Source organism: Hemicordylus capensis, chromosome 5 (genome assembly GCF_027244095.1).
Source record: "Hemicordylus capensis ecotype Gifberg chromosome 5, rHemCap1.1.pri, whole genome shotgun sequence".
NCBI lineage: Eukaryota > Metazoa > Chordata > Lepidosauria > Squamata > Cordylidae > Hemicordylus > Hemicordylus capensis.
The window spans coordinates 40975240-41097135 of NC_069661.1; the positions used below are offsets into that span (position 1 = coordinate 40975240).

The 121896-nt window shown below is 43.3% G+C and overlaps 1 protein-coding gene across 5 annotated transcripts; it reads left to right on the plus strand.

Moving 5' to 3' along the window:
• The first annotated feature begins 44442 nt into the window (after positions 1-44442).
• UGT8 (UDP glycosyltransferase 8) lies at positions 44443-121600 on the plus strand. 5 transcript variants are annotated; one of them, XM_053257221.1, is made up of 6 exons: positions 44443-44777; positions 93440-94263; positions 115674-115816; positions 116483-116559; positions 118915-119134; positions 119369-121600. In XM_053257221.1, the coding sequence occupies exons 1-6, from the start codon at positions 44582-44584 to the stop codon at positions 119730-119732; spliced, it is 1824 nt and encodes a 607-aa protein (XP_053113196.1). In that variant the 5' UTR covers positions 44443-44581; the 3' UTR covers positions 119733-121600. The 5 variants fall into 5 exon arrangements, with proteins under 5 accessions (XP_053113196.1, XP_053113197.1, XP_053113200.1 ...); XM_053257222.1 differs by lacking the exon at positions 44443-44777 and adding an exon at positions 47004-47979; XM_053257225.1 differs by lacking the exon at positions 44443-44777 and adding an exon at positions 48070-48090.
• The last annotated feature ends 296 nt before the right edge of the window (positions 121601-121896 follow it).

The following is a 121896-nucleotide window of genomic DNA, read 5'->3' on the forward strand; positions in this document are numbered from 1 at the left end:
AACTTTTGTGGACCAGAATCTGCAGCATCACAGGCACCTGATGTATGGGATTGCTGATCCACAACAGCTCATGCTGAAACTAGAAGATAAAACATGGCCTCACAGCAGTTTAAGAAAACGTTTGAAACCCACATGCCTAAAATTTAAACTGGCAAAATCAAAAATTATTTATTTATTAAATTTCTATACAACCTTTCATTAAAATAATCTCAAGATAGTTCACCCAAAAAGTTAAAACAAGACTACAAAAATTACACAATTAAAATATTAACTAGAATATAAAAATACTGATCTGATTAAAAAAGAAAAACAAGCACAATATAACCGTAAAAGATACAGAGCATCACCAATGGAAACAAGCATGTAAAAGCCTGGGTAAAAAAAAAACCCTGCAGGCCTGAAATTGAAACGGGGGAGGGAATAAATCCAACACAGGGTTGGGGAAGCTCTCTTTACCTGAGACCCAGACTTTATATCCCAACACTTTCAAATATACAGGTTCCGTTTTTAACCTTGTCTAATTAGCTGTGTGCAAACTACCACCCCACTCAATCCCCCAAAACCTGAATATGCTATTTATTGCTAAATAAATATGCTATTTTATTGGTGAAGGTGATTAGAAATGCCTGGAAAAGGGGCAGGGGTTGGGGGCAAAGAGAATTCATGGTGGATTAAAGCAAAATTAAACACACACACACACACAGAGACAACAACATCTATAGAAATAGATGAAGACTACACTAAGTCTGAGATATTAAAAGCAGCAATAAGACTAAAAAAATGCACTGAGCTTTACAGTTAAGGTTGCAATCCTATACAGACTTACTAGGGAGAAAATCTAATTGATACTGATGGTACTTACTTCTAAGCAGGCATGCATAGAATGATTTTGCATTATAAAGCCAAATAAATAAATAAATCCTTAAGGATGCAGACTGCAAAAGTGACAATTTTAAATTAATACAGGGGCTTATTATTATTTTTACTGAGAATAGGAGATTTGCTACTTACTGCATGCTGGAATTTCAGGAGAGAGAAAGCTTTCTGTGGGCCACATGCTTTCAGCCACCTGGCCCACGCCTATGCAAACTTGATGGGATGGCCCTTGATGGAACAATGGGCTTATCGGGTGTGGTGTTTCAAGAGAGAGAAAGAACTTGATGGGATGGCTCTTGATGGGACAACATGATGGGGTTATCTGGTGGTGAACTCATCTCCCTTCAGGGACCCTTATTCTTCAGATAAAGAGCCTTGAATTTTAATTTATTCCTTCAAATAAATTTCCTTGAATTTTAAAAGTCTCCCTTTTGCACTTTGAGAGTGGTGAATGGGGAGATGTTAAACTGAGGGGCGAGGGGAGAGACCATGTGTGAATCATTTGCTGTAGTGTGTGGAATTTTTCTAACTGATATTACCTTTGCTGCAAATTGGGGTGCTTTTTTAAAAATAAAAGCTGGTTTTTAAAGGGAGGGGTGGGGTGGGGGTAGATCATCCAAAATCATCACTGAGAGAATCTGGCTGTGGAATGGTTGTAAATATTCCAATAGGGTATTAAAGGACCATTTAACAGCCCTGGAATACATATGTCCCTATCATAACATATGTCCATATTATAACATATGTCCATATCATAACCACCCAGAGTTGTGAGTTTGGGGTGTTATAAATATATGTTTGAATGAATGAATGAATGAATATAAATATCATGAATATAACTGAGCATGTGCAGAGAATACTTTCCTCACCCTTGTGCAATCACAGTTAGGACCCGCTTAAGAAAGCCTATTCGCTCGTTCTCTAATAAGTTGAATGAGGAAATATATATATTTTTCTGCCCTAAATCTACTGTCAAGCAATTTTGTTGTGTGACCCTGTGTTCTAGTTTGATAAGACAGAAAAGCATTTCTTTTCTGGTTCTATTATATCACTTTTCAAATGGGGTGACTAGAATTTAACACTATTCTATGCCAAACCACACATTTATATAAATGCATTATGATGCAACCTGCAAGACTTTTCACCCTCCTCCTCATGTGTGTAGGAGAAGGAGGAGAGAGCCCTTGTCTCATTTGGACTGCTTCATGTTACACTAAACAATTTAGTATCATGTCTGAACTGGGACTTATGAGTGTTACTACGTTGTGTAACAACAACCCTGCAAGGTAGAACGAAAAAGTAGCAACAGTTGAATAATTGTATGCAACTAACGCTAAGTATCCACTTAGCTGACCCTATCCACCCCAGCACTGTACCTCCAATCACTGTCGCTGTTGTATATCTTATGCTTCTTTGTTAGATTGTGAGTCCTTTGGGGACTGGAATCCATCTTATTTATTATTTCTCCGTGTAAACTGCCCTGAACCATTTTTTGGAAGGGCTGTATAGAAATCAAATCATATAACAAGTACAAAAGTTCTGTTGGGGGAAAGGAGAAAATGTCTATGATCCAATTCTTTCCCCCCTTGCCTTATGTGGAAAAATTCATTATTTTAAGACGTGTTTTTTTGTGGTAGCAGCTCGGAAGGAGGTATTGTATGCAGAACATGACAACAAATTTCATAAAGACTAGAGGATCCTAGATTGGAAATCCCATCATTGTAGGGGTTTTATAGGAACTGCACAAGTTATCCCATTGTACTAATTTTGGATGATCTACCCCCACCCCACCCCTCCCTTTAAAAACCAGCTTTTATTTTTAAAAAGCACCCCAATTTGCAGCAAAGGTAATATCAGTTAGAAAAATTCCACACACTACAGCAAATGATTCACACATGGTCTCTCCCCTCGCCCCTCAGTTTAACATCTCCCCATTCACCACTCTCAAAGTGCAAAACGGAGACTTTTAAAATTCAAGGAAATTTATTTGAAGGAATAAATTAAAATTCAAGGCTCTTTATCTGAAGAATAAGGGTCCCTGTAGGGAGATGTGTTCACCACCAGATAACCCCATCATGTTGTCCCATCAAGAGCCATCCCATCAAGTTCTTTCTCTCTCTTGAAACACCACACCCGATAAGCCCATTGTTCCATCAAGGGCCATCCCATCAAGTTTGCATAGGCGTGGGCCAGGTGGCTGAAAGCATGTGGCCCACAGAAAGCTTTCTCTCTCCTGAAATTCCAGCATGCAGTAAGTAGCAAATCTCCTATTCTCAGTAAAAATAATAATAAACCCCTGTATTAATTTAAAATTGTCACTTTTGCAGTCTGCATCCTTAAGGATTTATTTATTTATTTGGCTTTATAATGCAAAATCATTCTATGCATGCCTGCTTAGAAGTAAGTACCATCAGTATCAATTAGATTTTCTCCCTAGTAAGTCTGTATAGGATTGCAACCTTAACTGTAAAGTAGTGATGTGCGGTTCGGTCCGGATCCGGATCGGTTCGTCCCGAACCGGTCCGGATCCGGCGGTTCGATCCCGGACCGAATCGGGCCCTTCTGGGACCGATCCGGACCGAATCCGAGTCGGTTCGGCTCCGAACCGGCTCGGGTTTCCCGAACCGGTTCGGGAGTTCAATTGAGTCTCTGGAGTGTCCCTTTAAAGTTTGAAGTGTGTCCTCCATTTTGTGGCTCATTCCTGAAACTTTTGCTCCTAGCATCCATTTTGTGATGCTATTTTCAGGCATTGTATTGGCTGCGCTATTGATCCTTTGATTGGCCAGAATGAGTCCTTTGGTCTGGTAGGCTGCTTGGCTGTTGCACTGTTGAGAGCTGGCACCCTGTTGGCCGTGGGGGAGTGCAAAGGTGGGGGCTCCCAAAGGAGGGAATTTCAAACCTATATAAACCCAAGCCTCTTCTCTGGAAACTTCTCTTGGCTGCAGTTGTGGGATCATCTCTGAGACCTTGCTTGCTCTTTTGCTGCTGGTGTCTGCTGTGAGTCCCTGCTGACTGTGTGTCACATTAGTGTGTGTCTGTCTCTCTGCTCTCTGTGTGTGTTGTTGTGTGCCACCTTGTCCATCTGCCCTCTGTCTGTCTCTGTCCAAACCTCTTTAATACTTTCCCCTCAACTTTTTCCAACTTTTCCTGTTGTGTGTTTTCTGTTCTCTTCACCCTTTCTCTCTCAACCCTTCTTCCAAAGTTTTGGCTTTCCCTCCTTCCCCCCCCCCCACCCCCCTCTTCTGCATTGCTTTCCTGTTTTTGTGCCTTGCCTGACTTTTGTTCCACTTTTTGAGTTGCATTCAATTATTGCTTCTGTGTAAATTTATATATTTGCTGATTTTGGTTTTTAATTAATAGCTATTGTTATTGCTGGCTGCCTGTCTGAGTTGTGTTTCTGAGGATTTAGTTTATATTATTGCTGCAATTTGATTCCTTGTGTTCTGATTTTGATTGTTAATTTGTTCCCCTCTGGCCCTGCTCCTAGCTTCCCCCCTCCCTCCCTCCCTCCCACCCAGATAAGATTGTTTCCCTCCTGTGCTGCTGCCTGTTGAGCCTTGCATTCTTTGGATTTCTTTGTGGAATTAGGTTCTGGTTTTGGTTTTGCTCCCTGTGTGTGTCACCCACTCCCCCAGTCCCTCCCCCTGGTAGTTGTAAACCCCCCCCCCCCGCCCTGAGACTTTCTGGCTGCCCTTTGGTTTCCTTTTTTTTACTTTGTGTATAGATTGTTTGGATTCAAATTTGATTGTTCCCCTGTGGTCCTGCTCCTAGCTTCCCCCCTCCCTCCCCTCCAGAAACCCACTCCCCCCACTGCCACCTCCTCCTCCACTCCTGCCCTGCCTGCCCCCTCCCACCCAGACTGAGTGTTGTTCCCCATCCTCCCTGGTGCTGCTGCTGCTGCCTGTTGAGTCCTGTCTTAGTTACTTTGGTTTTTTGTGTGAAATCAATTAGCTTCTTTTGGTTCTGGTTTTGCTGTGTGTGTGTCCCATTCCTCCCTGCTGGTTGTTGTTGGTTCCTCTCCCCCCCCCCAGACTTTCTGCCCATTGTTCCCAGGTGTTGTTTTTTTTTTTTACCCCAGGCCCCCTGCCACAGACTAGCCCCCAACCACACACACCCTCTCTGCTCCCCCCACCCCACCTCTTTTCCTCCTTGCCCCCGACTCTCTCCACTCACCCCAGGCCCCCTGCCACACACTAGCCCCAACCACACACACCCTCTCTGCTCCCCCACCCCACCTCTTTTCCTCCTTGCCCCCGACTCTCTCCACTTACCCCAGGCCCCCTGCCACACACTAGCCCCCAACCACACACACCCTCTCTGCTCCCCCCACCCCACCTCTTTTCCTCCTTGCCCCCGACTCTCTCCACTTACCCCAGGCCCCCTGCCACACACTAGCCCCCAACCACACACACCCTCTCTGCTCCCCCCACCCCACCTCTTTTCCTCCTTGCCCCTGACTCTCTCCACTTACCCCAGGCCCCCTACCACACACTAGCCCCCAACCACACACACCCTCTCTGCTCCCCCCACCCCACCTCTTTTTCTCCTTGCCCCCGACTCTCTCCACTTACCCCAGGCCCCCTGCCACACACTAGCCCCAACCACACACACCCTCTCTGCTCCCCCCACCCCACCTCTTTTCCTCCTTGCCCCCGACTCTCTCCACTTACCCCAGGCCCCCTGCCACACACTAGCCCCAACCACACACACCCTCTCTGCTCCCCCCACCCCACCTCTTTTCCTCCTTGCCCCCGACTCTCTCCACTTACCCCAGGCCCCCTGCCACACACTAGCCCCAACCACACACACCCTCTCTGCTCCCCCCACCTCTTTGGACCGCTGCTACTGCTGTGTCCTCCCCCCACACCTGAATCCCCCCTCCCTGCTGCGCTGCGCTTCTCCTCTCTCCTCTTTCTCTCTATCATCTCTCTTTCTCCTCTCTCTCTCTTTCTTTTCTCTCTCTCTCCTCTCTTTCTCTTTGTCCCTGCCCCCCCTCTCTTTTCTCTCTCTCTTAGTCTTTTCTCTCTCTGCTCCCCTTCACTTTCCACCTCCTCTCCCACAGCTGCAGCCACACACAGTAGCCTACCCACCTGGCGGCTGCCATCGGTTTTTTTTTCTTTTTATAGTTTTTGGTTGATTTTGTCTCTGCTTGGGGGTGAGTTGAGCGACACAAACAGTGTTGTCTCCTCACTTCTGCCCCTCCATCGTTGTTGAACTACCCCGGTTGCCTGTGTGCCTCGTGCGGCCGCCCTGCTGTGTCTCAGCCCAGGGTGGCTGGCTGGCGGCGGCGAATCCGTGACCAGCAGTGAGCGGCAGGAGAAGGACCGGAAGAAGAGGGGTTAGTGCGTGTGCGATTGTGCACCTTTTGTTGCCCCTTTCTCTCCCTAGCTGGCGGTTTTAAATAGGGACACCCCTATTCTGAAATGCATTTGGGTGTGGGGAGGAGGGAGGGAACCTTGGAGAGGAGATGTACTGTTGTAAAACTTGTGTCTTCATGCCCATGCCCAGTAAAGAAATTGCTGCTGTGTGTTGCGTTGCATTGCATGCGTCTTGCAGGTGGTTTTTGAACAGGTGCCTTCCAGAGTGCTTCCTTGCCTCTGGGGCAGTCTGAGTGGGGTCCAGGGTTCTGATGCGATGCTGCCACTGCTGGGCCCATGCCATGCCAGAGTGCTTCCTTGCCTCTGGGGCAGTCTGAGTGGGGTCCTGGCTGGTCTCTGATGCTGCCACTACATGCTGGGCCCATGCCATGCCAGAGTGCTTCCTTGCCTCTGGGGCAGTCTGAGTGGGGTCCTGGCTGGGCTCTGATGCTGCCACTACATGCTGGGCCCATGCCATGCCAGAGTGCTTCCTTGCCTCTGGGGCAGTCTGAGTGGGGTCCTGGCTGGGCTCTGATGCTGCCACTACATGCTGGGCCCATGCCATGCCAGAGTGCTTCCTTGCCTCTGGGGCAGTCTGAGTGGGGTCCTGGCTGGGCTCTGATGCTGCCACTACATGCTGGGCCAATACACACGCATGATGATGATCATGATGTTCAATCCATGAGGCTGCCATCAAGTGTTTGCTGCTGCTTGCTTGCCATGGCATTGGGCAGGCAGAGTCACAGAGTGGGTGGGTTCAACCTCTGTGTTGGTGTGACTGGGTTCTGGTTTTGGTTGTGTGCAATTTAGAGTCACTAAATAGGCTGCATTGAGTTTGAACCACCCCCCAGAACCCACACTTTGTGTTCCAGTTCACTAAATAAGGGTTTCCTCCTTTGATCTGCAGGTTCCCAAGCGTTGACTGCATCCCTCCCCCACCCCCGGTAGGTGCTGTGCCCTCCCCCCATCCACTCCCCCCCCCAAAAAAGCTAAAAACTTGCCACCCACACCACAACTACTCCACCCAACTGCCCGTGCCACCCTCCCACACCGGGGTTCCACCCTTTAACCCCCTATTTTTCTAAAAAAAAACCCTCCCAGACCCATCTCCCCAATTGGCTTGGTGGTTGACTCCCAAATTCAAAAAGGACACCCTCCCCCTCACTTCGATTGGCTTCCCCCCCCATATCAAAAAGTCTTCCTTTCCCCCCCATTGGCTTCCTTTTTTCAAAACAAACTTCCCCCCCGCCGCCTCCAAATCAGCTGCCTTTTTTTTGGCCCCTAAGCCCCTCCAAATTATTTTTTTGACCCTGTCTGGCCTTCCTCCTAAAGTCTCCCTCCTTCTGACCTAGCAGCATGTCTGAGCGCCGTGTGGCGGGCAGGGCTCGCTCAAGGCTGGCAGGCAGAGGTGGGAGAGGCCAGGTGCGGGGTGCGCCTGCGGCACGGGGAGGGAGAGGACGCGGGGAGCCTGAGGACACCCCAGTTCTCCCCATTGGAGAATTCTTTGCTCCGGCCCCATCTTTGGTGCGCAGGATTCAGTTCCCCACGCCTGCTGCCGCCAATCGCGGCAGAGGCAGAGGCACTGTTAGGGCTGTGGCGGGTCCCTCCTCGCCGGCGGCACCAGGTGCTGCTGAGCTACCGCCAGTTGTTGAGGTGGAGGAGACTGTGGAGTTGGAAGAGCAGGTAGAGGGCGGTGAGGACCGTGCGGCTGGCAGCGATGCAGCCAGGTTCTCCCTCCCTCTGGGGCCCCTTCCCCCTATCCTTTCGCCGCTCAGTGGGGCCCCCCCTCGTGAAGCCCGACACTCTGGTGGGGAGCGGTCTGGCGAGGTGGTGGAGGAGAGGCCTGCCTCTCCGATGCCAGTTCAGCCGGGCCCTTCCTCCGCTGTGGAGGGCGGAAGGGGCGGGTTGGGTGGCAGCAGTGGGCAGGCAGCGGCGGCCGCCCCCCCCCTAGGACTGCAGCCACCCTGCGAGAAACGGCCTAGGACGGCGCCCAGGGCGCAGGAGGCCAAGGGCAGTGGTGCATGGGTGCATTTTGAGGTTCCTCAAGATGACCCATTCCACGCCCGCTGTGTCCACTGCAGGATGCTTGTCAGCCGTGGAAGGGACCCTGCGCACCTGGGTACGACGCCTATGTGGAGACACCTAGAGCGTCACCACCCAGGTCTCAGGGGACAGGCTGGCAGCGCTAGTGCGCCTTGTGCATCTGCCACTAGGGCGGGCAGCGGCAGTGTGCCAGCCAGCAGGCAGGCTACACTGCCCGTCCAGCGGTGGACGCAGTCCTCGGGCAGCCAGCGTATTGTTCGCGTGGACCATCATCACCTCACCCGCCTCATAGGGGAGATGATTTCCACCGATGACCAGCCGTTTCAGGTGGTCGAGAACAACGGCTTCCGCCGTATTCTCCAATACCTGGCTCCCGAATACGTCATCCCCTCAAGGACGACGTTCAGCCGGAACGTGGTCCCCTCCCTGTACCGCCGGTGCAGGGAGCTCGTGTCGGCCGAGCTGCGTGCAGCTCCGGCCGGGACAAGCGTGCATTTCACGACTGACCTCTGGACCAGTGTCAGTGGGATGCACGCTTCTTTCCTGGCCCTCACTGCCCACTGGTGGGGACCGGAGAGTGAGGGGACCTCCGCGGGCGATGCTTCCGGGTCCGGCGCGGCTCCCGATGCACTACGGCACAGGTGGGCCGTCCTGCACGTGGAGACGATGGACACGAGGCACACCGCGGAGGAGGTGGCGGCCGTACTCGACCGCCAGATAGAGGAGTGGATTGGCGGGTGTCCACACCTCTCCCGCGGCTTCATTGTCACCGACAATGGAGCCAACGTTACCGCCGCTGTCGAGACAGTCATGGACTGTGTGAACATACGGTGTATGGCACACACGCTCCATCTGACCGTCAGGGACGCCCTTGGCCTTAAGGAGCTGAGGGCGTCCCAGGAGAAGGGGGCCCGCCCCATCGCAGGTGCTGTTGCTGCCACGGCCACGCTTGTGGATAAGTCCCGCAAGCTGGCCGCCCACTTCCACCGCAGCGAGAAGTCCAGGAGACTGCTTCGCCAGAAGCAGGATGACCTTGGCCTTCCTCGCCATCTCATCCCTACGGATGTGGAGACGCGGTGGAACTCCACCTTCCTCCTGTTCCAGCGCCTGTTGGAGCAGGAGAGAGCCCTTGTCGCCCTGGCGAGGGACGAGTCCTTGGATGTCTGCGACTTCTCGAACGCAGAGTGGAAGCAGATGTCCGAGGCGGTGTCGGCACTCGAGCCCTTCCAGCTTGCCACGAAGGGCTTGTGTGGCGACACCACTCCCTTGAGCCAGGCGCTGCCCACAGCTGTTGGTCTCGAGAAGCTGATGGGTGGACTCCATATCTCTCTGACCACGCCAGAGGGTCGTGCTCTGGCTGGGAGGCTGAGGTCTGGGGTTGACAAGCGGCTCGTTGATGTGCTGGGAGACAGGGAGGAGTATGTCCTCGCTTGTCTCTGTCACCCAGCCCTCAAGGGCAATGCCGTGAGTGCCGACGACTTGCCCAGGTGGAAGGGCATCCTGGTCGAGAAGGTTAGGGAGGAGGAGGCCGCTAGGGCCCGCAGAGACCAGGGTGTTGGTAGTGGTGCGGGGGCAGCCCTCGCGGCCCAACCCGCACCCAGCAGCAGCATGGGCGGCCAGCCGGCGTCAGCTTCCCCTTCCCCTCCCTCTTCCCAGTCCAGCAGCGCGGCATCCCAGGCGGCGCCATCGCAGCAGCCATTTGCTACCGACTCGAGATCCGCCCAGTGGTTTCAGCGGTTCTGCTATGGCGCCATGCCTGGTATGCGGGAGGCTCGACCTGCCAGGCCCCCCTCCAGTGCTGAGCAATGCGTTGCGCAGTACTTGGAGGAGCCTGTGGAGGGAGACGGCGTGGACTGCGCACAGTTCTGGGCGAGCCGCCGCCAAGTCTGGCCGGACCTGGCGGTGGTGGCTGTGCGCCTCCTCTCCTGCCCCCCAACCAGTGTCCAGAGCGAGCGGGTGTTTTCACGTGCCGGGGACGTGGTGACACCCTCTCGCTCCCGCTTGGACCCTGGTCTGGTGGAGCAGCTGGTCTTCCTTAAGGTGAACCTCCCCTTGTTGGGCTACCCCAAGCTGCAGTTTGAGACGGGCGAGTGATTACCGTGGGTTGCCCCATGGTTGGTCACCTGCCTGGCTCGACCTCTGCTTATCCCTACCCTCCCCCCTTCCACCTCTAGCTGAGCTGACGTGACAGATGCTGAGCCGTGCCAGCCAGTCGCAGCGTGTAGTGTGCCCACACAGAGATGCAGTTGTAGTAGTAGTTGTAGTGCTGCGACTGGCCAGATGTTTACAATGCCCACGCCCACCTAAAAAGAAACCCAATGCTGACCAGCACAGGCCCTTTATCTATCCACCTGTCAGCATTTGGGGACCTGGCGTGGGCACGGCACACCCCCCCAAAGTAGCACAGCCCACGGAGTACTAGACTTAGCGGCAGCGGCGGGTATACGTTCAAAAATGCAGTGTAGATATGTAAATACTGTATGTAAATAAACATGTAAATAATTTTTTCTTTAAAAACCCCATGTCAAAATCAAGCCTCAAAATTATGCAAAAGAAAGAAAAAAAGGTGACAAAGGGAGAACAAAATGATGAATGCCAAATGAATTGATTTTATTGAAAATGTCACCAGAAATCATGTGTGGGGGGCTTGGTTTACATGGAGAAAATGATTGGGTGATTTTTTGAAATGAAACGAATGAATTATTATCATCTTATGTTCATCTTGATTGTGGTCACTGTTGATGTTGGCTGATGGCAAAAAACCCAAAACCATCAGAATAGCAATGAACTGGCTGCCAACACAACATATTGATTGATAACTGTGCAGGGGGGGAATTGGGTCTGTGTGTGTGTGTGTGTGTGGTGCAGGCTCAGTCTGTCTCTTCCTGTTGTGTGTCTGTCTGTCTGTCTGTCTGTGTGAATGGATGCCTAGCACTGTCTCTGTGTGTGGATGCTTTCTGTGTGTAGTGTGGTGTGTGTCTGTCTACATGTTTTTTTCCTCCCCCCTCCAACTCCCTCCATCCTTCCCCTCTCATCCTCTCCCCTTCCTCTTCACCACCTTCCATCCTCCCTCCCTTCCAGCCCACCACCGCCTCAACTGCCCCCAACCCCGGTCTGGCAGATGATGAGAGTCTGGTCTCTCCCACCGAAGCACACACGTGAGCACGTGTGTGCACAAATATGTGGCTGACCAACTCTGAGCCGGACCCTCCCCCCTTCAATCCCCTCTACATCCCTCTCCCCCTCCCCTTTCCTCCCCCCTGCCTCCCAGCCTCCCTCCCTGCCTCCCTCCCCCCTCCTAGCTAGCAGCGCACACATACACACACAAAACACCTGTGGTGGCAAACACCACCAGCACACATGCACTCACACTGGTGCCACCACCTCTGCCTTGGGCCTCTGTGTCCTTGAGCAGATATGTGGTGGTGGACCAGAGAAGCATTTCTTTCCAGCAAGGCAAAAGGCATGCACTCACTGCACACACACACACACACACACACACGAAGAGGTGAAGACGAGAAGAGGCAACTTCTAGAACCAGCAGCAGCAGGTGAGTGTCGTGTAATTGTGTTGCTTCCCAAGGCCACTGCCCATGCTCAATGCTCAGTCTGCTGAAACTAAAGAACTAGCTACAGTCACCCTTCCTCACATGCAGCTCAGCTCAGCTCAGCTGCACAGCACACTGACTAACTAGACACTACAGCTGGTGGTAGAAAAAACAGAAGTCTAGATTCTAGAAGATGTCCTGGTGGATTTTAAACTTTCAAATCTGTGCTAGGATTGCCTCGCCCGCCTCCTCCTCCTCCTCCTCCTCCTCCTGCCTGTAATTGTGCCCTCTCCCCTTGCAGTTGCGCCGTCGTGATGGGTTGGTGATGTGCGTGCGCCGTCTACTTGTTAGCTCTCTCCTCCTCATGTTGGCTGGGCTTGCCAGGCACTGGCTGGCAGCAGCTGTTGGCTGTGTGCTAGGCTCAGGCTGTGGCGCGCGTGACTGGACTGGGAATGTTATTGTAGCGGCAACACTGGCTGTGGTGGTAGCAGTAGTAGCTGTTGTTGTTGCTGGGCTGGTGGCTGCTGGCCTGTGCTGACTCTGCGCACTTGGTCTGGTCTGGTCTGGTCATTGGGATGCAGATGTAGGGTGTGTGTGCATCATCCATGGGGAGCATCAGAGCAGAGCAGAGCAGGTTGGCTGGCTTCTGTCTGTCGGGCCTAGTCAGTGGCAGGCACTGAGTGAGGCGGTGGTTCCTTTGGGCATCACGTCACCCATCATGCGGAGCAGCAGGTCTGCTGCTCTGCTGCTCCGCCTCCTGCTTCTTCTCTGTGTGTGCTGCTCTTGTGCTTAGTGTGCTGCTCCGCTGCTGCTGCTGTGCTGGCAGGCAGCACAGCTGTGGCCTTTTTGTTAGATCAGAGAGTGGGTGTTGTCTCTCTGAGTGTCCTCCTCTTACTTGCTTGGATAGGAGTGGTGGTAGGTAGGCATTAAGATGGACTGACTAGGTGTTACGTGTTAGGGCGCCCAGAGAGAGGCGCCAAAAAGATGGGGTGGCAATTGTTGGGTTGCTCCTAGTATTATTGGTGAATTTCTGAAGAAAAATTTTTTTTCCATTGGCTAGAATGGGGGTTCGGGGCTGCCCCAGACCCGCCTCTGTGGGGTGGCAGCACCCCCAAAGTGGGTCCGGGGCCATGGCAAAAATGCCCTCAGTCCCTCCCAGCAATCCCCGTAGAGATAGGAGTGATGGTTCTGTTGTTTTTCTGAGGTGTTCTGAGTGAGTGTGGATTCTGTGATAGCAAATGAGAGTGGATTCATGGTGTCTCATTGGAAATCTCATAAGCTATCATAGAATCTACACTCAGAATACCTCAGAAAAACAACAGAACCATCACTCCTATCTCTACGGGGATTGCTGGGAGGGACTGAGGGCATTTTTGCCATGGCCCCGGACCCACTTTGGGGGTGCTGCCACCCCACAGAGGTGGGTCTGGGGCAGACCCGAACCCCCATTCTAGCCAATGGAAAAAAAATTTTTCTTCAGAAATTCACCAATAATACTAGGAGCCACCAATTGCCTTGGGATTTTTGGGGTGGAGGACACCCATGGGTGGCTACCACCCACCCCAGCTTTTTTGCCCCTAAGGGCTCCACATTGTGAGTTATGGGCAAAAATTTATTTTTTGAAAAAAATTTGTAAAAAATCAGAGGAAGGTCCAATCGACTTGAAATTTGGGTGGCAGGTAGAACACAATGTCCCCTTCAAAACCAGCCACTTTTTGTGATCCGAACCGGTTCGGTTCGGATCCGAACCGGTTCGAAACCGAACCGGACCGGGGGGGTGGTCTGGCAAAACCAAAACCGAACCACCCCGGTCCGGTCCGGACCCGGTTCGGACCCGAACCGAACCGGGAGAACCGGTTTTATGCACATCCCTACTGTAAAGCTCAGTGCATTTTTTTAGTCTTATTGCTGCTTTTAATATCTCAGACTTAGTGTAGTCTTCATCTATTTCTATAGATGTTGTTGTCTCTGTGTGTGTGTGTGTGTTTAATTTTGCTTTAATCCACCATGAATTCTCTTTGCCCCCAACCCCTGCCCCTTTTCCAGGCATTTCTAATCACCTTCACCAATAAAATAGCATATTTATTTAGCAATAAATAGCATATTCAGGTTTTGGGGGATTGAGTGGGGTGGTAGTTTGCACACAGCTAATTAGACAAGGTTAAAAACGGAACCTGTATATTTGAAAGTGTTGGGATATAAAGTCTGGGTCTCAGGTAAAGAGAGCTTCCCCAACCCTGTGTTGGATTTATTCCCTCCCCCGTTTCAATTTCAGGCCTGCAGGGTTTTTTTTTTTACCCAGGCTTTTACATGCTTGTTTCCATTGGTGATGCTCTGTATCTTTTACGGTTATATTGTGCTTGTTTTTCTTTTTTAATCAGATCAGTATTTTTATATTCTAGTTAATATTTTAATTGTGTAATTTTTGTAGTCTTGTTTTAACTTTTTGGGTGAACTATCTTGAGATTATTTTAATGAAAGGTTGTATAGAAATTTAATAAATAAATAATTTTTGATTTTGCCAGTTTAAATTTTAGGCATGTGGGTTTCAAACGTTTTCTTAAACTGCTGTGAGGCCATGTTTTATCTTCTAGTTTCAGCATGAGCTGTTGTGGATCAGCAATCCCATACATCAGGTGCCTGTGATGCTGCAGATTCTGGTCCACAAAAGTTTTATGATGAATATGTTGGTTTGAAGGAGTGACTAATTCTTTAGGGCAAAAGAGAGAACTCCACAGAGTGGAGCAGAGTCGCCTGCTACATATTGTTTCTCTGTAGAAACAGCCATTTGTAGAAAAAAAAGCCATGTGTTGGTGCATCCATGTCTGCACTACACACAGCTAATTAGACAAGGTTAAAAACTGAACCTGCATATTTGAAAGTGTTGGGATATAAAGTCTGGGGCACGGAATGCTCAGGTAAAGAGAGCTTCCCAGCCCTGTGTTGGATTTATTTTTCATCCCATAGCTTCAATTTCAGGCCTGCAATTTTTATTTTACCCTGGCTTTTATATGTTTGTCTCCATTGCTGCTGCTTTGTATCTTTTACTGTTAGAGTGTGCTTGTTTTTCTTTTTAATCTTTTAATCAGATCTGTATTTTTATATTCTAGTTAATATTTTAATTGTGTAATTTTTGTAATCTTTTTTTAACCTTTGTGTGAACCGCCTTGAGATTGGTTTTAATGAAAGGTGGTATAGAAAATGTAACAAATAAATAATTTTTCATTTTGCTAGTTTAAAATTTTTAGGCGTGTGGGTTTCAGATGTTTTCCCCAAACTGTTGAGGGGCCATGTTTTATCTTCTAGTTTCAGCATGAGCTGTTGTGGATCAGCAATCCCATACATCAGATGCCTGTGATGCTGCAGATTCTGGTCCACAAAAGTTTTATGATGAATATGTTGATTTATTCATCATTTAGCAACCACATTTGAAGGAGTGACTGATTCTTTAGGGCAAAAGAGAGAACTCCACAGAGTGGAGCAGAGTCGCCTGCTACATATTGTTTCTCTGTAGAAACAACCATTTGCAGAAAAAAAAGCCATGTGCTAGTCCGCCTGCCCCACGGCTGTACTATAGCTTCCTATTCTGGAGGAGCAGAGTTTTAGGGTGATGTTCTGTGACTGTTAGGTATGCTAAGCCATACCTGCACACCGCTCCCTTGGGGGGGGGGTTACAGTAAGTGATAGTTATCCGCACCTTGAGGAAATAACGGGTTTATTTTAATGGAAAATTACTACTTTACACTGAGCATTTAGCAACCACATTGAAATTGTTACTTTGTTTTTTCAGATGTGAGCACAATCTACCCATGGGCTTGGACAACCCTAAACTATGATATGGAAATGTGCCTTCTCAAGTACATACACTACTGTGTCTGACACTCTATGTAGAATATCATATTCTTTATACTTTACAACTCTGTATTCATTTGTGTTCTTTATGTTGTATGTGTAACTTTACATGAAACTTTGCCCTTTGTGTTACTCATTCATTACTTTCTCCAGTGAGTGTGGCGTCAGAAAAGACATATAATAACTCTGACTGCCCTGTGTTCAAGAGCTAGCTTGTTCTTTTGCCTGGTTCTTAAGTATTTTTACAAGGTCTCTAGCTCTGCATCCAAGTGAACAGGTTCTAGTTTTAAAAGCCGTGTGTAGAACATAGATTTCTAAAATGTGTGTTCCACCAACGTTTGAAAACCCAAGGTTTTTAAGATGACTTTTAGGAAGTTATTAATAAATAGAATTTTTCCACATGCGCAATGGATAGCGTAGGGTATTTGTACAAAAACACAACCCATGGTTGTGTGTTCGTGTCTCACCTGGGGGGCACTAGTTTTAAAACATTCAGAATAAATAAATAAATAACTTGGTGTTTTTAGCAACCCTTTAAAAAATGCATACTTTTAAAGAGGGTGTAGTTTTGATAGTTGACTTTCAATTCGAAACTTTAAAAATTGTGGTTTTAGTCTGGTCTTTTAACTTGTTTAGTTTAATTTGTTTAACTTTATGAGACTTATTTTACATTGTAGCTGTTTTATTAATGTTCTTGTTTGCCTGCGGCTTCCGCCAACTCTTCTGGCGGCTGTTTGGGGCTTCTCCGATGCAGTCCCTGGACTTGCTCCCTGTTGAAATAAGAGCCTCTAATACACCCCGAGCAGTAGAGTACTGCCGGGGTGGGGGTATACTGTACATATCTTAATAAAATAAATTACAACCACCTTGTCGGGGGGGAGTAGTGCAGGGGTGGGGGTATACACATCTTAATAAATAAATTACAACAACCTTGTGGGGCGGGCTGTCGTATAGTTTTCTAACTTTATCATGTTCTTGTTTTTAGAACTGGCTGATGAGGAGCCAGGCAATGCTGACGCTTCACCAAAGCTGATGGTGTGTGGGAAAGACCTTGATGAATGGCTGTGGGTGATGGCTAGTTTTCTTTATGTCCTTAACAATGTTGCTGTGCAGATTTTTGAACAAGACAGAAGACAGAAGATTACCAGAAGACCGTCCTGAAACTCTAGAATGATCTGTCTGAGGCCTTCAAGTTTCAGAAATTAACAAAAAATGAGTACATGTATTCCTGTGCCACCACACATTGGGAGGGGAGGGGTGGGGTGGGGACATGCACACGCGTAGGGGCCCAAAAGCAGAGGGAACACATTTAGCAACCAGCCAGGAGGGCATAGGAATGCTTCTGATTCTTCAGATGAATTTGAACCATCCGAGGAGTCAGCTAGTGGCCCCGGTCCTCAGAATGCTTTTACTGAACAGTGTGAAACCCAGAATGGGTCCTCTCTAAGTGAGGCTTCTGATGTTGGCCCGAATGCCACCCCCAAAGAGCGGGCTACCCACAGCGGAGCTTCTCGAGGAGGCTTGGCGTTCGATGTTGGACCTGCAGCGGGTTCCCAACAGTTCTCTTCTGAAGAAGCAGCAGGCATTTCTGAAGAACACCCACCCCTGTTCGGGGGCGGGGGGTTATCTGTTTTAACAGTACACACATACACACCCGCTATGTGGGCAGCGTATCCCAACCGGCCCCAGTCCCCAGGAAGATCCCGGGGGCCTTGCTAATTGGGTAGTAAAGACCCCAACCTGTGTTCTTGCTAGCTTTACAGGTGAGGGTAATGTAAAGTTACCTGTCACCCTTTTATAACGGTTCCAGGGATGCGGGGGTGGGGGTGGTCACCGTCCACCTGCAGATGGCCTGTTACCCACCTAATTATAAGTTGCAGGCATCATTTTGAATTCAGTAACATGCACTCCTCTGTCTCTCAACTTTACTACTCCAGGATCTGCAGTTTGTGTGGCTATGGTGGGGGTCCAGCTTTTGCTGGGAGCTTTTCTCTTTTCGTTTCCTTTTCCTCATCTTCTAAAATTTCACTAGCAAATCTTAGTAACACTCAGAAATCTAGAAAAGCCTGTTGCGAGCTTCCTCAGCTCTCCTCTCGAGAGGGTGGTTTAAAAAATAATAATGATATTTTAACTGAAATTACACCTTGGATAATTTCAAACCTACCCTGTCTGAAATGGGTCTTTAATACAGAAATACTTGTTTTTAATTTTTAAGAAATCTGACATTCTTGCCTTCTATTTATGAGCCAACCTAACAGGTATAGCTTAGAAACCAGGCAAGTCCAAAATATTTAAGTAGCTGCACCTCTCTCTATAGTCCTTAATTATTCTAAGGGTTTGTGTGTGTGTGTGTGTGTGTGTGTTTTGCTGTTGGCAGGTTATTTTGTTGTTTTTTAAAACTTTGGTGACTGTAGTAGTATTGAAAGGAGAGATCTTCAGCATAAATTCTCTCTCAGGGCTGTGATCTATATGCCTTAATTTTTCAAAACTGATAAAGTAAATGTTGCATAGAATTGCAGCTGGGGTTGATAGAAAACAATGATTTTTTTTTTAAATCAGATTTTAAAATTTAAATTGGATTTTTCCCCTTAAACCTATTTATTTATTTAAAGAACATAGGTCAAAGATATCATGAACAAGAGTATTAATAATAACTCCTAATTATATTCTGTGAACTTGTTGGTCCATTCACACATTATGTTCAACAATTGTACAATGAGTGTATGCACAGGTACAAATCTGTGCACATGTACAGTCATTCATATGTTACACAGGTACAGCATTATACTTCCTATCTGTACCATGCACTTGAAGGGCCTGTATCCCTGTTTGAATTTTAAAATGAACCCAGGTACAGTAATTCACACCAACTTGTGTACACCTCCACAGAACAGTGTCTGAATCGGGATAAAGAAGGCCTAGGAGATCAGGGGAGGTTGGAATAGATCTGGGCAAGCAACAGGAACACGGAGGAAACCTTTTCCAAGTGTATCCTCCATTTTAGAAGGGAAACACCTATCAGGGTTGCACGCTTAAAAGAGACCTCACTTGGGAGTATTTTAATCAAGTTTCTGTACATGTGGGTAAGTCAGGCATGTGTGCAAAAATGCAAAGAGTGCAACAAAGAAATGCAAGGTCTGGTTGCCCGAATGAAACAGCATTATGATCTCTGAATACGTATTACATCTCTCAATACGTACTAAGGTTATATTAGACAACAAGAATTTTACTTTTACTAGGAAATGGTGTTTTAAATTGAGATTTAAATCATTAAAACTAAGTTCTGTGAAGTGATTTAAATCATAGCAGCCCCGATTGCAACCATTCTATACAGTTTCTAACTCAAAGCCTTAATGAACCCATAAGGGCTTACTCCCAGGTAACCCTTGTGTGCTTAGCTTTGCAACCAAAGGATATATATCCCAGAAATGTTTTGTGTGTGTGTGTGTGAGTTTCTTGCTTTCTCTCATTTTAACTGTCTTTCTGAAAGTCTAGAATATATTCCAAGCAGTGACACAGTTTACTCTGCATATCCTTTAATTATTTACAGAGTATCTGGGAAATGTCAAATTCTCCATTGATTTTTAAAACTTATGTAATGGTGATGCTATAATGCATAGCAGAGAATTAGACAGGCACTTCTGTTTAGTTTTCCAAGTACACCTCCACATAGTATTTGGGTATTTCATGAGCCCCCACATACTGACATTTGTAGTTTTCCAGCATTTTTTTGGTCTGGCTAAGTCCACTGCTAAATAGTTTTTGAAAGATTAAAAGATTAACGAGCTTGACTTATATTTTTCAGCTGATATTATGGTAAAGTTATCTCAAAGATAGGTGTCAGATGCTTGGACAGGGCGGTGCAATTTCAGTGTTTGCCCTAGGCGCTATTTTCCCTAGATACGCCTCTGTTCACAGGTTTAATTGTATACCATAAGTCACTTGAAGGTGACATCCAGATTATGCAGAATGTGCAGTTGTACAAAATGAACTGGCTGTGATTTTCAAGCAAACAGAATCAAAAAATACAATCAGAGTTTTGCAGTTTACTGGTATTGAAATACCAATTCATCATCATGGTTTCATTCCTGATCACAAACAGTAAATGGCAATTTGGTAAACTTACCAAAATGGTGCATTTCTACAATTTAAATAAATGTTGATTTGCCTCTCAAGTGTAAGCATTCCAAAGTAACTTAAGAATATCCTATCAAAGCAGCTGGGTAAGCTTCGTTTAGAATGCTAGATCCTGTTTTGGCCACCCACTTTCAATATACTGTAAATGCATTGATAATTGAACATAAGAACAGCCCTGTTGGATCAGGGAAGGAGGATACAAACAGATAGGTATTATATGGTTCTTTGGTCAAACAGAACCTTGAGCTAATTTATCAAATGCATGAACTAAAAGAAAAACATATTGCACAATCACATGATAAAATAAAAAGGAATTTTTTCTTATAAGTCCCCCCCATATTGCTCTAGGAATATGGAATCTGCATACCACTGTACCATGTGGCAGTCAGTGGCAATTCAACAGTTTTGCTAGAGCAGAAAGTTCTCAGGTCCTGACTGGTCCCACCTAGCTAGATGGTCCATTGGTTCCTTCCAGGAAAGAAAGGATATAAAGGCTTTCTGTCTAGGGTCAGACTTTGTCTCAGTCCAAAGTTTGTTTCAGTCCTGTTTAGGGGTGTGCACGGAACTGTTCTCAGTGGTTTGGTTTGAATTCAAGCCAAATTCAAACTGAACCACTAGTCTGCGAACTGGCTCATTAGAACCAACCGGCAGTTCAGTTCATGAGGTCGAACCGAATACGACCCAGTCCGGGGGGCTGTGCTTGTAAAGGAGAATCTGGTGAGGATTCACCTTTATAGGAAAGGGGATTCGTAGCTCTAAAGGAGTTCAAAGGGTGGGCAGTGGTGCAGTGACAGCAGCTCCTGTACGGCAGCCCCTCTAGGCACCGCCAGCACTTCCCCCCAGCAGTGTGAGCCGGCAGCAGCCCAGCCTCCTTAGCAATGACAGTACTTGGGTAAAATTTGGTCAGTGACCAACTAATAACAATTAGATTTTACGGACAACCCTTTAATATGACAGCTTTTCAAGTCTGTGTCCCAATGACTAATGCAGAAGAAGAGGAAATTGGTGAGATTTATGCTCAAGTTCAGTCTGAAATTGACAGAACATGCAAGCAAGATGTGTTGCTGATAACTGGAGACTGGAACGCCAAAACTGGAAATGGTAAAGAGGAAAACATGGTCAGACTATATGGCCAAGGAAACAGAAATGAAGCAGGAGAATGACTTATAAGTCCCTGCCAATTCAATGATCTCTTCATTGCTAACACATTCTTCAAACAACCAAAGCAGCACGTATACACATGGACATCACCAGATGGAGTACACAGAAATCAAATTGATTACAGTATTGGTGCAAGGAGGTGGAAGAGCTCAGTTAGAACAGCAAAGACATGGCCAGGGCCAATTGTGGAACAGTTCATAAACTGCTCATGTGCAAGCTCCAAGTCAAGCTAAAGCAGAAACACAAACTATACAGTTTCCACAATATTATCTTGAGAATGTACCCACCATTTTCAAGGAGAACATCAGGAATTGCTTTGAAGTTCTGAACTTCATTGATAGGGAACTGGAGGAACTGTGAGATGAAATCAGTGAAGTTGTTAAAGATGAATGTGAAAAGGGAATGCCAAAGACCAATAAACAGAAGAAAGCAAAATGGATGTCAAAACAGACAGTGGAAATTGCCAAGAAGAAGAGAGAAGCCAAAATTAAGAAAGAAAAAGACCTCATGGAAGAACTTAATAGGGGATTTCAGAAAGCTAGAGGAGACAAGGAGCAGTACTACTACAACATCTGTAAAGACCTTGAGGGTGGAAATAGACATGGAAAAACAAGACAAGTTTTCCAAAAGAACTCTGAACTCAGAAGGAGGTTCCAACCTCGAGTTGGTATGTTAAAGGACGCCAAAGGACAGATAGTAACTGATTCAGAGAAGATCAAACAGAGATGGAAGGAGTATACTGAAAATCTGTACAGCAGAGAAGTCAACATCCAAGATACTCTAGAACAGGGGTGCGGAACCTTGGCCCTCCAGCTGTTTTTGAACTACAACTCCCACCATCCCCAGGCTGGGGATGATGGGAGTTGTAGTTCAAAAACAGCTGGAGGGCCAAGGTTCCCCACCGCTGCTCTAGAAGATAACCCCTACCTGCAAAAACCTCTAGTACATGAAGATGAAGTCAGATCAGTACTCTGGTCATTACCAAGTCGGAAGGCTACAGGAATTGATGGAATAACTATAGAAATACGGCAGGCAATAAAAGAAGAATCAGTCAGGGCTCTTACCAAACTATGCAAGCAAATTTGGAGAATGACACAGAGGCCAACAGATTGGAAGATTTCAGTATATATACCAATACCAAAGATAGGAACGTAACATCATACAATATTCTTAATTTCACATGCTAGCAAAATAATGCTCAAGATCAACCAATGTTGATAGTAACTGATAGTAAATGCCTAAAAAGGCATTTCCCTTTCCACCCTACATGGAAAGGGAAATGCTGGATGTCCAAACTGGTTTCAGAAAAGGCTGCGGAACAAGAGACATCATTGCTGATGCATGCTGGATAATTGAGGAAGCCAAAGAATACCAAAAAGAAGTCAATATGTATTTTATTGACTACAGAAAAATCTTTGATTGCATCGACCATGTCAAGTTGTGGAATATCCTTTGGAAAATGGGTATCCCAAAACATCTCATTGTTCTCATGAGAAACCTGCACACAGAACAGGAAGCCACCACAGTCCAGACAGAACATGGTGAAACAGACTGGTTCCAGATAAGCAAAGGAGTAAGACAAGGCTGCCTACTTTCTCGTTATTTATTCAATTTATATGCTGAACATATACTGAGAGAAGCTGGATTGGAAGACAATGAGCATCGTTTTAAAGTTGGAGGAAGAAACATCAATAACCTGTGCTATGCTGATGACACTACTCTGATAGCTGAGAATGTGGATGATCTGCAAGTTCTAGTAGTGAAAGGAGCACAGTGAAAAAATGGGACTATGGCTAAATGTAAAGAAGACTATACTAATGACAATGGGTGAAGCAACCACCCTCAGAACTGATAATGAAGACATTGAAGTGGTGGATAGGTTCTGCCTTTAGGATCAACCGTCAACAGTAAAGGACCCAGCAGTCAAGAAATATGCCGCAGACTAGCACTTGGTAGGACTGCAATGAAGGCCTTGGTGAGTATATTTAGATGCCATTATGTGTTTATACCTACAAAGATTATAATCATTTAGACAATGGTTTTTCCTGTGACATTATATGGATGCGAAAGCTGGACTTTGAAGAAGCAAGATAGAAAAAGTATTGACGCTTTTGAACTTTGTTGCTGGAGAAGATGTTTTGAGGATACCATGGACAGCCAAGAAAACAAACAAATGGATCACAGAATAAATCAATCCAGAATTTTCACTTGAGGCACAAATGACCAGGCTCAAATTATCATACTTTGGACACATTATGTGAAGACCCAGCTCCCTTGAGAAGTCTCTAATGCTGGGAAAAGTTGAAGGAAAAAGAAAAGGACAATCAGCAGCAAGGTGGATAGACTAGATTATGACAGCAATGAATGCACCACTGAGAGACCTAAAAGAACAAGGTGAAGACAGATCCTCCTTGAGAATATCTATCTGTCTGGTCACTAAGAGTCAACACCAATTGAGGGCACTTAATCAATCATCAGAAAGAGTGGACAGAGATAAATTTTTCTCTCTCACACACAACACTAGAACCAGGGGTCATCCCATGAAAATGAAGGCCGGGAAATTTAGGACCAACAAAACAAAGTACTTTTTCACACAACACATAATTAATCTATGGTACTCTCTGCCAATGGATATGGTGGTGGCCATTAGCTTGGATGGCTTTAAAGGGGGCTTGGACAAATTAATGGAGGACAGGTCTATCAATGGCTACTAGACTGGTGGCTGTAGGCCGCCTCCAGCCTCAGAGGCAAGATGCCTCTAAATAGCAGTTGCAGGGGAGCAACAGCAAAAGAGAGGGCATGCCTGTGGGCTTCCCGGAGGCATCTGGTGGGCCATTGTGTGAAACATGATGCTGAACTGGCTGGGCCTGATCCAGCAGGGCTGTTCTTATGCCCATATTCATCCTGAGCCTTGGTAACATACAGGTTGAAATATTGCAGTGTAATCTGAACGAGACTGCCTTTTGAAGATGGTTCAGAAGCTTCAATTGGTTTAGAATTGAACCCTGCCACAAGGATGCCTATGGATGCTAGTTGCTACACAAGTGTCACACCTATCCTACAGCAGCTTCACAGGCTGCCAGTTTGCTTCTGGGCCAGATTCAAGGTTTTGACCATCACTTTGGACCTATATTGAAAAAGCCCTCTTTTGAAATCACCAGTATTAGAAACTGGCTTGTAGTTGTTAACCTCCCCTATGGACAGCTCTGTGAGACAAGTTGATCTGACAGCTGTCAGAGATAGAAGTGGAACTCAGGGAGGTGGTGCTCAGGCTCTACCTCCCTGCCTGAAGAATAGAAGTCAGAAAGAGGCATCCTTATGGCCTGGAGTCTGGCACTTCTCCTCCTCCTCTACCAAATCCTGCCTAGCTCAGGGTTTCTTAACCTTGGGCCCCCAGATGTTATTGGACTACAACTCCCATCATCCTCAGCCACAAAGGCCATGTCTGGGGATGATGGGAGTTGTAGTCCAACAACATCTGGGGGCCCAAGGTTAAGAAACCCTGGCATAACTTATTGCCAGCGCTGATTTGTAAGTATTAGGGGGTGCAATGCTGTGTGAGGACTGGCTCTTCAGGGGGTTCAAGTTTTGCGGAAGCCGCTTTGAGGGGCTCAGGCTCCAAGGGTGATGTTCTGGGGGCACTCAAAGTAAAGAGCTCTCTTGGGCTCTGGTCCAGTGTTGGGGCCTAGGGCTGTGTCCAGTGCTGATCTTGCCTCCTCAGGGTCAGAATCAGTCACTATGCAGGGTGGGGGAGTCATGATAGCTGCCTCACATCAAGACAGACCACTGGTCAACCTAACTGAATCTATCCTGACAGCAGCAGGTCTCCAAGGTTTCAAGCGGGACCTGCCTGGCCAAGAACGGAACCTAGACCTTCTGTGTGCAAAGCATGTACTCTTGCACTGAGTTATAGCCCCTCCCCTTTCATGCATAATAATCAACTAGGGTCAAACAAAATGTGATGTTAAACATGTCATTATCTAGTTTCCGTGGTTGGGGCAGATAATAAAAGCAGCAGTCCAGGGTGTGTGTGTGTGTACTAGAAAGTGAGCTTCTACCTTTAAGAGGAGAAACCTTTCTGACTCAACATGGGGAGTGAGCAGGTCTAGCCCATCCACTAGGCGAACTAAGCAGTTGCCAAGCAGGGAGGGGTGCCATTGACCTGGGTCATATGCAACACGTGCAGGCACCCTTACAGGTGGACAGGCACACTCCCATCGCCCGAGAAGGTGGGTGACTGAGCAGGTACTCCCCATCACCTGCCTGATGGGAGGTGCCTGCCTGTATAGGCAGAAGGGGCAGGGGGTGCCTGAATGGGCTGGGGGCGCCAATGTCAGGCTTCACTTGAGTTGCCAACGATCCTTGGGCTGACCCTAGGAATGAGGCCTAGAAAACAAAGGAACTGAAACTGGTTGGAATAGATGATTCTGCAGTTTGTTCAATAATGTTATGTTAGTATTTGAAGTAACTGAAGGAGTCCAAGCAGAAGGCGAGAGTTGAGAATGGCAAAGTATTTCACTCCATCCCCAGGGATTGATGAAAGCCGATTCTGACATGGAAGATCCTTTAAATGCTTCTGCATGTTGATGGCTTCATGTGGCTGCTTCATGTGGCAGCTGTAATATGACAGCCACTGAGCATTGATCACCTGGTGGATCCCCATGCCAATTTTCATGGAGATGAGCAGCTCTCACACATTATACCTCCTACAGAACCACTGCTGTGCAGAAGCATTTCCAGTGGATAACACTATAGGAATTAGGCCTAAGAAGGGTTGCTGCAGGTGTGTAGGAAGCTACTGGGGAGTTCAGTAGTTCCCTTGCTGTAACAGCTACTTCATTTGCCACTGGAAGTCAGAAATTGGATATAGATCCTCCCATGCTGAGATCAACACCTGTGCAGGAATCCTATTCATCAGTGAAGCCCAATGAGTGGGTGGCCAACCTAATCAGAAATAATTACAGTCTATCCCCATTATCTGAGAGAGTTCCATTCCACGAGGCGGGAGGCACAGATGGCAAATCTGCAGATAATGGGGTGTCAGTGTCAATTGGGGGGTTAAGTTCCTGGATTATTAAAAAATTACCCCAAATAACCCCAAAATGAGAAAACAAGCCAAATAAATTGCCCTACAGTTCTCCACTATCCTTCAGAAGTCCAAGGATGCCTCCTATGAGTCAAAAGGTCACCAGAATATGGCCAAAAATCATGGGGTTTTTCCCATTTTTTTAAAAAAGAGAGAGCCATAAAATGGCTCCCAAACTCAAAATGGAGACCGGAAATGACCTCCAAGGTCATTTCCAGCTACCCCCAATCCACAGATACATGTTTAACCCTTTTTTGCCAATTTTATTTCACAAATAACAAGGTCACATGTCAATCAATCAATCAATCATGTTTATTTACGGTCATAGACCAAAATTTAAAACCTACATAATAATACACATGATATAGTAATAATATATACATAATATAATCAGGTCACATGTCCATTACCCGACTGCGGATACGCGAAATCACGGATGATGAGTCCGCAATTAATGAGGTTCTCCTATATTGCACATTAAAGACCATAAGGCTATGGTGATGTCTGAAATAGCCTAAGCAAATAAATGACCTGAGGAGCAAGCAGGTCAAGAAACACAGGATAATATGATAAATTATTCTTGCTGTGCTCTGTAACTTCAGTATATGCCATAGCTCAAAGTTCTCCCATCACTGCAATTTGATTAGTCACTGAAGTCTGTGACCGCCCCCAAATTTTGTCATAGTAGGATTTTAAAATTCATTGTGCTGAGGACATTTTCACATACAAAAGTGAATCGATGGGATGGTTGCTGTTTTGTGTTTTTACACCGACCACAGTAACACAGATGTAAAACCTGCAATGGCTAGAATGCACTTTCTGTTTAAGTATGGCTCTCTCCACCTTTCTATCCCACATCAAGAACATAAGCACACTTTTCATGAGAGTATGCTGTGAAAATACATAGCATGAGAGAATGGCTAAAAAGTACCCCTAGCCCTGTGTGCAAAGATTCTCTACAGGCAACTTCACTTGCTACAGATAATGGCCACCACAGGGATGCTATAATCTTATGTTGACCATACAGCAAACCACTGTGCTCTTTGTATTGCTTCATGTGGCAGCTGTAATATGACAGCCACTGAGCATTGATCACCTGGTGGATCCCCATGCCAATTTTCATGGAGATGAGCATGGAGAATTCAAGATGGCGGATGCATAAACTTTGGAGGCGCTCTTGGTGCTCTAAGGGTATGATTCTCACTTTGGCTGTGAGAGGGCTTGGGTTCAAATTCCATATAAACACTTGCGAGTAGGGAGGAGAGGGCTGTACCTTTTCTAAAAATGGAGGAAGGGGACAACAGCAAGAAAAGGCTATTGAGCTTAAGCCATGCTTGGGGGCATCTGGTTGGTCAATGTGGAAACAGTTACATAAGAACAGCCCTGCTGGATCAGGCCCAAAGCCTATCTGGTCCAGCAACCTGTTTCATTGGCCCACCAGATACCTATGAGAAGCCCACAGGCAAGAGGTGAGGGCATGCCCTCTCTCTTGCTGGTGTTTCCCTGCAACTGGTATTGAGAGGCATCTTGCCTCTGAGACAGGAGGTGGCCTATAGCCACCAGACTAGTAGCCTGGTGCTAGTTGCTGGATTAGATGGGTCTTTGTTTTAACCAGCAGGGTTCTCATGGTACCAACGCATGGTTTGAACTCTACCACATTGCTTGTTTCCAGGCCAACACAAAACATTCCAGGTGGTGAGTTTGCATGACCAGGAAACAACATTTGTTGATACAAATAACATATGTCCTGATCAGTAGTGTATCAGTGTAACCAGGACTAGAGGCAAGGTTTACTGTAGCAACACCTATAGTAAATTAATGCTCATGGGTTTGAGCAAGCACTCTGCCATGTGGTTAACAAACAATTAACAGTTGATTAGGTCTGGTAAAACAGGAAAACTTGCATCTCATAAGGGAATGGTACATAGCAACTTGGTTCAAAATGACATACAGTAACTCAAATATTTAAGTAGCCTTCAAATAAGATTAAGTATATTTAACTGACTGGTGGCCAGTTTAGCAATGGAATTGCATAGGATTAGGTTCCTCTCAATTTATGCCTGTATTTTTAGCCTACTTATGAGATCACCCGGCTTTCTGTGTGTGTGTTCATGTGTCCGTCCGTGTCCCCCCCACCCCATCAACTTTGCAACGCCTAGACCAATATGAACCAAACTAGGTACAGTTGTAGGGACACATAGAGACACCTCAATGGCATAATTTGTGATGATGTCATCCACCCCAATACAAGATGGGGGATGTGTGAACTTTTGAGGCGCAAGTGGGCTAACTTGTGAACCTCCTAACCAATTTGAACTAAATTTGCTACAGCTATGTATCCCTATGGGACACATAGGGATGCTCAAATGGTGTGGTGTATGATGATGTCAACCACTCCAATTCAAGATGGCAGACGCATGAACATCTGAGGTGTAAGCCGGCTAATTTGTGGACTGTCTAACTTATTTGAACCAAATTGGGTACAGTTGCAGTGAGTGACACACAGGAACACCTCAGTGGCATAGTTTGTGATGATGTCATCCTCACTGATTCAAGATGGTGGCCGCGTGAACATCTGAGGTGCAAGTGGGCTAATTTGTGGACTGTCTAACCCATTTAAACCAAATTAGATACAATTGCAGTGAGTGACACATAGGGTCACCTCAGTGGTGTAGTTTGTGAGGATGTAATCCACAGCAATTCAAGATGGCGGACACGTAAACTTTGGAGGTGTAAGTGGGATAACATGTGAACCACCTAACCAATCTGAACCAAATTTGCTACAGCTGAAGGGACACATAGGGACACCTCAACGGCGTAGATTGTGATGATGTCATCCAACCCAGTTCAAGATGGTGGACATGTAAACATTTGAGGCACAAGTGCACTAACCTGAGGACTGTCTAATCGATTTGAACTGAATTTGAGTGACACATGGGGACACCTCAATGGTGTAATTTGTAATGATGTCATCCACCCCAGTCCAAGATGGCGGACACATGAACATTTGAAGCACTAGAGATCTAACTTGTAGACCTCAATCTGAACCAAATTTAGCCCAGTTGTAGAGATATTAAAAGGAAAGTAGGCTGATTAGTTCTTACTAGACCAACTTGTTCTTCTTCCTTTCCTCCCCTGCCCCCTGGAAATTCACATGTAATGTGGAACCGTAGATCCCTCTGCCCCCACTCTCCTGTCTAAATTTGGACGATCAGGAGAGCAGCCTCTCTGCAGTCAACAAGAGAACCATGGGACCTGGCTGTGCAGGCTACCTTTTAGACAAAAGGACAGCCCGCACAGCCAATTATGTCAGATTGAGGGAGGAGCTTCCTCCTTCAACTCTGGTCCCATGGAGCCAAAACTGTGGTGCCAGTGTTCAGATGTAATGATGGCACCACAAAACTGGAGTTAAGGGTGGTGAAACTCCACTCTTACCAAAGATTCAGAGTGGAGTTCAGGGAGGGAAACCACAGGTCCAATTTCACCATTTGCCAAATTCGGACATGCAGCTTCAGAAACTGGAGGTGAAAGGACCATCTCCCCCTCCCTCCCCCTCCCCCTTATACCTCCCCTCAGAGAGGCAGCTACTACAGCGGTGACAGTGGCGGATGATACTACTACTACTACGGATATTTATATAATGCCTTTCAACAAAAGTTCCCAAAGTGGTTTAAATATACATACATACATACATACATACATGAAATGGATTCCTGTCCCCAAAGGGCTGATAATCTTTTTTATTATTTATAGAGGAGCAACCCAGGTTTAAATTTGCTTAATTAAACATAGTTTGCCACATAAAGCGGTTTTAAGCATTCTTCATAAGGCGACTGCATTGTACAAAGTGGCCCACAGAGTTTGAAAATACTTCATCATATCTATTGCCACATGACACAGGAGATAGGTAGCAATTTACACCCAGGAGGTTATCTTAGGTGAACAATTTATCTCCTCAACAAATAAGCAAAATATCAACCTCTTTGTGTATGAATAAGGGATAACACATTTTTATTATGGTTATTTGCTGGGTGTACACCAATTGTACAAAAGAAAAATAACATAGGCCCTGCCCACAGGCTTACAAGGGCAAAGGTAGACATGACAGTGGCAGATCTACTGAGAGCTATTTCAGACACTATTTCTTCCCACCAAAAACTGGCCCACTTGCCAGGAGAAAAAGGGGGACATACTGAGCACACACATGTCCTGATGACATCTTTCCTGGATGTCCTGACATCCTCCTAGTGCTTAGGACCGAGTTACCTGGGAGAGCACCTTTTCTGCATGATCTCCACCACACATTAAGATCATCAACAGAGGTCTGTCTCCATTTACCACCAGCTTGTTTGGTGGTGACTCAGGAACAGACCTTCTCTATAGTCACTCCTGGGCTGTGGAATGCATTCCCTATAGGCATTTGTGGCTTAACATCTTTATCAGCCTCTAAAAGAACCCTTAAGACAGGGCTTAAAAGAGCCCTTAACCAGGCTTTTAGTAATCTATGGATGTTTTAAATTTTTATTGTTGTTTGATAGTTTGTTTTATTTTGTTTTTATTGTGTTTATTTTTGTAAACCACCTAGAGCCTTTGGAATCAGGCAGTATATACATTAAGTAAATAAAATACTAAATAAATAAATAAATAAAATAGTGTAGTCCTTTACCATATGAAGTTAGATTCAGATAGACGTCAGGACATTTGCGCTCTCTGTGCATCCCTCTTATTAAGTGCCTGAGACTGTTCAGTGGGAGGAGCATTATTTATTTTTACATTTATATTCTGCTCGTCCCTCAAAGAGCCTAGAAAGCAGGCTACTTGGTTATGTTTATCCTCACAACAACCCTGTGAAATAAGTTAGGCTGAGAGATAAGTGGCCAGCCCAGAGTCACCCAGTGAGTTGTTTCCGTGCACTTAAACACAGATCTTCTCTAATAATATAGAAATGGGGGGTGAATGTGTCCAGTTTTTAACAGCAAAAGGGAATCGCTGAGGACACTTGTTAGCAACCTCTATATTAACCCTGGCAGGTTTTAGCAATAACATTGTCACATGGCTAACAAAGAGGTGACTTAATATGGTGGGTAAAGCAGAGGAACTTATCGCTTATAGCCACCTTCACTATAGCACATAATAACTGAAAATGAAATAATTCAGATATTTAACTAGGCTTCTGTGGTGACCAGTTGTAGCAATTGTCCCTCCCTTACCCTAAAAAGTGAACTGGAAGTGAACCCTGTCCTGACTGACAGGCTAGGGAACAGCCAATCAGCACATGGTGGGCGGGAACCAGAGGGCCTAGTGGCAGGAGGAGAAGCATGTCTTTGTTCTCAGGAGGAGGTAGGAGTGGGTTGAGAGAGGATGGATGGAAGGCTTAGTGGGGTGCAGCGATGGAGCTTTTGCTGCCTTATGGTCAAAAGCTAGCCTGAAGAATTCTCTCTTTGAAGGACATCTGCAGATCCTTGAGAGACAGGATTGCAAGAAGCTTGGAATTTCTCCTGGAGTTTGGGGTGAGTTTCAAGGGGGAAGGAAGCCCGGGCTTCTGGGCTTCTGAAGGGATTAGTGAGGGAACAGTTAGCTCGCGTTAAATTTCTTTCTTTTTGTGCTATGCAAATCCTTACAAATGGTTTATTGTGTTTTTATTTGTAGCATAACAAATTAAGAGAAACTAAGCTTGTGCCCTTTCCTTCCAACGAGGGCATTGCAAAAGTCTCTGTAAACTCTCAAGGAGGCTTTTTGTATTTTCTTGCATTTTTTGTTCTATGCAACTGGGTAACCATGATTTTTTAAGTGTGCCGCCCCAATATCTTCTGAGGGTGCTTTTTGAAGTATTCTTGTAGCTAGTGAGTGTTCCTTTTTCCTGTAACTAAAAGCTGAGGAAGCCTCAGACTGAAGCAGGCTGTATTTTGAATAAAGTTTTCTCTTTTTATTCTTTGTATTTTACCTGCCTCTGAGTGGATTTTTAACTCAGGGAAAAGGGGTTTTTACTCTGGTACAAACACATCTCAAGTTTGATTGCTCAGCAACTCACTCTACCCAGTGTGCTCATCATGTGTAGGCTGCACATGGGAGGGATTTTGGACTTTTCCCATAGAAAAGGTAAGCAGGGTCTCCCTGGACATTCACCCAACCCCGGTGGGTGGGGACCCTGTAATAATTAGGGTGTGGTGGCAGCAAACCAGCTACTGAGGAAGCAGCTTAAGTTTTTTAAAAGGAATAGCCTTTGTTGAGTAAACATGGAGGGAATGATTCAGAATTTCTCCCCCCCCCCCGCCACCCTGTGGGCTTGATCTGAGACAAAGGCTGGACTTCAATCTACTACACCAGTTCAGCAGGGATATTCTTTCTAGAGTTGCCACATCCATCGGGGGAAATTAGGAACAAAAGAAGCTGCCATATACTGAGTCAGACCAAAGGTCCATTTTGCTCAGTATTGTCTACACAGACTGGCAGCGGCTTCTCTAAGGTTGCAGCCCTTCTCCAAGGTTGTAACTCTCAGCCCTATCTTGGAGATGCAAGGAAAGGAACTTGGAACCTAGATGCTCTTCCCAGAGTGGCTCCATCCCCTAAGGGGAATATCTTACAGTGTTCACACTTCTAGTCTCCCTTTCATATGCAACCAGGGCAGACCCTGCTTAGCTAAGGGGACAATTCATGCTTACTACCACAGGACCAGCCCTCTTCCCATTCTCGGGCACAGTCATCAAAAGAGAGTGTGCGCATTTTTAAACCCTCCTTTTTTGACTGGGATTGGAAAGAGTGATCAGCATTGAAGCTTGGTGGCCATTTTGCACATTTCCTCATATAGCAGTGTGTACAAGAAAGGGTTAGGAGCATTTCACCTCAGTAAACACAATCAAATAATGTGAAATAAATATGACAACAGTAATACAAAACAGTTGATGAATGAAAGAAACCTGGGAGCTTTCCAGATCACACACTACAACAGTGTCACTACTGTCCATTAAGTGTGCTTCCATACTGCATGTGTTTCCACATAACAGTCCCTGTGCTGTCAGCAAGGTGCCATTCATATTTCAGATACCTTCTTTTGGATTTTATCCTTGCGTTTTAGTCCTACAACGTTGCATGTGCATCACAAACAAATAGCTGTATTTCCCCATTGCAGGAGGATTGTGCAAGCTATTTACATTTTCAAAACGATCCTGCCAAGCCAAAGCACTTTACTGCTGAACAGAGCGTAATCTGGAGAGCACCCTGTATTAAGTGATTGCTTCACTTAATAACAGTTTATAAAATGTTATTATAAACATTTTAAAATACCATTGGTTTAGAATGTTTTTATTTCTTCTTCTATATTTGTTGTCCCCTATTGCTGCCTTCAACATATTTTTTGATTCATGGCCGCTTAAAAAGGCAGCAAATTCTGAACAGAGTTAGCTGAAGTTCAGCCTCACCTGCATTCCTTCCTGCTACTCTACACAGAAGATACCACTGGTTGGTTAAGAGGCGCCATTACAAGACTGCAGGCACTTATTGATGTGCATGGAACCAGTTTTCCCAATTCGATTCAAGTCTGGACTGAATTCGAACTGCCCCTGGCATCTCAGGCTCGATCGAGCTGGGGCCATTTCCAGTCCAGGCATTGACCCAGGCAGAAAGATTTACTTGTAAGGGGAATCCAGTGAGGTCAGCGGTAGTATTTACCATTTAAAATAAGGCGGTGAGGGGGATGGCAGTGGCGGTGGGCAGGGCTCCACCAACCCCATCTCCCGTTGGCCTCCCAAATGACAGGCTGGGCAGGCTGCAGCCTGGTTCTGGCCTCTGTGCACATGCAGAGGCCATTAGAGTGTCTTCTGTTTGTGCACAGCTGCCATTTGCATCACTACTATTTGTGTGGTGATACAAATGGTGTCTTACGCATGAACAGAAGTCACTCTAATGACCTCTGGGCATATGCAGAGGTCCAAACCAGTCCGAAGCCTGCCCAGCCTGTCATTTGGGAGGCTGGTGGAGGTTCGAGGAACCCCCACAGCTGCCTCCGCTGCAACCACCTCCACTGTCCCCACTGCCTTATTTTTAAAGGTTAAAAACTACCTTCTCTCCCCCCCACCCCCACACCACATTACATTACTCACCGGAATCCCCTTTACAAGTATGCCCTTCAAGCCCCTCAAGCTGGCTCACAAGCTTGCTCTTCAAGTCGAGCCTGGCTCAACTTGAGCTTGGACCAGCTTAACTTTTTGTGGGGTCAGTCTGGCTCGAGCCCGAGCCTTTGAGCCGAGCCAACTTGATGTTGAGTCCAGCTCGATTCGAGCCAGCTCTGACACCCCTACAGGCATTGTATCAGGCTGGGTATTCTAAAGAGATGTGGGAACTTCAACCACGTCACAGAAAAGGGGGCTCTTTCTATCCATATAGTTCACAGCTAAACCCAGAGGCCCTACCACGCTCCCATTTCATATCCAGGACAAAACCTTTCCTACAGCCTGGACAGGATGTCTGCTTCCTGGACTGTCCAAGCAATCTTGTTTCTGTTTCATGCTTTTTCTGTTTCATGCTCTTGTTTCTGTTTCATGCTCTTGCTCATGAAACCTTATATTCCCATTAAGTTTACTGAGTTATCCTTATACATGATTACAGCGGCTAGGATTCTACAGGTATATGCTACTAACTGGCACTCTTCAGTGATTCCATCTTTAGACGACTGGTTTTTAAAATTATGGGATTATGCTTCTTTCTCCAAGGTTACTGCTTATATGAACAGTGTCTCAATAGAGTCATTCATGCTTGTTTGGAAACCTTTTATAAATTTTAATACTCGACAAGGCCATCATTTGTTCCCAATATCTGGTTTCGATTTGTAATCTGTCTTGTATACCTATCGTAATTATGTTTGCATTAAGACCAGCTGGTGGAAGTAATATTATCTTTTTTTTCTTTTAGTACTTTCTGCTTTGTTTTAAATGTTTTCTTGTTCTTGATCTCTGAATCACTTTAAAGGTCTTACCTTATTCTGTGTTTAAAGAGATGCAATCATGCTTTGTTCTTTTACTATAATAAATAAATAAAAATGGGGGGGGGGATGGCTCAGGGTGGTTTACCCAGAGAAATAACAAATAAATAAATTGGATCTTTTAGAAGTTTCCTCTTCTGAGGTCCAACACATTTGTGTTGGACTTCCTTGGCAGGGCTGCACTCGCATATAAGCTAAATTGAATCACACTATGATCATTATTCCCCAGGATTCTCCAATTCTGACATCTCACACCAGGTCCGGGGAGAAACTCAGGATTAATCCCAAGGTTGCCTTCTCTCCGGTTGGTTCTGCAACCAACTGTTCTAAGGCACAGTCATATAACATGTCTAGAAATTTTGCCTTTCTGTTAATACCCAAATGTGCATTTGCCCAGTCTAGGCGAGGATCGTTGAAGTCACCCATTATTACAGCTCTGTCTCTGTCACCTCTCTGATTGCTTCTCCAACTCCAGGCCACTCTCAGCATTTCGATCTGGAGCACGTCACTAGTAAAACATTTCCTTTCTGTCTTCATATTGTCACCGATAATGATTCTGTGGAAGACTCTGGTCTTCCTAGGTTTTCTAGCTTGTTGAATTCTGTCCCTTCTTTAATATACAGTGCTACTTCACCCGCAATCCTCCCCTCTCTGACTTTCTGTAGAGTCTGTATCCAGGAATAACCGTGTCCTGCTGGTTCTCACCATTCCACCATGTTTCCATTATGCCCACTATATCTATGTTTTCTTTAGCAACCAAGCACTCCAGCTCACCCATTTGGGCTTGGAGGCTTCTGGCATTCTATATAGAGGCATCTATATATTTATTTTATTTTATTTTATTTTTTATTTTGCATTTATATACCGCTTTTCAGGTGAAGCCTCACTATATAGGCACCTAAATACCGAGTCTCTTACCTGGCGTTGGCATGTGCTTACTGTCACTTGACCTTTTTGACCAACCATCATGTTTCCATCTGCTCTCATTCTGTTTCTACTCTATTTCTTCTGGTTTATCTGAAACGTTTACACCCTCACACCTTAGGGGATTTTTCTTGCTGAAAAAGATACCACCCAGTTCCTGTTGGCAATCCCCCAGGCATAATTTTAAAAACTGCTCTGCAATTGTTTTGATTTTATGCACCAGCAGTCTGGTTCTATCTTGGTTCAAGTGGAGCCCATCGCTTTTGTACAGGTTTGTACAACTGTAAAAGCCTCCCACCCCTGCTAACAGGTTAATGATTCAAGAATTATAACCAGAAGGAGCTAATTAGCGATGCTTTGATACCTTCTGAGGCTGGTTTTAAGCAATCCCAGACTCTCCCACAGTTCTAATAGTCTGATGTATAATAGATGCATAGGCGTACACATGTACAACTTAATAAGTAATTCTATTTTGGATGCAGGGGCCCACCCATCTAAAGCCAAAAGATGGAACTCAACCTGAGCAGATCATTTTGTCAGATCTAGGACAATAAACCAGTACCTTAAAAGGTTTTTGTTTACCTTTCTCCTGGACATAAGAATGTGGAATGTTGGTAGAATGAGACAGATGGGCAATTCTAGGGGCAACAGTATAGAGTTGATGGGAGCAAAGCCTGGTTCTTGTTCAAGGTGACCTTGAAGATGTCTCTTGAAAAAAGCACACTGAATTTTCTCTGCAGTTCTATTGAAATCACTCAGTTGTGCTAGTAGAACTTCTTCAAAGTTCAATTCTAATTCTAAAAAGTTCTAAACAATTCTAACAATTCTAAAAAGTTCAGTGTTCACCATTGCTGTGTTGGTAGCCAGAAAATTGGAGGGAACACATTGGTTTTAAAAACCTAACTGCTCTTTATTGATACACAGGACCTGCAGAATCCTAACAGTTCCCCAAATCTACAGGAGCTGCAGAGGAACAAAAAGCACAACTAAACAATAGGGATATGCAAATCGATTTGGGTACAAAACAATTTGTACCCAAATTTGGCTGATTCAGGTGATTTGTAGACAGAAAAAATCACCCCTGTGCTCAATTGCCCAGAATCGGGTACAAAACTAATCACCCCAGATTTGGATGCAAAAAAATCGGAGATTTGGACCTTGTGGGTTGGGTTCCCCTAGGGGTGGAAGCTAACACCCAAATTTCAAAGAAATTAGGCAAAGGGGTGATTTGTAAAAAAAAAAATTGAAGTTGGCGTGTCTTTAAGCTTTCCCCCATAGGATATAATGGGGATTTCAGCAGCCTTATAGCTCCACATGGGGGGCACCAGGATGACCCAGAGTGGGTTGTGGTGGGTGGCAGTGCCCAGTGGGTGCAAGGAATCTATCACCCATATTTCAAAGAAACTGGGCAAAGGGGTGATTTTAAAAAGATTTTAGATAAACTCTATGCATTCTGTGCAATTCTATGCATTTTCCCTTTCAGTTTTATTTCTACCAAACTCCTCATTTTAGAGAAGTTTCCTCTTCTGAAATTCAGAGTGTCTATGTATCATACTTCGGACACATTATGTGAAAACCCAGCTCCCTTGAGAAGTCCATAATGCTGGGAGAAGTTGAAGGAAAGAGAAGAAGAGGACGGCCAGCAGGAAGATGGATGGACTCGATTAAGACAGCAATGAATGCACCACTGAGAGACCTAAAAGGCCAAGTTGAAGACAGATCATCCTGGAGAGAATCTATGTATGTGGTCGCTAAGAGTTGACACCGGCTTGATGGCACTTAATCAATCACAATGGAGGGGAAGGCATGACAACAGGCAAGGGTGAAGGCCCTTCTGTGGTTTGGGGTTTCCAACTGTGACAGGTACACAAAGGGGAAGGCAAAATATCTGTGTCTTTCTAAGAACAGGAAGGTTGGAGCCCTGCCTAGGTTGGCCTGGCACTCAGTCTCCATTAACCTCTGTTTGATTACTACTATCACTTGGTCACAGTCCATAGCAAGTGTGGGCGGGGTCCATAGCAAGTGTGGGCGGGGGAGAAGCCCAGGAACGACAGTTTAGTCCAAACACCCTGTTTTCAGGAAGATTGAAAATTGCCCCACAGGGTCAAAGGGGCCAGGCCCCAATGGTTGAGGGATAATTAAGCCAGAGGTCAAGAATGCTCATCCACACTCTGGCCTCAACCTTTATCATACCCATTTCCAAGCGCAGGGCAGCATTTGAGACACAACGTAGGACTTGGAGAGCTGCTCTTAAAAATTTGGACTGAACCCACTCCAGTGAGGCAAAATTGGAAGGGGCCCTCTGATTGGGCACGATAGGAGAGTTGTGCCAATGGCTTGGCCTCAAATAATTTGAGCACTGCAGGAACATATTGGCCACCTCTAGTCCGTAGGGATTTTATAATGGCAGTGGACCTCCTCTGAGTGGTGAGGGCAGCATGGTTACAGGGGGCCTTTTTTGAGCCAGAGGCATGTAGGACACCCCCAGATGTTTGAAACAAGCGACCTGTCCGACCATGCAGCTGTCTCTCCTCACATTTATGCTGAATTTGATTACACTATGGTCACTGTTCTCTAAAGGTTCCAAGACACTGACATCTCGCACCAGGTCCTGAGCACCACTCAGGATTAAGTCCAAGGTTGCCTTCTCTCTGGCTGGTTCCATGCAGAGGCGTAACTAGGGAAAACGGCACCCGGGGCAAGCACTGAAATGGCGCCCCCCCGCCCCCCCCAACATACTACATTATACTTAGGTTTTTTCTCACAAGCGCCCGCCGCGGCCAAGCCAGGCCACTGACTGGCTGCCAGGTGGCAGCAAAGCAATGGGGGGGGGGCAGGCAGCACAGAAGGGACCGCTTGTGGGGAAGGGGGCACCGACGCGCTCCCTTGAGTGCTGCAGCGCTGCTGCACTGAGCAGGAAACATTTGTATTAACAAAAAATTAAAAAAAAAAAAATTAAAAATTGGTCATGGTGGCGCCCCCCCCCACGTGACCAGAAAAGATGGCGCCCGGGGCACGTGCCCCCCCGCCCCCCTATAGTTACGCCTCTGGTTCCATGACAAACAGTTGTAGGGCACAGTCATTCAGCATGTCTAGAAATGTGGCCTCTTTTTCTTTACTTGACTGTGAATTTACCCAGTCTATGTAATTGAAGTCACCCATTATTACAGCTCTGTCTCTCTTTGACGCCTCCCTGATTTCCTTCTGCAACTCCCAGTCACTGAGGCGAGTTTCACGATCAATGAGACTCACTGAAAGGAGGTCTGTGGGGAGAGCGTGCTTAGTCCACTCTCAGAGGCGTAACTAGGGAAAACGGCGCCCGGGGCAAGCACTGAAATGGCGCCCCCCGCCCCCCCAACATACTACATTATACTTAGGTTTTTCCTCACAAGCGCCCGCCGCCGCCAAGCCAGGCCACTGACTGGCTGCCAGGCGCCAGCAAAGCAATGGGGGGGGGGCGCAGGCGGCACGGAAGGGACTGCTCGTGGAGAAGGGGGCACCGATGCGCTCCCTTGACTGCTGCAGCGCTGCTACACTGAGCAGGAAACATTTGTATTAACAAAAAAATTTTTTTAAAAATTAAAAAATATATTTTTTGTCATGGCGGCGCCCCCCACGTGACAAGAAAAGATGGCGCCCGGGGCACGTGCCCCCCTGCCCCCCCTATAGTTACGCCTCTGCCTCTCTTGTCACCATTGTGAAACTTACAAATTCCTCCGGCTCGTTCTCACATACAGTACTTTAGCAGCTAGTCTGAAGAAGCCTGGAGAAATTGGCAAATCTTTCTAGACACTCTTCTGTTGCTTCTTGTTTTCCTCCTGAACATTTGGAAGTATCAGGAATATTGGCATCCAGAAGCAGAGGTGACTTCAGCTTCACTCACTCTAGACTTAGCTAGATGTATTTTTGTTAAGGTTAGTTGTTGTTGTTGCAGAAGATAAAGCACATAGCGATGGTAGCACCCCACCTCCACTTTCATTTCCAAGAATTATTTTTTTTTAAGAGGGGGGATGCATAGGTGCAGAGAGACAGCAGCCTAACAAAATTTCCCAACTAACTGTACCAATGAAGCAGAGAAGCAGCAATTTTTGGCATCCTCATCTTCCTCTGGAAACCTTCTGTGCCACCCCAAAATACTGTATGTCTCTGAGAGTCATGCAAATTTATTGATTGATTGATTACATTCCATCAAGTTGGTGTCAGCTCTTAGCGACCACATAGATAGATTCTCTCCAGGATGATCTGTCTTCAACTTGGCCTTTAAGTTCTCTCAGTGGTGCATTCATTGCTGTTGTAATCCAGTCCATCCACCTTGCTGCTGGTCATACTCTTCTTTTTCCTTCAACTTTCCCCAGCATTATGGACTTCTCAAGGGAGCTGGGTTTTCGTATAATGTGTCTGAAATATGAGCCTGGTCATTGGTGCCTCGAGTGAAGTAAATTCTGGATTGATAAGTTCTATGATCCATTTGTTTGTATTCCTGGCTGTCCATCGTATCCTCAAAAGTCCTCTCCAGCACAAAAGTTCAAAAGCGTCAATGCTTTTTCTACCTTGCTTCTTCAAAGAGCAGCTTTTGCTTCCATAGAGTGTCACAGGAAAAACCACTGTCTGAACAATTATAATCTTTGTAGGTATAGACACGTCACAGCATCTAAATATCCTTTCCAAGACCTTCATTACAACACTACCAAGTGCGGCATATTTCTTGACTGCTGGATCCTTTACTGTTGATGGTCGATCCTAAAAGGCAGGAGCTATCCACAGGAGCTATCCAATGTCTTCATGATCATTGTCTTCATGATCTTCCTGTTGTCATTAGTTTAGTCCTCTTTACATTTAGTCGTAGTCCCATTTTTTCACTGTGTTCCTTGACTTTCATTACTAGAGCTTGCAGATCATCCTCATTCTCAGCTATTAGAGTGGTGTCGTCAGTGTAGTGCAGGTTATTGATGTTTATTTCTCCAACTTTAAAACCATGCTAATCTTCTTCCAATCCAGCTCCTCTCAGTATATGTTCAGGATATAAATTGCATAAATAAAGAGAAAGTAGGCAGCCTTGTCTTACTCCTTTGCCGATCTGGAACCAGTCTGTTTCACCATGTTCCGTTTGGACTGTGGCAGCTTCCTGTCCTGTGTATAGGTTTCTCATGAGAACAATGAGATATTCTAGGACTCCCATTTTCCTAAGGATATTCCACAACTTGACATGGTCGACACAATCAAAGGCTTTTCTGTAGCCAATAAAACACATATTGGCTTATTTGGGGTATTATTTGGCTTTCTCAATTATCCAGTGTGCATCAGCAATGATGTCTCTTGTTCCTCAGCCTTTTCTGAAACCAGCTTAAACATCCGGCATTTCCCTTTCCACATAGGGCTCTAATCTGTATTGGATGATCCTGGGCATTATTTTGCTAGCATGTGAAATTAATTATATTGTGTGATGGTTTGCGCAATCTGTTAGGTCTCCTTTCATTGGTATGTGTATGTAGACTGACCTCTTCCAATCTGCTGGCCACTGTGTTGTTCTCCAAATTTGCTGGCATAGTTTGGTTAGGACTGTTTCTTCTTCTGTTGCCTGCCATATTTCTGTAGCTATTCCATCAATTCCTGTAACCCTCCAACTTGGCAATGACTGGAGTGCTGATCTAACTTCATCTTCCCATACTAAAAGTTCTTGCAAGTAAGGAATATCTTCTGGAATATCTCGGATGTTGACATCCCTGCTGTATAGATTTTCGGTATACTACTTCCATCTCATGTGGTTTTCTTGGTAAAATACAGGACTGGTTTACCATTGTCTTCTCCTTCACAGTATGAAATGACGCCTTTGTCATTTTCACTGAAGTGATTGTCCTCCTCCAGCACCTTCCTGTATCACTGCTATGCAATATAAGTGCCTGTTTGCTTTAGCTGGGCAGCTGTGATGACCTTCGCACTTTGGGTGACCCTACTGGGAGTATACCTTCTGGCGTACTTCGCTCATCTCTCCCAGGAACTACCCCCCGCCACGATGAGGCAGCATAGCAGGACTGGGCACGGGCATGCATATATATATGTGTGTGTGTGTGTCCCATAAGGGTCGGCCAAAATTACCGCTTCCATGCTGCCCCAGTGCAGTTATTTGGGAAGTTCTGTTAGGCTGGTCTCTCACTGGTGCATTCTTGTTCTGTATGTCAGCCTGGGTATTTTAATTCTTAATTCTGACATAATTGGGAATGTGATGCCCCTACACCTCCTTAATTTACTGCTGCAGTGATAGTAGCAGGAAGCAAAGGACAGAGAGGTCTTCCGCTCTAGCTCTTTAATTTCCCCAAGTCCCTGATGCCTGGGACTTGGCAAGGATGAAGAGAGTGAGTGAGTTATTTAATGTACTATGAGAGCAGCCACTAAGTAAATGAGCTAGCAAACCTTTTTACCTGGCTGCTGCAGTAGTGACAATGGCAGGGAGCAAGAAGAGGGATCTCTTTCTTCCTCCTCCCCACCCCGCCTATATTTCTCAGGTACTTGGTACTGTTGTCATAACTGAGTGAGTGAAAGAGAAACCCTCCCTTCCTCCCGCAACAGCTAGGTAATGGTTGGAGGGAGAAGTTCTTCTCCAGCTCAGATTGCAGCCCAAGCCAGAAAAGTGGTAGGAGTGAGGGTGGGGATGGTGCCTAGTTCAGAAACTGAATACAGATATGCTCCACAAGCATCAGATTTGTGTGCCGGTCCCAGCACAGCAACCCTCCAGTGGTTGTTACTGTTGTTTATATTTCCTTTTTTTTTGGTGAGCCTTTTGTGACAATCTTATTTATTATGCCTCACCAAGTGTGAAGGACATAGCAGATAGAAACAGATTAGATTTCTACTCCCAAATGTTTTAATAGCATGCACAACTAATAACACACATACATACCACTCTCATCATCATGTATATTTTGTACCCACATACAAAGAGTGAGAATTAGCCTTTACTATACAATCATGGCATTAACTTTTCCCTCTGCACAGAGAAGCTCCTTTCCTTTAGTGCACCAATTACCTGATTAATTTGCTATGAGAGGTTAGGACATGCTATGTCCAGTATTTTGTTGGAGTCAGTAGGGACAGATTTGAAATTTGTTTAGTGATGCTAGGGTAGGAATGGTCTACATTACCAACTGATCTTATCAACCTTACTTCCGTTGTAATATCGGGGGTATGCTGCATCTGATAATTTTTGGGGGGTGGGGGAAGGCTCAGTATGAGATATATAGCAGATCTGTGATATCTGCACGTAAAAAACAGATTGATTGGGCAAGATCTATGTAAATAAATAGTTTGCGGAGAACAATTTTCACACAGGACACTGAAAACACTTCTGAATTCTAATTGTGTACATGTACTCAGAACACAACTTTATAATCAGACATGCATTCCAGCCCAAATCACATTACAAATAAGAGAAATAAGAATACCATTTTGGATGTCAACACTGGAAACTCTGTGTTTATTGGACATGGTTCCACCTTCTCTCACTCTCTGGACACCGTAAAGGTGAAATCTAGCTACACCTAGAGAGATACACGACGGTACTGCATCATGCAGTACCGTGCATCTTTTGCTCATGCTGCTGATACACCAAGATACTTTGCTGTACACGCTTCCGTGAATGAACTAAGATTTAAGTGTTATTTCCTGTCTACATGGGCGTAACGATAGGGGGGGCAGTGGGGGCACGTGCCCCAGGCGCCACTTGCTGGGGGGGCGCCAAAAAGTGCCCGCCAATCCCCAAAAATTTATTGGGGAAAAAAATTTTTTTTGCCGCCGAAAATTTTTTTTTTTGCCGCCGCCGCCGCCGCCACACAGACCGACCGAGCGGCCAATTGTCCGCACCAGAGAAACCCGGCAGGCGGCAGCCACGAGCAGCAGGAATGGGGGAAAGGGAGGGCGCCGGGCGGCGCCGGGCGGCTCTGTGCGGCTGGATGGGGGTTGGGCGGCTCTGTACGGCTGGATGGGGGTTGTTCGCCTTCCCGCCGTCTCCCTCTGCCTTCCCTCTCACCCTGCCCACCGTTCCCGCCCTCCCGTTCGCAGCAGCAGAAGGTGGAAGGAAGCCCACGCCCACCAGTGCCGCACTTTCCGATCACCATTTTAGAGGCAAGGGGGTCGGTCCTCGCTGTCCTCGCCCGCACCTCCTTCTTCAGGAGTCCCCCCACGCAAAGCCAAGCGAAGCCTGCAAGTAAGTGCGTGCAGGCTGTGGCTTCGTAAGTGCAGCTAGGAATGACTGTGGCAAGAGAAAGCTCAGCTGTTTCTGGCAACATAAAGCAATGATTCACACTGAAAGGCGACAAGTTTATGTATAAAAATAATATGCAATGACCCTATTGTTTACAATTCTATATCCACACGTTGCATATCCTCAAGGGAAAGCTCGGGTGGTTGTCAAGGCAACCCAGTCACTCCCTGCTCTGCTTCCCACGATTCCTTCCTTGAGTCTGCTTGCATTTGAATGGACTCACGTGGACTGTCCCGAGATAATTAGAAAACAATCCCGCACTGTTTGAACGTTTCTCAGACCACGAGGTGCTGTTGCTGCTCCCTCTGAGCTTGCTATACGCCACGCCAGCGGATTGGCAAGATAGTGGAATGGGGCTGCAGCAATGGTGACTCAGCCGACTCCACATCTCCCCACACAACCACAACGCTTCCTAGCGTGGATGATCTCGCAGGGCTCACCCACCCCCACCCCACCGTCCTCCCTCCCACCGGCCACCAGAAGCTCTTGGAACAAGCCCTGGAAGGAGAGCCTGCCCCAGCGCCTGAACTGGACTGCCTGCCCCCATTGGAGTCCCCCAGGTTTGGTTTTGCTTAAGGTTTTCAACTGGATCAAGTTTCTTAGGACGGGGTTTCTTTTGGTACTTTTGTTGTTGTTGTTGTTTGTTTTTGGAAGCCTAAGGCAGTAATTGGGTTGAGCATATATACATTTCTGGCAGGGTTTCTATACTTCTAAGCTGTGCGCATGGGCGTAACGATAGGGGGGGCAGGGGGGGCACGTGCCCCAGGCGCCACTTGCTGGGGGGGCGCCAAAAAGTGCCCGCCAATCCCCGAAAATTTATTGGGGGGGGGGAATTTTTTGCCGCCGAATTTTTTTTTTTTTTTTTTGCCGCCGCCGCCACACAGACCGACCGAGCGGCCAATTGTCCGCACCAGAGAAACCCGGCAGGCGGCAGCCACGAGCAGCAGGAATGGGGGAAAGGGAGGGCGCCGGGCGGCTCTGTGCGGCTGGATGGGGGTTGGGCGGCTCTGTACGGCTGGATGGGGGTTGTTCGCCTTCCCGCCGTCTCCCTCTGCCTTCCCTCTCACCCTGCCCACCGTTCCCGCCCTCCCGTTCGCAGCAGCAGAAGGTGGAAGGAAGCCCACGCCCACCAGTGCCGCACTTTCCGATCACCATTTTAGAGGCAAGGGGGTCGGTCCTCGCTGTCCTCGCCCGCACCTCCTTCTTCAGGAGTCCCCCCACGCAAAGCCAAGCGAAGCCTGCAAGTAAGTGCGTGCAGGCTGTGGCTTCGTAAGTGCAGCTAGGAATGACTGTGGCAAGAGAAAGCTCAGCTGTTTCTGGCAACATAAAGCAATGATTCACACTGAAAGGCGACAAGTTTATGTATAAAAATAATATGCAATGACCCTATTGTTTACAATTCTATATCCACACGTTGCATATCCTCAAGGGAAAGCTCGGGTGGTTGTCAAGGCAACCCAGTCACTCCCTGCTCTGCTTCCCACGACTCCTTCCTTGAGTCTGCTTGCATTTGAATGGACTCACGTGGACTGTCCCGAGATAATTAGAAAACAATCCCGCACTGTTTGAACGTTTCTCAGACCACGAGGTGCTGTTGCTGCTCCCTCTGAGCTTGCTATACGCCACGCCAGCGGATTGGCAAGATAGTGGAATGGGGCTGCAGCAATGGTGACTCAGCCGACTCCACATCTCCCCACACAACCACAACGCTTCCTAGCGTGGATGATCTCCCATTTTTCATATGGTAGCTTCATCTAGGCTTAGGTGTTGCCAAGCTTGTTTCTGGCAGTGCTCATAGCTGAATTGTACAGACCAGACAAAAACCCAACAGAATAAGTTTTCCCAATACTCTATATTCCCATACACGGAAAAGCAGCAACTCTAGAATTCCTGCATGCCATCTAGCTGTTACAACAACTGTGCCAGAAAAAAGGTGGCAAACTTCAGGTCCCTGAAAACATCATGTGAGGTGATTTATCCATTCCCTACTGTGCATTTGTGATAAAGGAGAAAGCAGGAGGGATGAAATAACCTTTTGGTTCTGAGAAGCTGGAAAAAACAAGAATAGGACAGAAAAGGAAACCAATGGTATACAATTCTGTGATAATTTATGGTTTCACTATGAACTCCTCTGTTCTTGTACTAGAACAGTATATTTTCTATAAAAATATAGATGCTTTTCAGCATCTTCCTATAGCACTGCTGCCCAATATTTCTACTTTTTCTGTTATAAAGTTGGGAGAGGAAGCTATTCTTTCCCCATTTTTTATGTGCAGTTTAGCATGGGGGTGGGGAGTGGAAATATCCTATAAAGCCTAAAAGGGATTTTGATCACATCTTTTAAGTGGAGAGATGTTTAGGAAGTTTTGATTGCTGGTTCCTCAGCTGTATCTATAACCTTTAAAGATTGTAAATCCAGCATTTTTCATAACATAAAACTTCAGTTTACATGGCCTGTTAAATGCTGCAGAATGAGTGAATAAAATTTGTCAGCAACGATCATCTGCTGATAGTAAATGCTGAGCCCAAGCTTGGTTAGTCATGTAAACATAAGGGTTTATCTTGTAACTAGTAACTACCCTTAGATGCTGTCGCACTCCTCCTGTGGGGCCACATGATATAACTGTGCTTGGCTGGATAGAGGCGTAACGATGGGGGGGGGGCACGCGGGGGGGGGCGCCATTTCAGTGCTTGCCCCGGGCGCCGTTTTCCCTAGCTACGCCTCTGCCTGTCTAGGTAATGTCCCGAGGACAATCGGACTAAGCCCCTACTCCCCGCGCCTCCCCCGGATTTTTGCAGTCCAAGCCGATAAATCTCTCCAAGGATGGGGTGCCCCCTTGGCGCTAGTCCGCGCCATCCAGATCCTCCGGCGTCTGTCCTTTCTCTCGAGTCCTGCTCCTCACTTACAACAACTCGCTTCGCGCAAAGGACACCTCCTCCTCCTCCTCCTCCCGCTGCTGCTGCTGCGTGAGAGGGGGGCGTCTCTCTGTAAATGGCCAGGCTGCTCGGAGGGAGGGAGGCTCCGTCCCGCCCGCTGGGAGGTGGGGACACGGAGGTTGCCCCATGGAGAGATTCTTGCTGTGTTGGGAGCCTGGACAGGGCGTGCCGTCGGAAGGTGTTCGCTGGCTACTGAAAACAGCCTTAGGCGAGGGAGAAGAAAGGATAAAAGATCGCCTCCCGTAGAGATCTGGAAGCCGCCGCCGCCGCCGCCTGACCTTCGCTTCTCTCTCTAGGGACCGTTTGGTGCTGCTGCAGGAGCAGCAGCGTGTGGCGGTGGGAAGTGTGCCTCAAGGACCTCAATGTCATTAGCGGTCCACGTGCACAGCTGATGTCGAGGGCCCAGCTCTGAAGCCCGGGGACGGCCAGCAGGAGGACAAGGGGAAAGAGGCCGAGGAAAGTGATGACAAGTTAAGAAAGCCTTGAGTTGGAGCCCTCTTCCTTCCTCTTCCCCCCTGCCCCAAGCCCGAAGGCAGCAGCAGAGTCCCGCAGCAGGTGCAGAGGAACAAGACGGAGAGGAAGCAGAGGGAGGCGGCAGCCGCAGCGGGTTTGAAAAAAAGAAAGAAAAGAAAGAAAGAACGAACACACCCACACACCCACACACCCACACCACAAAACCCAGAAGAAAAGCCCCTTTAATTTTAAGAGGACGGGGTGGAAATATCGCTGCGGGAGGGAGGAAGAAACGAAACGAAACAAAACAGCGGGGGGAGGAAGAAATTCTAGCTCGAGAGAGAAAGCCAAGGGAGCAATTCCTGAAGCGAGGTAAGGAAGAGGGAGTGAGGCTTGTCTGCTGCCTCTTGACCCTCTGAGTCAGCAGCTCTGTGTGTGTGTGTGCGAGAGAGAGAGAACCGCAGACGGAAGGGGATTCTGAAGGTGAAAATATGGGCGCTGAGGAGATGCGGGCAGGTGGGAAAGTTGGCCGAGGGATGTGCGGGTGCGAAGTGGGGGGCGTGTGTACATGCGCGCGCGGTCAGGCATGCCGGAGAGAGGAGGGGCGGCGGCGGCAGCAGCAGCAGCAGCAGCGACTCGGCAGGGGCTTGGTTACTGGGTGTGAAAATCAGGTGGGGGAAAGGGGAGCAGACAAAACCCAACCCTGAACGGTGCGGAGCTCAGGAAGGATGGCGGGAGGGCGGGCAGGTGATGCCGACTGGCCGGCGAGGAGGAGAAGCGCACCTCCCCTTTGTGCTGGCGGCGGGGCCACCCTGGCCCCGCAGGAGTGTGCGTGTCGTTGAGTGAGCGCCCAGACCTCCAAATCCTAGTGCCCCCCCCGCCCCAACTGGCTCCGCCGCGAGTGGAGTGGCTTGGCCCCACGCCACCGGCGAGGAGCTGGGAGGAGGTAGCCTCCGTGGTGAAGGGATATGTGTTGGGCAGCGCTTGCCTTCTCTCTCTCTCTCCACGCCCCCCCTTCCCTTCCCTTCCGAGGCGTTCTCTTTTCTCACCCCCGGAGTTCGATGCCCTGAAGGGGGCAGGCGCGAGGCGGGTGTCTCCTGAGGGCGGGGAAGCCAAGCGCGGGAGAACCCCGGCCGGGAAGCGAGCGAGAGCGAGGGAGCTGGTGTGATGAACCGGGTTGGGGTTGGCGGTGGGGGCTTCTTCCCCCTGAGGAAAGCCGGCGTGGGGCTTGGAGGGATGTCTGAAAAGGCAGGGCCTTTCGTAAGAAGAACAACGGGGTTGTAAAGAAGGAGGGAAGTTACATGCAAGCGTGGGGGGATTGTGTTGGGTGAGTCGCGTTCCATGATGGGAGGGGAGGGAGGGAGAGAAGGTAGCCTCTCGAGCGGAAGAAGGAAATGGCGAGGCAGGGAGCTCCGCGTGTGGAGGTATATAGTGTTCGTGGGGAGTGAAGGAATCTTCAAGCCCCTGGAGAAAGGGGTGACAGAAAAGGGCATTTCTTGGGGAGGACGAGAGACGGTATTTGTAGATGGAAGGTTCCTAGAAAGAAATGGGGCGTTTTTAACAACTTCAGGCCATTGCCAGGAGGAAATAAGAGTCCTGGTTTGTGCTCCAAGGGGAATTCCTTTTTCTTAGGTCCCAATGAGGGTTAATAGACCAACAATGTTTTCTAATCCAACATGGCTATCACCCTTTTTTGCATGTTTTCTTTCTAGTAGGACAGTAGTTGTAAGACCTGGGGGCCAGTGGCAGCCCCCATCAACTCTTAAGTGAGGCTTTCTAATTGTTTATTGGGCCTTTGAGAGCCTTTGGCCAAAGCGGAATACCCGTGGCACCTTGCAGAGGTGTCCCTTCCCACCATGCGGTTCTTTGCTTTGTCCAACATTGGTGCCCCTCTTCCTTTTAAAGGAAATGGTGCCCTCTTGAGCCCTTGCTTCTTCTTGGAAGCTTGGCACTGAGTGCTGGGAAGTGTAACTCTAACCCTTCCCAACACTTTCCCCATAGAGCTCTTAGGAAAGGACTTGGCTCTGTCTCTCTGAAAGCACCTTACCAGCACTGAGAAAAGCACAGTACCATGCAGAGGTCAGCACAGTAGGAAATGGCCCTCACAGTGAAGGGTTGTTTTTTGGTTTTGCCAAAGTGGCCCTGCTTGAAAAGTAGCAAAGTTCACTGTAGCAAAGACACCTAGGGCCTCTGGAATTTGTGATAGGTGATGACTAGAACAAGAACCAAAGAAAGCATCCCCAGGCAGAGAAGGGGCTTGTATGGAAGTGGGATCAGTAATTCTGAAGTAAGGCAGAACAAGGTGGAGTGATTGCAAAAGGAGGCCCAGTATTGCTGTAAGAAGTTGAAAGTGTTTGGATGGGGAGTTACAGATCAATTGCATTGGAAGGGGACACACACAGATATGGTGGTGAATTACATGGTTTTCCTGAACAGACTAAGAAAAATGGAATTCAAAATGTATCTGAAAACATTAAATGCTGTGAACTCAAATATCTATTGTCTGTCTGAGCATACTCTGCTTGTAAAAAGTATGCTTCTTAATGTGACAAACAGTGCTGTGCCCCTAGACAAAACACTGATGGAAGTATCTAAATTTTGAAAAAGAACAGGAAATGACAATATTAATTCAGGAGAGATGCTATCTAGTTCCATACTACACCAGAGAGTAGTAAGGCCTCGTGCTTTAGGAAGAACAAAATTCCAGGTACAGTTTGACTTTGCTGATTATCTTTTGCTGCACCACTGCAGTAAGTGCCTTCTCTCCATCTGTTTCTTTCCAGTGCTATCGTTTCTTCCTGTATGAGAGCTAGGAGACTAAACTAAATGACAAAAATGCCTTTCATACGAGTTACATTTTCTGCTTTTTTGTCACTGTTTTAAAACCAATGTGGTGTGGAGAGAGATTAGGGTGATTTTGTGATTGTGAAACGGAAAGTGAAATATTCAAACTTGGTTGAATATTCTTACCTGGCGTAAAAACTGAATCTCAGTAGTCAAATACTTAAGTAGAATATGAGCATTTAGCAGTTAAATTAATTTAAACCAGGGGTTCTCAAACGTAGGCTCCCAAATGTTGCTGAACTACAACTCCCATTATCCTCAGCCACAATGGCCAAAGTCTGAAGAATGATGGGAACTGTAGTCCTAAAACATCTAGGGATCCAAGTTTGAGAACGCTTTATTTAAACAATGTAGTCTTATTAGAATAGGTTTGTGCCTTTTACCCAGAAGCAAATCAAGTTCAGCCTGAGCCTCACTGGATGAATAAAGAGGATTATATAAACTTCTTCACAGACTTGCTTCTAGTAATTGTTGCTAGAAATTATTAGATTATAATTTAAAATAAAATATTTGAATGCATATTGATTTTTCAGAGTAGGGGTCATATTCCCAGTAGTATAATTTCTTGTATTTTTAAATATAATGACCCTGATCCAGCTGTTCACAGAAGTGGGTCTTTCTGCATGTATTACATGCTGGATCAGGAATCATGAGTGTAAATTGGATTTGCATAAAGATCACATCAGAGTATGAATGTTTGTATTAATTTATGATGGTCAAGGACTGAAATAAATATTTGATTTGAGTGTGAATGTTGTCTCTGTACTGGATTGTTCTCAGTGGAATATGCATTTAGATGTGGCCCCTATCTGCATTCTGGAACAACTAGATAAGCACAAATACTCTTTTAAAGCATGGCTAAAGCTAGATCCGGGCAATTCCAAACAAGATCAGAAACATCCTGATCCAGCTGTAGTTGGTTTTTAAAAAGGCTATTTATATATAATTAGTTGTGCCAGAATGTGAACAAGGATAGGAACATAGGAAGCTGCCTTACCGCATCTGTTCCATCTAGCTCATCTGTACTGACAGACAGGCAGCACCTCTCCAAGGTTTCAGGAGTATTTTCCAGCCCTACTTGGACTTGCCAACGATTGTACCAGAGATCTTCTGCATGCACATATGATCTACCACTGAGTTACGACCCCATCCTTAAATGATTTCAGTGCACATTCAAGAGTGTTATGATGGAAAAAATTATTTGGACAGACAACATTCTGGTGTGTATTTAGATTCACATTTTAATTAACTTATTACTTAATTGATGCCAGTAATGCACTAAAACATATTTGAATATTAACATTTGACCCGCATTCTTCATAGATATCAAATTTTGTAAATAACCACTTTCAGAAGGGAAGTCACATTGGTCTACTGCAAGAAAAACAATCTTGTGGTCCTTTAAAAACTAACAGATAAATTGTGGCAAAAGGTTTCATAGACCACTTACATAAGAACAGCCCTGCTGGATCAGGCTCAAGGCCCATCTAGTCCAGCATCCTGTTTCACACAGTGGCCCACCAGATTCCTCTGGGGAGCCCACAGGCAAGAGGTATTTGTATGCCCTCTCTCCTGCTGTTGTTCCTCTGCAACTGGTATTGAGAGGCATTGTGCCTCTGAGGCTGGAGATGGCCCACAGCCATCAGACTAGTAGCAATTGATAGACCTGTCGTCCACTTCCTCAAATGCATGAAGTGTTATTCTCAGTTGGCTGATTAATAAAGGTAAAGTTGTGCTGTTGAGTCGATGTTGACTCCTGGCGACCACAGAGGCATGTGGTTTTCTTCAGTAGAATACAGGAGGGGTTTACTATTGCCATCTACTGTGCAGTATGAGATGATGCCTTTCAGAATCTTCCTATATCACTGCTGCCTGATATAGGTGTTTCATACCAGCAAGGATCTGAACCAGCAGTCTCTTGCTCCCTAGGCATATGGGGATATTAAAAAGAAAGAAAAGGTCATGAAATGCAAGCAATATACTCCTCCTTTAGGTGTTATGTGCGCTGTGCACAGTTACAATGCCCACAAGATTGTCTGCAGAGACAAATATACTCGGAGAAACCCCCCCCCAATGACTGAGAACACTGAGGGACAAGCGGACAAACACTGCTTCCAACATGGACAACACAAATACCAGACAGTGATTCACCAGGTAACAAAGTCAGCAGTGCTCCTTTTTCTAAGCTAACTGATCATTTTGCTCTTTTTTGTTCATTAAAATTCAATCATTCCCTGTATTGGTCTACAGAAGGTACTTTTAAGTGTTTACTTTCCATCAACAGGTGGAAGTGTCCAAGAATGGGTTAGTTTCTCTAGGAGAGTCATATATGCGTGCATCTTTTGCAGCTCACATAAATCAGATACATTTCCATTCATATATGTACAACAGTATTATGGGCAATAGTTATCACACCACTTAAGGTAGTTTCATGTCAAAGTAGCACTGCAGGTAGTAGGCACTAATACACTGTGGTGTAGCAATAGCAATAGCACTTACATTTATATACCGCTCTATAGCTGGAAGCTCTCTAAGCGGTTTACAATGATTTAGCATATTGCCCCCCAACATTCTGGGTACTCAGAGTGTATGTATTTATTTATATCTATGTAAACCACTTTGGGAACTTTTTGTTGAAAGGCAGTATATAAATATTCATCGTATTCATATCTGTAAGATGTGTCACTGAAGAACACATGGGCATGGGCCAAGTGGCTTTCCAGTGTGTTCCTGTTGGTGGTGTTACATACCTGAAGAGTCTGTGACGATTCTATGTAAAGCTTAAATGTATATAAAATAAACACCGTTAATAGGTAGATTTTAATATTACTAATTACTGCTATTGTGAATGATGGCTGTGCTTATCTCATCTTTATTATCTGAAATGGTGCTCCTGCAGTAAGGGTAGCAGTGGGTCAGTAGGTGACAAGTGAGAGCAAAAAGGAGGTTTGAGCTAGATCGTAGAAGTGGAGGAAGGGCAGAAGTGTAGAATGGAAAGAAGGTTTGAGGCATTCTGAGTTCCTGCCTTCATCTTCATATGAAATGGAGGTTGGGAGAAGCCAGGTAGGATGTAGAGAAGTTGGGAATGTTAGAAGTCATTAAGCGGGGATGGAAGGCACCTAGCCTTTTTGCTGCTGGTTATAGTGATTCATGTTTTAGTGATTAAAAATCCAGGCAGTGTGTTCCCCAACTTCTGTGAGCTGCGGCACATTCAGAGCACAGGCTTAGTCGTATTTGGTGTTAAGACGTGTGCAAAATATTTCCAAGAAATATCTCTAGTTTAGCAATAAACTAGACTTAACTAAACTAAAAACTTAACTTAACTTAACTAAAAACTCCTACAAATGTTTCACTTTAGCGGAATCTTCAGAAGTTGCTTGAAAATTTGCATTAGGCAAAATCCAGTAGCCACTTAGAACTATGCAGTCAGATTTCATTAAACTCATAAAATGTGTCTTGAAACTTGTACAGACACTTTGCTTGAACAGCACCCTCTAAATTCATCTTGTATTTCATTTTAGGCAAACATCTGCACAGAGGTTGAAAAACCCTTTCTATTTTGCTAGGTATTCTTAAACAGTTATTAATTTGCTGAGAACATTGGGTACCTTTGTTGAATTTTGTTTTAGTTTGATTGTTTGATTAAGTGATGTCAAGTTGGTTCTGACTATTAGCAACCACATAGATCATTCTGGAGAGAATCTATCTATCTTCAGCTTGGCCTTTTAGGTCTCTCAGTGGTGCATTCATTGCTGTTGTAATCAAGTCCATCCACCATGCTGCTGGTCGTCGTCGTCTTCTTTTTCTTTTAACTTTCCCCAGCATTATGGACTTCTCAAGGGAGCTGGGAATTCATATATTCAAAGTATGATAGTTTGAGCCTGGTCATTTGTGCCTCAAGTGAAAATTCTGGATTGATTAGTTCTATGATCCATTTGTTTGTTTTCCTGGCTGTTCACGGTATCCTTAAAAGTCTTCTCCAACACTAAAGTTCAAAAGCGTCAATTCTTTTTCTTTTCTGCTTCTTCAGTCCAGCTTTCGCTGGACTGTCCATAGAGCACCATGGGGAAAACCGTTGTTCGAATGATTCTAATCTTTGTAGGTATAGACACGTCATGCATCAAAATATCCTTTCCAAGGCCTTTTAGTTTAATTTGATATTAAAATATTGACTTGATTATAGGGATGAGCCTGAAGTGTTCCGGTGCCTCTTTGGAGAGGTGCTGAAACGTTTTGGCGCAGGGCATGGGGTTCTCTTAGGAGTGGGCAGGTTCTAACTGCCCGTCCTCCAAGTCCCTGTCGGCCCGCTGCAGTGCTATTGTGACCGAAAGATTAACATTTAACAATGATAGTGGATTCTTAGTTCATTCATCATTTTGCACCAAAAATGATGAATGAACATCTTTGTTCGTTCATTCATCATATTTGGTGTAAATTGATGAATGACTAGAGAATCCACTATCAACAAAATAGTGGATTTTTAACAACAAAACCCAGTACCTTGTGGTTTGGGGAGTGGTTGGCACCCCATGTGCACTACACCATAACCCACTCTGGGCCACCCTGGTGCCCCCCATGTGGAGTTATGGGGCTGCTGAGAGTCCCATTATTCCCCATGGGGAAAAGCTTAAAGACACACAATTCACCCGTTTGCACAATTTCTTTGAAATTTGGGTGGTAGCTTCCACCCATTGGCCACTACCACCCAACCCACTTTGGCCACTCTGGCCACAAAATGGAGGTCCAAATCTCCAAATTTTGGGGGGTCTGAATCTGGGCAATTTGTTTTGTACCCGAATCTGGGCAATTGAGCACAGGGGCAATAAACAGGTGTCATTGCTTATGCGGTGAATCCTCATCCCGCTGTTATTCGAACAGGTTTTGCGGGGTTTTGTAGTGCTTCAAAAACCTGCAAGTCTGTTTGACAGAGGTGATGATGGGACAAAAAGTGTGTGTGTGTGTGTGTGTGTGTGTGTGTGTGTGTGTAGGAATGCTCACTCACTCACTTACTGATGCCTCTGCCCATGTCTTCATAGACATTGTCCATAGAAGCTGTAGCTCACTGGCAGAGCACATGCCTTGTGCGAACAAGATCTTGGTTTCAATTCCTGGCTTCAAGCAGCAGGGCTGGGTATGACCTCTGCTGCAGACCTTAGAGAGCCACTTGAAGTCAGACTAGACCCTATTGGAGTAGATGGACCAATGTTCTGACTCAGTTTAAGATTCTAATGGATTGATCATTCAAATATATGTTGTGCTAAAATTTTGGGATTCAGGAAATCTGTTGCTTTCCTATACTAACACTCAAAGGCAAAATGTTTAGTTTACATGGTCACTTTTTAGTTTAGTTTTACAGACCACTCTACACCAGCTGTTCAGTCCATCATAGACTGCATTTTCTCTCTGCCATTCCCACATAATTGGCATGTTCAAAGGGGAAAATAATAGCGAGTGTGGGTGCATATCTCATTGACTTTAAGGAAATACAAAGCAATCACATAGCTTAGAACTGAGAATAAAACACAATGATGATTAGGTGAAAAGCCAGCTTTGAAAAGATGCTGAAGTAAGAGGGGTATGGCATCCTGCTATGTGCAGTAGAATAGAAAAATGGCATGGCACCTGTCCATATGCAATAGCAAAGCATTTGAATTGTCAGAAGGTTGAGAAGCATTTCCTTTATTACTTAAACATCTTTGGGCAGGTTCAGAAATAACATGGAACCACAATTAATTTTATCTGGTTAGTTTTACTGTTTGAACTTGTGCCACTTCACTAACAATGGTTTATTTCAGCATCTAATCAAGCGCTGTACCCAGGGTCTCAAGTAGGTTTGTCAACCTGGCTTGTTCTAACCGTAGTTAAGCAGCATTGCTTCTGAATTCACTGCTCATTTTAATCTTGGTTTGTTTGGCTCCACCCTTGCAGGGCAGCCACTGAGAGAGGTGCTAGCCCAGAGCAATCACAAAACAATACAATAGAGGTATCCAGATCGGGCCGATCTGGATACCTCTATTGTGGTAGAGTTTAATGTCCAGAAACTCCCCTTGCATGGTTAGATTGGATCACTTTCAATTTGTGACTCTTGATGATGTGGACAAGTTTCTTGAAGTATTATGGCTTGTCTCCTTGACACTTATCCAACATGGTTTATATCTTCTGGTAGGGACGCTATTGGAGATGGCCTTGTTAATATCATAAATGCATCTCTGAGAAGGAGGGCAGGATGCCCCTTTGTCTAAAGGAGGCAATTCTAAGACCACCTTTGAAGAAGCCTGCATTAGATTCCTCAAAACAATTATAAGCTAATATCTAACCATCCTTGTTTGGGCAAGGTGTTTGAGATGATGGTGGCCTCTCAGCTACAGACAATCTTGGAGGAGGACGATTATCTGGAACCATTTCAAATTGGCTTTTTGGCAGGCTGTGGGTAGGAGACTGCCTTGGTTGGCCTGATAGATGATCTTCAATTGGGAATCGACCGAGGGAGTGTGATTCTTCTGATACTTTTGGATGTCTTGACAGCTTTCAGTTCTGTTGACCATGGTATCCTTCTGGATCATCTGTGGGGGTTGAGTGGGAACCACTGTTTTTTCAGTGGATCTGCTACTATTTCTTGGGGAGATTCCAGATGATGTCACTTGGAGACTCCTCCTCCTCCTCCTCTAAATAGGAAGTTTTGTATGGCAACCCACAAGGCTCCATACGGTCTCCTGTGCTTTTTAACATTTACATAAAGCCACTGGGGGAGATCATCAGGAGATTTGGTGTAGAGTATTAACAGTACACTGATGATACTCAAATCTACGTCTCGATGCCATCTTCAAAAGGGAATGGCATAACTTCCCTAAGTGCCTGCCTACCTGTGGTGATGGGCTGAATGAGGGAGAACAAATTGAGACTGAATCCAAGCAAGATGGAGGTACTTATTAATTATTGTAATTCAGGAGATGGGTTAGAGCTGTCTGTTCTGGAAGGAGTCACACTCCCGCGGAAGAAGCGGGTATGTAGTCTGGGAATACTTCTTGACCCAGGCTTCTCTCTGGTTTCTCAGGTGGAGGCTGTGGTCAGAGGTGCTTTTTATCAGCTTAGGCTGATATGCCAGCCATGGCCATTTTTGGAAGAGAATGACCTAAAAACAGTGGGACATATGCTGGTGATCTCTAGATTTGACTACTATAATGCACAGTAGTGGGGCTGCATTTGTTCATTGCCTGGAAACTGCAGTTGGTACCAAATAGGGCAGTCAGGTTGGTCTCTAGGGCAATCTGAAGAGACAATATAACTCCTATTTTAAAAGCATTACACTGGCTACCCATATGTATTCATTTCATTCATTCATTCATACATTCAGTTTATATACTGTCCTTCCGGAAGTTGCTTAATTTTATACTTTAAAATAAAAAACACAGAATAAAACAATTACAATCAAACATTTAAGCCAAATTAAATCTCATTAAAATTAAGGAAGAAACCTCAATAACCTGCGCTACGCTGATGACACGCGCTATGCTGATACCTGAGAATGAGGATGACCTGAAAGCTCTAGTAATGAAAGTCAAGGATCACAGTGAAATAAACCAGGACTACGACTAAATGTAAAGAAGACTAAACTAATGACACCGGGTACAGCAACCAGCCTCAGAATTGATAATGAAGACATTGAGGTGGTGGATAGCTTCTGCCTTTTAGGATCGACCATCAACAGTAAAGGATCCAGCAATCAAGAAATATGCCGCAGACTAGCACTTGGTAGTGTTGCAATGAAGGCTTTGGAAAAGATGTTTAGATACCATGACATGTCTATACCTACAAAGATTTGAATTGTTCGGACAATGTTTTTTCCTGTGACACTCTATGGATGTGGAAAGCTGGACTTTGAAGAAGCAAGATAGAAGTATTGACGCTTTTGAACTTTGTTGCTGGAGAAGACTTTTGAGGATACCATGGACAGCCAGGAAAACAAACAAATGGATCATAGAACAAATCAATCCAGGATTTCCACTTGAGGCACAAATGACCAGGCTCAAACTATAATACTTCAGACACATTGTGTGAAGACCCAGCTCCCTTGACAAGTCCATAATGCTGGGAAAAGTTGAAGGAAAGAGAAGAAGACTACCAGCAGCAAGGTGGATGGACTGGATTACAACAGCAATGAATGTACCACTGAGAGACCTTAAAGGCCAAGTTGAAGACAGATCACCTTGGAGAGAATCTATCTATGTGGTCGCTAAGAGTTGACACTGACTTTACGGCAATCAATCAATCAAAATTAAGGTTAAAACTAGATATAATTAAAAGCCAGGCTGAAGAGATGGATCCTGAAGGCCTCCAAGTAATAAGTTTCCAGCCAAAAAATAAAGTGCTGGTGATTCCCTATAACACTTGGACCCAGGGTCCAAGACATTTTACAAACCAATTCAATATATCACAGCTGCATTAAAATACTATTTCCAGTTCAAAAATATCTCCTATACAGACCCTGTTATACTATGGAAGTCTCTAAAGCACTAAGCAGAAATGCTTTTATACAAGAGATTTCCTGCTTAAAGAAGAAAAAAGATAAAAATTTTGAACAGATCAGACCAAACAATTAGAAACATAGGAAGCTGCCATATACTGAGTCAGACCATTGGTCTATCTAGCTCAGTATTGTCTTCACAGACTGGCTGCGGCTTCTCCAAGGTTGCAGGCAGGAATCTCTCTCAGCCCTATCTTGGAGAAGCCAGGGAGGGAACTTGGAACCTTCTGCTCTTCCGAGAGCGGTTCCATCGCTTAAGGGGAGTATCTTATAGTGCTCACACTTCTAGTCTCCTTTTCATATGCAACCAAGGCAGACCCTGCTTAGCTAAAGGGACTATGATCTAAAATAACTTATATAAAATTGAAGGCAGTTAGAAACCTGTGCTAGAATTGAAAAATATCTATGGTTTTTGAGGAAAAAGATGTTTGAGATGTTTCATAAACCATAGTTACAATAAATGTGGTTCTGTGTGACATCTGAACCTGCACTTTATGTTCAGGGATCCACAGATCTCACTAGTCAACCATTATTTCTGTTTTGCTGATAACACCATCCTGGAGGATATTAAATCAAACATGAGAACTTTGAGGCTTTGGGGAAATATCTGGGAAGATAATCTGTAGTTTTGGCCATGTTATTTTTAATTATCATTATTTGAGTTTTTAAGAAAAAGGAAAAAATGGAAGTACAGATTTAAAGTGAACACAATTTACCTGCTCCTTGTTGTGTCCTTATCCACTGCTGAATAATCATGAGGTGGGATCACACTGTCACTATTACTGAATCCACTAATTTCATTTACTTATGTTTTTTCAGGCAGGAGGGGGACTGTGCCTTTATCTTAGCTGAAGGTTTTACAAAGTTTTTGGTGTTCAACATCAGGAAGGTTGTACATTGTGGTTTGAGTAAGCTCTTCTCTATAGTGTCTAATCAATCAATCATCCATCAATCAATATCTTTGTTACAGTACTTGATCAAATCCCATGCATTATATACAAGGTTGGCATATAATGCAGTTGGTACAGTCTGTCAGATATCACAGTTGCATTTAGGTCCTACAGGGATGTAAACTTCCTAAACGATACGGAGAGCTGGTCTTGTGGTAGCAAGCATGACTTGTCCCCATAGCTAAGCAGGGTCTTCCCTGGTTGCATATGAATGGGAGACTAGAAGTGTGAGCACTGCAAGATATTCCCCTCAGGGGATGAAGCCGCTCTGGGAAGAGCAGGAGGTTTCAAGTTCCCTCCCTGGCTTCTTCAAGATAGGGCTGAGAAAGATTCCTGCCTGCAACCTTGGAGAAGCTGCTGCCAGTCTGTGAAGACAATACTGAGCTAGATAGACCAATGGTCTGACTCAGTATATGGCAGTTTCCTTTGTTCCTATGTTCCATTGCTTGACGGATCTTGTATGCAATGGCACAAAATTTGGCAACCCAAGAAGTAACAAATACAGTCTTATTTGCAAGATAAGACATTAAAAAATTACATAAAACACCTAATCCATTGGTCTTCCCTGAAGGTTCTCTAGAAGAGGTAAAATCAGTTTGCTGTGTGGAGTGCTGTAAAAAATTGCGATGAAGTAAACTTGAGCCAAATTATCAACTTCGTCTGATCCACAGGAACACTTGCTCAGGTGATAGTGTCTTGTTGTATCTCCCCTCCAACTAAGCTGATGGAAAAACATTATAACAGGCTAAGGTGAAGACTCTCTGATGTGTTGGACATGTCAGTTATAAAGATAGCTTGCTGGAGCTAAAATTGAGGTGACCCACAAGTTCTTAATACAGTTAGGGAGTTTGCTTCTCTCTTCTTATGATTTGATATCTAAAATACGTTCTATAATTCTTTTGGCTTGATCAAACCCCACAGCAACTAGGGATTCAGAAGAGGGTCCAACAGCCTGGAGTTTCCCCATTAACTTGGGTAACCACTTAGAGTGGGTCTGATCCTCCAGAGCTGGGGGGCCAATCTACTTAGCTGAAATTTTAGCTTTAGCCAATATTTAAAGACTGCCAACCACACTCTCGTCTCCACCTTATTCACCCCAGCCTTAAGGCTGAGTTGGATTCATCTTTTGGCATTTGAAGAACTGTTCTTAGAAATTTTGTTTTGACAACCTCTGTGGGGGTAAAGTTCAAATATGGACCCAGTTGAGCTCCAAAGAGCAGCTGGGCCATTTACTTGGTTGGAACAGCTTAAAAGATGCTGGGACAAACTGCCCCTGCTTTGGAGCGATAGAACCTTGAAATCACAGTAGCACTTCGCTGTGCTCTTTGTGTTATATTCTAAGTGTGCTCCCCCGTGTCCACCCCCTCCCCCAAAGCATGAAACACCACTCCCAAGTACTTGAAACACTTAACCTGTTCAATCATGTTGCTACTGATTCTCCATCTGAGATTTGGGTCTCTTGGCGAAGACCATTACTTTAGTTTTTTGGTAGTTAATTAGCAAACGGTCTTCTAAACAGAACTGGGAAATTGCCTTTAGTGCTCTCCTAAGGCTGATGGGTGTCAAAGATAAAATCACTGCCTGGCAGAAAAGAAGTGTCTTCAATAAGGATTTAAAGAAGGTCACCCTGCGAAGATCTCACAGGGCGGGAGAGGTGGTCCTGAAGGTTAACAGGTGCTAAGCCCTGAAGGGTTTTTAAGGTGAGAAGCAGCACTTTGAATTGGACCTGGAATCAGATATGTAACCAGTGCAGCGACTACAAAAGAGGTATCACACTATCATATCTTCTAGCGCCCATAAGCAGGAGAGCTGCCGTATTCTGGACCAACTGAAGCTTCTGGGTCGTTTTCAAAAGCTACCCCAGGTAGAGCACATTAAAGTAATTCAAATGAGAGATGAGGGCATGACTTAACGTTGCTAGGGTCTGACGGTCGAGATAGGGCCGCAACTGGCAGACCAGCCAAAGCTGGGTAAAGGAACCGCTGGCCACGGCCTTCACCTGCATCTTGATCAGGAGCTGTGGGTCCAAGAGGACCCCCAAGTTGCCAGTCCTGTCCCGCCCTGTGAGATCTTCTCAGGTTGCCCTTCTTTTAGTCCCTGGTCTCAGAGAGGTCCATAGTCCTAGGGCCTATGGAAGGGCTTTTTCTGTTGCTGCCCCCCACTCTGGAACTCTCCTCCCCCGCACAGATTCAGTCTGCCGCCTCCTTCCTTTCAGTCTTTAAATCCTTATTGAGCGAGACAAAACCCAGCAGTATTACTGATCTTATCCCTAGATTGATGAGTTAGTTGACGACAAACCCTCATCCCAATTTGGAGGACAGCATTGAAAATGTGCATATAATTCAAGGTCATTGCACCTATCCTAGCATTTAAGCCTCCACCCAGAACTACATGAAATGAGGGTAAAAGATTTAACAAGTAACTAACATAATTTTCAAACTCCTGCCAGAGAGTCTTGTTTTGAGGGTACAACCATAATGGAGGCAAATATGTATTTGTAAGAAGAAAGTGGGTTTGATTCATTATTAGATGAACTGCCACAGCCCAGCTCTGAAAAGGGGGAAGCTTCTCAATTCTCACATGTAAGTTGGTGGAGATTAAAACTGCTACACCTCCCTGGGGTCTACCCTTCCTGTCACTTGGGAGGGCAGGGAGTGAATTAGAATGATATGTTACATGCTCCAACCACCAGGTCTCCCGTAAAAAAAATTATATTAAATTTGGTTAAATAGTTTACAAAAAAATATCAGCACTTTTTGGTTTTAAGTCCTGCTATGTCCCAGGAGACCAGGGAGATCTTATTGGGGCCCGATGATTGCCAGACAGGAGTGCCAGATATCAGATCAGCTGCTTGAGTTACAGGTGTTCCCGACTTAGAAGTTTCATGGATTAAAATATCCTCAGCATGAGTCTGTGAATCCTGTACCAAGGGCTGTCTCCCATTATTTCCTATTTCACAGCGGTGTCTTCCATTATTTTCTCTATCACATTATTTCCTATTACCACAGATTGTAAGTCTCTGGGATTATATGAACTCATCTGCCCCGAGTGCTGGTCACATTTTCAGTTCTGGAAAAATCCATCAAATGGTTGTCTGCATCCTCACACCAAGCTTTGGCCACTTGAACAATATCTTCAGCTGTCAGGTTGGACACGATTGGCTCTAGGTTCATATCCAGGGACTCATTCTCCTCTTTAGGAAGAGGTGAGACAGAATGGATTGACAGTTCCTCCAGGGCCGTTAAGAACGCCTCATCTACCTGCATCCTGGCGCACTCCTGGCTGGGGCTGCTTGGCTTCTTGGGGGAGCTAACCTTAGTTAACTGCCTTCCAGGGTAGACCTCAGCAGCTGTTGAATTTACTGTAGTTTTAAGGGAGAGAAGAGTTTTTCAGCTCTTTTATGCGATCATTGAAGCTCTGTTCTAATTGTGGTGGATTCAAGGAAGGGTTAACTTCCATAGCTTCCAGAGGCTCAGGCTTTCTGTGCTTATCAGGCAGATATGACTTGTTTCCTTTCACTGCTCATCCAAGGAGATTGTCGTAGGAACCTTATCTTGCACACCAGTTAAACTCTCCCCATCTCTTTTAAAAGGTTAACATCTGCACGTAGTAAAGGGTTAAATAGGTTGCTCAGAAAAGACACGGAGCACATAGATCTCAAAGTTCCCAAGCAGGGGTCTTAACTTAAATAGCATGGAAGGGATTGCGGATTGTGAAAAACAGAGAAGGATCCTCTTCAGACCAGAGACATTTGGGAGCCAGTCTATGGCAACAAGGTCTACAGGTGAAACTCGGAAAATTAGAATATCGTGCTAAAGTCAATTAATTTCAGTAATGCAAATTAAAAGGTGAAACTGATATATGAGACAGACGCATTACATGCAAAGCGAGATAAGTCAAGCCTTAATTTGTTATAATTGTGATGATCATGGCGTACAGCTCATGAAAACCCCAAATCCACAATCTCAGAAAATTAGAATATTACATGGAACCAAGAAGACAAGGATTGAAGAATAGAACAATATCGGACCTCTGAAAAGTATACAGTGTACTGTGCTTGATTGGCCAGCAAACTCGCCTGACCTGACCCCATAGAGAATCTATGGGGCATTGCCAAGAGAAGGATGAGAGACATGAGACCAAACAATGCAGAATTGCTGAAGGCCGCTAATGAAGCATCCTGGTCTTCCATAATACCTCATCAGTGCCACAGGCTGATAGCATCCATGCCACGCCGCATTGAGGCAGTAATTGCTGCAAAAGGGGCCCAAACCAAGTACTAAATAAATATGTATGCTTATACTTTTCAGAGGTCCAATATTGTTCTATTCTTCAATCCTTGTCTTATTGGTTCCATGTAATATTCTAATTTTCTGAGATTGTGGATTTGGGGTTTTCATGAGCTGTACGCCATGATCATCACAATTATAACAAATTAAGGCTTGACTTATCTCACTTTGCATGTAATGCATCTGTCTCATATATCAGTTTCACCTTTTAATTTGCATTACTGAAATTAATGGACTTTTGCACGATATTCTAATTTTCCGAGTTTCACCTGTATATATCTTGATTGGCATTGGAGAAGTTGAGATAGAGAGGGAACCACAGCATGATGTGTATGCCATCTGTCGTGGTTCATCCAAGGTGGAGTACCTGCCTTGGCTTCAAAACCTGTGAGGGAGCATTCACAGTACCTCCCCCTCCTCCTGAACGGGCTTCCGATTTATGTCCGGCTATGCAGGGTTTACTGCAGCCAATCCCCTCCTTCTGAGCTTTATTTTCACAATTTGTTCTCATCTGCCCATAACTTCCAATACATTCATCAAAAGCCGGTTTTAGTTTATCAGCTTTACAGGAAACTGCTTCAGTTTTCCTCAGCAGTAAATCTGAAGTCTTAGCTTTCAGAAAAGAACATTCTGCAAGGGGAAGGTATCCTGGCATCTTCGGTATCGGCAGTTTTAAGCCCCAGGTCATGCTGCTGAAATTTCCAGTAATTTTCTCAGAAGTATACTTACCCAAATCTGATAAAACAGAGTCTGTTAGTGGTACTTCTGTCTCCAAGGCTGCAAAGCTGTTTTCCACAGGAATATTAATAATTATCCTCTCGGTTTCAATCGTAGATAATAGTTCATCTATTATGCGTTGTTTTGATGCTTTCTCAGTGGTGTGATGCTGATTGAATTTGTTTTTCTTTGGGTTCGGTGGACTTGCTACTTGCTTGCATTTTTTGTTAGTCATCTCTTTTTCAAACAGCTCTCCTACAACCACAGTGTTATTTAGCACCATAAGAAAAAAGGAGGAACGGAGTAGGGTTGTGCGGGTTTTTTTTCCTGTTTTGTTTTTGGCCCGAATCCGAAATACCCCTGTTTTGTTCTTTGTTCGAAACCAGCCAATCTGAAACACCCCAATTTTGTTCTTTGTTCAAAATTGCAAAATCTGAATCTGAAACGTTTTGGATTTTAAAAAATGGCCCCAGGGAAAAACTAGTGGGGGGGGGGGGGGTTAGTGCCCAATGGGTGGAAACTACCACCCAAATTTCAGAGGAATTGGGCAAAGGGCTGGGTTTTGGTGAATTTTTGGATTATAGGATTTTTCCCTTAGGGAAGAATTGAGGTTTTAGCAAAAGTATAGCTTCATGTTGGGGGGAAGGGGTGGCCCAGAGCAGAGTAGGGTGGGTGGTAGTGCCCAGTGGGGGCAAGGAATCTGCCAGAATTATTTCAAAAGAATTGGACAGAAGGCTGATTTTTAAAGATGTAATGGAGTTTGCGTGTCTGTAAAGTTCTTGCCCATAGGGAAAGATGGACCTCCATAATTCCTGCCCCATAACTGCACTTGGGGGGCACTAAGGTGGCCCAGAGCGAGTGGCAACATAGGGTGCCGACGACAACATAGGGTGCCAACCGCCCCCATGGGTTGCTAACCCATGGGGTACTGGGTTCTGTTGTTTCTGAGATGTTTTGAGTGCAGATTCAGATTCTCTGGTAGCATATGAGAGTGGATTCATGGTTTGTCATTGAAAATCTCATATGCTACCAGAGAATCTACACTCAGAACACCTCAGAAACAACAGAACCCAGCACCCCATGGGTTAGCAACCCATGGGGGTGGTTGGCACCCTGTGTGCACTACACCACCACTCACTCCCGGCCACGCCAGTGCCCCCCAGGTGGAGTTATGGGTCTGCTGATACCTCCATTATTCCCGGGTGGGGGGGAACCTTAAAGAAGTGTAAACTTTCAATAATTCCTAAGAAATCAGCCCTTTGCCCTATTCCTTTGGAATCTGGGTTGTGGCAGGCACCCCATGGGGCACTGCCACTCAGCCCACTGTTTTGCCCCTCAGGCACCCTTTCTGCCCCAAATCTGCCCCAAAGACATTTCAACTTCAGAAATTCTTTAAAAATCAGCCCTTTTCCCAATTGCTTTGGAATCTGGGTGGCAGCAGGCACCCATTGGGGCACTACCACCTGAACCACTCTTCTGTCTCTAAAGCCCCCTTTCTGCCCCCAATCCACCCCAAATAACATCAACATCACACATCAACAACAGCAGAGCTTTGGAAAAAATCAGGCAGATTTCCAGAGGTCATGCATATCCGCATCTCCCCCGCCTGAAATGCAATTGATCTACACACAACAGTGTGAAACAACAACAATGAAATGCACACTGCCCCACTGGCCAATGAGGGTAAAATTTACCCTTAAATTTGCTTAAAAGGAATAAGGAGGCAATTGCCAGCAGATCAGCCCATGCTTTCGCTGGCCAATCTGCGGGCTGGAAGGGCTGGAAATTCAAACAGATGTCAAAACGAAAAATGGAGACTGAAGTAGAAAGACTTTCTGCGATTGCAAAATGGAGTTCCGAAACATACGAAACAACAAAACATTTTGTATCCAAAACAGGGACGTTTTGTTTTGGCTACAAAATTTACTGTTTTGAGCATTGGGTGTTTTGTTTTGGATACAAAACAGCCAAAATGGCCTGTTTTGTTCACAAAACGTTTTGTATCCGAAATGAAATGCATATCCCTAGAACGGAGCAATCATCCCACATAGGTCTGCAGAAGCATTCCAGGAAACTTAAAATAGAACTAGGAAAACTGGATGCACTAATCAACTAAGCATATCATGAGCCATAAACATTTATAAATGAAAACTGTGCCGTATCCCTAAATTTAAAAAGGGAAGCCTCAGAAGTTCTCCAAAAATCTGTTACTCCATTGCCATGTTGGCTCCTCCCAAATCTGTCTAACCATATTTCTTTTTTTAAAACACCTGTAAATTAAGTAATTCAAGAACGTTTGGTTTAAATTAGAGTTAAACTGCTTTACATTTTAACCCGTACTCTAAAAAGAATGGAAATGGCAAGTTAAGGTGTCCATCTTAGCTTCTGTGCTGTATAAGCTGTAAATACTTTGTACAGTCTGGTATATGATGATGGTTTTAGAAATGAGGCTCCATGCATCCACACTTGGCCCCCACACTTTGCCTTGATCAAAGATGAATCAGACAGAAATTAATCAGGGGCATTAATAGGAAGTGATTAGGGAAACTGCACTTGTTAAATGTCTGCCTGGATGTATCCCTTGCAAGCAAAGTGTGGGTGCATAACCTTTTGCTGAGCTAAGGCCAATCCCAGTGAGAACCACTTAATTTTAACTTAATGAAATTCTCCTTCAATATGAAAAGTTTGGTTTTTACTCTTAGTGTCAAGATTTGGGAAGACTGTGACAAGAAAATAGCTTGTAATCAGACCAGGAAAGCTGTTAATGGCATCGAGTGGGGATTTGATAAAGCTGGTCAAATCTCATGCATATTGAGGTCTTTGGCAGCCTGTCCCTTGTGTCCAGTTATGGGGAAGTTAATATAATTTCAGTTTAATATTCTAGTATTCCCATCCCAAGCATACCTCACAGTTCCAGGGTATCTCCAATTGGGGAGCAGTGTTATTTCCCTACAGCTTCTGGTAAGTAAAGAGCATAGGAGTTGCAATGCTGGATCAGACCAAAGTCTGTCTAATCCAGCATTCCATCTAACAGTGGCCTGGTAGGTACCTATGAAAGGTTGCACATTGGGCATGATAGTGATGGCTGTCTCCTATTGCTTGACCATCTATTGCATTGCCTCTTAAGAGGTTCAATTTAGCTATTATAGCTAAAAGCCAATGATAGGTTTATCTTCCATTCATTTGCCTGGTCTTATAGATAGATAGCCTCTATCTATCCTATCTATCTATCACCACACCATTTTAGTAAGCTTAATTATTTAAACTTATGTTGTCTCACAAAGCAGGTTTGTAAATGGTAACTTGCCTGCTTATCTGTGGTAACCTTTCCAGGCAACTAGAAGGAAGTTTTATAGAAGCTGGATCTTCTTATTTATTAAATATATAAATTATTAACATGGATATTAGCAGACAGGCTAGTAAAAAATGTTCACAGGCTAGTGACTTTTATGCATGTATTTTCAAGGCTTAATATTTGCTTTTTGCATCCTGCATCTACTGCCAATAAGTTAAATGAGCCCAAATTCTAATATGAGAGAGGGGTACTCCTGGCCCGGCCCCACTCTCCATATTCATAATTCTATATACGTTTTCCGTATCACTCCTCATCACCTCTTTTTGACCCAAAAAGCCCCAATATATTTAGCCTTTTCTTACAGGAAAGTTGCTCTAAATGCTCAATCATTTCAGATGTCCTTTTAAATATATTTCCAGCTTTATGATATTATTTAATGTTTAGACCAGAACTAAATATGGTGGCCGACATGATGCGCAGTGTTATGCCCCATAATGCTGCACCCCATCATTATGGAGCTGCTGTGGACTCCCTAACTCCCAACAGAGCTCTGGATGAGCAGTTGCTTAAGGAGAGCTATGGAAGTAGTGCCATTTTCCCCATTGTTGTGATATTGTGGGGAAATTGTGTAGCGCTGCTTGTGCCACTGCTCATTCAGAACACCTTCAGGGCTGCTTAGTAATCACAGCAGCCTTGGGGCACAGTGTTATGGAGGCATAACACTGTGTATCATGTGGACCATTATTTTAATGTGTCCATACAATACATTTATATAATCGCATTATGGCACTTACTAGTTTATTTACAGACAGTTTCCAAATTACAGGAAGAAGCCACAAGGTGCTCCCATGAAGCTACAGGAAAACCCTAATCAGCTGCAAAATTTTGTCATGTTCATGTAGTAACTATCAGACATGCTTGCACCACTTTGGTTTCCAGACTGCTAAAGTTCTTATGATTATTGCCAGTTTCATTCTTGTCTGCCCTTGGATAACATGAAAGATTTAATATAATTTCTATTGTCTTGGATCATGAGCCATCCCAAACTGTTACAGTCAGTTTGGATACTAGACGGAGCCTGACGTTGGATGAAGGGAAGTAGGGGGAGAACCAGCTGTAACTGGGATCTTTCACAACAGATGGAGAAGCAAAACACAGATGGTCTATTGAATGCAAGGAACTATTTGTTGCTTGACAAAATCTGGATTTCACCTGTTATAAAGTGCATAAAACAAAATCCAGGGATCTATGTCCCAAAATCACACAAGATCAGGTCATTTCTATCTCAAAATAAAACATAAATTCAATATATTAAATATACCAGGTCAGTATCAGAGTTCACTTTCCTATTACCAAGGCCTGTTTTCTTATCACTCACTCACACACTGAATAATCCTTCACCAAGGTTCAAGAAATGTTGGCTCTGTTCACCAGCTAGACAAAAATTTTATTCAGTGAGCTATGTTGATACATTACTCATCAGGATTTTTTTCACTCATCCAGCATCATTTTTCACTTGTCACAAATAAGTAGACAAGTGGATTTCCTGAGCCCTGTCCTTCACTTGCCCCAGACCGTGACAAACTTTCTTTGGCTCTAGGAGTGAGCCCAAATATTTAGGAGCAAGACTACTCTCTGCTGTGTGGGGAGAAGTAGATTCACTACTCACTCCAAGCAAAGCCCTCTGCTGCATGGAGGTGGGTATGAAATCCCACTTGGCTCGCAAGCAAAGTGAGAGTGGGTTCTTTTCTTTTCCTGGTTGTGTTGTCTAGTTCAGGCAGGTGATGGACTGACACAAACTGGAGGAGGGATATGCAACCTGCCCAGGAGTTTTGCTTGCACAGAATTTTGCTTGCACAGTTCTCTTCCCTGATCATCAGTTAATTGCCTGTCTGCATCAGACAGATATGACAAAGAGGAGGAAACAATCCACCCCTGCTCCACATCATCTGTCGGTTGCCTGTCGGAGCCAGACAGATGCAATCAGGAGTAGGAAGCAATGTGCGAAGATTTGTTCTGCTCTTGTCTGTCTGCCTCAGGCAGGTGATGGACCAATGCAACCAGGAGGTGGACAGGGCACCTGCCCCTGCTTTCATTGTTCACTCCTGGTCACATTGGTCCACCCACTAGTTCAGGCTTAAAGTGCCAAGTGTGTTGGTGAGTTGGCATCTGGGAATTTTGAGCCTTGGTTTACCCACTAAAGGTAACTTTCACTACACTACAATGTTGCTCAGACACTGAGTAAAAGTCAGAGTCCATACTTGGAGAGCTCAATGTTGGGAACATAGAAAGCTGCCTTCTACCAAGTCAGACCCATCTAGCTTAGTATTGTTTACACAGACTGGCAGCGGCTTCTCCAAGGTTACAGGCAGGAGTCTCTCTCAGCCCTATATTGGAAATGCCAGGGAGGGGACTTGGAACCTATGGCATGCAAGCATGCAGGTGCTCTTCCCAGAGTGGTCCCATCACCTAAGGCAGGGATGTCAAACTGTGGCCCTTCTGCAGATGTTGGCCTACAACTCCCATCATCCTTGGCTACTGGCCATTGTTATTGGGGATGTTGGGAGTTGTAGGCCAACAACAGCTGGAGGGCTACAGTTTGACACCCCTGCCCTAAGGGGAATATTTTACAGTGCCCACAGACAGAAATTGCTTTAATGTGGATTGGAAGCCATCCACCAATGTTCAGGGGGCTAGGCCTGTTAGGAGGAGGGATAGTTGAGTATGGCCAGTAGTTGAGTATGGACAGCCAGATTCTGGTCTTCACTTTCACCAGGTCTGCTTCTAATTGCAGACCGGTCTTAAAGAGACAATGGGGGATTTGCAGTACTTCTCATAGAAATTTGGATTGGACGAACTCTAGGGGGCAAAGTTGAAAAAAAGGCTTAGCTGGGCACCATATAGAAATTGTGCCTTTGACTTAGCTTCAGATAACTTAAGGGCTTTGGATACGTATTGGCTCTGTTTTGATCGTAAGCATTTTAGGAAGGCAGTGGCGCTTCTCTGGACATTTTGGGCAACATAGTTGCCATGGGCTTTCCTAGTCCCAGAAGTGTGGAAGACCACTCCCAGGTATTTGAAGCATGAGACTTGGTTTATATGGTTCCCGTGAAATGCTTGACTAACAAGCAGAATGTTGCCGGTTCGAATCCCCGCTGGTACTATATCGGGCATCAGCGATACAGGAAGATGCTGAAAGGCATCATCTCATACTGCATGGGAGGAGGCAATGGTAAACCCCTCCTGTATTCTACCAAAGAAAACCACAGGGCTCTGTGGGCGCCAGAAGTTGAAATTGATTTGACGGCACACTTTACCTTTGGAGCCAGTGTGGTATAGTGGTTAGCGTGTTAGACTAAGACCGGGGAGACCCGAGTTCAAATCCCATTCATCCATGAAACTCACGGGGTGACTCTGGGCCAGTCACTTTTCTCTCACCCTAACCTACTTCACAGGGTTGTTGTGAGGATAAAAATAAGCATGAGGACTCTTCTCAGAGGAAGAGTGGGATACAGATGTTAAAACAATTAAAAATAAAATAAATACGCCAGGAGTGTGTCCTTGGTCTCTTAGTGAAGACCATGATTTTGGTTTTATGGTAATTGATTTCCAGTAGGTCTTCATTGCAGTATTTGCAAAGTTTGTTGTACAAGAAGTGAAACTCCCTCAGCTCTCAGGACCACAATTCTCCACCATCTTATTCAATCAGTTTTTCAGTGGAAATTTCCTTGTCAGATTAATATTTATTTTCCTATTTCCCAGTTCAGTACTTGTAATGTATTTTCAAGGAATGCATTTCTAACAAAAAAAACACCTGTCTTGCCTCATAATGTCCTCAGACTAAACCTTTCCTCTCAGTACTGTTTGTCAGAGCCAAATCTTCTCTTCATCCAATCCAAAGACCGCCTTTCTTCAGAGGAAGAGCACATTTGGACAAATCCCTGATCTTTATTTTTACATGTTGATAATTTGTAACATGTTATAAATGCAAAGGAGGACAGGGCTGTGGTACCTTTAATTGTTATACAGCAGAATGTAGCTTTTCTCACACCTGCACCACAAGATGCACCTGCTGAAATTTCCTCTTTTTAAAAACCATTAAAGGAATAGAAATCCTTGCATCTGGTCACCCTACCTGAGCAATTTCTAAGCAGAGAGGAAGCCACTACATATAAAATGTCTTTTTAAAAATTTGATTTTTTCCACTCATCAGGCATCATTTTTCACTCATCACAACCAAATAGACTAGTGGATTTCCTGAGCCTTGCTGGTGAAATATGCAGCCTTTAAGAAGTGTCTTAAGGGGGAAGCCATTAAAGTTTCCTGATTTTGATATATTTTTCTTTGAGGTTCCAATTGTGTAATTAAAAAACAACAACCAGTCATTTGTGATAGAAGAATTCTTTATTTCTGCAATAATAGTTCTAGATCAAACTAGATGTATTTTTAATGCAGAAATCCAAATCTTTTCCCATTGGAACTATTTATAGTTACCCTTCAGAAAATAAGATCATGTTTTCACAAATATACTGTAACTTGAAAAATATTAAATTTATCATTTCATTCATTATTTTACTAGTTTGTACAGAATCGTACTGAAGAGTTAATAGTTTTTTTGTTTTCATTAAGATTGAAACAGACTTTAAACACAAGCCTTACTAGCCTATAATGTGTAAGTTTGTCCATCTTAGTTACATTGCATTGTAAATACAAAGAATGTACATTGTAAATCCTTTGATAACAATTGTTTTAAACTGGCAGGTTCATCTGATAGCTGACATAAGAAGTTATTGAAAGATGAACTGTTGTTTGTTTCTCCAGTAACCTATTTGAGTCAGGAGTTGTGTTAACCAGCGTGCCCTCCGGTCCTCTAGAGGGAGATAGAACACACGTGCCTTTTATCTGACACTTTCCTGCATTTTAATGACACCTTGTTAGTCTCCCCAAGATGGAGATATGTAATATATAAGGGCTGAGACAGGCCTTGATTTCTCTAAGGCCTAAGGTGGTCTGTCTACTCATGTATGTCTCTGCTCCTCTGGAATTTCAGCACATGCTAATTGTTTACAGTTCCTTCAGCATTTCTGGTTGTATATTTGCTGACAGGGTATTAGATGTCCTTCTGTCTCCCTCTGCCCTACCAGATATTCTCTCAGAGGAATTTGATGCTGCTGCTTTATAGCACTTAGCAGGTAAAATATAGTTTTACTCACCTGTGCTTGCTCTTCCTCCTTCAGATTATGCTTCTGATCTTTTAAGAATGTTGGCTGGTATTGAACTGAATTGAAGTCTGTGATCGATTTGACAGGTGGCTGAAATGCGTTGAAGGCAGCAATAAAAGCTAAATCTTATATTTATAAATATGTTGTGAGAAATGGGTGAATTTTTGAATTGAAGTTTTTTGGAGTGTGTGTGTGGGGGAATTGGGAGTGGTCTCCTAGTTCTATAAAAGTTTTGCTTGTGTCCAGTTGTACAGATCTTTCTGAAATCATGTGTGAGTAGCCACATTTAAGAATAACCTCTGATTTCTTCAGAGGAATCCTATTTATGAAGAAATGTCAGAAAAATAGGGTTTAAAAAAAAAGACAGTGCTATGGCAATTTAAAGATTAACTGCTTTATTGTGAGCTTTAATAATCAATTCTTCATCAAATGCATGGTAGATGGGAATATGCCATCTTTTTATGATGAGTTTGCAGGAGCACAAAACATACAAGGTCAGAGGACAAAACAAACAGGAACACCAACCACAAATGAGAAAATGTTGCCTGTTAACTTTTAGATGGGCCGGAATATTTGTCATTCTCATTGATTGGTAGTTAAAGTACTTTCCCCAGAAGAATCAACTTTCTTCATTAAACCTTTCCTTCTACTTCTAAATACTGCCACATAATCTGATTTTATGTACTTGCCGCTACCTGGTTCTCATGAACAACTGGTTGTAGGAGCTTTCCCCATCCTTTAGAAATAGTAGCTTTACACTGCAAACATGCATCAAATATTTTGTGTTTGTTATTGCTTTCATTTATTCCATTTGTTGAATTTCCTTAGAGCTGCAAAGAAGCATTTTGATAACAAAGCAGAGATTTAGTGGTGTATCATAATCTTTTCCCTATCACTGTTCTCCAAGATAGTTCTTTGTCCTGATATCAGGTCATTGCTTGAGAGAATCATATCAGAATGGAATTTAATCATGTCAAGTTACATTTAAACACCTTGTGATTTGCCTATTGCAATTATCCTTTAGTGCTATTGACTTTCTGACATGGATATTCCAAATAATGTGTTTAAACATGAAAAGAATTAGAATAAATTGGCATGACTGAGTCTGAACATTGTTTTATTGCTCTGGTAGTTTGGCCTTGGTTGGGCAACATTCCTTTTGAAGTAATTTCATTTTGAAGCAATTTATTCTAAATTGGGGTCTGTAGAAATTAACCTTGCATAAAACATGTGGCATTGAGTTTTCTCTCTATTTAACACCTACCACATCACTTCATAATGCTGTGGCTGAACATGGCTTTTTATTGCTTTTTAAATTTTATTATCTGAGCAATCCTGTATTAAATTACTCACTCTAGTTGAGGTGGAACTTTCTTTCATGTCTATCATGTCGTAATTAAGAATTTTATTTGTTAATTTTCTATAAGTTACATAGCTTAGTATATGTACAAAATGTATATATTTTGAAATAGCACGTTGCTGTATGTTATTCAGAGACAGGCTTGCTAATAGATACTGCATTGCTTCTGACTTTGGTTCTCATCATGGAGGGTGACCTTCAGTGTTAGTACTAGCACAAATGTATTCACTGATTTATTGTTGACTCTCTGCACTTGGATAAACTGGACTGCCTCCCAGTACCTTTGTTGTTCCAGTCCTAGGCTTATTTTGTGCAATGAAAGCATAGCAAGTTTGTGTGGTGAAGAGATATGCAATGTGTGGAAACTGCATCTGACCTCCAAGGTTGTATCACTAGATTACACTGGTTTATAGACTACTGTGAGCATAACTCTGTAATATAAGTTCTGGTTTTCTCAGCAATTACTACGGTGATTTTATTCTATCAGTAGACTTCTTTCTTCACTATTTTGTGTATATTAAGTATTTTACATAGTTACTAGGAACTGGGAAGAGCACAGAAGCAAGAGAAAAACTTGAAAGAACAAACATTTCTAAAGTAGAAGCTGTTAACTTTTAATTTCAATATATTCATATTTTTATTTCACAAGAAGATCTTTTGAAATTGTGAATTCTCAGTTACAGCAAAATAAACCTAAGTATGATGATATTGGTTGTAGGAGTATTTGTGAAAATATGTGATTCTTTTCAAATATTTTGCATTTGGTCAGGAGCTGGCTGTCAAGACCACAAATACTTCAACCTGTAAAACCAAATTCTGCAAGTGAGGCCTCGATCAAACTGAGTGGAATTCTTCATCAGTCACAATGAAAGACATATTCACACTATAGAAAGATCATAGTCTAGTACAAATTCAGATATTTTTGGATGCCTGACAAAAGCCATATTTAGCCTGTATGTGAGGGTGAGTGGGTCAGGATTGCATCCACTGATCCTTGACCTCAGTTTATTCCTCTGTATACAACCCATGTGTGTTGTAGAAGTTGTAAGCAAAATAGATTGATTTGGTGAAGATCCAATAATGTGCTCAGGTTGAGGGGCAGTGAGTGTGAGCCCACCCAGCACCCACCCTCACATATTCCGTAGTAATTCCAAAGGATTATGCTTCCAACATAATATCTTCTGCTCTGATCTTCCAGATGCTATCATAAATAGTTCTTCCACTTTAGAAGATATGCCCAAGAATAACAGTTGAAAACAAAGAGAATGGCCTAAGGCAGGGCTTCTCAACGTGTGGGTCCCCAGATGTAATTGGACTTCAACTCCCATAATCCCCAGCCCCAGTGGCCTTTGGTTGGGAATTATGGGAGTTGAAGTCCAATTACATCCGGGGACCCACACATTGAGAAACCCTGGCCTAAGGAGATGTCAAGTTCTAAGACTACGTTAAATTCTGGCTGTTCAGTATCTTTTCAACATAAAATGTCAAAATTCTTATGATTAGGCTGCTACTTTTCTAATTTATAATAGCCAGTATCCAGACTAATCTTCCACAGATGTGCTAGAGCCAAGGAACAGTATTCTGCAATCCCTTGTTTCTTCTACAGCCACTTGTGCCTCTCAAAAATAAGTCCCTATGATTTGGCAGACCCTCAGAGAGAACTTCCCCCACTCCCAGCCCGATGTAGTGGAATAACCTGGTGCTTTGGCACAATATTAATCTGGATGTTCGTGAGTGTACTTGTATTCGATATTGCTGTTTCAGAAATGCATGAATCTTAACTTTTACCTCATGAAAGTTCTATGTAACTTAGAATTCTTTTACTACTTGAAACTGGTCCTTTATTTATTTATTTATTTATTTATTTATTTATTTATTTATTTAGATTTATATACTTCCCTTCCAAAGTGACTCAGGGCGGTTGTTTGTTTGTTTATTTTATGACCCATGGTCAGCTTACAAATCAATTACAGATAATAAAATACAGAAAATCCTGCAAAAGGTTAACAATTGCTAGAAAGTAATAAAACATCAATCACATACAGTACCAATCAGAAACTTAACTAGCAATTGCTAACAATAAAAGTATGAATATAAAGACTAAAAGTTCAAGGAGAACATACACATGAAATAAAATACTGACGTAACCACATAAAATTGAGCAAAACTTCGCCACCTTATATGTAACAGGTGGAAAATGACCTGCCAGAAGATAATAAAAACAAAAATCTTCTGAGCATCCTAAAAAAGGTGCCAGACAGGGAGATGTCAGGGAGCATCTTAGCTCTCTGTAAAATGGGCGGTGGAACAATACATGTTGGATGAATTTAATCTCCTCATAGCCACGAGGGCAGATTCTGTCTTCCCTAGGTATTCTCTTTATTCTCCCCGCAAGAACAGCCAACGGGAGCATAACATACCTTGCTCTAAGAAAAGCCCTCAGATAGCGCAGGTTCTCTAAGACAGGGATCCTCAACGTTGGCCCCCCAGATGTTCTTGGACTTCAACTCCCATTATCCCCAGCCAGAGGCCACTGGGCCTGGGGATTATGGGAGTTGAAGTCCAAGAACATCTGGGGGCCCAACGTTGAGGATCTCTGCTCTAAGGTATATACAAATAAGTAGTGGGACCCCTAACAGCAATACATAAACCCAACCTCCTTCTTGAGCATTCAGGGATCATAGAGAACTCGTGTTGCTTTTCAGTGTCCAGGATTCTCTGCTTCAAGGCCAGTAGAGCTTGATTATGGCTCAGCAAAACCAGATAATCCATGGAAAATCCCAGTGAAAGAATTTTAGCATGAATTGCCTGGGCCCATGAAGACTGAAAACCATCAGTCAAAATCGCCGAGATCCATCCTTGAGAAAAAAAAGTTTATCCTAAGGCAAAAGGCTAGGATCAGCATCCAAGCTCTGGCCTCAATTCTCAGAACACCCAGTTCAACTCTCAGCATCACAGAAGAAGCACATCTGGGTGCTCTCAGGATTGCCCTAAGAAATTTATTTTGTACAGCTTTCAGGGGTTTGTAAACTGCTCAGGGCGGTTTACAGCAAGGTAAAAACAATTAAAACCAGTTAACAGAACCAAAACTATAAAAAACAGAATAAAACCAATTAAACAATTCAACAGCTAAAAAAATCCGGGAAAACCAGGGCAACCATTAAAAAAAAAAATTTTAAAACACATTTTCAATCATTTAAAACACTGAAAGGCTAGGGCAAACAGATAGGTTTTAAGGGCTCTCCTGAAGGACAATAATGATCTTGAATTATGGATTTCTCCCGGGAGTGCATTCCACAGCCTAGGAGCAGCTGCAGAGAAGGCCTGCTTCTGAGTTGCCACCAGACGAACCGGTGGTAACTGGAGATGTACCTCCTCAGATGACCTTAACATGCGGTGGGGATCATGCAGAAGAAGGCGCTCTCTAAGATAACTCGAACCTAAGCTGTTCAGAGCTTTAAAGGGAATAACTTGCACTTTGTTTTTTGCCCGGAAACTTAGCGGTAGCCAGTGTAACTGTTTCAAACCAGGCATAATATGGTCTCTTTGGGTTGCCCCAGAGACCAATTTGGCTGCCACATTTTGAACTAACTGAAGTTTCCAGAATATGTACAAAGGCAGCCCCACGTAGAGCTCATTGCAATAGTCAAGCACCTGTTATCACACCTGTTATTTAACACCTGGTATCTGACCTATTTAATATACTTTGAGGGCAAATCTAGCAACAGCAGTATCTTTCATGTAGATTTCTTCCTGAGATCATAAAGGCCCTTGAACATCATAAGTGACAAATTTGTCTAGTCATTTTTTCCTTTTTCTGACCTAATTGCATAAATGAAACCTTTTGGCTGGAATTGTTCAGAAATGGCTTTTCTCATTTCAAACCTCCTCATTCTAACTGAAAGTCTAATACAAACAAGGGATTGTATTGACTTGAGGGAATGTGATAATTTAGTGGACTGCTGTGTCAAACAGGTGTCTTTCTGGAGATATATAAAGCCTAAGAGCCTTACATGGCAAGCAGAAAGTAAAGTAAAAGGATACTAGAGAAAGGAAACAGTTGGTGGTGGGAGGGGGAGTAGTACCTGTAACTTTGTGTGTCTGATAGGTTGATTTTGCTTCTGGGATATTTGTGTAGCATACGCTTTGCTGATTGACCATGATGCAGAATCTCTGTAATCTTAGGTGACTAATTAGTTGCTTGCTAGTTCAGAGGGGACAGTTGTACTAATTAAGCCGTTGCATGATGAAAATCCTGATCTGATGTGCTTTTTCTTATGTGCGGCAAGTAACTCAAAATCTCCTGGTAACATGATGAAAACAACCAAAGCTGTAATACAGATAGCTGAATCTCTGGCAGTAAAATGCTGCTGATTGGTATGAAGGGTCTCTCTTGATTCGTGGCTTTTCTTTTTGCTGAAGAGACTTTAAAACTGTTCAGGAAATAGAGAAGTGAATTGAGCAAGGAATGAGAAGACATGTAGTATATGTTTAAATGTATTTCTCCTGTTTTTGTCTTGACACATTAGAGAGAGATTAATGCCTTCATTGTGTATTCCAGTTTGATTAATACTTCGATTGAGAACGAGTACTTAATGATTAGCTGTTATTTCGGATGTGCTAGTAGGGCTGCTCAACTTTGGCCCTCTTGCAGATGTCAGCCTACAACTCCCATAATCCCTGGCTATTGGCCATTATGGTTGGGGATTATGGGAGTTGTAGTCCAAAAACAGGGGAGTGGGGCAAAGTTGAGCAAACCTGTCAGAGCCTTTCTGAGCTCAGGAAGGGGTTTTCAAATACTTCGCCACATCAAGGTTTCCTAGATGCAAGGGCATGGAGAGAGAGATAGTAGGTAAGGTATATTTTAATGGACCAACTTCTGTTGGTATGAAAACAAAGTTTGTGTTGTCTGTGTAAAAAAAAACCCCCTCAAACCAGCTATTTATGCATGTAGCTTTGTAATGGTGATTTTCTTGGGCCTCATTGGTAGCAGTAAAGGCCAAGCTAGATGTGACTGTTCTGTGTGTTTAAATGTGGAATGAAACCAACCATATTAAAAAAAGGGGGAAGACCGCAATTTAAGAGTATAGAACCGGCTTCCTGCCCATACTTTTCTTCTTTATTTGTGGGGAAAGTGTTTGAGGATGTGTCTGCAGAAAGGTAAGCCACAGGTAGTAACAGAGTTCTGCACTTCTTGCCCACATTACCTTTTTGCTTAAAAGTAGTTCCGTGGTTATGGGGCTCCCAGTTGGAATGGCTATCTAAGTATGTTTGGTTTCTGAATGTTGCTTTTAAGTGGCATTGTTAAGGATACACCCTCAGGGGTGTGGTGTGTGTGTGTGTGTGTGTGTGTGTGTGTGTAAAGAGAAAATGGTGTGAAGAGGAATCTCTCTTTGTATTATAGGTGTGGGTATAATCTACAAACCTAGTGAGTTGCACTAACACGCTTCCTTTTCTAGTGCCAGCACAAGCAGTATACAAATTCCAGGCATGCCTGGAAGTGCAAGTGTCCTGAAACAACTGTGGTATTGCTGTGCCTGGTAATAGTCATCAGTACAATCTCTGTCCAGGGCCATCTGCAGTGACTGTGCCTCAGTTGCTTCACAACTGGGCACTGACCTGGTTTGCTTTGACTAATTAGAGTGGCATTGGTAGCATTTTAATAGCTGATGGACCATGCTGTGTTATAAGTCATGAGTGTGTCTGTGATTTGCTAGGATTAGGCTGCCTGTGCTACATTAGAAGTTGTGTGTGGGGCAGGGGGTGCATTGTGTAGTGTGGTAGGATTGTGGATTGTACACAAGATAAATGTCCTACGGTCCTACAGACTGCTGTAATCATGTTTTCAAACCTTTTTTCATTGTTGTTAAACTTCACAAGTTATCCAGTTAAAGATCTCTTAGATCTTGCCTATATTTTGAGTTAAGTGTTGACCTGAAGTTGTTTTTTATAACACCTGATCTGCAGTGTTTATATTGAAAATATCTGTCTTTGACCCGTCAGTAGGTGGTGTTGACCATTGTTTTTGCATGAATCTTCTTGTACCAACTGGAGTTCTTGGCCAAACCTTTGCATGGATGTGGGGCAAACATTAACAAATATGCATGGATGTATGTGGGCTTTCAAATTATTCTAGAGCTTAGCCATTGTGATTGTTGCATGTTAACTGACTGTGTGTACCTTCCCTCTCTTTCCTCATGGTCCCGGTCAGTTACTAGACAAAATCTTCCTACTTCACTGTTGTGGTTGTTTCTTTTTAGAAGACATTTTTTGTACCAGCATATTGCATTGTGAAGTGTTTTTGCATTTAGCAAAAACTGTACAGCTATCAAGATTTCAGCTGTTAAAAGGCAAGCTTTATGAGCTTTAGGCAAGCTTTTAAAGCTTTAGCTTTATGAGCTTTTTGAGCTTTACTAGCATGTGAACAAGATCCCCTTGAAAAGGGCTAGGACAAAAATGCTACCCTTGTGGCCACTTTATATGTAAGACCTCCTTATAGTTTGACAGTAGTTAAGCATAGATACAAGGGTAGTGCAAGTCCTTCAAACAGCATTGAATGTGTTTACACTAGAGTAAGCTGCAGTATAGGCAAACACTGTGCTTCTGCATCTGTAAGAAGTGACAAGAAGAACCTTAAAACAATTGTTGAGTAATAACTTTGACTGGCAGCTTTTTAATTCCAGTTCTGAACAATTTATAGCATTGTTCATAGAGTAGGGAAGATTTCTCTGTAACTTTCAATCTCAGAAAAATATTTTTTAAAAATCATTCTTTTATTTAGTTTGTTTTAACAAGCTAAGGTTTACAAGCCTTTCCTACAAATCCCAAAGCTAGTAGTTTTAGTTATTTTATGTGAGGCTCTTAAAATAGGTTTAAAGTTTAACTATTTTATTTTTACACTATTTAACTTTTCTTTCCACACCTCATTGAGCAAACTACTCTGGCACTTATATAAGTGATTAACATGTACACTGATATAAGCTTTATAAACTTCTTTGTTTTAGGTGCTCTTTTAGCTATTGATAATGGTAGTTCAATTTTTTGACACTTCTCAGAGCTATTCAACTTTTATAAGTGCATTAATGTTTTTACTTAAAAGGGATCCACACAGTGGTCCCTCTAATTTTTTTTCATCTCTATGTGGAATGAGTTTTGTTCTGGGTGGCAGTATAAAGGCAGTGTGTGCGCACCTGCATTCAGAATGGGGACTTCCTGATTCAACCTGAGTGGGATCTAAAATGAACTGAGTGGACATCCAAAAACTTGTGAGTATGCGCACACCTTAGAGGGCACAGTGGACCCACGGTGCTTTAATTTAATTTAACAAATCCTATTCCATAAAAACACTGCAAAAAATGGTATGTGCAGTAATATTGTTAAAATTTAGCTCTGCTTTTTCATTTTTCAAGAAGTCATATTTTATTTGTTAGCCAGTCATATAATAATAAAATTATTGCTATAAAATTTACACAAAATAAAACACAAAACTTTATGATAGTATGATATTTTTGTTTAAATAATTTAAGAGTATCACTCTGGGCTTGGCCACAACCTCAGAAGAGATTACTTATGTTCTGGAGAAAAGCTCTTCCCAGGTATTTAACTCAGGAAAATGGCCAGACTTTTACTATTCCCTCGCAAATGGTTTATTAGGCTTTATCAGAAATCAAAGAAAGGATGCAGCAGAAACAAGGTAATTCAGTCAGCCAATTCAATCAGGTAATTCAGTATTCACACATGGCTTCATGCTGCGGGGTATATGTTGAGTGAAGCCACTTCAAAGTACACTCGCAGTTTTGAGGGAAGTAGCCCCTCCCCTCTGCTCTCAGGTTTGCTTTTGATGCAAGTTCAGGTGTGTTCCTTCTAGCCAATGGTGGAGGGAAGAGGGAGAGAGTACTGAAGAGCTACATCTGCATTTGTAAAGAGAGTATCCTTCTTATCATGCTAATGATAACGTCAGTGCCTCTCCCTATTTGCTCTGGTGTTTTCAGAAAAAGCAGCTTAAAACCAGCATTTTAAAAACCTGGAAATACTTCGAGATAAGCTAGAATTCGCAAGACAAAGCCAGACTTGTGTGTGTTGAGTAGGTCCAAGGATCTTGAAGGGACTTCGGGGTAAGTTTGGCTGGTGTGTGAATGCGCACACTCTCTCCTGAAGGAGATTCCGGCTAGAAGCTCTGTGTGAAAAACCTCTTGTAGGTGCTCATGTTGTGGGAAAATCTTCTGGAACCTTGCCCTCCTGTTTGATTCAGTCCCTTGATTTCATCCTTCCATCAGATTTTGACATAGAATGGGGCGTCTTACTGAAGCAAAAAGAATTAGGCAAGCTTCCCGCAATTGAACTCATTGCCTGACAGAATTGAGTCAAATACACAGAGGTGTGCGCACAAAAAGGCTTTTTTATTCATGATCATGAAGGAGCAGTACAGGCCAAAAAAGTCTGACAAGCACTCCGCCCTGAGGATACTAAAAAAGCAAGCAAATCAGTAAATCCTGCAATACATGTCTTTGTGAACAGATGTTTTCATGACATGCCAGTTAGCCTTGGACATGACCTACTGTTTGGCCTATCTGCCCTCCCTTCTCCTTATCGGTATCTTCTGGTCTCAGCTATGTTTCTTTCTCTTGAGTAGAGAATTGTCTCATGATCTTGGCTACATACACTATCATCTGGATAGTGGTTCCAGACATTCAAAACTGATAGGTTCTGCGCCTGCGCAGATCAGCTTCGGTTGGAATCCGTTAGCTCCTTGCGATGCCGGAAACCGCCAGATACACGTGACCGTAGTACCCCCTTGTAGCAGTTGGGCGTCGTTACAATCAGTTGAATGCAATTATTTTTATACCCCTTAATGATGATAGTTGTTTACTGCTTTCTGACTGGATTTCCTCTGTTTACATATTTTATACAACCACGCCTCCAAGACCCATTACTATGTAAATGTACAGGATGTTGTGATTATTTGTTTTTCTGCCTCCATGTTGAAATCTCACCTATTTTTTAGCATCAGCCCATGTTACTTAACTACATTTTCTCAGAACAATAACAGCAAAATATTTCCAAGCAGAAATATCAAAACGTTGACCTACCATCTTATAACTGCTAATCGGGCCTGTGCTAAACTTTTGTCAAGCTAAAAACTTCCCATATCAATAGCTATTGCCAATATGCTTCTGATAATCGGAAATTGCACAATTAAAACCTCCAACAATAGCGCTCTCTCTTTCTCTGTAATATATATGATCAACATCAAATATTAGTTGGCATTTCACAGAAGCCAAAGAAAATATAGCCAAATTCTGAGTGATGTGCTTGTTGTTTGCGAGCAAAGATCCTGATTTCTACTGACTTTGCTAGTTTATCTACTCCTTCAACAACACACCATATAATATATTGCAAACATTTTAAATAATGGCACTACATAACATTTCACACATAATGGCACTATAACATATAATGTGGAATACAGGAAGTAGAGAACCATACATTCTGACATACATACTCTATGTAGACTCTGGAATGCTCTCCCAGTGGCTATTCACTCCTCTGTCTCTATCACAGGTTTTAGAAAGTGGGTTAACTCTTGGCTTTTAACCCAGGCTTTTGTATGATTGTCTCTACTGCTGCTGCTTTGTATTTTGTACAGTTGTTATGGTTGTATTTTAAATCTTTTCAATCAGATTTGTTTTATATTTTAGCTTAATATTTTAACTGTTTCATTTTTATAGTCTTGTTTTTAATTTTTGTATGAACTACCTAGGGATTGTTTTAATGAAAGGCAGTATACAAATTTAACAATAAATAAAAAACATAAATATCACTTGCTTAGTGAGTTTCAGACATTCTTTTCTCCTTTAGAAGTTTCAAATATGTAAACGTGCATATAGAATTGGTGATTCTATCATATTTTTGTTCAGTTATGTTATTTGACAATGATGGCTCTTTAAATCAGTGCAAGAAATTTTAAAAAGCAAGTTCAGTTAGAACTTGAGGGGAAATAATTGGTTAAACAGCTCATTTCCTGGAAAGATCGACATCAAATATGGGGCAATCCAGTTATTTTAGGAAATATTACACATTCTAATGAAACAAGATAGCTAACCATCATGAAAACATGTAGAAAATATTAGTCAATTGATAATTTCAACATAGAGTTCTTGTTCCTGGCCTCCACTCCTAACAATGCTTTTACATTAGTACTTGCACAGTCTTTAATGTAGAACGCTAATTACTAAGGTAGAGTGGTGTCTTGTTGGTAGTTTGACTTTGAAGCCAGCTTGCTTTATCCCGCAATGTGGAGCACTAGTTAATCTGCATCCTGAATAAATGGATCTGGCACAGGCAATAACAGGCAAAATGTACAGTGGCAAACCTGGCAATTGGATAAAAAGAGTGCCCAAGAGGTGTGTATGTAGTGTTGTAGCTAGGTGAGTTGTTTGTTTTTAGCTCCAAAGTCCATAGTCTGGAATCACTCAGGTTCATGACATTACTTTCAGTTTAGTGAATCCATTCCATGATCTCCCAAGCGATAAGCATAATTCTTCTGGTGATCTACTTACTTTCCACTGATATGTTGAAACATCGCTGATTGCTTATTGGTATTATGCCAGAACTGCCACTTACCAGTGTATGGTTGCATGGGAAATAATCCTATGTTAAATGATCATTTAAAGAGATAAAAGAGGGACTCTTGTGAACATCTTTGTAGCAACATATTATAAATGAGATGACTAAGTTTTTTCCGTATGTTTGGTATGGTAATTTCCACATCACGAATGTGTCAGGTTTATGTTTATTAATAAAAAGTAAGGGCTACAAGGTTTAACAGGTTACAATTGTAAAGGCTACAAGGATATATTAAGAAAAGCTTCAGTTGATTGATCAGTGGGGAACAATTTGAATCGGCAAGAGCAAGTTTTTCCAGCTATAGGAAGGTTATCCTCACGATGGGTTAACATCTATCATATGTTCTGAGACAGGGCCAATGGAAATTTTGCTAGGCTAGTCACCCAGCATGCAGCTATCCCTCAAGCCCCAGTTCCAGTCCTGTCTGCTCCGAAGACAGTGTTCCCAACAGAGCTCTTAATCAGCTACTAATATTTACAGGCTAGTCCTTTCCTTTTTAGCCTACTTTCCCATAGGCTTATGGGATCATTCAGCTTTCTCTGTGTGTGTCCGTCCGTGTGCCCTATAGGGGATAGATCCCCCTAACAACTTTGCAATGCCTGAACCAATATGAACCAAATCAGGTACAATTGTAGGGACACCTCAATGGCGTAGTTTGTGATGTCATCCACTCCGATTCAGGATTGGTGGACACAAGCTTTTGAGGCGCAAGCAGGCTAACCTGTGGACCCAGGGACACCTCAGTGGCATAGTTTGTGATGATGTCATCCACCCTGATTCAAGATAGCAGACGTGTAACCTTTTGAGGCACAAGTGGGATAACTTGTGAACTGCCTAACCAATTTGAAACAAATTTGCTCCAGTTGTAGGGGCACATAGGGATGCCCAAAATGTGTGGGGTGTGTGTGTGTGATGATGCCATCCACTGCAATTCAAGATGGCAGCCTCATGAACATTTGGGGCGCAAGTGGGCTAACTTGTGAACTGCTTAACCAATTTGAACCAAATTTGCTACAGCTGTAGGGGCACATGGGGAAACTTCAATGCTGTAGTTTGTGATTATGTCAACCACCCCAATCCAAGATGCCAGATGTATGAATTCTTGAGGTGCAAATGCACTAACTTGTGGACTGTCTAACCAGTTTGGACCAAATTTGGTACAACTGTAATGAGTGACACACAGGGTCACCTCAATGGTGTAGTTTGTAATGATGTCATCAACCCCAATCCCAGATGGCGGAAACGTGAATGTTTGAGGTGCAAGAGCTCTACCTTGTGGACCGCACTTTGATCCAAATTCAGTCCAGTTTTAGAGACAGAAAGGAAAGTAGTTATTAATAGAACAACTTGTTTCTTTTCTGCTCTTTCCTTTCCACCTGTGTGCCAGGGTGAGAAGGGAGTCTATTTGTTTTCTTCAAATTGATCTTTTTTGAGTTAATTCAGCTGTTTCAGATTTGTTTTCCTTTTACAACTTTTCTTTTCTGTAGGATACACACCTGTATTCTCCGATATGGAGGCTTCTCAACTAGGGTATGTTTTAGTGGGTTCCCTTTCTGAGGGGCCATTGTCTGAGACAAGGTGCAGAGACCCTGTTGGACACCCACATCGTGAAGATGAGCTCCCTAGAGCTGGAAAAAGAAACATTGGACTTACCATGGAGGATTCTTTTCCGGCTATAGGGAGGTCATCCGACCTACGCACAGATGGTAAGGGGTGTGCCAGTTTGGGTGGATGTTTTTGGTCAGAATCCCAGGGAACCTAATTTGTTTATGTGATGTTGGTACCTGTTACCTTTGTCTTTTCTTTCATGCCTGTTTATCTCTCTAGTCTTTATCTTCTCAACAGTCCCAGAACTGGGGCTTGAGGGATAGCTGCATGCTGGGTGAACTAGCAAAACTTTCATTGGCCCTGTCTCAGAGTATATGATGGATGTTCTATGCGCACAAGATCTCCTGTATTCAGGCCAATTTGGACTCCACTATTTCTGCAAAGTCTATGGAGGAGCTATCTAGTGATCCCTGTTGCAGTATTAGATTGGATCAGTTTCAATCTGTGATTCCTGAGGATGTGGACAAGCTGCTTGGGGTGGTGTGGCCTACCATCTATTCTCTGGATCCTTGCTCGACTTGGCTGCTTCTATCTAGCAGGTAGATTGTTGGAGGTGGCCTAGTTAAAATCATAAATACATCTCTGAGGGAGGGGAGGGTGCCTCCTTGTCTGAAGGAGGCAATGGTTAGACCACTCCTTAAGAAGCCTTCCCTGGACCCCTTAGTGATGGATAGTTACAGGCCAATCTTCAATCTCCCTTGGTTGGGCAAAGTGATCGAGAGGGTGGTGGCTGACCAGCTCCAGGCAGTTTTGGAGGAAACATTATCTAGTCCCATTTCAAGCTGGCTTTAGAGCTGGCTATGGGTTTGAGACAGCCTTGGTTGGCCTGATGGATGACCTTTACCAGAGAACCGACAGAGGGAGTGTGACTCTGCTGGTTCTTCTGGATCTCTCGGCGAGGTTCAATACCATCAACTATGGTATCCTTCTGGATTGCCTGGGGGAGTTGGGGATAGGGGGCACTGCTTTGCAGTGGTTCTGCTCCTATCTTTCGGGTAGATTCCAGATAGTGGAGCTTGGTGACAGTTGCTCCTCAAAACAGGAGCTGTTATATGGAGTCCTTCAGGGCTCCATTCTGTCACCAATGCTTATCAGTATCTACATGAAACCTCTGGGTGAGGTCATCAGGAGATTTGGTGCTGGGTGTTATCATTATGCTGATGACACCCAAATCTACTTCTCCTTTTCATCTTCAAGAAATGGCACTCATTCTCTAAATGCCTGCTTACAGGCCGTAATAGGCTGGATGAGGGATAACAAATTGAAGCTGAATCGAAGCAAGATGGAGGTGCTCATTGTGGGGGCTCAGAATCTGAGGGGTGAGTTAGATCTTCCTGTGCTGGATGGGGTTACACTCCCCCCAAAAGGAGCAGGTGCGCAGATTAGGAGTATTCCTGGACCCAGGCCTCACCCTGGTATCTCAGTTGGAGGCCATGGTCAGGAGTGCTTTCTATCAGCTTTGGCTGATTCAACAGCTGCGTCCATTCCTCGGAGAGGATGACCTCAAAACAGTGGTGCATCAGCTGGTAACCTCCCAGCTTGACTATTGCAATGCGCTCTACATGGGGCTGCCTTTGTATGTAGTCCGGAAACTTCAGTTAGTTGAAAATGCGGCAGCTGGACTGGTCTCTGGGGCAACCCAGAGAGACCATATTATGCCTGTTATGAAACAGTTACATTGGCTGCCAATATGTTTCTGGGCAAAATACAAAGTGCTGGTTATTACCTTTAAAGCCCTGAACAGCTTAGGTCCAAGTTATCTTAGAGAGCGCCTTCTTCTGCATGATTCCCACCGCACGTTAGGTAATCTGAAGTGGTCCGTCGCCAGTTACCACTGGCTCGTCTGCTGGCGACTCAGAGCTGGGCCTTCTCTGTAGCTGCTCCTGGGCTGTGGAATGCACTTCTGGCAGAAATCCGTAATTTGAATTCATTATTGTCTTTCAGGAGGGCCCTTAAAACCTTCCTGGTTTTATGGCCTGGCCTTCCAGGGTTTTTAAACTACTGTAAACTATTTTAAATTGTTTTAAATGGTTACCCTAGTTTTCCAGGGTTTTTAGCTGTTTCCATGTTTAATCAGTTTTATTCTGTTTTTATAGTTTTGATTTTAATTGTTTTGTTTTTATCCTGTTGTAAACCGTCTTGAGCCATTTTGGAAGGACGGTTTGTAAGTAAGTAAACAAATAAATAAATATTACCCCATCGTGAGGATGAGCTCCCTATAGCTGAAAAAGAATCCTTCATGGTAAATCCAGTGTTTCTTTTAATGGGTGTTATTTGAGTTTAAGCACATGCCTTTAGTTTTCCAGGCTCTCTTGTTACTGTTTTGTTGAAATGCCAGATTAAAAGGAAATGATGGGCTTTCCTTCTAAGGACGAATTAAAAGATTAAAATTCTTTAAATGGTTCACAGCCCTTTTGTCTGTCAGTTCACAGCCCTATAAAGCAAGTTTAGTCTTTCAGATATATCTTGGCATACCATTTGTTTTGCCCTTCACATTGGAGCAGGAAACAATAATAAAAAGAAGAGTTCAAAACAAATTCTTCTAATTATATGTATTTATAATGGCAGCACATACTGCTGTTTGGGATGAGGATCTAACTCTTGGACAATGTTAATGGTAAGTAGGCTACGTTTTAAAAAATGCATATGTAATTCTTCATCTAAATCATTGTGCTCAACCTGGCTATTTCAAATAATGTTTACTTCCTTGTTATGTACCAGGTTCATCAGTCTGTCGAAACAGCTTGAGTTCTATTTTGCTTTGAGTCTTCTGTTTAGACTGATTTAGACTAGATAGTACTGCAGCAGCTGTGTTACCATACAATACATATGAAACTTCTGTGCAATATTTATGTGGATTTTATGAGCTTACATTAACTATGCACACTGGCTGACACCTTGACATGGTAACTTCTTTTAATTTCAAAGGGATGTTAGCCACTATCCGCAAATCTACATCTGTTGGTATATCTCCAAAATTGCACTCTGTGCATAAGAGGAGCCTTTGCTGGATCAGATGAAAGGCCCATCAGTACAGCAGCTACATGTTTCTGGGGAAGCCCTCGAGCAGAACTTGAAATCCTTAGCTCTGTCCTGCTTTTGTTAACCTGCAACTGGCATTCAGAAGCATATTGCCTCGTCTTGGAATATGTCAGTGATGGACTTTTCTTTCAGTTCGTTTATTTCTCTTTTAAAGCCATCTAAGCTAATGGTTATCACAACTTGTGGCATGAATTCCATAAATTACATGTGAAGAAGTATGTTCCTTTTGCTTTCCTGAATCTACTGCCGATCAACCTTCATTGAATGACCAAGAGTTCTAATATTATGGGAAAGGGGGTTGGGGACACTTTCTTCACTTTCTCTGAGCTGTGTGTATAACTTGATAAATCATATAACACTCCATGTTCACCTTTTCTTGAAGAGGAGGGGGATCTAGCCCCCTGATCATTTTGGTTGTCCTTTTCTGCACCTTTTGCAACCCTAGGCTATTCTTTCTAAGATGGAATAACTAACACTATGCTCAGAATTTTACATACTTTCCCTATAGGGGCACTGTGATAATGGCAATTTTATTTTCTATCTCTTTTCTCCTGCTGCTACTTTCCTAATATCTGAATGTTTCACATTATTTTAACTGTTTGTCTTATTTTGTTTTTGTTTTTGAACCACCTAGAGCCTTTGGAGTCAGGCAATATATAAAATAATTGAATAATAATAATACAGTAATTCCTACCATAGAATTTACATTTTTCACAACTAGCATTAGTCATGTAATCAGCTGCATACTGAGGGGTTTTTTTGTCCACCATATCCCTAAGATTTGTGATTAGTTATCTGTATTATCCACTGTCAATGCATTGTATATGTTAGAGCTGCATTAGATCATATGAGATGATGTAGATTACTTATGTTGTAGTGATTGTGGATGACAAATGTACTGTTTGTCTTTAGAAATAATGGTTTTGAAAGCTTCTGATCTTAACATGAATATTATGGTTAAGCCACCCAGAGACGTAAGTTTGGGTGGGGTATAAATTTGATAAATAAAAATAAATGGTGGAGAGTGGAATTAATCAATTACTATCTACTAAAACGCCAGAGTGAGGGAGGCATTCAGAATGCACACTCTCCAATAATTCACCAATGAAAATAGGATCATGCCAGTAAATGTGTAGAGGGTGGGGCCAAGCAACTTGTGGGGATGGTGTACAATGTGTAAGGGGGTGTGACTAAGCAACCTGGGGGATATGGGGTACAATTCTGACTACAATCATGCCCAGAGGTGTACCTAGGTAATTTTTGGAGCCTGGACCTAAAGGCTTTTTGAGGCCCCCCTCCCCTTCAAATTAAGCATCATCATGCTCAGCTGGGCAACTACACCACCTGGGACAGACTAACGAGGATTTGGGGGCCCCCAGGGGCTGTGGAGACCCTGGACTTTGGCCCCAAAGTCTATGGGTAAGAGCACCTCTGATCATGCCACACATGGAAAGCAGATAATAAAGTGCATGCAGAGCACATGGAATTACTACTGTCATCTACTTCCCCCTCTGAAGTGTACTGTAGATTGCTAAGCTATTACATAGCTTTAAAGTATTTAAAGACACACTGTTCACCCAGGCTTTTAATTAAATATTATTTTAATAGTTTTAACATGGTTTTAAAATATTATTTCAAAATTTCAAATTGTTGTAATGTTTTAACTTTTCTGTTATTTATTTTGCTTTGTCGTAAATAGCCCAGAGACGCAAGTTTTGGGTGGTATAAAAATATGTTGGATGGATGGATAGATAGATGTAAGCCACAGTTTACTTCCGGTATGAAAAAAGGTCTAGCACAACTAGCACATGGTCTCTAGTGTGTTGAGAGGGCAGTGATATGGCATCTGTTCAGCATACATATTCACAAAAATATTTGACGCTGTCATACTGCAGTCTTTGGAGCAGGGAGAGGAGAGACTTTGTATAGCATGGTGACTAAACTATTTGGCCTGTGGATATAGAAGTTTGGAGCCGACAAGCAAAGGCCTAATGCAACCTAGGTACATTCCCAAGCAGCAGTTGCCAATGTAGCAACTATCTTGTTACATATACCTTCACTGCTCTGATCCTCCAGACATGGAAGATGGATGGTGCTGTTTCTATGCTGTGTTACATCCACCTTGCACTTTTATTGAATGGGTCTGGAATTTGCCCAGAAAGCTGTAAGTCTTGGGTTGTCTGGAGAGATGCTTCCACCCCATCGGGGCAGATTTCATCAGAGCAGAGTGCAACTGTCTTCCAGATATTGTAAAGAGAGGCGTAGTTTAAGTGACAAAATTAAAGTAGTCAGCTAACACTTCTCTCTGCCAAAACATAACACCCAAGGCCACCTCTGCCTTAAGCAGTAGCCTCCATTAACTGATAGATAAACTTTTAATACCATGAAAATAAACATTATAATTCATGAATGTCTGCATTCAGATGTCTGCACAAATGCCAGCTGTTGTTAAAGGCACAACTATACTGCCTGTTGAAAGTTGGGTACGTCGAACTGCAATGATGGTTTGAAACATGGTTTTTATCATTTTGACAGTTGGGCAATATAACTGATAGTTACAGATATTGTTGGATGGTGGAGAGACTTTTCTGTACATTAAAGGGCACTTGCACACATAAACATGACATGCTTTTTGGTATGCAATGATTTTCATTGTTTGGGGGGGTGCATTCCTGTATGCAATTTCTCATCTGCAAATGAAGTGCTACAGATCAGGAAATGCTTTGTCTGCTCATTGCAGAAATTGGACTTGTTGCTGATTGTAGTAGAGTAAATGATACAAAATTTTGGAGGATGGTACAAACTGCATTGCCCTTATTTGTTCTTGCCATATACTAAGCATTATCACTATTGGAATTAACTCACTTATGTTCTCCTGGAATCAGAAGGAGAGCAGGAAAAGGGGAGAGAATTGCAATTTATTGGCTGTGTAACTAGCCAAGAAAAAACACATTGCTCACCTGTAACTATTGATCTGGAAGTGACCCGTTGCACTCGTAAGAGTGGACCATTCGGGCAGGATGCCATGTAGGCACAGAACCCACTCTTATGACTGCAATGGACCACGATCCAGATAAACATGTTGCTCACCTGTAACTTTTGATCTGGAAGTGATCCGTTGCAGTCATAAGTGTGGGTTCTGTGCCTGCACGGGATCTTGCCCAAATGGTCCTCTCATGAGTGCAATGGATCACAATCCAGATCTTCTTGTTTCTGGATTGTCATTAAAGTCATTTTGGAGAGCATGATGCTAGAGCTTAATATGTTAGACACTTCACACTGTTGGTGAGTATTGCTTTTTATGTTTGAATGACATTTGGGATGTGTTGAAGTAATTTTTTGCTTGTCATTTCAGCTATGAAGTCTTACATTCCAGTTTTCATTCTTCTGTGGAGTGCTGTTGGAATTTCAAGGGCTGCCAAAATTGTTGTTGTGCCGCCAGTTATGTTTGAAAGCCATCTCTATATTTTCAAGACTCTGGCCTCAGCCTTGCATGAACAAGGCCACCAGACAGTTTTCCTCCTGTCTGAGGGTAGAGAAATCCCTCCATCTAATCATTATAGACTGCAGCGTTACCCAGGGATCTTTAATACTACCACCTCAGATGAATTTCTTCAATCCAAAATGAGGAATATTTTTTCTGGGAGACTAACAGCTCTGGAACTTCTTGACATTGTAGATCACTATTCCAAGAACTGTGACATGATTGTGGGCAACAAGAAACTTCTGCACGCCCTGAAACAGGAAAAATTTGACCTACTGCTTGTGGATCCTAATGAGATGTGTGGATTTGTTATTGCTCATCTTTTAGGGATTAAATATGCTGTTTTTTCCACTGGCCTTTGGTATCCAGCAGAAGTAGGTGCTCCAGCACCTTTAGCTTATGTTCCAGAATTTAATTCGCTTCTCACAGATCATATGAACTTGCTAGAAAGGATTAGGAACACTGTTGTTTATTTGGTTTCAAGACTAGGAGTCAACTTTGTGGTTCTGCCAAAATACGAAAGGATAATGCAGAAGTACAGTGTACAGCCAGAACGGTCCATGCACGAATTGGTTCATGAATCCAGTCTGTGGATGCTGTGTACGGATGTAGCACTAGAATTTCCAAGACCTACACTACCAAATGTTGTTTATGTGGGAGGAATCCTTACCAAACCAGCCAGTCCTCTACCAGAAGTAAGGTTTGCTGAGTTGTAATTTTTGTGTAATGCTTTGTATTACTTACTTCTTTCTTTACTTACTAATTGTTTTTACAGCTTTATCCTCAAAATAATTGTATTGGTGTGTATCATGTTCTCTTGTTTATAAGAGTAGATAATTGTTTCAGCTGTTAACAATTATAAATGAATTTGGGCCTAGCAGAGAAGGTTATAACTAGATGGAACTATTAGTTCAGTGGATGAACCGTGATAGCTGTGTTCAGTTGAAGCGCCTACTCCTCAGGTGTGCCTGGCGGAGGTGGGGCAGCTGAGCACAGAACTGGCTGCAACTGCATTGTGCTCTTGCTTGCCCCACGATGTCTGGAACATAGGAAGCTGCCTTATACCGAGTCAGACCATTGAGCCATCTAGCTCAAAATTGTCTACATACTAGCAGCAACTTCTCCAGCAGGAGTCTTTCTCAGCCCTATCTTGGAGATGCCAGGGAGGGAACCTGGGACCTTCTGCATACAAGCATGCAGATGCTGTTCCCAGAGCGGTCTCATCTCCAAGGGGAATATCTTGTAGTGCTCACATATAGTCTCCCATTCAAATGCAAACCAAGTGGACCCTGCTTAGCAAAGGGGACAATTCAAAGGGCAGCAGCTCTCTCTCTCTCTCTCTCTCTCTCTCTCTCTCTCTCTCTCCCCCTCCCCTCACCCTGGCTTTAACTTGCCATGTAGCTCAACTTAAAACCAGGGTGAGCATGGAAAAATGGGTGTTTTTATTATTATTTATAAGGTTTGTATTATCAGTATGTATGCAAAGTTCTGGTTTGCTAAAGCCGGGATGAGAAGAGCGAGAAGAAGCGGCAGCAGTGGCAGGGGAAGAAAGACACAGTGATGCAGCTGTGGCCATTTCTGTCCTTGCCTGCCCTATCAGTTCCATCCCTTGCCAGCCTCACCAGCCATACCTGTTAATCATGAATAATGAACTGGGGATTATTTTACTTTTTTTTTTTTAATTGTTTGAGTGAAGACAATTATAGTAGAAAGCTGAATTTTTCAGTAGGCCCAGATCTAACTCATGGTATAAAGTCATCATCTCCAACAGTGAGGCTAGTGTGGGACAGTGAATGGAGTAAAATAAATATGCAGAGCCCTTTCCATGTTTATGACAAACACACACAGAGAAAAATTGTGTTATGTTAGCAAAATCAGAAAAGAATACTACAAAAACACATAACATGAATGGGGAGCATTTGTTTTTTTAAAAAAGGTCTCTTACCTCATCACTTGCAAGAGGACAGAAGAAGAAAAAAACTGAGAGCCAAAAACACAACATGTGAAACTTTTTCAACATAAAATACATAGGTATATGTTGGCATGTTTATAATATTTTGCCTTTTAACTCTAGTTACATGTTAGCTGGTTTTATGTTCAGTCAGTAATGTACCGTAGTCTAAAAATCATGACTTCATGTGTAAATACATGGAGAGTGCAAAACTTCCATCTTTTTAATAATATGCTTAAATGACTCTAGGTATATATAACCCAAGGAAATGCACATAAACCCAGTCTTGTACTTCTGATTAAATTAAGTGGAACACCTGTGAATCTGGTCTTGACTCAGAAAGCAGATTAATTTAACATTACAATGGTTTGGCTCTGTGGACATCTCTGTTTAAAACCTAAATAGCAGCTGTGGTGGAGGGGATTTGGGACTGTGGAATAAGGATTAGGACTGTGGAGATATTCAACCTTTTACATTTGCACCAAGTTCCTAATGGAAATCTTGAAATCCTTCCCACTCTTCGCCTAATATTAGCCATGGTAGGCAAGCTTCCCTCCCAGGGCTAACAGCATGGAGGCATATTTGTCAGGATTGCAGTGCAGTGGGCAAGGAGTAAATACCTGCTCCCTGCACACTGTGGTTTCATAGGAACAAAGGAAGCTGTCTTATATCAAGTCAGACCATTGGTCTATCTAGCTCAGTATTGTCTACACTGACTGGCAGTAGCTCTCCAGCCTCTGAGGCACTATGCCTCACGATGTAGGGGAGCAATGACAGGAGAGGAGACATGCCCTGATCTCTTGCCTGAGGACTCCCCAGAGGCATCTGCTGGGCCACTGTGTGAAACAGGATGCTGGACTTGTTAGGCCCTGGGCCTGATCCAGCAAGGCTGTCCTTATGTTTTCCAGCATTTCAGGTAGAAGCCTTTCCCCAGCCCTACCTGTAGATGCCAGGGATGGAACCTGGGATCTTCTGCATGCAAAGCATATACTCTTCCACAGTCCTCCTGTTCTATCCCGAATATCCCTCTCCATGGCTGCTATTTAAGCAAAATAAAAACCACACAAACATTGCCAAACTCTGCATTTAAGCAGTTTGGCCTTTAGAATTTTCATTCTACTTTAAACATGCATCAAAAGATACAGAAAAGAACTTACATCTCCTTACCATTCCTTCACAGCATTGACTAAGTATGAATAGATGGCTAAAGTGTGTTAGGGGATAACAAACTAATTTAGCATTTTTTTTTTTTTTGCACCATGGGATCTTGTATACATAGCATGGGTTGAAATGTGTTTCAGAATACTGGTAGCCAGAAAACGAAATGTTAACTGTGTCAGATGGTTTTCAACAATGAAATGCAGAAACGTGTTCAACAGTAATTAAGAGATTTCAGAACTTGTCAAAAGAGACATAAGGTCTCTGCTCTTTTGGAAATGAAACCCCATAGTCTATGCTGATATTTGATTTATGCAGTGTTCAAGTGTTCAAGCCACACTTAGATGTGAATTCAAGGGGGAAATCTCTTGCATAAGCAACCTTAATGCTTCAGAGTATACAGTGGTTCAGAGTATACAATGAAATTTTTAATGGCCAAACTGCTTAAATGCAGAGTTTGGAACTATGAATGTGGTTTTTCTTTTTGCTTAAATAGCAGCCATGGGGAAAGCGAGTGGGGATTATTGGGATGAGGCTGTAGGGATGTGGTAGGGCATCTGCTTTCTATGTTTAGTATGACTTAAAAATAATAATAAAGGAATTATGAAAGTGGCAAAACCTCAAATTGTGCCAATAAAGAAGGGCAGGTAATTATCCATGTTTTCATGACTGTTCTAAAAATCACAGTTTTAACTTAAGAATTTTTATAACTCTTTATTTTTCACTTGTAGCAGATCATATCCTACAACAGTGTAAGGTAGATCATTATTATTCTCATTTTCCCATTGCGAAACGAGTGAAATTGAGATTTCACTCAGGGAAGTGTCTCTTCCCTGAGAGTAGGTAGCAAATTCATGTTAGTCTCATGGTTTAAATGTCATAGATTTCATCCCAGGGAGTTGTTTTAGGTACACTCAAAGGTTTGTTCACACCTAGAGAGACATAAAAAATCTTTATTACGGAATCAGACAACTTTTAAAAATGATGATGAAGGAAAGTGTTGCAAGGACCTAATTTGCATCATCATTAAGCGTTTTCCTTATGATTCAGTGGAAATTGTTTTAAAATGTGGAAAAGCAGTGCTTCCATCAGAGGAAGCACTTTTGTCTTGATTGTCTTTTATGCATTGAATGTTGGAATATACACAAATTGATTTTTTTGATTTGATTTGTGCCCCAAACAAATCACCCCTGATTTGTTTTGTATCCAAATCTACCTCCTCCAGATCACCCCAGATTCGATTTGTATTTGCTTTGATTCAATCTGGATTTGGACCACATAACAAGGTCCTGGGGCATCAAATTTGGGTGGTGGGTAGGTCCCCATGGATGCCACCTACCACCCAAATTTCAAGGCAGTGGGACATTGGTTGATTTTTTTTTTTGTTTGTTTTAGTTTTTACTGATTTTGAACATTTCCACCATCGAAAACAATGGCGATTCGAAGTTGCCATATCCTAACCCTAAAATGGACCCCCAGATTTCTTTTCTCTTCTTTTCTCTTCTCTTCTTTTCTTTTCTCTTCTCTTCTCTTTTCTCTTTTTTCTTTTTTAAAAAGCTAAGCTCTAGCCCTTGTAGAAGTGGAATTATGGAGCAAAATGTGCAGTCATTATTTTTCAAGTGCTTGGATTCTTGGGTGTATAATAACTTTTCCTCATAATGAATCCCTATGAGGATTCATTACACACCTTTGTTACTTCTGTTCATTTTGACTATCATTGGACAGTGCCAGCTGTCAACTGCCATGTGTCAACTACACACACACACCCCACACACACTGGGGTACTCAGTTTATTTTTTAGGTATTTTTGAAGTGTTTAGATTCTTTTGTGTCTTCATTACACACCTTCATTTCTTCTGTTTATCTTGACCCCACTGCTTTGCAGGTGGGGGTGGGAATTAGTGGCATCCCATGTTCCAATTACCTCGCAACCCAGAAGCCACTGGGTACTAAGTTTATATTTTAGGAATTTTTGATGTGTTTAGACTCTTTGGTGTGTAATGAATCCTCATAGGGATTCATTATGAGGAAAGGTTATTAGACACCAAAGAGCCTACCTGTAAACACTTGAAAAAAATCCTAGAACATAAACTGAGTAGCATCCCACTGCCTTGCAGGTGGGAGTGGGGTGTAGTTGGCACTGTCAAAAAGACAGTCAAAATGAATAGAAGAGATGAAGGGATATATGCCAAAGAATCCAAACACTTGAAAAAATAGTGAGCACACATTTTGCTCCATAACTCCACTTCTACCAGGGCTAGAGCTTAGCTTTTGTTTTGTTTTGTTTTAAGAAAGCTGGAAATTAATAGGAGGGATCTGAATCTCGAATCGATTTGGATTGGATCAGGCACAATTCCATTTGTACCCGAATCTAGCCAATGGACCACAGGGGTGATTTGTTTTGTCTCCAAATCACCCAAATCAGCTAGATTCGGGTACAAATCGATTTGTACCCGAATCAGTTTGCACATCCTTAATAGAATGTGCTCCACCATTAAGTTATAACCCTTATCACCACTTAACAGCTGAAGAATGGGCTGTAAGTAGGCGGGGGGAATCAGCAGCTGCCATACACAGAGGGCCAGAAGAGGGAAGAGAAGCAGAAAAGTGTAGCTGGGGCAAAGAACATGTGTGGTAGGGAAGTGCAGAAAGAGTGTGTATGAAACTCAAAAGAGGGGTGAGTAACTCCCTGAAAATGTGTTTGGAAGGTGAGGTGGCATGAATTGGCTCCTCAACCTTTCTGGGGATACTAGACTGTCGGAAAGAAGAAGAGTTGAAGAGCCAATTCATTTACTTATACTGATTTGGTGTCTATTTCCACAGGTCTTGTGAAACTGGATCGCCACACCTCTAGGAACTGCCGCTGCCTCCCTACCTGGCCTTCACAGGCCTTCTTTGCCGCCTTCTCTTCCTTCCTCTTCTCACCGCTCCCAGGGCTTTTAATTTGCTCACTAAGTATTAATTGATGGAGGCAGAAAACGTACTCTTCTGGCGTGAGAGAGGAAACCTCTTGTCCCCTCTCTTCACATGCTGCTTTAGGAGTGGCCAGTGAGGGAAGAAGACACAAGGCTTCCTCTCTCATGCCAGTGAAGGAACCTTGCCTGCCCCCACTTCTCAGCAGTGAGAAGATCAGTGGCCCCAGGAGCAACGAAAGGAGAAAGGTCCAGGACCTGTGAGGGGAGTGGCGGTATTCTCACTGTCACAAGAGCTCCTGGCAGGCTCCTAGAGAAGCGAGTGAGCAGAGGGAACGCGAGGTTTCCTCACCTGCCCCTGCAACAGCAGTCAGAGTAATGGCCCTGGGAGTGGTGAAAAGAGGAGGTGACGGTAAGAGGAGGAGGTAGAAGAAGCAGGGGGCAGCATGCTCCACATATGAGCTGAAGGGGAGCACAGACCGCCATGGGGCTGACTATGTCCCTGGAAGTAATAATGCAGAAATATGGTTTGAAATGTGTAGCTGCACTGAACCATCGCAAATGGCCATTTGCTTTGCCCTGGCAGGGCAGCAGCTTTGAATCTGAAACAATCTAGGCAGAGATAAAGGCTAGCTAGAATCCTCTCAAGTGGTGGCATTTTTGTTTGTTTCCAGCTGGTTTTGTCTTCTCTCTGGTGGCTCTGTCATAAAACAAACATCTTTAAAATCAAGTTGCTTGGTTTTTATAGGACTTTTTGGTTTTTTTAGTAAGACTACAATTGTGCAGGGGTAGGCAATGTGTGGCTCTCCAGATGTTGCTGAGCTACAACTGCCATCATCTTAGTCACAAATTAGTACAGCTGGGAATGATGGGAGTTGTAGTTCAGCAACATCTGGAGAGCCACACATTGCCTACTCCTACAGTAGTACATAAAATCCTGTTCTTGTTCAGTTGACAAAACTTGTTGAGTTCTGTTTATAGTTCAACTACTAAAACAAATAGTAAACCCAGAAGAATTCCTCTCTGAAGGTCGAACATTTGGTAAGTCAAACAGCACACTTTCCCACCACTTAACAAATTGTGACCAAAATCGGTACTATTTCAAGTAAGGTGGTGCTGAGGCTCAGTTGTATGGAAATAATGTTATTGAATGGGGGGCGGGGGGGGGCGGCGGCGAGAGAAACTAAGTTGAACTTTTGAACACAAAATAACCAAGCAAGAACCACTAAAGATTTTGTGGAAATAGTGAGCTAAGTGGGCTGGGTTCAGGCATCTACAAATCCACTCGCCAGAATTCTCATTTTCATTGTCATTTTTGAGAAGGTAAGAAACAGTAGGAAAACTTCCTGAGGCATAGGAGAGGGCTCCCTCTGTTTCTTACATCTCCATATCCCAATGCAAATGAAAGAAGGCTTGCTTCTCTCTTAAGCCCCTCTGTCTGTGTGCCAGAAAAGGATCTGAAAGAAGAACTTTCTGAAGGAAGATTTTTCTGGCCTGTGTGCCAGAAAAGGATCTGAAGGATTGGTGGCAACCACAAATAATGGCTGTCGAATAGCGCAGCGGGGAAATGACTTGACTAGCAAGACAGAGATTGCCAGTCTATGGGAAACACCTATATGGGAAACCATGGGAAACAACTATATCGGGCAGCAGCAATATACAAAGATGCTGAAAGGCATCATCTCATACTGCGTGGGAGATGGCAATGGTAAACCCCTCCTGTATTCTTTCAAAGACAACCACAGAGCTCTGTGGGTCACTAGGAGTCAACACTGACTCGACGGCACACTTTACCTTTAGTGAGCTAAACCTAAATGTGTGGATCTCTGGTCAGGTTGCTTTGTACATACTTGTTAACGTTTTCTAGGAATTAGTAGATGTCCTCTGTTTTGGGTTTTTTTTTTTTTTGTAGTTTGTTTGTTCTGCCTTTATGTTCTGATCTATCTGCCTTCTGGTTTAAGCTGGAGAATTTCTGAAAATTAATTTCACAATTGATGCAAATGCAGTTGATCTGGAAGTGATCCGTTGTCATCATGAGAAATGGGTTACTGCACCTGCGCAGGACCTTCCGGATGGATTAATTAGCTCCTTTCTGGTGCCCTTCCCTGCCTTGCACGTGCTCCATGCCTTTCCTTTTCCTGGCAGTCAGGTGCCATTTTGTCTCAGTTTCTTTTCGGCCGCTGATGCGTTGAGACCTGTGGTTTATTGCTCCTCAGTTTATAGAAAAGAAAATGTTACTTCGGACAGATATTTCAGTGTTTTGGACTTCGGACTGTGAGTTGACTTTTCTTAGGATTTTGGACTTTGGACTTGGTTGTTATGGTTCCACGGCTTTGCCGTTGGAAAAGACATAACTGAGAGAAAAAAGACTACATTTAAGTGTTACTCGCAGTGTAGGGCTAAACTGCCCTCGACTGATGGACATGATCTCTGTTTGCTCTGCTTGGGTGAACAACATGTCCCAGCTTCTTGTAGGAGTTATAGATTCTTTTCGAAGCAGACTTTAAAGAATCACTTGTTGCGCCTCAGGGCAGCGCTGTATGGAGACGCGCTGCGTCCACCGACATAGAGGGTGGAGTCGACACCGATCTCAGGATCGACACTAAGGCCGACATCTACCTTCTTGGTGTCTGACCCAGGGTCTGTGCACGCACAATCTCAAACTCTGAGGGATAATCTCAAGGAAATTGTCTTCAAGAAACCCAAGTCTACCAACACTGGGCCTAAGAAGCATAAGCAACATTGTGCTTCATCGGATAGTGAATCTCCACCTCCGAAAAAGCACAAGTCAAAGTGAACTCACTCGTCGAGGTCAAGGACACCTTCGCCGCCAACAGTCCAGTATCAACCACCTTTACCATTGACAGATCCATCAATACTGTCCTCGACTGTAATGCCCTCTGGGCCATTTGTCCCACCGTCGGCATCGGCACATATGGTGACATTGACACTTCCGTCTGTATTGACAGCAAGTTTTACATAGACGTCGACCTCGACACTGTTTTTTTCTTTCCGGTGCCATCAACATCAGTCATGCTTCCGACCTCCTTGGTGTCGTCCTTCGATACTGAAGTTAGCACCCTTCACTATGCTCTACTAACTTCTCCAAGGGCTACCATTGTTCCGCAACCGTTTAAACCGTTGCCTCTTTCTCCGGCTGGAACACCACTGAAATCTTCATTGTTGCTGTTTGATACCAATGACGATGCCCTCTTGGATCAGGGGACTGCAAAATCTCTACTAAACATATTGGATTTCTCCATGAGTACTCCTTCTGGTTCTACTTTTCAAGGTTTCCTGACCAGCGGTTTGGACATGGAGGTTGATGGAGAAGAGGATCCTAGGACCATGTGCCTCAAAAAGACCCCATTCATGCATGTAGTTTTCATCATAACCTCTCACTGGCAGCACAATTAGATTGGGTAGAATTCAAATTGTGGAAAATGCAACACATGCTTCAAGGCCTTATTCAACCAATGAATAAGGGCGTCAACCAATAGTTGACGCCTCCATGTGTGTCAACCAGTGGAGACCATTAAACAGCAAGTACCTCCAGTTCAACCTTTGGTGCCTTTACCTCCTAGACCCACTGGGGCTCCAGTTTTTGTGAGCCAATGTGTTCAAACTACGCCGATGTCACTGGAAGTGCCCTTGGCCCCCGCGGAGCCGCCACCTCAACTTCCTGTTGCACCCGTTGGAATAGTACATGATCCACTTCCACCCTCCTGCCCAGCGGAGTTTCTGACCCTTGTTGAGCCCACGGAGTCTTCTGATGACTCGTATGACTCTTCAGAGTCCTTGGATACTGACACAGAAGAGGATGGTACCCCACAAAATCCTTCGGATCCACCTTCGGATGTTCCTCCGAAGCTGTCCACTTCTCCAAATGAAGAACTGAAATATACACCAAAATGATTCAGCAGATGGCAGAAATGCTGGGTCTAGAGGTCAAGTGCCCTTCTACCGAACTCGAAGACCCCGTATACAAAATAATGGCAGCTGTACAATCCACGCAGCCTATTGCTCTGCCCATGTTGCCGGTCATTACTAAAGTGGCTAAAACTGCATGGGAGGTATTGCAAACATCCATACCTACGTCAAAACGTTTAGAGACTCTGTACTGCATACAGGATGATGATAATTACTTATTGAAATATCCCGTCCCAAATTTCTTAGTTATAGACTGCACATCTTCTAAATCCGGGCAACGACATACTGCCCCTTCTGACAAGGAGGGTAGGAAACTCTATGTCCTTGGGCGCCGTGTCTATTCCACTGCCGGCCTTTCTATTTGCATAGCGAATTATGCAGCCTGCATGGCCCCCTATAATTATTGTCTCTGGGACTCCTTGTGCAAAGACCTTACCACATTGAAGCCAGAGGACTTTGTTAAGGAATTTGATGAAATGCTTAATAAGTTGGGTGACTCACCAGGCAACAATTAAACACTTTCAAACACTTGGTGCACACTGAGTCTAGAACAATGACCACTGCATTTTGTGGGCCTTTGGAGATTGCTAATTTATTGACACTAATCTGCAGACAAGATAATGATAATCTGCAAACAAGATCCCAGTCTTCTGAAGAGAAATTCTTATGGGGAGAATTTTGCAATCATTCCTCAAGTGTTTGGCTTAGTAGCAAGAGCCTTGCCAGACATGTTTTGAATATAAATAATTAAATATGGATATAGATGTTAATACAATGCATGTATCTGGAGACTAATCTTTTTAATTAGTTACTGTAATTAAACACGTTTGCTTAGTATTTAAGAAGTCACTAGGGCTGTGCGAAGCTGTGTGGGTCTATTTGGGTTTGGCCTACTTTGACCCCATTCGGCCTCAAGTGAAGTGCCACCTAGAGGAGCCCAGGTGGATTGAAGCACCTCAAACTCGGCCAAACTCTTCATCTCCTCAAAATGTCACTTCAGCCCACCCCAATTGCCCCTCCCAGCCTGAAACTACTTTCCGGAACTGACAGAGGCCAGTCTTCACTATACCCATGAAAGAACAAGCAGCTGTATTCCATGAAAAGGACACTTTTAAATCTTTTCCTATGGAGCTCTGGGAAATGGCACAGGTGCTGCTGAGATTTGTAGTCTTTTCTAAGGCTTCAGTCATTGCTGCAACCTCAGAAAATAGTGGTGCCCAAGGAGCACTCACTCTGTTTCCTGGGACTCATGGGAAAAGGCAAAAAAAAAAAAAATCATTTTATAAATTAAGCTGTGAAACATGACTGCTTGTTCCTCATGATGAGGAGTGAAGAGAGAGATTAGAGCCTTTTCTCCTCACTCCTGCCAGTCCTAGTAAATAGTTTGGGGAGTGGGTGGTAAAGCTGAAGGGGGTCAAGGCAAATTGTAGAAGCTTTGCAGAGCTCCATGAAGCAAAGTGGTCCTGCTTTTTATTCAAGCCTACAAGTCACCTATTGCTTGTGCTGCCTAAATACTAAAGTTTTATTTGGCAATAAAATAAACATCTCTCATGTAGTTCTTAAAATTGTGTGGAGACATAGATTAGGCCTTGAGCTTTTTCTGTTTGAAAACACTTTGTAATCTTTTGTGTGGAGATAGGTTGCATAGATGTTCCTCACAGAAGTACAATGTAATCTTACTGTATTGCCTTTGTGCCAATTTTTCTGCTAATATGCATTGTGTGTTGCAATGTGGCTAGGTATGGTTTACTACCTACCAGTAATTTATAGTAAACATTGTGTGTGAAATCTGTTGAGCCTGCAGGCATTCGAGATTAATTTAGAGCACAAACCCTTTTCAAAAATTTAAAAACAGAAATAAAATAGTTCTCTTGAAAAGACGACACACTGGACCCCCACCTCATGGCCATATTTAGGCCATATGTCACAGGGTGGGGTTCAGGTTCAACAGTAGGATTACCACATGCACATCAAAGGATCTTTATAGGGGCTGATATTTCTTGGAGAGGCCTGTTTATATTATACATATGAATAGTTTTATTAACCATGTCAGTTGGTGGAAATGGTTAATAAAATTATTCATATCTATTATATGTTTTGAAGAATTTATTTTCTTCCTTGGTTTGTTTGTGCAAACTTAAAGTTATACTTCTTGATGACCTAAAGATACCGATAGTTGCAGGCACAATCCTGCCACTGAAATTAGCTGAATGCACTACTTTTCACACTGAAATATGCTGGGGCGGGTGGGGGTGGCGGGAAGGGAAGGTTTTTCTCTTTTGATGAAATTATGTATACAGTCATCATATTTTAACTGTTACTGTTCTCAACAGGTTCTTAACTCTCAATAACCAGATCAATAATTCCAAAATGACATCCCCAAGAGAAGCAGAAAATCTTTTTCAGATTCAAGTTTACTATGTGTCAAATTTACCATATATGGTAATTATTCAATAAAATAATATTTGAAGTTGAACTCCTACAAATTTCAAACTGTTACTTTACTTCCCTTTTGCAAGCCCATTGATAAAATATTCTAGGACATAGACAGGTGGCCCTCGAAAAGCATTTTCACCCATTGGCAGGCCTCCGCCCTATGTACCAATTTAGTTACCGCAGTGGGAAGGGGTTAGTTTCAGTTATTCACAGTTTTCTGTCCCCCAACTAAATTGGTATACATTTTAAAGAACCACTCCCCCCTCTTTTCAGCAGGCATGTAGGGAGATCTAAAGAAGCTCGATCCACTCTCGCCTCTTGCACCACTTCTTTAAACCTCCTTGTGCATCCGCTGAGAAGCAGGGAGAGTGGTTATTTAAACGTTACACTTCCCCTCATTTCTCAGTTGACACTTGGGGAGATTTATAATTTAAATAGCCATTCTCCCCGTGCAAGCTGCTCCATTCCGTCTCGCCACAAGAATGGATTCTTTAGCTAAGGAACCTAACTCAATTTTGGGGGGTTAGATCAGGCACTCCAATATCACATTTTTCACGAACGTTGCCCCTGCAATATTAGAGGGCTTCCTGGATTTCATTTGATAGAACTTTTCTAGCAGTGTAGTCTATGCAAAATAACTTTGCCCAATTAATGACAGGCCTTACCTACTAGAGCCAAATAAATGCTTGTTTAGATTAAAATCAAAGATCTCTGCAACATAAAGCATTATGTGCTACTGTGTTAGAGTTCAAAATGGTTTTCCATCACATTTTTATTAATAATTAACAGAAAGACAGGACAGTGTTTAGAAAAGCATAGCAGAAGCAGGTTTTTATCTGACATACGTGTATGGGTATTTATTGTCGGAGAACATTCAAACATACATTCTCTTATCTGCATTCTGATTACACATTCCAGCAAGTTTAACTGTGTAATGAGCAGTTGATCTAGATCAAGCCTAATTCATGCAACTTCACTGTTGCCTTATTTTTTCTTTTGGAACTATGGCACTACTGTATATTCATAAAGGGTGGGGCTTATCTTTTGGTGAAAATCTAGCCTCTCTGGAGAAGTTGGCTGCTTTTTGGGCAGCTGCAAACAGTGGTGGCATTTCAAATTGTCACCTTTCCTTAGCCCTATTCAGACAGTTTGTTTTATGAGTGTACAGCTGTCTGTGTTTATGTGAAGGATTGTACCTGTGCTTATTTTAAAAGACAACCTAGGTACAGGCCCCTCAAATGCATGGTGCAGCTAAGAGGTTTACTGCTGTACTTGTATTCAGTGTAACATTTGAATAACTTTACCTGCGTACACTCATTGGACATAATGTGTGAATAGCGTTTTCCCCATGCCCAGAGGTGTAGCTGTAATTGAGCAGGTGGGTTCAAAGAACCTGGGCCCCTCAGCTCCACCCCTTCCTATTCTCTTCATTATCTCCCTCACTCTGAGGGGCCACTGCGGAGAGGGGTGAACACGGGCCTCCTCTCGCCTAGGTACGCCCCTGCCCAGGCCTCCCCTATAGTGCACCAGGACAAAGACACAATATCTTTTTCCTGGTGCATTATAGGGTGGGACCAAGGAAGGAAAGGCGGCAGTGAAACACCACTGTTGCAGGTGCCCAGGCTGCAGCTGATATTTTCAGACACGCTGGATTTTCATTAAAGGTAAAACATCCCTCCCACCGATACAGTTAGATACAATGCCAATATGATGCAGTGTTGTATTGAATTTTCTGCAGATATTGGAGGCATTTTTTGTTGTTGTTGGAATAGTTTCCGAATAAAAATACCCAGATGGGGATTGTTTCCCTTGGACCCCTTTATCAGTCTGATGCGATGCACAGCTCTCCTAACTATCATATAGGTTAGATTGTATAATATAGTTGTGAGTAAATCCTTAATCTCATCTCACTGATTGTGTGTTGTAATTTGGGCCTTGAGTTACTCTTTTCTGAATAGCTGCAGTGTGTGTAGGCCGCACACTACTCATAGCATTTATTTATTTATTTAACACATTTGTATACCGCCCAAAACGCAGGTCTCTGGGTAGTTTCTGCTTGTAATGGGCGTGGCATGTGTGAAGGAGACATGTGACATTGTATGCCCCAATGGGAGGAGCAGTAAGCCTCAGGTTAGCTTGCCGTGACATAACTGTAGAACATTTCTGCATGCCTGGCATGATAGGAAGCTTAGCTTCCTTGGCGAACAGGATTAGGCCCCTTGTGTAAATACAAACAGACATTAGAGACCCTAGAAATCCATCTACTGTGTCTGAACTCATGCATTGCTCTCATTGCCAACTATAGCAGACAGAGTGCAAAACGTACACGGAGCGCTTTCGCTCTTCCTAGCTGGCAATGTAGAGAGCTCTGTTTGCATATTTCAGAAAGAATCCTTTCATTGTTTCAAAGGTGATAAGTCTTGATCGTGAGTCTGCTACTGCCAAACTTAGTTCAGGGAGGTTCTTTTTGTTCTTGATTCCGTACTGATGCTAGAACTATAGGGGGAAAGTTTCTGTACAGCAGCTTAGATACTTGTATTGAAAGCAAAATGTTATTGTATTTAAAGATAAATCAGAAAAAGCTGCATAAACGTGCTTCCCTTCAAATAATTGCACATAGATCTCTTTTATGGTTTTGAATAAATCAAGAAGCCCACTTATATTGAAGAAATGTTTTAAATTGCAGCTATTAATATGCTTTTAAAAGAAAGCACTACTAAATAAATAACCTTAATTATATCTGTTAAAGTAGGGCATTGTATTTTCAGTTTATTTTTCAAATTGCGTATTATACTTCTTGTGCAGTAAAATAAGTATCTTTTTCAATGAGTGGTGTGTGTCCACAAAAGTATTGGGGAATGGTTACTAATACTTTTGCACATTTAATTCCAGCAGCTGAACAGGGAGAGCTTCAGGCCTTAAAACCCAGTTATGTTTGTATTTGTGTGCTTTGTTTATCTGAAACAAAGCTCAGTATTAGGCACCACTGGTTACTGCCAGCTGGGACCTCACACTATAGTCACAGCTGTGCATTTAGCATTTAAGCCTGTGAAGAATAGTTAATTAGAAATGCTAAAGAGAACAAAGATCACATAGTAGTATCAGTACAATACCATTTCTGTCTGATATAATATATTTTTATAAATACGAAATGTCTGGAGCACTAAGCAATGATTTTGAGTGTCCAGCTACAGGAAGAACTTCAGCAAAACACATTCACACACTTGATAGCCACACTTCTAAGGTATATAATCTTGCATAGTTATTAATTTCAGTTTACTTGATTTTTTCTTTTTTTACGACCATCAGTTTTCTGGAATCTGAACCTTTTATAAGCAGTATAGTTAAAATATAAGTTTAAAACATGGCCAAGACTTTGTTCTGAATGACTCTGAAGAAAAGTCTAGTTAGACTAAGTGATATTTCTTTCCTTATCGCCCACGTTTCTCAGTTTCATTAATTAAATTTTGACTGATGTCTGAACTAAGGTTGCAGGTGTGCAGCCAAAGGATGCATGCCCATAGTGGCTCTCCTTCCTCTTCTGCAGCGTGGATGCTCATGTGCTGGGAGGAGCAACTTTAGCTGATCTCCCCTTGCCCCAGAAGCACTCCGTGCAATGTATAGTAATGTCCCTGAGGGTCGTACAGCCCTCACAGACATAAGTGCATGTTGCACAGAGTGCTTCTCAGAGAAGAGGAGATCAGTGAAAATCCCACTCGCCCCCATGTGCGAGCACTCGCACTTCAGGAGTGGGAGTAGAGCTCCTGTGGGCATGCATACTTGGGCTACATACCTGCAGCATTAATTAAGATGTTGCTCATTGCTCTGATCAATGTCAGAAGGTTTAATGAAGATTAGATGGTGTGTTCACTAATCGGCTAACCCCTTTACATTGTTGGTGAAAGAGCCGAAGTTAGTTTGTTGTGATTCATACTTTAGAAGGCCTTTAAGAGCTCTTAAATCAAATAGGTTTTATGGAACTGTTAACATGAGTAGGGCAATATCTGTATTTCCCCCCTTTGTTCTATAAGCCTTTGAGAAAAACAGTTCTGATAGGTGTGAGGTACAATGGATACATAAAAGGTATTCATAAAAATGTTCCAATTGTAAGAGCCAAGAAAAGGGCAATGTAATAAGCATAAAGATGGGGAAAGTTTCTAGATGAAGTTAACACCCATTCTGTTGTGTTTTCCCCTGAGGTCTCATACAGAAACAGTGTTCCTCTGAATATGGAAATTCTGCTTAGCTGTCCTCATTGATAGACCTTTATGAGTTTTTGAAACTTTTTAAAAAGCCATCAAAGTTACTAAATTCTGTATGTTTTGTGTTTTATGAAGAAGAGCATTCATTTGTCTATGTTGAATGTACTGCCACACTCTGTGATCCATGGGGGTTTGAGAAAATTCAGAGGAAGAGCAAATAAACTGTATGGAAGATTATTTCAACCAATTAAGTGTTGTTTAGATTGACCACTGAAGTTGAAGGTGCGGAGGGATGGAGTGGGGAAGGTGTAGCTGTTCGAAGTTGGGCTTGAGTTTTGTCATTGATTTTTCCCCTGCCCTCAAGCCTCATTGAATCTATATATGGATGGCTTTCTTCCTGTTTTTCATTGCACTATGAGTTTTGGATGGAATTTAGGAGCAGGCAAAATATACAAGGGGAGAACCGCTTATGGACATGGTTACAATATAGATTGGGGAGAAATTGCTTGTGTGTTCTAGTCTCACAATTTTAGATTGTTGTTGCTGCAGTTCAACAATTGTCTTTCTTTGTCTGACTTCCAAGTTGGGAGCTTGCATTCTAGACTAGTGCTGCACCAGTGCAGTAGGGTGCACTTGCACAACCTGCAGCACACCAGCTTCTGTGAAACCTATTCCTTAATCCATATATCTATATCTCCATCCACTATCCTTTTTGTGCAAGTGGACCAAGACCCCAAGAGGTTGTGCAACTTTGAGCATCTGCTCTTGCCTGTATGTTGCTTTGTTCGTTGCACTAGTGCAGCATTGCTGTGGATGTCAGCTTGAACGTTCATTGACTAAGTTATTTGACTTCTTTTATTGTGAGTGTATTATTTTAGCCCAAAGATTTTTTAAAAGTTTTATTTGCATTTTTAATGTATACTAGCAAATGGAGTTTGCGTTCTCTATAGATATACCTTCCTTACTACTACTAGAAACACTCTCAAGGCTGAATCAAGCGTGTGTTGGAGTACTGGAGCTTTTGGCTTGTTTTGTGCTGGATATATGAGGTAAACTTCCTATCTGGGGCTTTCCTCATTAGATGCTGAAAGTGCTAGATTGGTAAACATGCTTAGGAACAACGGTGTAAGATGGGTTTTTTTTAGTCCCAAATTTCAGATGAGAGACATCCTAAAGATCCCAAGTGAGTTTCTTGCTAAGCAACAGATGCGGGCCTTCCATTTTATAGCTCATGAGATTTGCTTACATCAGCTCGCAAGGATGACCAACATTCTAAAACTTAGAGTTGCATATAGAGGCTGTTCTCACGTGCAGCCAAGATTGGGCTAAGGCAGCCAAGCCTGGTCTTGGCTGCATTTGAGAACTGCTGGGAGCCTCACGGTTCCCAATGGTGGCAAACCCTCTTAGAGAGCCCACCGCTTAGGCAGGGTTAAGCGTGCGAGTGTGCCCTTAACCTGGGCTAGGTTCTTATGTGTTGATGCCATGCAGCACTGACACAGGAGCAGGCTCCTGGCCAGCACCAGGGGACCCCCAAAATGCACTTTGCACTCGTGCGGTGCATTATGGGATTTCTGGGGGCTGGTGTGATGTGTCCCAGCCCCTAAACATCTGTGCTGGCTGGGGAAGCAGTGACCCTCTGGAATTGTCTGCAGGGAAGCTAAGTTTTAACAGTCTTCCCCGCCACCCACCCAGTAGCCCTCTCACATAATTGGGAGAAAGGGCTCATTGTTACTTCGTTTGGTTAAGAACTGCAACCCCTGCTGAATATCCTTTTACATCTTTAATCCTCTATCTTCGTTACTGCTACATATTTCCAACCCCAGCCTCTACCTCTTTCTAAACTGCCCCCACCTTCTTTCCCTGGCTGCTGTTGCTGCTACCATAACAATTATTTATTTATTTATTTATTTATACTTACACACACACACCCCACCCTATATAAAATTACAATTTAAACAAACAGCAACTACAGCCTAAAAATCATATTAAAGGTTAAAATTACCATAAATAAAACTTTAAAGCATCATGCCTGATGAAACAGGTGTGTTTTCAAAAGTCATTTAAAAACAACCAGAGATAGGGAGATTCTGATTTCATTTGGGAGTGTGTTCCAGAGCCTCGAGGCAACCCTAGAGAAAACCCAGTTTTGGGTTGCCACCGAGTGAGACAATGGCAGCTGCAATTTGACCTCCCCTGATGATCTTAATTTTTTTTGCTACTTTACTACAAAAGTTCTCAGAGCAATTTACATAGGGAAAATGATAAATTAAGTGAGGCTGCTCTTTCTGCCCTCTTTGACTGTAAGGAGGGAAAAAGCTTCCTATCTTTCTATCTAAAAGGAGGGGAGAAGCTTTCTGTCTTGAATTCCCTGATGCTTCTGAGCTGCAATTTTAATGACCACCCCCCATGCAACTGACACACTTTTTAGAGCACTTTAGGTCCTTGTTATCAAACATGGCCGTATTCACAGTTTATAGAAAATAAATTTATTGGCATCCTGACTAATGAAGGGTGTGCGTAAACAGATTCTGTGGGGATGAGTTGGGAGCCCATGTGCAACCTCTCCAGTCCTTCTGTGTGCACACGCTTCTGCCACAAAACTTCTGATGGTTGCTCCGACTCCAGAAGTGTTCTGCAAGGATCAAAAACATGCCCTGACCCTCAGCAACATGTTTCCCTTCTTGGAGAGAGCTTCTGGAGTGTGAGCAGCACTTAGAAGTCTTAGTCCTATGGCACAATTGTGTGCATAGGAGAACTCGGGGAGTTGTGCATGGGCTCCTGACCTTACAGAGCCACCGTACACACATACTTCATTATTTATTTATTTATTTATTTATTAGATTTATATACCGCCCTTCCAAAATGGCTCAAGGCGGTTCACAACATGATAAAAACAATTAAAACAAACTGACAATTAAAATCAAACTATTAAAATACAATAAAACTAATAAAACAGCTAAAAGCCCTGAAAATCAGGGCAACAGTTTAAAACAGTTTAAAACAGTTAATCATTTAAAACTCTGGAAGGCCAGGCCAAATAAATATGTTTTAAGGGCTCTCCTGAAGGATAGCAATGATCTCAAATTATGAATTTCTGCCGGGAGTGCATTCCATAACCCAGGAGCAGCTACAGAGAAGGCCCGCCTCTGCATCACCACCAGACGAACTTGTGGCAACTGGAGACGGACCTCCTCAGGTGACCTTAACGTGCGGTGGGGAGCATGTAAAAGAAGGCGCTTTCCTAGATAACTTGGACCTAACCCGTTCAGGGCTTTAAAGGTAATAACCAGCACTTTGTATTTTGCCCGGAAACATATCGCAGCCAGTGTAGCTGTTTCAAAACAGGCATAATATGGTCTCTCTGGGTTGCCCCAGAGACCAATCTGGCTGCTGCATTCTGAACTAACTGAAGTTTCCGGACTATGTACAAAGGCAGCCCCACGTAGAGCGCATTGCAGTAGTCAAGCTGGGAGGTTACCAGCTGATGCACCACTGCTTTGAGGTCATCCTCTCCGAGGAATGGACACAGCTGTCGAATCAGCCAAAGCTGATAGAAAGCACTTCTGGCAATGGCCTCCACCTGAGATACCAGGGTGAGACCTGGGTCCAGGAGTACTCCCAAGCTGTGTACCTGCTCCTTCTGGGGGAGTGTAACTCCATCCAGCACAGGGCGATCTAACTTATCCCTCAGATTCTGAGCCCCCACAATGAGCACCTCCGTCTTGCTTGGATTCAGCTTCAATTTGTTCTCCCTCATCCAGCCCATTATGGCCTGTAGGCAGGCATTTAGAGAATGAGTGCCATTTCCTGAAGATGAAAAGGAGAAGTAAATTTGGGTGTCATCAACATAGTGATAGCACTCAGCACCAAATCTCCTGATGACCTCACCCAGAGGTTTCATGTAGATACTGAAAAGCATTGGTGACAGAATGGAGCCCTGGGGGACTCCATATAACAGCTCCCGTTTTGAGGAGCAACTGTCACCAAGCTCCACCATCTGGAATCTACCCAAGAGATAGGAATGGAACCACTGCAAAGCAGTGCCCCCTATCCCCAACTCCCCCAGGCGATCCAGAAGGATACCATGGTTGATGGTATTGAACCCCGCCGGGAGATCCAGAAGAACCAGCAGAGTCACACTCCCTCTGTCGGTTCCCTGGTAAAGGTCATCCATCAGGCCGACCAAGGCTGTCTCAACCCCATAGCCAGCCCTAAAGCCAGTTTGAAATGGATCTAGATAATCAGTTTCCTCCAAGACTGCCTGGAGCTGGTCGGCCACCACCCTCTCAGTCACCTTGCCCAACCAAGGGAGATTGGAGATTGGCTTGTAACTGTCAGCCACTGTATTTTGATTTGTTGACTTAGTTTGTATAAGTTTATGTTTATGTGACTTCTTAAGATCATAACTGGAAAATGTTAATTGTTTCAAACAGAGAGGATGCTATTCATTTTAGGAAGAAACTTGATTTGCTGATATACTGTGCAACGTTACACATACAGCGGGATGAAACGTTGGTGCAGTTGCACAGGAGCGCTGTTGTACATGTGCAAAATTGTTCAGATGGACTGTGCAATAGTGAAGCCATTATATAATGATTTCACTGCTGTACAACTCTGCAGTTTTGCACTTGTGCAACTGCAGAAACATTACGTTCCATGTAATGTTACGTACATGCATAACAGTGCACAATATAGCAAGCCCTGTTTTTTGCTTCTAATAAGAAAACCTTTAGTTTTCCAGTTGCTCAATAGTTTACTATTTAAGACCTTCAGTTAAAAGTCATCCTTTCTGGTTTTGATAATTAAAAGGTTATACTTCTGGTCTTTGTGTACTAATACTGAATAGTATTTACACTGCATACTTTGGCCACAAACTAGGTACTCTTCTTTGCATACCTAGTGGGCAGGGTGTGGAGTCTTCTTTACACAGGCCCTAAAGGACTACCAGGGGCCAGGTGGGTATATCTGTTGCATGCATCCACATCTAGCTCTTAAGTGTTTGTTTCTGCACAAAGTATGTGCTGCATCATTTCCACCCCATGCACAGTCTGCTACTGTGTGAAAGGCTATGTATGGAGCAGCTCCTCAGCAAAGCATCTAGGGGTGTGCATAGTTTGCTTACGGTCTCATTGCACAACACAGCCTTACCTATAGGACTGGAAGGGAAGAGGAAGGATCCAACTAGACTTGCAAGTTCAGGCCTCTTTGTTCTTTTCTTACCCATCATTTACATTATAGGGTAACTTTTAAGATCTGACGGAAACTCAGTTATCCTTTGATATCCTATCCATTTCATGGGCTGGGTTGTCAGCCTATCCTATCCATTTCCAATCCATTTCATGGGCTGGCCATTTAAGGGCTAGATTGTGTCCATAGATTTTTTTTTACAAGATAAAGTTTGTTGGGTAGCAATAACCAGAATTTGTCAGCTTCCTTGTGATCTGCCAAATAAGGATGTGTTTTGAATAGCCAGATGGTGTTTGCTAACCTTGACAATGAGTGTTTTATTTCCTTAGGATCTCCAAACATGGGTGGACGGTGCTAATGAAAATGGCTTTGTCCTTGTGTCATTTGGAGCAGGAGTGAAATATTTGTCAGAAGATATAGCAAAGAAACTAGCACATGCTCTGGCAAGACTTCCTCAAAGGGTTATTTGGCGGTAAATATAAATGCACAACATAAAATATAAATATGTGGATATTTACAGTTTCCAGGTTTTGGCCCAGCATGTTTTTAAGAGCAGTAGCAAGAAAAGATGTATACTGCAGTTGAACCATTTGTTCCAGGAACACTTTCATCCTCCTTTATCTGTTCCCTGCTTTAGGCAGCAGGACTCTAGTGCAGTTTGCAGCAGGTAGGCAAGAATGGCAATGCAAGATAATGGCTAGTCTTTCTTAAGGAATCCAGGGAAGAAAAGAGAGATTTCATGCAAAACATTCTTTCTTTGGGACCTCAGTATTGTGCATGTTAATTATACTTCACTAGCTTTCTTGAATTGTGAAGAACTGGATGATATAATGCATACATTGTTTGTTTGTTTGTTTGTTTAACCTAGCCTATTTGTGAAAGTGACTGCTTATTTTCAAATCTGTCATTTATTATGGCTAATTTTGACTGATGGTTTTCTGCCTTTGTCACAACACACCAATATACTTTATATATTTATGTTCATTTGTTGTTGTTTTGTAGTTTTCATAATTAATGCTGCTGTTTATGTGAGGTTTATCCTTTTGTAAGTCAGATTGAACAGCAGAAAAACAATGGATTCATCTATAAATAGTTTTTCCTGTGAGAGTATATTTTAAAAATGTTTTTTCTATGTTAGGTTTTCAGGAAACAAACCAAGGAACTTAGGTAACAATACAAAACTTATTGAATGGTTACCACAAAATGACTTGCTAGGTAAGTAATATGGTAAATGGTAGTATGTAAAATCTATAGTCTCTTAAACACAACTATCAGTTTTATATCTTATTCAACTGTACATTTGAGTGTTGGATTATTAGGAGCTTGGAATACTTACTATTAAGGTCTACGTTTTTGAAACAAAGTGTGTATAGAAGGATAGGTGACAATCTAGGACTCTTATCAGCTATATATATCCAGCCTTACATTAACACATTCTGTTTAACTCAGTATTGATAGAGAATAGATAAATATATATTATAATTAAAATGCTGTACCAGTTAAGCATCATAAAATGTATGGATTTCAATTAGGCTTACCCATGCTGTGATAAATATACTGTCAAGACCACTAGACACTTATGGAAATGATACTGACACTTGGGAGAAATTGATTTTGGCACCTAAAATATCAGATCTTTGCTCATAAATTATTTAAACTTGACAACCAAATTAAATAAAACATATCGAGAATACTTTGTTATAAAATTGTCTAATTATTGTTTAAAATATAAATGCTTATTCATTGATGATGAATAAGTGCCTTTGGTTGTGAATACTGTTTCACCTGGGTTACTGCAATACTAATGTGGCCATTAGTGATATAACAGCTATATTGCTTAGGTGACATTTTAAGTGAGATTGCCTGTATGCCTGCGTATCAACTTATTTGGCTTCTGTTCTGATGTTGGTAGGAAAGCAAGGCAGTTGACATTAGGTCAGTTCAGATGCAATGCTAATCCTTGAGTTAACCATGGTTTAATGTTATTAGTATGAGCTTGAGCTCACAAGCTGTCCCCTTCTCTGTTTTCAAAGGAAGGAAATTAGCAACTTCTATTCATGGCTTAGAACAAACCATTATCTGTCATTGTGTCAAAATCCAGAAAAATTTGTGTTTTGTTTTAACCACACTAAACTATTCAGGGTAGTGAAATCCATAACAGATTGAGAGGAGCTCCAAAAGGATCTCTTCAAACTGGGTGTGTGGATGACAAAATGGCAAATGCAGTTCCATATAAGCAAGTGTAAAATGATGAATATTGTGGCAAAAAACCCCAACTTCAGATATACACTGATGGGGTCTGAGCTGTCGGTAACTGACCAGGAGCGGGATCTTGGGGTTGTGGTGGACAGCTCATTGAAAGTGTTGACTCAGAGTGCAGCAGCTGTGAAAAAGTCAAATTCCATGCTAGGGATCATTAGGAAGGGGATTGGGAATAAAAATGCTAATATTATAATGCCCTTATACAAATCTATGGTCTGGCCACATTTGGAGTACTGAGTACAGTTCTGGTCAATGTATCTTAAGAAGGAGATTGTTGAACTGGAAAATGTGCAGAAGAGGGCAACCAAGATAATCAGGGGCTTTGAGCACCTTCCTTGTGAGGCAAGGCTACAACAACTGGGGCGTTTTAGTTTAGAATAGACTGGGGGAACATGATCAAGGTGTATAAAACTATGCATGGAGTAGAAAGAGCGGACAGAGAAAATTATCTCCTTCTCTCACAAGAGAACTAGGGGTCATCTCATGAAACTGATTGCCAATAAATTTAGGATCAGCAAAAGAGAGTACCTTTTCACACTGCACATAATTAATCTGTGGAATTTTCTGGCACATCTTGATGTGATGATGGCCACCAGCTTGGATGGCTTTAAAAGGGGCTTAGACAAATTCATGGAGGACAGGTCTATCAGTGGCTACTGGTCTGGTGACTATAGGCCTCTAAATGTGCACCGCCCAGAGCCTTTGGGTGGGGCAGTGTACAAATGTAATAAATACCAGTTGCAGAGGAGCAACAGCAAGAGAGAGGGCATGCCCTCAGTTCTTGCCTGTGGTCTTCTCAGAGGCATCTGGTGGGCTACTGTGTGAAACAGGATGCTGGACTAGATAGGCTTTGGGTCTGATCCAGCAGGGCTGTCCTTATGTTAATAGCTTGTTAACACAAGTTAGAATATCAAACGATCCTGAGAAGGTGGGGAATGTGCATGTTTGAGACTCATGCTACTAACTTCAAACTGTGGTTGAGTGTTGCGTCTGAACCCACCCATTGTGTTCCTGGTGCCTGCCAACATTGGGAGGGAAAGAGACAGATTTTTAATTTCATGTGTTTATTTTGAAAGTAGGGCATTGAGACTGGGAACAATCACTTGTTTCCCTGTTCCCAGCTATTACAGCAGCACTGAAACCTTCCTCATCTGCAAGGAGAAGCCTAAAGGAGATGTGGAAGTCCTGTTTATTCCAATACACTTTGTATTATGTACACACTTGTCCAGTTGCATGGATCTCTACTGTATTCTAAAATTATTTAAATCTGTATGAAAAAATTATCTTGTCTATACCTTGCTTCTTTAGGTCACTCTAATATTAAGGCCTTCCTTAGTCATGGTGGTCTGAACAGCATTTTTGAAACCATGTACCATGGTGTGCCAGTGGTGGGAATGCCTCTTTTTGGAGATCATTATGATACTATGACCAGAGTGCAGGCCAAAGGCATGGGGATATTACTAAACTGGAAGACCACTACTGAGGATGAATTATATGATGCACTGGTGAAAGTTATTAACGATCCCAGGTAAGGGAGAGGGGTGTGTGTGTAGAGAGAGAGAGAGAGAGAGTGTGTGTGTGTGTGTGTGTATATATATCCCCCCCCCACAAACATAGAAACAGGAGGTTTCTAAAGCTCTTGTAGTAGTCATATGTCTAAATGCTTAACTTCCATAACTTTACATGTGAAGGTAATAAAGAAGTTGCTGAAACAGCATCGTCTAATCGACTAAACTTCTCCTGTTGTTCTTCCATTGCACAGTTACAGACAACGGGCCCAGAAGCTGTCTGAAATTCATAAAGACCAGCCCGGTCACCCAGTTGATCGAACAGTCTACTGGATTAATTACATCCTTCGTCACAATGGAGCACAGCATCTACGTGCTGCGGTTTACACCATCTCTTTATATCAGTATTTCTTATTGGATATTGTCATTATTGTACTGCTTGGTACTATCTCACTTTGCTACATTTTGGCCAGGATAGCAAAATTTGTCTGCAAGCAAAGCAAACATATTAGGTCCACTGATGAACATACTACCATTAATGGACATTACCAAAATGGGATACCAAATGGCAAGTATAGAAGAAATGGCCACATTAAACACGAAAAAAAGGTGAAATGAGCCAACAACCTAATGTACATTAGCAGTGAATCAGTTCTCTAATTGAATTTGATAGCTGTAACTTAGTCTAACACTACTTAAAGTAAAACCTCAATAAACAGTTCTAACACTCCCCTACAATATGTAATCTTATGCGATTAAATTCTACAGAACTAAGAAAAATCTTTAGAAAAATGAAGCACAACCTAAAATGCAAAATGTATTTTATTCTTAATACTGATGCAGGAAGGTTATTCTGGCACTGAAGTTTTTTTTAGAAGCCTTAATTCTCTGAAATAATTCAATAAGTATATTTATGAATTTTCTGTTTGTGAATCTAAATATGTGTATCACAGATAAGAAAAGGTTTCCCTTTATTTGCAAAGGTTCTTCCTTTTTCATACATTTTTTTCATATTTTAGAGAAGAACCTTTGTTTTATTTAACTAGGGTTCAGTATGTTATCTGAGAATGATGTTAATTAAAGTTATCTTTTCTGGTGTCTGATACACAGCAGTAAACAAACTGCAGAATCATAATTCAGCCATAAAAATCATATTCTTAAAAGGCACTGAAGAATATGAGAACAATATACCATACTTTTGATATATTACTTAACTCTTCCTTTCTCTTCCATTTCTTTAGAGACAAGGAACTTGCACAAGAGTACAGAAAGCTGTAATTTTATATTTATGTATATTTTAGTTTCATTCCTTGCCTTACCCTATATCCATAATTTATGCCATTCGAAGGGTGTCTTATTCCAATAATTAAAAGGGCTGTGTGGATAGACTAGATATTTAAGAAAAATAAATGAAGCAGAAAAGAAAGAAAGAAATGCCCCAGGTTCTTCGGAAAAAGTTTTGCCATGTCCCTTAAGCGCAATGTAGAATCAAACCACTTGGGGGTTTCTTTTAAAGTTGAATGCCTTTCCTATTAATTATTACATGATTGCTATTATAATTTTTTCTAAGTCACAATGGCTCAGAGGTTCACTTCAGTAGTTCTATTTGTGTTCCTTATGCTGATCTGGGCCACACAATCCATGTTACATAGTTGCCAACATCAATTCTCTGAATTAAATGGAGGCTTCCTTTGGTCACTTACCACAGTCTTTATAGAGGTTTGATATCATGAATGACATTAAACCTAGAATAATATTTAGAAAGTTTTCCTCTGCCCATATGCACAGCAGCCCTTTCTGCATAACACTTTTTCAATCACTGTAGCCAATACAAGACGTTTCTGGTTTTAAACAGAGAATTTAAACACAGGGCATTGAACATAAAATCAGGACTGTCCTGTTGAACTAACGTTGGCAACTACGAGTTTCTTAATTTCCATGTCATTCTGTTTACTTGGAATTTGCACTACACATGTTGTGAGTGTACACTTTATTTATTTGCAGTTTGAAATCTTATGCCTGACAGAGATAGGAAAAAAGACCATTTACTGAGTGGCATTCACTAACGTGAAAAGAGTTCTGCAAACCTAGAGAATGCTAAGATCACCTTCGTACACAATGACATGATATTTCATTATCATCCCATCAGGAGCCTCTATCTTATAGCAATAAAGTAGCATTGCAAATATGTTTCTAATATTCAGTACAGGCAATTGTACTGCTTTCCAGATACTTGAAGAAAATGGTATTATCAATAAGCCTGTTAGCTTTATCTTTTTACAATCCTTTCATTATGTGGCAACTAAAGGAACACAAAGAGGCAATGAGTGGTGGGAGAATGACAGGACCTAGAGTGTATGAATAAGTTGGTTTTAATGTTTTTCGTATTGAAGAAGGTACACAAGCACTGACCGGATGATTAAGATTAATTTAATCTCCACTGTGATAAAACCTAAGCAATAAACATGGATTTAATATAGAAACAACCTGTTGGAAGCACATCTTTATTCAAACAATTGTCCATTTATGTGAATACATACAACTGCACCCTGTGTTTGCATGAATATCTGTGTGTGTATGTGTATGAATTAGTGTGTGTGTGTGTTTTGTATATACACTCAATCACATGTCACTTAACATCCGATATATCTGATAAAACAATTATTATAGTTTCCCTTAGAAAACATTTGTGCCTTTGGTCCTCTATGTGCTTGATACAAATGTGATAACTTAACAGTTTTCACCATTTGTTTCTAAATTCTCGAAAACAGTGTAGTTTTTC

Bases quoted from the DNA above. Each gene is read 5' to 3' on its own strand.
- UGT8 (XM_053257221.1), top strand. From the start codon at position 44,582: ATGGTGACTCAGCCGACTCCACATCTCCCCACACAACCACAACGCTTC. The intron at 44,778-93,439 runs GTTTGGTTTTGC...TTGTCATTTCAG, and splicing joins CCCCCATTGGAGTCCCCCAG to CTATGAAGTCTTACATTCCA. The intron at 115,817-116,482 runs GTAAATATAAAT...TTTCTATGTTAG, and splicing joins CCTCAAAGGGTTATTTGGCG to GTTTTCAGGAAACAAACCAA.